General features: G+C 45.9%; 1 pseudogene; it reads left to right on the top strand.

Moving 5' to 3' along the window:
• Positions 1 to 32,298: 32,298 nt before the first annotated feature.
• Positions 32,299 to 122,096, top strand: LOC147710261 (DNA replication licensing factor mcm5 pseudogene; annotated as a pseudogene).
• Positions 122,097 to 144,179: the final 22,083 nt, after the last annotated feature.

Here is a 144,179-nt window from a genome sequence, read left to right as displayed (position 1 = left end):
ATTTTGGGGGACTCTCCAGACTGTAATTTGGACAAACCCCCTGGCTCGATTTCCTTGTTCTTTTCTTCCCGTCTCCTTGTTTGTTCAGGGCTCCTTTGGCGGCTGCCATGGTAAATAAATATGGGCACAAGCACTCCTGGTGCCAGGGGGCGGGGCAGAGGTCTCTTTTGTCTTCTAAAGAACTGACGGAGCGCTGGCTGGGACTGGGGCGGAACGTGGTGTGTGACCTTACAACAGTAAGTCCTCATTGGTACGGTCCTCCCCTACACCCCTCCTTCCCTGCCTTAATGGAATGTTCCTTAGAGTTGACATTAGAATGTTGGAGGACTCTTCACTGTGGAGAGTGGATGGCCAGAATAAAGACTTCTACTTACCTTATCCGCTTCTTATTATTATTCATTTTGTAACTTTACAACACATGCCATGTGATACACTCAGGAAACTGTGTAGGGTCCAGTCAGTCTCGTTTGTAACAACCTCTAGCTCCACTTTGGGTATCTGTGGCTTCAACTAGCAAGGCTTAAAGAAAGGAACGAGTTTAAAGCACAGAAGCACAAACAACAAAATAAGACAGCCACATAACACAAAGAAATCCAACACCAATTTATAAAAACAGATTTTTAAATGAATATTTAGACACCAAGATGTGCAAAATCCACTGGAGGATTCTGGAGCTATAGATTTTCAAGTAAAAAGTAAATATCAGTTCTTTAGTCCAAAGCACAAACAAGCATTGGTAACCATGATATTTGTAAACTTTTGAAAAGTTTGAAAGTGTTTGGCTACTACAGCCTGGAGTGGGTGACCAATTCTGAAAGAGAGAAGGTCAGAGGGGCAGTAAGGAGTATAATGGCAAAGACCTGGTCATCAAAGCGGTCTTGAGTCAAGTTCCACACTTTACATCAAGATCGCAATAGACTTCAATGGAGTGGTCCTGATGCTGGGGATGCAGGATGCTGAGGATGCAGAAAGATGCTCTGGGTGCTGTGCGTTCAACAGGATCCTTCTTGGGGTTGTTGTTTGGTCCAGGGTGAGGTGGGGCGACTTTGGCCACAGGGTTCGGAGTCCTTCGAAGTCCTCTTTGAGCCAGTAGAAGCCCAGCAGCAACTGGACTACCAATCTCCGGCCACAGAGGGTTAGATATCCTTTGGTGAGGGAAGCAGCAGGGGCAGTCCAGAGGTCGATGCAGCCTCTCTTGCCAGGTCGAGGGGTCCGTAGGGCAGTCCTTCTTTGGTTCTCTCTCCAGTCCAGATATGACTTAAGGTTCAGGGTGCCAAGGGTGCTATATTTATGCCCCTAAAGTTACCTGGGGGATGATGCAGTCATTCGCCAATGGATCCCTCCCACACTAGGATGACATCCAGCTATGTGTGGCATTTAGCAATCCCAGAGTGCACACTTCTGCCCATTCTTAGGTGTCTGAAGCCTTCCTTGGATGTTAAATTGTTAGGAGCTTGGTAGCCCATCCTAGGGATGTGGCTACCTGTGGGCTACACGCCCATGGAAAAACTAGTTTTGCAATTGATTTCCCCTCTCTGTTACTGCTGAAAGCCCATCTACCCGAACGAAGGGGCGGTTCTACACAAGTGTGCTTTCTACGTGCCCAGCAAATGCAGCTTCTCCTTTGAAGCTCGCCTTTTGGGTCAACAATCTGTGTGGCTTCTTGCAAGGGGGAGGCAACACCTCCCTATTTGGAAGTCCTCTAGTATTCCTGAGCATGGGAGTTGTTCACACAACTCCCCAGGAGGTGAGAAGGCTGTCTGGTGGCCAGCAACTGCGAAAGGCCACCATATAAACGTGGCAACAGATTGGCAACTCCTAAAAGTTGTCTTACCTTAAAAGTGAAATTAAATTTGACTTGGTCATCAAGTCAGGTATAATGCCACAATTAACTTGAGACCTGGAAGTACCTATTTTAGTAATCTCATTCGAAAGTTATCAGGACTGAGATGTCAGCCTGTAACTCTGTGCGAGTCAATGGGGCAATTATCTTTTCCACGGCAAAAAATGACAATTTGGAAATTCTACTGTTAGGACATATTAATCTATATGTCCCACTTAAGAATATTCAGCTCTCTGCCTTATTGCTATATAGGCGTTCTTTAGGGGAGATATATATATTGTTAAGGGAAGTGGGGGCTTTGCCATTGGTTTAAATGGCAAAGTTGAACTAGCAGTTTTATCACTGTTCTTCTAGACTGCAGTGGCAGCCTGGGAGCCATTTTTTATTTTGTCACACAGAAGGTATCACAATCAGTGCTGCAGCACTGGATGAACACTCTAACTTACATGCTCTGAGTACCCTTGGTACCATATACCAGGGGCTTGTAAGTAAGTCAGCTTATGCCAATTGTGGGTAGCTAATTCAACACACATTTTGTAAGAGTTAGAACTCTGGCATTGAGGTCTGGTTAGCACCCTTAACATGGGCATGAACCGTCATCTTGACAGTTCCTGTTAATGTATTAAAAGTTTGAAGAAATGTACCACCAGAATGATGGTATCCTCCATAAAATGTTTTACAAGTTTTTGTCTTTTCAGAAACAAAATTCCTAAGTGGTGCAACTCTTGATTGCACGGGTGGACAGATGTCCCAAACTCCACCAGTCGTACTCCATAGGGTTTTTGGAGGAGTATGTCCGCGATAGAGCTGGAACAGGCTTTAATGCTGATGTAGTAAAGGTTTACCTTCTGTAAATCAGGCGAGTAGACCATTAGTTTGGCGTTGGTGTTGCTACGTCGCAATTGCCGTTGAGTAAACTCCCCTTCCAAATTCTAAATAAGCCCCTAAGTCAGGAGGTAACTTATTGATAAGGAGGAATCTGGATGGTGTGCCCGACCCTCGCATCATCGCAGTGGCCCTGAAATTGCACTTAGATCACTATCTACCACAACCATTGACTATCACTGGCGCTTTACCTTTTCTTGGCTCTATTTCTGCTTAAAACTTTAAAAATTCATATCTCCGGTCTCCATTATTGGATTTTATTTATTCAATTTTAATCTATTGTTCCAATTCGTTTTGGGGTTTTTATTGTTGGCATATTGACATTATTACTTTTTTGGTACTGCATGAATACTTTACACATTGCTCCAAGGTAAGCTTGTCAGCTCTGTGCTGTAGGGTTGAGCTCAGTTTATTCTAGTGACTTTAAGGGTTCAGCCTATAAGAGTTGTGATTATTCCTTGAGGTGGGCCGTCATCCTAAGAGTTGTGATTATTCCTTGAGGTGGGCCGTCATCCTAAGAGTTGTGATTATTCCTTGAGGTGGGCCGTCATCCACCCCAAATAATAGTCCAACTTCTTACAGTGCTGCACTCCACAGGTGGCATCTACCTTCGAGGGTCTGGGGGTGATCTTCATACCATTTACTAGACAATTAGGTAAGTTAACTATGTGAAGCAGCGGTGCACGATAATTCCATGTTTAAAGGGGGAGCACACGCACCTTACTCCTGTTTAGCAAAGGTAAAAAGCACAGAGTTCTAATGCCAGCAAAACAAAGGTCAAAAAATGGGGGTAAATCACACCAAAGACGGTCAATTTGTCATTTCCTACAAGCATGCAATATGTAACTTACCTCTACAGTGCTACAAATGCAGCAATGGATTTCAGGATAAAGACAGATGGCTCCTTGCATATAATAATTATCCTTACATTATTTTTGGCTTTCCTCATTATATAACTGAATAATTGAATTCATAAGCCTAAGTGGATAAAAGAGATCTTCTCCCCTTGCCTTATTAATAGGAAGCAGCTTGTTGGACTGTTCCCCAGATGTCATATGTGTCAAAATGAGCAGTTGAACCCCATGAATTTGTTTTGTTCTTTTCAAAGATTTATGCTGATTTACATTGCTGTTAATGAAAACGTTATGTTGTTTATTCACAACCATTTTGTATGCCCTTTTATACTACATCCGCACTGTATTTATGCTTCTGATTAGTCTAGCCTCCTTTAGATATTGCCACGTATAATTATGTAGTGTGTATTATTTGTATTTTTTCATGGTCCTCTTGATCCTTCTCATGGGAAAGCCCCTCACCTGCTGAGAGTCTCACTGTCTGACTTTCAGGTCCTGTCTCGGGTGTCCTTTCCATTGCTGGTTATGGCACGAGAATGCACAAAAAGTGCTCAGTTGTGGGAGAAGTCAGAATCCCATGGTTGTTAACCTGGAGAGGCGAAGCAATGTCTCTCTATGTGCTTATTTGTATATTTTTGCTTTAATAAACATGTTTAGGCTTCCAATAGGTGTGAAGATATTAAACTTCATCCACAGAAAATGGTGCCTTTGGCCGGGAATTGCCTACTCACAGCCAGAGAAGGGGAGAGAGCTGGACTCGACTCCACACGATGACCCCAGGCACCAAATATAAGGGAGATATTTCTACAGAGGAACTGGGGTGGAGTGCGGCCAAGCAATTCACCATCTCGTCAGGTCAGCTATTGTTAGCGTAGCTGAATTACAAGGTGAAGTGTGAGCATGTTTACGTTTTTGTTGCTATATGTGCTTGTTTATTTTTCGCAAAAGCATGCATTGGTCTCCTGAGTAATAGCCAATGGAATCCAACTGGTCGGGTAGGTAGGAGCCCATAAACGGAACATCAGTAAGTGTGTGTACACTTACTGATGTACACACACTTACTGAGGTAGTGGAGGCCGGCATGGCTCGCGAGTAGCGGGGTGTGCGGGGGGGGGGGTGTGAGGGTGTGCAGAGAACAAATAAATAAAGAAGAAAAATAAACACTTACCTTGCCGCTAGGTCACGGGCCTCTGCTCCTGCTCTCCTTGTCGGACTCGAGGAACAGGAAGACAGCCAACCACCCCATACCAACCACAACACTGCAATGTAGTGTTGTGATTGGTCAGGGGAGCCTGGATGCTTACCAATCACAATGCTACAATGCAGCGTTGTGATTGGTTTTGAGCGTCCTGGTTCGACGCACAACCAGGGAATGGGGGCCTGTGCATGTTCTCCATACAGGCTGTAATGCCGCCTGCTTGAAGAACATGGAAAGTGCGCATGACTGTTTTGGGCGGCCCTAGAGGGCCTGTCAAACAGTCATGTGCACATAGGAGTGGGCAAACAATTCTTTCGAAGCCCTGCTCCGAGAGCATAGTTGCCCCGCCTATCTGGCCGCCGGAAAACCTGCACCGAAACTAGTAAGGACGGAAGAATAAAATGATAATAACTCAAAGTTATTATAATTTTATGTTTCTTTTACTTTTCCCTGCTTAAAAGCAGTAGGTGACGCTCCTCCACCATAGCGGAGAAGCAGCCACTGGTGAGAGGTGACTCTAATAAGACTGTAAAAAGGGGAAGATAGGCAGGAGTTCCAGAACCCTAGCAAAGGCCCTCTAAGAACGAATCTGTGTGCAAAACCGCTCATTAATCCACCACCTGACTCCTTCGAAAGCATTACGGTGTGAATGGAATGTCAGCTAAATGCAAGATGGTCAGTGTGTGGGAGTAAAGGATACTGCCCTTCCTTCCTCTACAAGGTGAGTTAGAAGAAATAACTGAATGTCTCTGTGAGAAGTTGGCCTGGAATAGGATGTCCACTAATTAAAGTGGACACCTGGCACCAGTCCAAACAATCCTTATGATGTACGAGGTCAAAGATAACCTTTAGAAAGCAGCCTTCAGGCTTAATCTGGAAGGAATATAAAGTAGCTTGTTTTACCAGAATATCACCTCCTGAATTAATCAAATAAAAGGAGAACCACACAGTAGTTATATAAAATATGTATTTATTAATATACCACTCTCTACTATTCTCTATATGAGGATAGAACACAAAGTACACAATACAAGATCAATAGAACAGTTGTAAGTAGCACAATACACAGTGTACTCCAGGGGGAGACCAAAATCTATACTAAAATAGTGGTATAACAACCACGACTAGGGTCAAGACAAGGTCTAGAGCATGTAAAATCACTGGGACCCCAGGGACCCACCCAAGGTGAGTAGATAGGGGCCATCGGAGGACGGGTGCAGTGTGCTAGCAAGACAACAGGCTCCATGCAATTCTATGGGGAAGTCGCGGTTGCAATTTTAGGTCCCGATTCACAGAACTAACTTAAGACAAAATCCTAAACTTACTACCATTTTGATATTCACAGAAGGCACTTCCTCATTTTTGTATTCACAGAAGACACTTACTCATTTTGGTATTCACAGAAGTTAGGAGTCCTAACTTTAGGACTCCTAAATGCCTTCTGTGAATACCGAAAGTCTTAAAGTAAGGATTTTTCTCAGTTTGGGAGTCCTAAAGTTAGGAGTCCTAACTTTACTACTCCTAAACTGAGAAAAATCCTAACTTTAAGGCTTTCGGTATTCACAGAAGGCATTTAGGAGTCCTAAAGCTAGAAGTTCTAACTTTACTACTCCTAAACTGAGAAAAATCCTAACTTTAAGACTGCTAACCTGAAATTGAGTTTCCAATGTCAGCATGGTCATTAAACTTCAAGAGGAGAGCACTACATTTACTCTGTGTTCTCGGCTCAAGTGGCACATTATCTAGTAATGTTAGTTCAACTTCTACTTTAATAAGACTCCCACGGATCGATCGCAGGACACCCGCCTGCTTAGATATGCTAACACCCTGAATTTATGCTTTGAAGGCATCCCACAACGTTGAGTATTTAGCCACCGTACTCGTATTCAGGGAGAAGAACTTAGTAATGGCCTTCTGTACCTCCGACCGGAATATCTCGCCCAGCAACACCGAAGACGAATACGACCATCTACGTTCCCACCCAGGCGAGTGTGGAATGTGTAAATGAAGGAGCACTGGTGCATGATCCAACAAAGTGCGTCCCCCACATCATCTTGAATACCCAAAAAGGGAAATAAAATGTGTAAACTTTAATGTGAAAGGAAAGGGAACAAGCATTGGAAATGCAATAGGTCTCGCACCATTAGAGTTAGTGCTTTTAGAATTGTTTATGGGTTTTTTTTGTAAATGTTTAGCATTTTTGTTTCCTGTAGCCAATGGTAAAGTATTACAAATAAAAAAAGCCATAAACATTTCTAAAAGCTCTAACTGAAATGGTCTGAGAACTATTGCACTGTGTGAGGGAGGGTGAGGGTGAGTGAGGGAGGGTGAGGGTGAGTGAGGGTGAGTGAGGGTGAGTGAGGGTGAGTGAGGGTGAGTGAGGGTGAGTGAGGGTGAGTGAGGGTGAGTGAGGGTGATGGAGTGAGGGTGATGGAGTGAGGGTGATGGAGTGAGGGTGATGGAGTGAGGGTGATGGAGTGAGGGTGATGGAGTGAGGGTGATAGGGTGAGTGGGGGTGAGTGGGGGTGAGTGAGGGTGAGTGAGGGTGAGTGAGGGTGAGTGAGGGTGAGTGAGGGTGAGTGAGGGTGAGGGGTTGAGGGTGAGTGAGGGTGAGTGAGGGTGAGTGAGGGTGAGTGAGGTGTTGAGGGTGAGTGAGGGTGAGTGTGAGTGTGAGTGAGGGTGAGGGTGGGTGAGGGGTTTTGGGTGAGTGAGGGGGAGTAGTTGAGGCTGAGTGAGGGTGAGTGAGGGTGAGTGAGGGGTTGAGGGTGAGGGGTTGAGGGTGAGTGAGTGAGGGTGAGGGGTTGAGGGTGAGTGAGGGTGAGGGGTTGAGGGTGAGTGAGGGGTTGAGGGTGAGGGGTTGAGGGTGAGTGAGGGGTTGAGGGTGAGGGAGGGTGAGTGAGGGTTAGTGTAAGGGGTTGAGGGGGAGGGGTCGAGGGGGAAGGGTTGAGGGTGAGTGAGGGTGAGTGAGTGAGGGTGAGGGGTTGAGGGTGAGTGAGGGTGAGGGGTTGAGGGTGGGTGAGTGAGGGTGAGGGGTTGAGGGTGAGTGAGTGAGGGTGAGGGGTTGAGGGTGAGTGAGGGTGAGGGGTTGAGGGTGAGTGAGGTTGAGGGTGGTTGAGTGAGGATGAGTGAGAGTGAGGGTGAGTGAGGGGTTGAGGGTGAGTGAGGGGTTGAGGGTGAGTGAGTGAGGGTGAGGGGTTGAGGGTGAGTGAGGGTGAGTGAGGGTGAGTGAGGGTGAGTGAGGGTGAGGGGTTGAGGGTGAGTGAGGATGAGTGAGAGTGAGGGGTTGAGGGTGAGTGATGGTCAGGGTGAGGGTGAGTGAGGGGTTGAGGGTGAGTGAGGGGTTGAGGGTGAGTGATGGTCAGGGTGAGTGTGGGTGAGGGGTTGAGGGTGAGTGAGGGTGAGTTTGAGGGGTTGAGGGTGAGGGTGGGTGAGGGTGAGGGGTTGAGGGTGAGTGAGTGAGGGTGAGGGGTTGAGGGTGAGTGAGGGTGAGGGGTTGAGGGTGAGTGAGGTTGAGGGTGGTTGAGTGAGGATGAGTGAGAGTGAGGGTGAGTGAGGGGTTGAGGGTGAGTGAGGGGTTGAGGGTGAGTGAGTGAGGGTGAGGGGTTGAGAGTGGAAAGAAAGAAAGCAAACTCAACCTGGGGGCCGGAGCTGGAAGCCATTTTATTATCATAACACCCCTCTTAGCGCTGTATAGACAGATAAGACAGAAACGGGGCTCCAGTTACGAGACGCATGTCTTCAAAATTGCACCCATGACATTTTGTTCTAGTGTTCCTGGTGTTCGGTTCGTCTTACTCGGTGCTGTGATTGGACCATGGAGGCGGATATCCGGTGGCTGCAGGCGGAAGTGTGTTTCTTGCGGAGCCGGTGCAGAGAGGGATAGTATTTGCCGCACAATAGAGTGATCGACTGCCTGCAGGAACCGCAGCAGCATGTCCTTCCCAGCACCGGTCAGCAAGCCTTCATGTCCAGACAACCCTCGGCTATTTTTCGACGTAGAGGTCGGCGGGGAGCCTGGTGAGGCAATGTTTAGCCACGGAGAGTGGGAGGTGGATGAAAGGAGTTTACAGCGCCCGCCAGTTGCACGCGGTCTATGTCTCGCTGACCCTTTACAAGGAGTCATGCAATCCATTAAAGCATTAACTCCATCTAGACCTTACATGTGAGCTGCATTGAGTTAGTTGTTTTTCCTTTAAGGGAATTTAGTATGGCATTTCTTGTGAATCCCTTCCTGACCGACCCATTAAATATCTTAAGGTTTTGTAAGGGGTTCGCCGCCCCATCCGTTCACCCGCGTGGCTGGCTGCATGGTAACGCCTGTGGCCTAAAGCTTGTAATAGGTAACACGCTTTTACACATTTTACTTAGGAAAGCTGGGGTAATAATCGCAATGTGGCAACTATTTGTTTTTTATTTAGTAGCGTATATCGCGCCATGTACGGCACATTTCCTCCGTACGGGGGCTTTTGTATCGCATACTGCCCTGCTCCGTCTGTTACGGCCCTGCGGCGAATCGGGCTACACCCGACCGTTGAGTAACTATGGCGATGGGTGAAGCGCTGTAAAAGGAGGTAATTCGAGAAAAAAAAGAGAACGCTCATTGTTAGAAAACAAACCCTGATTAAAATAGGATAAACAACAAATAAGGGCCACCAGGCACAGCGATTTATTTAGGGCAGGTGGGCATAAATCCGCGCCATTCTCATTACACTGCCTGCTCACCTTCACCGTCAGGGAATGCAGGCTGGGAAATTGCTGCCAGAAGAGTGATGTGTTTTGGGTTACACGCAACCATGACTTTGTGGACACCGCTGCCCTTCCAATCTGAGTGACGCACGTGGCCGCGTCCATGAATGTCACGTCAGACTTGCACGACTGCCCCTGCTGCACCACGAGCTCTTGGTTTATTGAGTCACGTCGAAGATATAATTTTCTGTGCTGTTGTTTAAACCTGACCCAGGAGGGGGGAGGGGGGAGGAGAAATGCGACATGGCGGGGAGGGGGCGGAGCGGGGGAGAGGGTGTGTGTGTTAGGAGGGCATTACACAAAGGCACCGGAAACAGGATCGATAATTGAACCTCCGAGAGCAGGTCTGTGCAGGGGAAGCTGCCTCGGGCTGGGGGTGCTAGGGGGAGGGGGCGCGGGGCAGATGGCTTTCATCTGTAGTCTGCACACGTGTTCCTTCAGAACCGAAAGCAGCGTCAGGAGGAAGAGCCCGCGTGGTTTCACTTTCAGGCTCCGCCGACCGGAGGGTGCAACGCCCGGGAGATGCCCCGGGTTCGGTGAGGCGCAACCAGGAAGCCGGGAAAAGGGAGCCAGGAAGTAGGAAACCGAGGATCCGGCGAGGGCAGAGACAAGAGGAAATCAGGGGACGATCGGGGGTGCAAGGGAAATCGGAACCCCGGCAGGAGAAGATCAGGAGCTAGGAAAAGATCGGGAGGCGGAGAGTTGAGGCAGGCAGGCAGGCATGGGAGGAGAGGAGGAGGGGGGAGGAGAGTAGGGGAGGCACGGCCTAGCGGCCGTGCAATCAAGTAGTGAGGGGGCGGAGTTGTGGGAAGGCTGAGAGAGAGAGTAGGCGGCTGGGTGCATGTGCACGCGCATTTAAGCTCAATGCGCATGCGCATTGAGCTTAAATTTATCGTGCACTGCAAGGAATCGCCACGATTCCTTGCAGTGTGGATAAAGAGCGGATAAGTGCCAATACTCTCGCCTTGCTCGATGCGCATGCGCATCGACAGGCGAGACCTAAAAACCTGGCCTTGCATTTAATGACAGTCTATAAACTAAAGACCGTTTTGGTGGTATGGTCTTCAATCAGTTAGTAATATGTAAAATCAAGTCGTTCCTATCTGGCTCTTACGCATAGCAGGAATAAACAGCAGTTGTGCATATAACCCAGGCGCCATATTGAAACATGGTTCCAACTCGCTTACTCACATTCTCTTAAATATACAAAGTGGGGAAAAGGGATGCAGATGCTATAATGTAAAAGAAAAGACCAAGCCCATCCTTATTAAAAATCAATAATGGCCTATGCTGAAAAGAACATTTTAGTGTCATGATCGCCTTTCAATCTGTGGTGCAGCACATTCTCATTCATCCTTGCCAGCATTCACAATAATGTTTACCTCACAAATTATTTAACTTCATTGGAAACTCAATTTCAGGTTAGCTTTCTTGTTTAAAGCTTTTTGCTAGTGCTAATGGGGACTGTTATCCTGTGTTGTGAGGTGCTGTTACCACAACTCTCAGTAAGCAATACTACATAAGCATCTGTGCTTTAAATGGTCAGTGAGGGACACGTTTTTCGTAAATGTGGGGTACCGGCCAACAAGCTGAGCAAAGACATCTGGCCTTCCAGGAAAAAACTCAAAACCAGGCTCTGCTGCAACTCCATGACTCCGCCCCCCCAAACCTCCCCACCGGTTACTCATATGCACCAGGTGCTACTCAGCCCCCAGCCTGCCTTCCACAACAGCACAGCAACACACAACTTTGAGATCCTGGAGCCAGGGGGTAAGGTACTGCAACAATCCATTGGGCTTAAAAGTCCACACCAGCGCAAATATATGACGTTACAACGCATACAATTACAACAAATGCTTTTACAACGCAGTCTTTTTACCGCAGCTACCATTACATTGCATGATTTTGCAACGCATGCCATAACAATGCATTTTTTTAAACTACCATTACAACGCGTTCTGGTACAACGCATACCATTACAATGCATAGCATTACTATGCATAACATTTTTAGGACAACAGTAGGGTAAGTGTTGGATAGTGTAGGGGTAAAAATTACTATTCCCATGTACCCCAAAACCCATACCCAGCCTAATCTCTATAACTTACCTTATAATGCGTTGCAATGGCATGCGTTGTAATGGTATGTGATGTAAAGACATGCATTGTAATAGCATGCATTGTAATGGCATGCGATGTAAAGGCAGTTGCGTTGTAAAGGTAGGTTGTTGTAATGACAATGTTGTAATGGATGTTTCCCACCAGCGCAGAAAGGTGCTATAAAAATACCAATAAAATAATGTCATTGTGCTTGTGCAGTTAATCAGGAATAAGTAAGGGCAGGCAGCTCATGCGTCTTCAAAGCATGTTGTTCAAAACTACTGAGTGAGTACCAGACAAGAGCATGTGTGAGACTGTGAGTGACCCTTACTGAGTGGTACTGAGTGGCATTTAGTGCACTTCTGACGCTTTTTTGCCTTATTTAGAAGAATGCACTGATGGGCACAATGGATGCCAGTATGTTGAGGGCAGACCAGGACATTTATTCACTAGATGATAGGGACAGTATCACCGCGCTATATAAAACTTTATAAATAAATAAATGGACATTAAGGTATATTTAATAACTGTGGGACTGAGTTGCATTTCCTGTGCTGATGTGAAGCCATTTATTATCCTACCGGGGCATTTGTAGGGTGATTAAGACCTGTTTGAATCGCACCCTTGGATGGAGGCACCCAAGGGTGCACGTTCTAAACCAAGTTTGCAATATCTTTCATATTATTGAGAAATAGTTACAAGGCTGGAATAGTAAATTTGTCTTCCGATTCCACAAATCCTTTCCCTCGATGTAAGAGCTCTTTAAATTATAACAGCTTTACCGCCAATATCAAGCCATGAGAGCCCTAGCGATTGACATCCCGCTCCTTTCACACTTTTCAATCTCTTCTCCTGAGTTTCAATCTATTTTAGTGCTCAGAAGCCTTTGCGGGTGCAAGCGCTTTACAAAAATTTTATCAATCTATACAGAAACAGCAAGCACCACTTTATATTCTTTGAAGGCGACTCTCTGTCCAATCTGAGGTTCTATCTCTCCTCAATGGCCCTTCCTAATAATAACTCAATTCCCATCGATCACTTTGTCATCACACTTTGTGGAGCCCTTTTCAGTCCTCCACCAACTCTTCAAAATCTGCTTATTTTCTTTCCTTGTGTGATTGCTCATCTTAGAAGTGCATTATTGTTCATCCCAACATTCTATGCTGGTGGTCATCGGCCACTCGAATAAATTACAGAAAGAATCATCTCAGAAGGATGAGGCTGTTGCAATCACTCCCAATTTTACAATCAATGGATCTCAGACACATGAAGATTGCAGGATTTACCCAGTACAGGAGGTCTTTTTCAAGTAAAAAATTTGAGATTTGACTTCAAGTCACCTATCGCCAACGCAGGGATTTACCATTAGACCACCCCAGATTGAAAGAGGAGAAAGATGCTTTTATCCCTAAATTCAGAAGAACGTCTGTTCTTCCCAGCAGAACCAATTCCCTTGAATGTACTGAAAACGTCTTCTCAAATCATTTGACCATGTTTTTGCGTGTAGGGCAGGTGCCGATGGGACGAGCAGTGGGTGTATTGACCCGGGAGGCCTTTCCATAGCCTTGTTAGTGGAATCACTGTGTCCTCTGCTGGCTTCCCTCCAGCCCAAACACTCACCCAGCCAATTGAGAAGATAATGCATGCATTACTTTGGAATTTACTCCCACAACTGTTGTATGTTTGTTTTTAGCCCCTGGTGAAGAGATTTGGCTATTCGCGAACAAGTGTTCAAAGGCCATTTGGGAGCCTGTTTGCAACCTGAGAGCATCTGTGCCTGTTCGGAGGTTTGAAACTGGCCCAAGGACGAACATATGAAAATTGAGGGAATTACCCTGAGCTCATTTCTGGCGCACGCCTGTCTTTCTCATAGAAGCGCTAAGCTCTTCCATATGTCTCGCGTCGCTGCTGTGCAGCTGTATTCAGTTGCATCAGTCATTTCCAAACTTGTATCTGGGCAGGGCTAGGCACGCACACCTGCTCGTTGCAGGATACCCCAGCGAGTGATAGCGCACTTTACAAATACATGTAACATTGCATATTAGATTAGATGGTCATTAGTTAATTGCTCGCGAAAAGAGGCGCTGTAAAGTGTATTGTTTAGGCTTCTATGTAATGGCGTGTATTTTGTTTGCTAGTTGTGAGTTAGTGTGTTGTGTAATTAGATGTGATGGATGAGACCAGGTGTGGTGTTGGATGTACCTTTAAGGTAGGATGCATTGCATGGTATGATATTCCACGGCGTAATGTGAGAAGCATAGGTGTGCACTGTGGTACAGCGTTGGAAAGTGAGGAAGTGCTACTTGTGTGAGCCTACTTCGTTTAGTGAGGTGCTAGCTGTTGTGGCGCTTTGTGTGGATTGTATGGTGTGGCATAGTTTAGACAGTGTTCTCTTTTGTTGTAGTGGGCGACCGTAATGCCATGTAGTTTAGTTTGTGATGTAAACTGTCTGTGGTGAGGAGAAGTGTTTAGATATATTGTGTGGAAAAGTGTTTTGTGGTGAAGAGAAGTGTTTAGATATATTGTGTGGAATAGTGTTTTGTGGTGAAGAGAAGCGTTTAGATATATTGTGTCGAATAGTGTGTTGTGGTGAAGAGAAGTGTTTAGATATATTGTGTGGAATAGTGTTTTGTGGTGAGGAGAAGTGTTTAGATATATTGTGTCGAATAGTGTGTTGTGGTGAAGAGAAGTGTTTAGATATATTGTGTGGAAAAGTGTTTTGTGGTGAGGAGAAGTGTTTAGATATATTGTGTGGAATAGTGTTTTGTGGTGAGGAGAAGTGTTTAGATATATTGTGTCGAATAGTGTGTTGTGGTGAAGAGAAGTGTTTAGATATATTGTGTGGAATAGTGTTTTGTGGTGAGGAGAAGTGTTTAGATATATTGTGTGGAATAGTGTGTTGTGGTGAGGAGAAGTATTTAGATATATTGTGTCGAATAGTGTGTTGTGGTGAAGAGAAGTGTTTAGATATATTGTGTGGAATAGTGTTTTGTGGTGAGGAGAAGTGTTTAGATATATTGTGTGGAATAGTGTGTTGTGGTGAAGAGAAGTGTTTAGATATATTGTGTGGAATAGTGTTTTGTGGTGAGGAGAAGTGTTTAGATATATTGTGTGGAATAGTGTTTTGTGGTGAGGAGAAGTGTTTAGATATATTCTGTGGAATAGTGTTTTGTGGTGAGGAGAAGTATTTAGATATATTGTGTGGAATAGTATTTTGTGGTGCGGTGTAGTGTTGTGTGTAGTGAGTGGAATGGTGCTCTATGGTGCATATGTAGTGCTGTGAGTCTGCTGAAGCTTGCTCTGCTGGAATGTGCTTCTAGGCATCCCTGTAATTTTCTTAGTGTGAATCCCCTTTAAGTTGTGTTCTCCTGTCCCCAGTTAGGGTCAATGTATGTGCTTGTTACTATAGTTGAGCTTCTCCTTCGTGGCTGTAAGGTGAGGTCCTGAATACAAGCAAACACACCTGTTTCAGGCAAGATACTGCTGATTTTTTAAGCGAAAATTTGCTTTATTTCCGATTTTTGCTAGCTAAGATTTATTCCCCTTATGTGGAAGTCACTGATATCAATCCCTTCAATTTTGTTTTTCAAAGTCTCTTTCCTGTTTCCAAATGATCGAATACATCGGTCCTATATTGGGTCCCTTAACCCCCCACCAAACCTCACCGGAAGCCTGACAGCTTTCTAGTGAGTGCAGTGAATAAAAACAATACAAAACATAAACTGAGGTGAAAAGGGGCCCTTCGAGGAGTACTAGTCTTTCCAGATGCGCTGTATGTGCTCCGAAGCCGCCGACCTTTCAGTCTGGACGCTGTGCTCAGTCTCCTTGCCCTGCTCCTGGAAGCCCTAGGGTGGGACTTTAGGGAGCACGGCATGGAGATCACCGGCCCATTGTGTTTGCCCACTTCCACTCACACATTAGTAAGGCACCCCTTGATCTCATGTCCAAGTAAGAGGGGAGCTGGACTGCTGGCTGCAGCCACTGCACAGAGTTGACTATGCCAGAGTTGGGCAAATTAAGAAAAGATCACACTTCTTCGTGGAGTATCAACTCTGCCCGGCTATGCTGTCATATATTTTTCTTACCCTCAATCCCCAGCTTGAGGGGATTTCAGGCCCCCCTCGTCCCTGGCAGCAGAGTAGAAGTCAGTATCGCCAGCGCTAATAAAACCCAAACCCAGCTTTTCCTGGAGTTCAAGGTCTGATTTACCTTAATTAAATGCCTGTTCTTAGATTTGTGTCAGTATGTTTGTTGTGCTTCCATTGTTAACAAGGTTGGCATTGCTCACACAGATCAGTCAACATCAAACAAAGCATACTATAGTGGATATGTAATACACACACCCGACCGACACAGCGCACATTCTCGCTTTAGGGGACCACCGAGATGTTCCCAACAGCACCCGGGGCTTAACCTGGGAGTGAAAAAGTGAGGATCCCTAAAAGGGGAGTGGCTTCTGTCGTTAAGGGCGTGGCGTAAACTAAATTCCTGTAATTCCGACAGTGTGCCACCAGACTGGTGCCTCTTTGAGCCTTCTGTTTTTTCCCATCAGGATAATAACACAAATGTGATATACACATTACACTAGCCAGAAATATTGGCTTTGACAATGGTTATTAGCTGTTTAAGATAAATAAGCAACATCTGGTGGTGACGCATTTCAACTTATGCACTACACATGAGCAATATGCTACACATAAAAGAAACAGGAACACAACATCCTGGAATTAGCAAACACTCTTAGACTCCAGACTGAGTAAACGTGAAATATAAAGAGTAACTAAACCGCTGCCAGGGATTACCTTCACGCTTTGGACATTCATTGCTCAGAAATCGATCAGCCTTTACATTTAAATTTACGGAAATAAATATAGGGACCTGTTCCAATGTCTGCTTTTAATTACTATCAGGGTCGGACTGTCCTAAAGGCCAATGGGCTGGTCTCACATATCAGTGTGTGGGCTGTTTTTTTAGCCGTTTGTGGGCTTGTTTTATGGCCAAGTGGGCCAGTTTTTACTGTTGATTTATCTGGCATTTAAACAAACATTGCCTGCAGCAAACATAAATGCATGCAGCCTCCCATACATTGCAATATACTCATACAGCGTATCTTTACAAGTTCAAAACTGGCCTGATTTGCGAATCTGGGACACCTTTTTTAGCTATCTGGTTCGCTAACGTGGGCCACTTATAGGGCCGTATGTATCAAGATATCGTTTTGCGATTTCTAAAATTGTATGCACAAAATCGCTATTTTTTAGCGATTCCTTATCATTCTTTATTTGCGAATTCGCAATTTGCGAAATCGCAAATAATGATTTCCAATGCATTCCTATGGGCCGGAAGGCCCATAGGAATCATGGTGCAATAATTCTCAAATTGCGAATTCGCAATTTGCTAATCGCAATTTGAGAATTATTACAAGGGTGCAGGGGTGTCTCAAAGACACCCTGCTGCACCCGTCAAATCTACATGTGTGTGCATGTGGCACACATACATGCCCTATGGGCATGTATGTGTGTCACATACCACCCTCACGAATGCCAAATAGGGCATTATTATGAGAAATCGCAAATTACCACCAACTACAAGTTGGTGGTAAATTGCGATTCCTTAACACAAATTCGCACTTCAAAAATGTATCATAATATCATTTAAGGAAACGCAAAATTTGCGATTCCTTAAATGCTATGGCAAACTAAGGAAGTGCAAATTATTGCGATTCCTTAAATTGTGATTGTATGATACATTGGAAATAATGCAAAAAGGCCGTCTGCGAATCGCAAAGGCCGAAATTCTGCGAATTTCGGCCTTTGCAATTCAAAAACGGCTTCATATATATGGCCCTTATTTCGGTACACTGGCCTATTTTTTTCTCTCAGTCCAACTCCGATTACTACTGGGTCTGAGATTCAGAGGAACCCCAGCCCACTTAAAGCCCTGACAACAATCAATTCAAAGACATGCATCACAACAAAGCATAGCATATCTTTTTTGTTTGATACTAACCATATAACATATACTGTACTATCAGTGCAATTCCAATGTCACTTACATCCAAAAATGTCATTGTTCAGTCTGCCAAGATATATTCACAATTTTCTATAACAAAAAACATGTGAGGCCCAAATCATGGCACTCTTATGTGCTGAACACAACACAAAATCCAAACTGTTGACAAAGTGTTGACACCATAACAGAACCTCACACCGGCACACACAACAACATCTAAGTGTATTGGTGCACGTAAAAAGTCAATTAGTATGTACACCAATGCACTTAGGGCCAGATGTATCAACGGATTTGACTCATTCTGGGTCTGTGGTAAATAAGTTAATACATAAAGGCTTTAGTACTGGACAAAGATCCGATTGTATTCCTCCTATTAACCAATAGGAACCATTATTCAGTAAATGTAGAAGGCTGGCTTAGCATATGGTGCTCACCTATGTAAGTGTAGCACCCTGCACGAATCCAGACAAACCTATGGTAATTTAAGAGGTCTTAGACAATCTTAGAAAGCTCTCGAAGTGGTAGCTGTGGAGAGCAGCCTTCAGGCTTAGTCCAGAAGGAGTGTAAAGCAGCTTCTTTTACCAGTACTTGATCTTATGGTATGAGTTGGGTGAAAAAGAACAACACAGTGTAATTATAACAAATAGATATTTATTATTAACACTCACTAACACATTGCGGTATCTCCTACCCAGAGATATTAACACAATACACACACTGCTTTGTCAATAAAACACGTAAGTCGCACAAATACACAGTGGTCTCCAGGGGGAGACCAAACCACTATACTAAAATAGTGTAATGCGAACCACGACCTAAGCCGTGACTTGGACACAGAAGACGTAAAAGAACCAGGGACCCAATGAACTACCCAAGGTGAGTATCTAAGAACTACCAACTAACAAGTAGCAGGGGGTTGAAACAAGATAGATGCTATGTGTCTGTTAGGCAGTGATCTCAACTCTGACGATTAGACAGCAAAATCTATCACTGGGTACTCTCTTAGTGCATAGAGAAATCCCCATCAGAATCCAAACCTGTACCGTCCAACATCATTTGGAAACCTTCATATAGCAAGTGGGAAAACGTACCCAGTGGAAGATTTGGCCAGATTCAGACGAATCTACCATGTAAATCTCAATGTATGTATGCTATTAACTCGGTATTAGGTGGTAACTGAATAGCAGTGCTGAATAGTGTAAATCAAAAAGTGTTGAAAGTGAGATAGTATAAAATTGGGTAAGAAGGAGGAAAAATATTTTAATAGGCACCTCCCTTTTCCCAACGATAAAAAACAGTGCAAATGGTAGTGTTAACAAATAACTACTCAGATGGAAGTAATGGTCGACATGTTTCTGCAGTTTACCTTGGGCCCATAGTTCACCTACTGCTTCATCAGGACCTAGTATGCTACTTCTGAGTGTTGTGAAAAAAATAAATGTGAAGTAAAATAGTAATTGTCACCTGAAATTCTCCTGTTTTCAAAATCCCAGAGTGCAACAAGTTGACAGACACACACACACATAAAGAGAGAAAAGATATGTACATATCATTAGTGATGTCTTTATATCATCATATGCCTGCTAATTTGGTTTAACAAGTCAGGGATGTACACTGCAAGGTATCATGTTACCTGTAATTGGCATACCATGAGAGCGATATCTATAGAGTATACTGAAAATATGAATTTTCACTCACCCAATTTGTAGGAGAATCTAGCCCCACCTCACCTGGCCACAGCACAGGTAAAACGGAGCACCGCTCTATTCAGGCAAAACAGAAGAAAGAAGTCAGAGGAAGCACTCTGAAGCTACGATTTAAAACAACACTAATCGCCTTAGCTAGGCTAATTTTGTTCAAATTGAATTCATTGCCCCATACGGGTTTATCAGGTTATTGCTACTTCACCCGCCTTCTCAATATGCCCATAATGTGGTGAACGGGTTTCTTATGGCGCATTGGTAATGCCCATCATTTCGCAAGGACTTGGCATGTGCCGTTGTGAGTGGATGCATATTGCTGGACATATCGGTAAAATGCAGTCCACACGAGTCTAGCTCTGATTTCAATGCAAGCCGCTGTGAGCCAAACATGTCTGCTGAAAATCAGCTATGTGTTGCGGGTTACAACCCTGGTGTGAGGCAGTCATAAGGGATTACTAACGTCCCTATATGTGGCGCTCTAATGTAAGCACTATTAGTATACTGTAGTCGCCAGAGTAGCCAACTACTCGCACGCATCCATACCACTTCATCCTGCTTACCTGTCCGCGGTACTCCGGACGTCCTTCTGGGCTGTCTGTGGGAGGTACCGAGCGGACAGGTAAAGGTCTATTAACAGATTCATGTTGTTTGCTTCGGCGTGTACGGAATGACATCAAACAGCCGCGCCCCTGAGGATGTAGGGAAATGTAGTTTGGTAGTTTGGTGCCCTTAGTCACACAAGGTACGTAAAACGGTGTATGGCAGGCAGCGCAGTCCGCCTTGCGTGAACACGCCGCGCCTGAGGAAAAAACGGAAAATGTAGTACCTCTGTGGCTGATCGCATATGTAATCTTGCTCTTAGCAAGCGATAGTCCTATGAGAAACCACTAGTAATGGGCTATTGCGGGAGGATATCAATGGGTGTTTGTACTCAAATCAGAGTCGCCATCCACTATAAGCGTACCAGCGATCAACAGAGTCATGTGTCCCAATGTTCATTGTAGGGAATGGCTATTAGGAACAATGTCGTCCTGCTAGTGTTATTGAATGCCGTGCCAGTTTATTGGGGGTTTGTTGAGGGAATTTCCTTTACCCGACAGAAGATGGTCATCAATCGTTATGATCCCAGGGGCCAAGACAAATTCTCGTGATAGCCATAGTGTCATCAAGCTTCTGGGCTAGTAACTTTCGGGATGGTCAAAGACACTCTGTAATGTCAAGGGACATTCTGTAGTTCATGAGGTTCGGATTGTACTGACATTTAAGGGACCTGGTTATAATGACATCCAGGGGATATCCTCGTTCAGTCCGTGCTTGTCCGTCTGGAGCTTATATACCCATTTCTGCTCCCGTTTGAACAGGAAGCCACTGACATCTGTGACGTGTGTAGGTATTAGTGGCTGCTCGAGTACCGTCCAGTGTAGATCTATGGGTGTGTGTTTGGCTTCTATGACATGGTTCGTCATTCTGGTCGACTGTTTCGAGCATCTAATTGAACTCTTATGCTCTGAAATCCGTATTTTGACTCTTCGTGTGGTCATCCCTACATATCTTTTATTGCAGGGACAGGTGATCAGATACACGAGATTGGTACTGTTACAATTTGTGAACCTCCGTTGCTGCCACGGTCGGTCTGTACCGATGTCAATTGTCAATGATTTCGCAGTCTGTGGACAGGCCGCACAGTTGCCACATGGATGATGCCCTGTGGCTGCCGGCATATCACACAGAGTCCCTATTGCTCGAGGGATCTCACATTTCGTTCGTGTGTGGACCAATTTGTCCCTAAGATTCTGACCTCTCTTAAACGCAAATAGTGGGGCAGGTATGGTGTCAGTACCTGTGTTTAAGATGCTCCAGTGTTTTGTCACAATTTTTTTAATCTGATTTGACTGGGTACAGAATGTATTAACACAGATGATTCGATCCTGTTTCAGCTTAGGAGGAAGATTTCTAGTAAGCTCTCCCTGTTGTTGTTAGACGCCATTTTTTTGGATTTACGAATCGGCCGTTTAGGTTAGTTTTTCAGTGATAGATCGGTTTCTAAACTCTTGGCATTGTACTCGAACGCCCGAGTGGTTGAGCAATTCCGTTGAATTCGTAGGAATTGTCCATAGGGCAAATTGTCCCGCAGTGCTTTGGGATGGCAGCTATGGTAGCTAAGTAAGGAATTTTTCGCCATGGGTTTGCGATATAGTTCTGATTCAAGGCCAGTGGGGGTGGATGTAATCAAGAGGTCAAGAAATGCCAGATGTGATCTGCTTTGTTCCATTGTGAATTTAAGGTAGCGGTTTCTTTCGTTCAGCCATACGTGGAAGTTTTGAAGTTCATCCTCATTACCTCGCCACACTACTAGAACATCATCGATGTAGCGCTTCCACAGGCGCAAGCTGCCTGTGAAAGGATTAGTATCTGCAAAGATGTGGTCTTGCTCGAATCTGTGTACGTACAGATTAGCGAGGCAAGGGGCAAAAATATTGCCCATACTAGTCCCGCTAATCTGCAAGTAGAGAGAGTCCTCGTACTGAAAAAAGTTCTCAGTCATGGCCAGATTAGCCAAGGTCATAATCAGCCTGACTGGAGTGATGGTGTTAAGATCTCTCTCTGCTAAAAGAGCCTCTACAACCTCGAGGGTCTCAAGCTGGGGTATCGAAGTGTATAAGCTCTCATCGAACTATACCAAGATGTCTAAGTCTCTATCATAGTCTATCTCAGGAAGAAGCCTGAGAACATCCTTTGTGTCCTTTAAGTAGGTGGGCATTTCCCTCACCATGGGTTTCAGAAAGACATCGACAAAAGTCGATAAAGGTTCCAATAGGGAACCTATCCCCGAGATGATAGGACGACCGGGGGTGGACGTTGTGTCTTATGTACCTTTGGGAGCTGGTAAAAGTTAGGTGTCCTAGGATTCACAGTGCACAAGTATTGTCCTTCCTTGGCTGTAATCCACCCCTCACTGAGGGCTTCCTCCACTATCTGGCTAATCTCTCTGGTGAGTCTCTCTATAGGGTCTATAGTTAATTTACGATAGGCCCTGGTGTCATTCAGTTGGCGCAGGCATTCGTTCCGATAGGTGTCTGAGTCAAGTAACACTATTGCACCACCTTTGTCCACCGGTTTGATAACCACGGATTGGTTATTAGCCTCTGATTGCTTCTTGTTCCTTTCGTGATAAGTTGTTAAAGTTGCTATCTAGGAACCCCACGGAGGTCGTGTGCAGAGTGGGAACACAACTGCGTGCTCAGTGTAAGTCAATAGGTATGTCTCAGTTGCATTTTTAAAGACAAAGGACCCTTCAAAGCGAACCCTGAAGAAACCCTTTGGAAGATGGAAGGTTGGAGAGTCACCCCACCCGTGCATACCCCAAAAACCAGGATACCTACACCAGGGAAGCCAGGTGCATAGATGCGAAGTGACGTTGTAAACCGCTATAGAACACAATGGAGGACTTCCGTAAATATGCCGCTGGTGAAGAAGGCAAAAGAGTCTGGTGGAACCCAAAGGTGGATTCAAGATGAGAGGTACCTTCAAGCAGAGGGGACAGAGTCTATGCCACTCAGGAGTGACCAGGAGGCTTGGAAGACGAATGCCCTACAATGTCAGAGATGCCGGAGAGTTGACGGTGCCCTTGAAGTTGCAGCTGGTAAATCAGATAGGCCCGTGCAAGTAGGGGAGCCCACAGGAGCCAAAGGAGACCCTCAGAGGACCTACAGGCCGGAGGCACAAGAGTCGCAAGAGGACTTCGAGCAGCTCACCAACGGATGAAGCCTCACAGTGCAAAGGATGCAGTGCAAGTGTAGATCTTGTTTGTAGGAGATGTTTGAGGCTGGAGCTTCTTGGAGCCTGAAGACCTCTAGAGGAGAGAGTCAACAAGCATTGGCAACGGCAAGTCAACACGGTGCACAGCAGTTCTGGTCCAGCGGTTCCAACGAGGGATATTGGCTTCAAACTTTGTGAGAAGGCAGTGCAGGCCTCGAGGGAGTAGCAGTACTACCAACAGTGTTGCTGGCCTATCAGAATCCATGGGAGCTCAGGATCAGCAGATAGGTCAGCTTTGTTGCGGTGCCTGCAGATACAGGGGAGTGACTCCTTCACTCCAAGAGAGATTCCTACAGGTGTCTTGAATGTCCACAGGACTTGTGAAGAACCTGTATGGAGCAGAGGGAGAGACGTTGCAGCAGACTCGCAGGACGAGGAGACCAGGAGCAACAGGAGTCTTCCCAGTTGCAGTCTCCATTCTCAAAGCAAAATCCAGCCAAGTTCAGAATGCCCAGATGGGTGAAGTTGAAGTGGTTTCAGATCTGAATTTTGTCCCACGATGAATATAAGTACCCACCTAAAAGTAGGCCCTTAAGTACCCTAGAGAATGGGTTGGGACTATTCAGGGGTCCATCCCAGAGGAGTGGTTGGACAGTAGGGGGATACTCCCATGTCCTTTGCCCAGTTTTGCACCAGAGCGGGAGTCAATGGCTCATTGAACTGGTTTCAACTGGAGTATGCAAGGAGGGCACCAAATGTGCCCTTCAAGCAGTCTAGCTGCCCTAGCAAGCGCTCCGACCCTGTCCCAATACACTAAGTTCTGTCTGGGATGTGGGAACACCTTCCTGTAACAGGAAACCTATTGTCCTGCCTTCCCCTGCTCGAGCTTGGCTCAGGAGCAGGAGGGCAGGACCGAGTCTCTGGTTGGCAGCAGCTATAGTTTGCTGTCCGGGTCTAGAAGCCTGGTACCGGGAGCACTGAGGGCCTCCGGAGGAGCTTTACAGTGCCATTTGCTGTTTACGGTGTGGGGGTATGATTCCAACATGTTTGATACCAAACATGACAGGCTTTTATTTACAGCCAGTTTAGAGAGGGTCATCGTGTAATGATGCATGGCCACTCTATGTATCTTAATGGCTGATGCACTTGCAACTAGGAGAAGGGATGCCGAAGGTTGTAGGGGTGTTCTGCTCATGCAGGGGAAACCCAAGCAATTGTCCTTTGCCTTCAGGATTGAAAGGCCTGCCTTAGGGGTGTTTTATAGGTTTTAAGTGCAGTGACCTCAGATATAAGGAAAGTTATATCTTCTGTAAGGGGTGCTACCACCAGCTTACACAGACTGGAATGGCAGGACTGTAGTCACAATTTGCGTGGTCTCTCATGGGTGGCATAATACATGCTTCAGCTCATGGGAGACCCATGGTGTACCTATGCCCTAGGTGCCTTAGTACTATATACTATGGGCTTACAAGGGTACATCAGTAGCAAATCTGGAGTGTACCTAAGTACTCACCATGATTCAATTTAGGGAAGAAGCATAGAGACTTCATTAGCAAGATCCCAGTCAGAATAGTCAGTAAAACATAGCAAAAAGTGGGGGTGACCATGAAAGCAGATCCTACTTTCCTACAGTAATGCATCAGACACACTGGCCTACTACTTACTTACTTACAAGAGAAGACCGACAATGTGGCAGCCACATCAGCAGAACTTGGCCTTAACATCCACAGGGGCAAAACCAAGATCCTGAAGGCCAGCACCGCCAGCACAGCTGCATTCACTCTTGCAGATGAGGCACTGGAAGAGGCTGAGACCTACCTGGGCAGTGTCATAGACAAGCAGGGTGGCACAGCCGCAGACGACAAGGCACCAGACCAACATGACATGAGAAAACCCAGAACCTGCACAACGGCTGCTCAGCCTCACAAAGTGCTGTTAGGCTGTTCAAATGGATGAACTATTTTTATCAAACGCTCAGAACTTAGCATAAAATAGTATGTTAATTGTTTCCCAAAAAGTTTTCATAGCCCTGCCCACAGCAATCAATGTCTCCTGCGGTCATGTCAGTTTCAATCACCTTCTTCCTCTTTCCCTTTCAGATGATTGAACTGGACATAGTATAGGCCTTAATTGGAAAACACAATGTACTTGCTGGGTCTTAGCACATGTGTTTTCTTCCCGCTTAGTGTTTAATTCGGTTTCATATGGTCCTTGTTAAGTCCTTGGACACTGTTCACAAAGGCAGGTCAGAAGAAATTAGCAGAAACCCGGCACCCGGAGTGGTTTCACAGCAGTAGAGTCTGGATGTGAGGCTAAAGTAAGGACGGAATTACTTCAGCTCCTCCCTATTGAAGCTGGGGCACATGGGCAGCAGTCTCGCCCAGCCGGCAAGGCACTCACAGTGGAAATGAGGCGTAATGTCACTGGATCAGCATGTGGTTGCCTTAGGAGTGTACAAAGTTGGGAATTCGAACAATCGCCACTCCACTTTGTTGTTTTTACAACTTTTACATCTTCATCAAGTGTGAAACTAACAAAGTAAAAAAAAAAAGAAGATGTCATAGATCTCTGCACTACAGTGTGAACTCTTCCCATTGCCTCTCAGGAGCAGGAATGCTTCCCATTGCCTCTCAGGAGCGGGAACACTATCCATTGCCACTCAGGATCTCTAACACTATCCATTGCCTCTCAGGAGCGGGAATGCTTCCCATTGCCTCTCAGGAGCGGGAACACTATCCATTTCCTCTCAGGAGTGGGAACACTTCCTGTTGCATCTCAGGAGCAGGAACAATTCCCATTGCCTCTTGGGAGGAGGAACGCTTCCCAGTGCCTCTCAGGAGTAGGAACACTTCCTGTTGCCTCTTAGGATTGGGAACGCTTTCCATTGCTTCTCAGGAGCGGGAACGCTTTCCACTGCCTCTCAGGAGCAGGAACGCTTCCCATTGCCTCTCAGTAGCAGGAAAGCTTTCCATTGCTTCTCAGGAGTGGGAATGCTTTCCATTGCCTCTCAGGAGCAGGAAAGCTTTCCATTGCTTCTCAGGAGTGGGAATGCTTTCCATTGCCTCTCAGGAGCAGGAAAGCTTTCCATTGCTTCTCAGGAGTGGGAACGCTTTCCATTGCCTCTCAGTAGCAGGAAAGCTTTCCATTGCTTCTCAGGAGCAGGAACGCTTCCCATTGCCTCTCAGTAGCAGGAAAGCTTTCCATTGCTTCTCAGGAGTGGGAATGCTTTCCATTGCCTCTCAGGAGCAGGAAAGCTTTCCATTGCTTCTCAGGAGTGGGAACGCTTTGCATTGCCTCTCAGGAGCAGGAACGCTTCCCATTACCTCTCAGTAGCAGGAAAGCTTTCCATTGCTTCTCAGGAGTGGGAACGCTTTCCATTGCCTCTCAGGAGCAGGAACACTATCCATTGCCGCTCAGGAGCGGGAACACTATCCATTGCCTCTCAGGAGCTGGAATGCTTCCTGTTGCCTCTCAGGACCACGCGTAGGCTGTGCACTGTTCATAGCACTCATATCCCATAGACAATCAACCGACCTAAACTCATTAATAGAAGTGCATGAATGCATGGCATAGCGCAGAACACATGCGAACCAAATAACATTAGCAGAGGAGGGGCCCAATTCCAAAGGAGAAGAATTATGTTGCAGGTTCATTAAACAAGTTAATGAGTTAACTTGTGGGCGATCCAAAAGCAGCCAGTGACGATGTAGCCTTATTTCGCTGCCATCCTGATTAACCAAGAAGCAGTGCGCTACTTACAAGTGAGGCAATACTTCAAACGGCTTCAGGTGGGTTTACTCCATGTCTGGAGGCCACCGTCCTGTAGAACATAGAGCAACCACAGGCCACAGCCCCAACAGCTCAGGCTTTTCCCAGGGAATACAGGAGTGCCTAGCTGAATGATTGCAGATTTATTGTTATGAAGCACAATCTTCTGGGTACCCTTCCTTGATTGGTTTCAATAACCAAAACTCTGCCAAGACCTTGGGGCAGCTTCCACTAGCACCAGTATCCCCCCGCCCTGCATTACCTGTTCCCTGTGATCACTAGTTAATAGCAACCAACCAATGCCAACGTTTTCAGCACATCCCCACAAAATATTGGTCCCAATGCGGAAATAGGTGGACCGCATCATCCACAAAATCTCCTTTGACTTGAATATAGCCATTACTTCTATGTTGATGTGGCCACACCTTACATTTCTACACAGAGACTGTTTGCAAGAAAACATTAGGTGCCACCATAGTGATCTACCTGCGATGGCAGCACAGATCCCCTCACCTAGAGCTTGTGTTTTATTCCCACAAACCATATCCTAAATAATACCTTGCCAACCTAGCCATCCAAAATGTCTATTCCACCCTCGTTGGTAACTTCAATCTCCCAGACAACACAAGCTCAAAATAAAATAAGAGATGTCTTTGTCAACCTCATCAACACATTCAATGTAGTACAGCATGCTACTTAACCAACACATTTTAAAGGTCACATCCTTGACCTTGTCTTCTGAATATCACCAACAATCGAGTGTAAATCGCCCATACCCCTAGACTGGATCAATCCCTTTGCCATCCCTATCTCCCTGCTCAGCGTCCTCCCATCAAACCAAAGTCAACCCAAAAGAGAAAACCAAACCTTCATATCCTGTAAAGACTTCTCCATAGACAACCTAATGCTTGAACTCATCTCTCACTCTATCAGTTTCACATCTCAAGCCAACACCATTCTAAATAAACTTCAAAACTTTTATGAAAAGCTTTGTGAACCTCAAAGCCCTAATTAACATGAACAGATGCAAAGCAACGCCTAATCTAAAGGCCTTGCTGACAATCAACAACCCAGCCACAGGCAGGAAAGAAAATGGAAGAAAAACAGAACTCCAGGTAACCTCTTTATATTGAGGTCCGTCTGTGCAACAGGCAGACAGCTTATCACACCAGCCAGAGCAAAGTACTAAACCAACACCATCCAGAGGCCACAAAAAGAAGAAGAACACTCTTCAAAACAATCAAGCAATGGTTCAACCCCGCTGGACCCACCTATTGCTCATTCCACAGAAATGTGCAATGCCATCAACCTCTTCATCAGCAAAAAAAACAAAATACAGAAAAACCCATAGCACATAAAGAACATCAAGACTTCTTCATCTTATACGTTCACCCCTTTCTGTAGAATCCAACATTGGTCCTCCTTAAATGCCCAATCTCAAGCAGTTCTCACCAACATACTCAACATCCTCAAATCCACTTCCTATGAGGATGATGACTTAACTTCCTTCATCAAAGCTCTCTTTGGGGACCCTCTCTCAAGCTTAATCACCATTGTCAATCTCTCCCTCACTCAAGGCATCTTCCCAGAAGCTCTCAATATGGGCCAGATCCGTCTACTCCTAAAGAAAGATACACTAAACCAGTGGTTCCCAAACTTTTTTGACCTGTGTCTCCCTTGACCTAATTGGCAGTTGGCCGTGGCTCCCCACCATTTTCTTACCAGTGGGCGGGTGGGATGGGATGTAAGCCCACCTCGGGAGTACTTCCTGTTGTCTTCCGTAAATTAATTGGGATGCAACGAAGAATGAAGGTATTATAATCATATTTGTAACAAAACAAAAATATAACAGTTGTTTAATAAAAACTTGTTAAGTGAGAAATTATACATATTCTGTTAATGTGTTGTGTAAGGCTTTGTATGTGTTTGTAAAATGTTTGAATTGACTGTGTTTGTAAATAGGGAGCCAGTGAAGCTTCTTGAGGTGCAGTGTGATATGGGGCGGCATGGGAAATTGACTTAGAGTCTTGCAGCAGTGTTCTGGATGAGCTAGAGGGGAGTCAAGAGTGGGCTCTAACAGCCTGCGCACAAGCTGAGTCTGAAAAATATTTAGTATATAAGTCAAGCAACAAACATCATGTTAGAATAGGATTGGAATACGTGCTGCTCAACCATAACATCCAAAACTTCTTCTACCAGGTCATTTCCAATAAATGCTAGGGGAGCCAAATGTGCATCTGTAAACTGTGAGGATCTGGGGGGGGACATAATGCCCGTGTTCTGAGTCTTTAACGAGCTCCGTGGAGCCTGCCTTTTTACACTAAAACTAATGCACGTGATAACGGGTGTAAAACGGATGTTGGGCAGAAGATCGACATGGCATTTGATTAATAATTAATGATAATCAAATGCAATGCTGATCTTCTATCCAACCTCCGTATTACACCCGTTATCACCTGCATTGTTTTTAGTGCATAGCTGCCAAGGGTACAGATTGCTATGTGTGACATTTCCACAATGTCAGCGTAATTATGAGTGACATTTCAATGACTATGAGTGACTCTTTCAAGCAAGTAAAATCAAGCATTGAAGACGATGGAAACAAATTAATATCAGAAATTACACACATTTCAGCAACAGGAAAGTCTAGGATCTTAAAATTGCATCAAACCACCAGAAACGGAAGGACACTAACCAAAGACACACTGCATGACGGCTCTTAACCACAGACATCCACTCCCCACCCTCTCCGAATAAAACCAAGCTCTTAAGTCCATGGTAAAAGCTAAGTATCATGAAGTATGCCCGTAAAACAATAATACCTCGCTTTGAAAGACTTTCAAGCTGCTGTAAAACCCCTGAAATGTAGTCACACACCTACTGTCCCTTTCCAAAAAGACGGTTACAGGAAGGGGATCCAAAAGGAGCAATTTTATAGTTCGTTCTAGCAACAGGCTTGTCTTTTAAAATTCCATATTGCACACAGATAATCGATCAATCATGCTAATTAAGAAGTATGTGAACTGTAAGTAGTCAAAGTGTGATTTTTAAGGGGCCATTTCTCCCTTTTCCGTTTTCATACTGCTTTTCAAAAAAGGTACTTTTTTTGGCAGGCATTGACCACGTGAGCTGTGTGAATTAACCTTGCTGTCGCTGAAAGTTATTGTAATGGACCGGCCGCACTGGTGGCGTGCTAGCTCAATTAATAACATTTAGAGAACATTTTAAAGAAAAGATAACTCACTGAGGCCCAACACTACTTTCTAAGGCGACTCAAGGATCGGTAATTTTACAGGTTGCACCACACCGCTGCCGCAACAACTCTCACCACAGCAAACACCGGTCCGCGCAGGATTGGGAGTATGGCTCAGCAGCAGCTGCACAAGAGGGGCTGGTCTGCTGCTGAGAAACAATTCCAGAGGCCGCCGCGGTCCGTGCGGGATTCAGCTGACCCGACCAGCTATGTGTCTGACAGACTGATTAAAATAATAAAATAACTATGGCACAACTCAGTCAATGTGAGCACCGCGCCACTGCCAATGCAACTCCATTCACTCAGCGCCGTGTAAGGACTTACATTAAATGGGAAGCAGATTTGCAGGTGCTAAAACTGCTACTTTACCAGCGGGGAACAGTCTATAACCTTTTGTTCTGCGAAATGGCACGCTGTGGTTATGTCGCTAAACCGGAGGCAGAATCACACCAAGCGGCTCCCCGACTCTCTGGCAGCTTTAACAAGCTCCATGGAGCCTGCTTGTTTTACACTAAGCTTGATTTTCCTAACGTGAGCACGGCGCCCCATGGCTACTCATGACGGCGCACCGGGGTGCCGCGGCGCACAGTTTGGGAACCACTGCACTAAACCCGGATATCCTCACCAACTACCAGACCATTACTCACCTACCATTCATCAGCAAGATCACTGAAAAGGCAGCCTATTTTTGACTCCAAGATAAGATTAATGCTAACCATCTCCTGCATAGCTATGGTTCTGGCTTCAGATTATGCTACATCACGGAGACCACTACCTTACTTACCGTAGAGAATGCCCTCCTTACCATCAGATGACCCCTGTCTCATGATACTGTTGGACCCCTCGGCTGCCTTCGAGGCATTTAAACCCCCCCCCCCCCCCCCCATATGAACCGTAGATTCTCAAATGGGATTCTACAACAATGTCCTTCACAGGTTCTCCCCCTGCCTTTCCAAATGGCAACAATTTGTTAACCTGGGCACCTCCAGGTGGCAAAAGACCACTATCACCTGCAGCGTCCCCTGTCATCTTCACCCTCTACCTGGAGACGCTTGGTGCTCTACTCACAGAGAACAGCATCAAGATTCACCAACATGCTGATGATATACATCTCCCATTGAAAACCTTCTCTGCTTCAGATATCCAGTGCCTCAAACTCCGACTACACATCATCCAGACCTGGGCATTCAGTGTCTACCTGAAGCTCAATCCACCACTTCAGAAATCCTAACACTCTACATCTGCCTCAATGACTTGAACCTTGATGGCTTCAACCCCCACTTTCACCAAATGCCAAGTCACTTAGATTCACCCTGGGCCCCAACCTCAGCCGCAAGGAACACGTTGCTAAAAAAACTCACAAAGACAGCCTGGTACCAGCTCTCTCTTCTAAAGACACTGACACCAATTCTTCCAGAAAGTGACTTCAGAATTGCTGCTCAAGCCCTCGTACTCTTGCATGTGGATGCTGGTAATGCCCTGCTACATGGGCTCCCAGACTCCACAATGGCACCTCCTTCAGGCATTGTACATGCCTTAGCCTGCCTCATCTAGGGCCTGAAGAAATATGATCACATCACCCCATTCCTGATGGAATACCATTAGCTCTCCTTGCCACCTGCAACAACTTCAAAACCAGCTGCATCATTAACTATAGCGCCATAGCGGGCTATACCGGCTATTAAAGGCCCAAGCAGAAGGCGAGGGACTTTAACAAGGGATCAGGACTTTAAAAGCCAGTGTAGCCCTGCTACGAAGGGCTAAAAGGCTATTAGAACATTCTGCCACTAGAGGGCAGAATGTTCTAACAAATACAACAAGGCCTCTCGAAGCTCGAGAGGATTTAACCCGTTTACTGCTGCGGACATTCCGCCGCTGTGAGGGCGTTCGATGCAGTGTGCAGGGCTGCATTGGCTGTTGGCCGTGCGAGGCACCTGGAAAGTAGTGCTCGCGTCGAGCACCTGGAAAGTAGTGCTTGCGTCGAGCACCTGGAAGGTAGTGCTCGCGTCGGACAACGGCCGACACGAGTATGCAACGGGTTAAATCCCCTCGAGCTCAGAGAGGCCTTTGTAAAACATTGGAATGTTGCTCTGCGCGCCTTTACCGGCCCATAGAAGCATTGAGCCCTCCATTGTCTACAATGGAGCTCTCAACATTCCAATGTTCTAATAAGCCATCATGACCAACACTCCTGCTTATCCTGCAGTCAAGCTCACCGTCTCAGGTGGTTCTCGGCACACTGGCTACCAGGAGACCATCAGATCGCAGACTAAGAAGGTTAAAAAAAGAAAAAACAAGGTGGCCTTCTCCAGCTATGCACCCAAGATCTGCAACTACGTCTCCGTATCCATCCGGACTACTCCAATGCTGGTGCAATTTAGGAAAGAGTTGAAGACTCACCTCTTTAAAGAACTCTACATCACAATGCAGTAATAGTCCACAAACCAGCTGGAGAAGTGTGGCTCAACGGTTAGAGGCGGCAGACACGGAGGCAGAGGTTGGCCCGGGACCAGGGTTCGATTCCCGACGTGGCCGGGTGCAGGACCAATGTCAGCGGACCCGATAAATCTCGCCTTGGTGCCACTCTAACCACGCTGCAACTCTGGGGAATAGCTTGCTTAATCTTCACTCCGGCCCCATCACCGCCAGGGATGCCTGGCTGCACCTTGGGGATGCCCAGTAAAGGGACCATCTCACAGGGAAAGCCAGGACGGGTTCCCCAGTGGTACAGTGCTGGGACGCCCCAGGGTAACCACGCGCTCTATAAATCCAACATTCATTCATTCATTCATTACCTCCCCTCAATGACTGACTTTATGCTTGTCTTTGACACTGTGCAGCACTCAGCTGCAATTTGGCTAGGTTTGCACTATGTAAATATCACAAATAGTCTTACATACAAAGTTAAAGTGTGTGATATAAGCCTAAAGAGGCTATTACATCATAGGAAAGTTATGCCTTATACATTTGAAACTATGAAACTGCTGCATCTATTTGTCCTACATTTAGTACAAGCTTGGAGAGGCTGCTAAAATCGCTGTCCTTTTCAATGTTACACCTCTTCATGAGACAAGGGTCCAGTATTGACATCCCTTCCTCATTTCCTACCAACTAAATTCTAAGAAAGGGTGTTTTTTCTCTGAAACACATTTTGTTTAAAAAAAAGTGTCTATCTCAGTAAATCCGTCTTCGATAGTTTTTTTAAAAACACATTAAGGGAAACTAAGCAAAAATATGTTAGCAGAAGAACTCCAGGCAAACACTACCTGTGCCCGACCTAAACACGAGAAGTGAATGGGCGATCCTGTTTGTCACAGAGGGGATCTGGGATTGCCCATTGCTCTGACTTCAGAGCAAAGAGCTCATGTCACACCAATATGACTGATGCCCGAGAAAGGTAGGCGAGCCCTCTGGTGACTTGACTCTTATTACATAACAGGGTAAACGTAACATAGATGGATCATGTGAGGTGTTCAGGTCAGAGACCTTTTAAGGCAAGAGCAAACTGGACACCTACCCCAGCCCTCATCTTCCAAGGGGCCAGAGGAAAGGGAACTTTGCCTCTTTCATACTTCTGCTTATGTCTCTATCTCATCAGTGAACATATAACTCAATATTATTTGGCGCCACTGACCTTGAACTAGCAGAAAATCAGTAATAAAAAGTAAAGCTGTTCTGATCAGAGGCTCCAAAATATTTCTTTAACCAGGGCCATTAACATGTTTTTTTTGCATATTTATATAGCGCGAACTCGACTGTATTGGAGCGCTTTACATGAGCACCATATTTACATTAGCGCGGGGACACGCCGGTAGGCGTCACCAGGCGTTTTACAAGCTCTTTTAAACTTAAACTTAAAAAACTTAAACATTATACATTCAGGCACGGGGAGATTAAGTGATTTGCCCAGAATCACAGAATGTGGACGCGATCCCGAGGCTCGAACCCTGGTTTTCACCACCAAAGTCGGCAGTATAGCCGAAGGACCACATCTTCTCCCTAACATGACAGTGGTTCAAGATCACACATAATGACAATAGAGAGTCGTGACCTTGTCACTTTAAAAAAGAAACAGCTTCTGAGGCTGTCAAACTTAGAAGGTGCTATGTTCTTTACGTGTCTTGCTTCAGTTGCACAAGTGCATTCACGCTACTGAGGTGCCTTAAACCTCTGTGTTCTTAAGAGGTGCAAAAACACTGTGGTGCAGAGTGCATTTGTGCCAGGTAGTATGTGTATTTTGTGCCACCATTGAATAAATGTGTGGAAAATAATTGAGCATATTGGGTGCCAACTAAGCATGGGCGAATTTTGCGAATTTGCAATCCGCGAATTTGCGGATTTGCGAATTAGCGATCCGCAAAATTCGCGAATTTGTGCAAATTTGCGGATTCTTGTTTTTTTGCGTGATCGCAGGGTTTTTTGCGTGTTCGCGGGGTTTTTTGCGTGTTCGCTGGGATTTTTGCATCTTCGCGAGCCGCTTGCATAGCGAAGTTACCCATGCAGTCGTTTTTGGGAGAGGGAGAGATAGATAGATAGATAGATAGATAGATAGATAGATAGATAGATAGATAGATAGATAGATAGATAGATAGATAGATAGATAGATAGATAGAAAGAGAGAGAAAGAGAGGGAAAGAGAGAGGGAGAGAGAGAACGAGAGAAAGAAAGAGAGGCCAGATCTCTGAAGGGCCAGATTCCTGAGTTGCCCCTACAGAACATACAGCTTTTTACTTTTAGCAAAATGCATATGAAAATTGTGCTGTAAAGGTCTCTTTTAGTTTAACCCCTCCTGACAACTCAAAATGGGTGTATTTGCCATCCTCTCCCTTCTTCCTGTTTTTTATATCTGTAAGTGCTTCCTGATGAGGTTTAATTCCTGGGACAGGTGCCTCGTTGCCTACTTGTAACTATTCTCTGACCCTGCTTCAAGGGTCAGAGCAGGGTCATAGAATAGTTGCAAATAGGCAACAAGGAGCCAGGAAGCAATTAGCAGCAGGTGTCCAAGTTGAAGTTAATTTGTTTGTAACCCTTTTGTAAAAGGTTACAAAGAAATTAGGTTCAACTTTTGCACCTGCTGCTGTAACCCTTGCTTGGCTGAAAATTCGTCCCCGCTGATTCGCGGATTTTACCGCGATTTCGCGAGATTCGCGGATCGCGAAATCGCGGAAAATCCGCAAATTCGCCCGCGAAACGGATTTTACGCCCACCCTTAGTGCCAACAGTGTGTGCGCCTTTCTAAGTCTCGCCTGAGCCAGCGCATACGCTGCTCAGCGAGACATTTAGTAAGTGGGCTTTTAAAAGTGCTGCCACACGCTTTTGCTGGCCTCAATCTTGCAGTAACTCGTGTGTGCATTCGTGCAGCCACCATATGGCTTTTATTTTGTCATAGCTTATTAAGACTTACGGCGAGTGAATCACTTTCGTTTTAATGCTCCTCCACCCCTTGCTCTCTGCTGTCACTACCCCCTCCCTTCTCCCCCTAACTGTGGTTCCGTGGTTCGAGGGTCTGTGGTTCGGAGATTCTGACCCCGTGCAATGAAGGTCGTCGGATATAGACGATTTTGGTATCAGCGGACCGCAAATCACGAGTGCGGTATGTACGAGTGTTTTCGTCATAATCGATCAATGAGAACATTATGTATTCAGGGATTTCGTTTGAACCCTCGGGTTCCATTTTGTGTGCGGCAGCCATTTTGTGTGGTTGCCCTCACATAGGCCGATGACTATGGCCAAACGAGTCCTTGGGACACGTACACTTTACCTGACCTACCTTACCTTTACCTGTGACCTGGCCGAACTGACTCCCTTGCCCGAGGCTGACCTCGCTGAGCCAGTTCCTTGTTAAGCAGCTGGTCAGATAAAGATCAAAGGACAGGACATTGCAGAGCTTATAGTACATGCACACACCCTTCTATCTTGCTTCTCATCTGCTTCTGTTCCTTCCTTTATGGCTTAATCATTGATTTGGGTTGAGGTCTTTTATGATGGGTTTGTCCGGCCTGATCGAACAGGAATATTGGAATTTGCTTGGTCATTTCTGGTGGGCTGGACAACGGAAAGTGGGATTGTCGTCATGCGATATGTTTGAAATTAAACCCTATGATTGGTCAGTTTGTATGTAATTGATGCTAGCCAGGAATGTGATTTTTAGCATAAAAGCCGATGCTCCGCTCCATGAATTTGTGCAGTCTCTAGCAAACCACCCGTGTTGTGCTTCGTAGACCTCTGTTCCTGGTTGCAGCCAATAAAATTGATCTTTGACACCACCAAGTAGTATCCCGTGTCTCTGTACTCTAAGACAGGTGAACTCGAAGACATCGGGCGTTGTCCCCTGGCGCCGCTGGGTTCAAAAACCCGGTTATTCATAACTCCCTCTCACTACCCCCTCCCTTCTCCCCCTCCCTCCTTGTTAGTCACCGGGCTGAATTTGTGCGTTCAATGCTTCTGCTACTTTTGCCTCAGGCCTGCTCCTTCACTTGGCAGGCGGGTAATTTCAATGACCTCACCCGGGTCCGGTCTTACACTCTCCCCGAGCCCACGGACCTCCGTAGTGGCACCCAGGAGATCACACCAACGTTTAGCTCTCCGAGGTTGCACTGCAGGACATTCAAGAAGTACTGCTTCAGGACGGCTTCAATGTTCCTGGGTTGTTCGTTGTGCCGGTAGGCCCCGGCCACTGGTGCAGCCGCTTCAGGCACTTCCTGGTTGCTGGGCAACTGGGGGTCAGCGGCGTTATCGCATCGGTTCCTCGCAGCCTGGGCACTCCGACTTGGTGCACTCAGCACCAGCCTATGGACGCATGCTGGCTCAACAGCAGTTCTCCCAAAAACGGAGTACTTCCCCCGCACTTGGCAATTGCATAAACTAGTGCTCCAAGCTCCACCACTCACCACTCACTTTCACTGTGGAGGGCACCGCACGTCACCGGGGTGCACACACTCACCAGCTGCCAGGGGGGAGGGGAGAGAGCACTTCCTTAACAAGCTCTCCCCGCCTGCTGCTACACACACCAAGGGCCCTTTCACCAGCGCTTGTCACGCGCTTCCCAGCACAGTACAACCAGGAAGAAAGTGTTCATCATGCGCTTCTGCCCATCAGCCCTGGGAAGCCAACAATCCTCACAAGATCACTGTGGGTGACCAAAGGGATGCACACAGGTAGGCCAGCACAGATGTTTCCCAGGCAAAGCGGTAGTTCTTCCAATAGCCCAACCAGGGGCGGATTGGCACTGCGGGCATTCGGGAATCGGCCGAAGGGCCGTTGTCTCAGTGCCCTCTGTGGGCCGTTTTTTTTCTCCCCTTTCCCAGTTCACAGAGAGTGCTCTCTGCTATCTGCTCTCTGTGGACTGGGAAAGGGGAGAAAAAAAATCGTCCCACAGAGGGAGACACAGAGACAGAAATGAAAGCGCCATACAGTGATTATTAGCTGTGGCCTCTACTTCACCCCCTCCCACTGCAAAGCAATCACGCCAAGGGCGGGCTGGGGAGGGGTGATTGTTTGCGAAAATCGGCCTCCCTGGGGGCCAGGTGTTGCTCCGGCCTTGAGCCATTTTCACCTCGGCCCCCCTGGAGCCCACGCAGCCAAGAAACAGTGTTTATCTTAACACCTCGCCCACAGCCCCTCAGATTCAGGGCATAGTGGGCGAGGAAGAATGGGTCTGGCTGTGGGGGCTAGGTGATGTTTTGAGCTCGCACCATCTTCACCTTAGCCCCCCCCCCCCCCCCCTACCCCCTCTGGCTACCTTGGATGACCCAGCAGCTGTGTTTTGTGCTCCCCTGCCAAGATATTGCCCTTGGGCCTGGGGGGCTGGGGAGGGCTGATTAATTTACTAATTGCAGGGGTCATACTGCTGTTCATGTGCTCCCGAGCTAAAGGTCTGAGGAAGGCTGAGTAGGTTAGAAATAGCAGGGGCTTCCCTTCTTTTCAGGTGCTCCTGCACTGGAGGGCTCGAATAATTTTGTGACAGAAAGGGGCCTTGCTGGTTTTTTAGTTGCTCAGCATGTAGGCCATTGTCAACTTGGCCCTGTGTCCTTCACAAAAACAGTATCCTCCCACTTTCATTCCTTGTCTGTGCATAGGCATATGTGGCCTGATGCCAGAGTTGCAGTGATGGGCATTCAAGTTTGAATCCCAGCATCTGCTCAACAGCCTGTGATTCTGGGCAGATCACTTCATCGCCCAGGCCCTTAAATAAAAAATCGGATCATGTGTACTGTAATTGGTACTCATGAATAGAACTCAAATAGCCTTTGTCTTGGGCTGAATTTACACTATATAAAACTGTCAAATGGTAAAACAACAATACAAAATAACCATGTGTTCATGCTTTATGATTCTGCAAAGGGACCATGATAATTAAAGAGGACACTTTATAAAAACATGTCCATATTTTCAACACAGCTTTTCCGATACAAAATTTCCATTTAATTCCCCTTAGTGCCTCCCTGTCTGGTTTTCTTATGTTGTGAAGGCTGCGCTCTGACCCTTGAGTCATTCTGTACCTCTTACCGGGTGCACCATTCTACTTCTATGTTCTTTTTGTTATTCTGGGAGAGTCTAAGCTTGCACTAAGATAACATTTCATAGTATTCATAATTTCCAGTGACTCCCTCCTAAAATGGGGGATCTTGTTGGCTGATGTTTGTGGCCTTCCTTTCCCTCCTCAGCTCCTGCCTCACCTCCATATGGACACACCCCTTACTCACTGCCTGCATGAGTTGGAAAACAGCAGGCCAATAGGTTTCTGTCTCACTGCTCTGACCACACCCCCTTTCTCGGTCAGCGAGTAAGACACAGTTTCTGGATTGAAGTGGGGGTAAGAATTCATAGATTTCCTTCCCGCCTCCTGATTACCACACCCACGTTAGCCAGGCGAGGGACATAAAAGCAGCTTGCCAGCAGCTTTCATCAGACAACTTCAGGTTGGACTCCACAGCACCCACCACCAGGAGGATCGTATCCAGAAGTCGCAGCAGGAGATCAAAGCAAAGACCTGCCCAGCCCTCAGGTGCCCAGAACACCTGCTTCAACAGGCTGCTGCTTCAGCCTACATCTTCATCTCCTTAGGTGCCAACCTTTTCCTATCCTTCCCAGGTGGAAGGAATACATGTGCAGGTCTTCAGTGACCCAGTCCAACTCCTAAGGCTCAGGAAGAAGACAGTTGTGACCCTCCCATACAGAACTACAGAGTGTTCACCCTGCCTTTTCTATTTGGTAACTCTTCTATCCAGATGCACCACACTGCCAAGCTCTAACTCAAGAGGGGCCATCTAATCCCCTTGGAATCCCACTCTCCACAGGGCTGACCAAAGTAGGCTGAGTAAAGCAGTACTCAAAGCTACATCTAGTGCGCCTCAATCATCCCACCGAATCCAGAAAATACTGCACTAGGCTCAGTGCAGTAGGTCTTCCTCAAAGCTATACTTGACTTGCCACATCCAGCACCCAAAAATGCAATGTGTTGCTAGCCAATCCCTTCCTCTGAAGCAAGAAGGAACAGGTAGGAACCATTTTGTTTATCATTTTTTTGCACAATTAACTGATTCATTTGTGTGCCAGTTAACAATTTAACTCTATTTTAAAGGCCTCATCCAAAACGCAGACAAGGGGCATATTTCTCTATATGCCAAAAATATCATTTAGTAAGTTTTGGTTTGTTTTTGTTTGTAGTTTGTAAGTCATTCTGACAGAGAAGACCAGACTAATGAAGACAAACCAATTCAAGTAGAAGAATTTGACCAAAAACCTGAGGCTGGGCCAACAAAGTGCAATACTTGCCGTGACTGTGCTGTCTGTTGTTACTCTATCTAGAAAAAATACCTTCTTTTCAGCAGTGCCTATCGGCATTTATATTTGGCATACAAATATATCTTGACCTTATCCTGTACACAAGTAGCCTGTGAGAGAAGTTTTTCCAAACTGAAGTACATCAAAACCCGCCTAAGAAACCAAATTGGTCAGGAAAACCTTGAAGCCTTTATGTTCATGTCAGTTGAATGGAATGTGCTGTCTCAGTTGAAAACTGATGACATTATTGACTTAGTTGCAAAAAAAGTGCATTGCTACAGGATCTTTTGATTGAGTAATCCTCAGTCTCCCCATGGCCCAGACTTAAAGGCATCAACAGATATGAATAAAACTGTGTTTTTGTATATAGACAGCACCTGCTGGCTGTGAAATACATTTATGGCTAGATTGTACAGATACATTTTTTCAGCATTCTTTACACCCCAGACTGCCTTTTCCTCGTTTGTGAATTCTTACTTTTGTTATTATATGTTCTATTCCCAGAGATTCCAATCTTACCCTTTCTCCTTGACTTTGTACTAGATTTCTGGTTTATGTGATGATTAGAGTCTAGGACATAGGTGGTTGGGAAAGAGTATCCAACAACATTGTGCAGGGCGTTAAGACTGCAAGTAAGTATTCAGTTATCAGACCTGCAGTGCTCCTAGTCTTTACCAATGTTACTTGCTCTGTAAGCTTTAAAAGGCTTAATTTACTAAACATTTCTCTACAAATTAGACCTCAAAGAGTAACCAAATGGTGATACATGAAAGGGCACGCCCCTTGAATGTAGGCCACGCCCCTTAAATGTAGACCCCGCCCCCTTAATGTGGGCCACTTTTTTCGTCAGTGCCCGGGCCAAATTGTGATCCCAATCCGACCCTGAGCCCAACAGGCAGCAGTCCAGTCCCCTAAATGCCGTTCATTGACTGATTACCATGAAAAAATCAGGAGCACTTTGGGTTTGTAGACAATACAGTATACTAGTTGTGTCTGTTTGCCTTTCTTCTTCAGTATCAGAAAGCCTGATGTCAAAAAAGACAATGAATGCTTATTTTCAGCAATTCATAATTACAGTGGCTTCTCAATTAACGCCACATAAAGAGTTCAGGGTTCTGTTTGTTTGTAACCAAGCCTTCTATTAAGTTACCCCATCTGATTTGAAAAATGTCTTGCTGCAGTCCATTTAGTTCCGTTTTCATCATGGTATTTCGTCCTTTTTTCTGTCCCTAATTTTTAGAAAGCATGATAAGAAAGAGAAGCATTATCAGTGCACTCAGTGTTACTCTGGAACAGACTGGACCACCACTTTTGAAGATCACTGTGCCTTTGGAAAGGCTTTGAGAACCCTTCTCCTCGCAGCCTAAGTTTATGTTATATCAAGAGGCCTATTTGAAATCTGGTTATTTAATAGCACCTAGGTGCCTTCTTCATGACACTTGTACATTCCTAAAACACATCAAATATTCCCGTTATGTAAGGCTTTCTTGCACAGAGAGGCGGTATCAAAGGCGCTCATAGAGAACACAAGCCAGCAGTACTGCCACATGTATGCAGAGGAATTTATCGGCAGACTACTTATACACACCGACAACATCACCAACAAGCATTGGCATAGCCAATAGGTCTCGCCTTTTGGACCTTCTAAGTGTTTAGCCATGCAACAGTTGGTGTAGCTGCACTAAGGATATTGTGCTGCATACCTAAATACTTATAAGTTCCCAAAAGTGAGACCTATTGGCTATGCCAATGCTTGTTTTACATGTATTGTTACCATCTGTACCCTGGAGTCTACTCCCAGTTACTACCTGGTGTAGCTTCACCATGAAACCCCATCTAAAAAGGGAGCAAGTGCAATTTACACACAATTTCAGTTGGGCTCAAGTGTTAGAAAAATGTGCCCTTGCCTACATGCCACCAGGACCTTTTATTCATAATGTCTCGCTGACTTTGTTCTTACCCTCTGCGTGTCCACAGTGTGCACTGCTCCACTCTTTCTCTGTCTTTTCTTGTCACTCTAAGCCGAACATTGTGCATCATAAGATGGTTTTGTTGCAACTAGAAGACACCCTGAGTGCAACTTTGTACATTCTATAAACCCCTAGTGTCTCTCTTAGAGATTTAGGGCCAGCAATAGAATCTCCCTGAGAGATGTTCGGGACACATCATATTGTGCAAATGTCACCCAGAGGTTCGACTTTCCCATTAAACACAAGAAATAAGATTAGTCCCCGGCCTGGTATGTACGTGTATCTATATGTGCAGTATATATACAATGGGTGATAGGCCTGAACATTGAAAACAAAAATATCGACCTACCAAAATGTGAAGGTCAAAATATTGACTTACTAAATACCGTAACCCCAAAATGTGTATTAAAATTACAAAAATAATGTTTCCAAAATATCTCCCCACAGAAATATGTAACATTAAACAATATCTAAAAAAAACACAAATTTCAATAAAATTGAGTTTTAAAATTAAATATATTGTGACAATATCAATAAAATAATTTGAATGTATATAATATATATTTCATTAACATTTATTTTACATTTCAAAGAAATGAAATAGTTTTTAAAAGTATATCTTATATAATTAAATTTAACTTATGTTATTTAAACATTTGTATTTTAACATACAAATAGAAAATATCACCTTTTACTTTTAAATAATTAAACTTACACAGATCAATTACACATTTAAATAATTTTTGCAAATAGCTATGTATCCAGAAATCTAAATTAAATATTAGTACAAAAAAAGTTTTGCTTCAATATTAAAAATGGAAAGTAATTTAATATGAATTTACCAAACATGTAAATACTTTTTCAATAAGGTTCAATCTTGAATGAAGTAACATAGATGCACGGGTATGGCAGCATAGGACATATATAGGCTTTGGTCATTGTAGCTCTATCAACAACCTTCAATTCAGTCGCTGAGACCCTCTTAGCCAACGGTTTGGAGGTCACAGGCCTACGGGGTTCCGTTGTTAGCTGGTTACATTAATGTTTGGTTAGCTGAACTCCGGTGGTCCATCTTGCCCCCTGTATGGCTTCAGCCGTACAAGTAACTTGTTGAGTTCCGCATGTCTCGTCTTTATCTGTTCAATATGGACATCAAGCTCATCCTGGAATTCCTTTGTGATGTAGCAACAGTGACTAACAATTTCTGTTACCCACAGTTGCCACGTCAAAGCAATGACACACTGGATTTATAATTCTATTATTCATGCTAATGTCTCTATGTGAGAGCCAAGCATAACACCCACAATCATAGATCGATAACCGTGAATATTGGGGATGCTTTTCACCGAGTGGTTCTGAGTGACACAAATAGACAGCACGCTTTAAGCTTGAGTTTTCTATGATGTCACTCAGAACCCGAGGTGAAAAACTTCCTCGTTATTCCGTTTTTTTATCTATAATTTTATATTGCCCCTGCTTCAACATATAAGCAGGGGCAGGGCAGTAATGAAGAAGCCAATTAAGAAAAAACCTGGCCCCCTGCCATCCACCCCTCTCTCAATATATACCCTCCACACCCACAATACCCGACCTGCTGCCACATGGAACCCAATGGCTGCCGAAGGTGTGCCAGCGCACTGGGAGAGAAAAAGTGCACCATCTAATATGACATGGTAAACGTTTTCTCTCTCCCTATGACATAAGACAGCACAGCAACTTTGGGGCAGCGTTGTCTTCCGTCAAGTAATCGTAAAGCTGGGCCTCAATCTCACCCACTCTCACTCACTCCCTGTCTCTGGACTCTCATTCTTTTTCCCTCACACTCACACATGCTAACACTTACAGAAACATTTCCTTACACATTCGCATGCGCTCTCTCACCTAAACATGCTCTCACCCACAAGCATGCATATAACAAACATTTTGAACCATTTTTACATACCACAGCTGCCAAAATAGGTTCCAAGTATGCTCCAATTTTTATTACACTAATAGTGAATAATAGAATATTATTCACTAATAGTATAATTTCAAAAAGGCAGACATTAAGGAATTCAAAGCCCTCCCCCATGTGTTCTTAGCACTAATTTTGCCACCCCTGTGGCAAGGGATCACATAGGAAGTGCCAGGGTCGCAAGGGGGGAGTCAGGGGTCACAGATGCAACTCTTGGTAACCTCTAAATAATGTTCATGAGAAGCAGGCAGTTGAGGACTCAAACCTACAGACCCCGTCTGCGCTCTGGTCTCTCGGAGTAGAGGGCCAATGAGGGCATTTCCCTCTATTGACGTCACTAGATAGCCATTTTGGGCAACCACTATTGTGACATCACTGCAGTGAATAACCAAATTTCAATACAGATTTTCACAAGGGCTTCTGTAAGAAGCCATGCACAACAAAGCTACAAAAACAAACATGGGGGGGTGTGGCCAAGCGAGCCAACATGGCGGACGCAGCCTAAAGATGCTCCGTCCCGCCTTGCATAAATCTGCCGAGTTATCCTGCTTCCCCCGCGCTGGAGTGCCCCAGCAGGGAGGTTTGCGTGTTGGACATTGGTGGCGGGCCCGTGCGCAGTTCTGGCTGAATTCGCACACGGGGGCAGAAGATCAAGGCCTTGTGCAGTGAGGCCTGGACGGAGTGGTGGAGCCGGGACCTCGAGTTTCGCGGACCCCAGCGGTGAGCGAGGAGGCTGAGCGGGCAGTGTGGGTGCTGGTCCCCAGTTTTGGTGGGACTGCGGCAGACTCCCAGCGGCATTGATCGGTCCCTAGCAACATCCGGTGACCGTGAGTGCAACCTCGGACCACGGCAGACACGACACCCCGGTGCAGAGGAGGAGCAGCGAGGCCTGGTACAGCCCGGAATGCCAGGGACTAAATTTTGGAGCACCCCCGGCGGCGGACCCGAACGTCGGCCTGATTTGTGGCCCCCCCCACCCTCTCGTGGCAGCGGACCCCGGAGGGGTGCCCGGTAGGGAGGCGGTGGTGGTGCGGTGGGGAGGATGTACCGGGGGGCCGAATGGTGTGGAACACCTGAGGAGGGCCAGCAGCAGCACCGGCGGTGGTCAGATCGGGCCGCATCTGTGGCGAGGTCGCAACTGGGCCCACTTGGGGGATGCATTGAGCCTAGCAGCCAACTGGTGGACATTGGGCCCTTGCACTGGATGCGTGCTGGTCGGGAAAGCACCTTGCTCGATCGGGCGGCCCCGGGCAGGGCAGCATACGGGAAGTAGTGACCAGTACCCCGTAGATCGCGCATTGGGCAGATCTCTGCGTGCAGGGCGACACAGGCACGTCCCTGTACCCCTTCGGCGGTCGGATTGGGGCGCGGCGGTGAACTTAGCCGTGCTATCGATGGCCCAGGCGGAGGGCCTGACGGAGGAGGCAGGGAGTGCCACGCCGCGGTGAGGGTCCAGACTGGACAAGAGCCAGACACGCGCACGGGACATCCGCGTTAGCAGAGCAAGCCCTGCGGCGTTGTCGACGACTGGTCTCTGGGGGGGCCATCCCTAGTGGCTGGTAGACATGACTCGAGGTGGCGGAGGGGGGGGCCCCCCAAACAAGGCCCCATTGACAAATTCACAGGCCCCAGTGGCGGCGAGGGGCGTCTGGTGGCCGCCAGTATGCAGGGCCGGACAACGCCACACTCATGGCTGCCATAACGCAGTCCTGAGATATCCTAGATGCAAAGATAGGGGCTGTGGGGTCAGATGTGACGCTGCTGCGCCAAGATCTGAGGAACGCGGTGTCCCGCATCACCGAAGCTGAAACGCACCTCTCCCTAGTAGAGGATGACGTCGAGGCACTGAAGCGCAAGATGGCAAATATGGAGTCAGTTCAGAAGGGCCTAGCTCTCCGAGTGGAAGATGGGAGTGACGTGCTAGGCGGAACAAGCTGCGCTTTGTGGGACTGCCCGAAGGATGTGAGAAAGGTAACATGGAGGGGTTCCTGACACGGTGGCTAGGCTGGCTCCCCCCGGACCCACTCTCCCGTTGTTTTGTTATTGAACGGGCACACCGGGCCCTCATGCAGAAACCGCTGGAGGGGGCACGGCGGCGACCAGTGATCGCTAAACTCCTAAACTACCACGACCGGGACGCTATCCTCAAACTCGCCAGGGAGAAGGAGTCGTTGCTCTACGAGAACCACTGAGTCATTATATTCCCGGACTAAACTCGCATGGTACAGCAGCAGCGGCAATCATTCACAGTGGCCAAGGCCCGCCTGCGCGAATTGAAGCTCCCTTATGCCTTGCTGTATCCAGCACTCTTGCGGATGGTGTACCAGTCCCGCACTCACTTCTTTGACACCCCGAAGGAGGTGTTCCAATGGACAGACGAGACTGTGCCAATTAGAGTGCATACACCCCCGGGGTTGGAGACGGACTCTTCTCGGGGTGGGCCGCAGCCACAGGCCTCCAGATCGGCTCGAAGTAAAGGTAACTGGAGGTCCAGGTCCCGGTAGCGTTCAACATCAGGGAGCGCATCTGAGAGGGGGAAAGGGGCCCCTGACAGCCACATCGACGGAACCTGAAATTGATGTCAGTTACACTTGGGGAGTGCAATCTACGGCGAGTTTGAACGTTCAGCTATGTACTAACGCATGCATGTTTTTCCTTTTATTTTTTATTTTTTTCCTATCCCCACGTATTGATTCAGTTGTGTGAGGGGGTAGCTCGATGGGAGCCAATGTCCACTCCGCACATTGAATGAGGGGGCGCTGAGCAGCGGGGTGGGAGGGGGGAATCTTGGGCGGGTGGCTCACCGAGGAACGGGTTAGTTGCGGGTGACTGAGGGGTTGAGGAGAGTTAATGGGGATCCATTGGGGTAGGGGGCCTCCGGCCTCCCGTTGGGGGTCGGGTGCTCGCTATGCCGCGACAGGTACTTCACTGTTTCTGAGGTATGGGTGGGGTGGGGGCAGGAGGGGGGGTTGTTAGAGTTCGGGGTCGGGGACTGTTGGTGGGGAGGGGTCACATGGTCACATAGGAGTCTGGAATGTTACTTTGTGTGCGCAGGCTTGGCCCAATGGATGGGCATTCACATTAGATGTCCCCTGATGGCGGATTCCGAGGGTAGAGTATATGGGTCCAGGGGCTCCCTTAGGGTCCTAAGTTGGAATGTACGGGGAATTCTGGATAAGATTAAGAGGGGGGCAGTACTCCAGCAGGCAAAGAGGGCAGGCGCAGATATGCTGCCGCTCCAAGAAACTCATTTATTAGGCACAAAAGCACCATGCCTACAGCGCTATGGTTACCACCAGGTGTTTCACGCTGGCTTTATGAGAGGCTCTAGGGGAGTGGCTATCCTCATACATCGCAGGATCCCTTATATCCACTCAACTCAGTGGACCGATACACAGGGTCGTCATGTCATCATCAACGGTACATTGGGTGAGGAACCACTGGTGTTAGGGAGTGTCTATGCCCTGCAGTGGTCTCAAGTTGAAAAACTGTTTGGTGTATGAGCCGATATTCCTGATGCCCTACAAGTAATAGGAGGAGATTGGAATTACGTCATGGACAGCCAGATTGACAGGTATCGCCCCGGGAGCGGTGGTGTAGTAGGCCCATCCACTAAACTTCATGACATGGCATGGGGTCTTAATTGGGTGGACACTTGTAGGCACCTACATGGCAACACGAGGGGCTACACTTACATTTCCGTGGTTCACAAATCCTTTTCCAGGCTGGATTACCTGTTTGTCCCAGGTGTAGCAATACATAGAGTCGAAGCAGCGGACATCCTCCCACGCGGGCTTTCGGACCACTCTCCCACTACAGTTGATATTGGCTTAGACAGGGAGCGGTGGCCATTCAAGTGGCGCCTCTCCATGTGGCATCTGCAGCAGCCAGACTACCAGAAACACTTCCTGACCGAAAATGTAGGGTCGGTAGCAGATGTTAGTACGGTGTGGGAGTCGATGAAGCCAGCGCTCAGAGGGGTGGACATTGCATGGTGTGCTGCAGCGAGGAAGAAACGTAGGGAGAACCTGGTTCGGGCTGAGGCCAACATGGCAGCATTAGAGCTCCTGGGCAGTACAGAAGGGCGGGGCAGCTTCTTCTAGTGCAGCAATCTTATGCGTCCATGCTGATGGACAAAGCCAAGCAGATTTGGCTTGCTATACGCAGCCGGATTTACCAATGTGGGGATAAATCCGGGACGGTGCTACACTGGCTCTGTCAGGGTACATTCCTGGCCCAGACGCTGCCCCGGATATTAGACCTTGAGGGGTCACCGGTCTCAGATCCCACGGCATTGGCGGAGGGGTTTGCCACCTATTACGCCAGCTTGTATGCTCCAAATGAATGTCTCCCCGCTGATGTGGTGGACAAATTCCTGGCGGATATGCTGCCACGGGCGGTCTCGGATGAGGTAAGGGATCATCTGGAACTCCCCTTAACGGAGGAGGAACTAGGCACAGCACTGGGCGAACTTAATACTGGTAAAGCGCCCAGGCCCAACGGGTTTCCCAGTGAATTCTTCAGGAAATATCACCTACAGTTGGGGGCCTTTTATAGAAGGATGGTGGAGGAAGCTAGAGAACGAGGCTGCCTTCCACCCGACTGGAGACACGCAGAGGTGGTTGTCTTCCACAAGCCTGACTGTCCCCCCGAGCAGCACGCCTCATACCGTCCGATCTCCTTGTTGAACGTGGAAGCAAAGATTCTAGCTAAGGACAATTCCAACTTCACCTTGGGGCGCAGCAGTGCATCCTCAAGGAGATCGTATCACAGCTGCATATATCATTATGAGAATAAAATACATATATATATTTTTTAAACATGCTTTCTTTTTGTAAAGATAAAGAAAATCATTTTTTATTTAGATGATGGAATACACATTAGCAAATGCACACATTATATGTATATATTTATTTAAGGAACATAAACTATTTTACATACATTCATTAGTTAACAGAATACTTTAAGAAAAATAACATTTTGTAACATTATCAAATTTTATAACACCGGTATTTATATTTTGAGATACAAAACATATTTTTTAATTATTTTACAACAGTTTTTGGAACGTATTAATATATTCATAAAATTAATATAAACTTTTTTTGACAATTTTCATATAACATAAAGGATTCGATATGGTATATGTATTTAATAATGTAATATAGTGATGATAATATTATTAATATATAACATTTTAATAATAATAATTATTACATTGTTGCATTGCATCACATAATTGTATTAATTCAGGTAAGTTTTTATTTCACATTTGTACATATTTAGTATGTATTTTTGATAATTATTACTAATAATAATGATACAGGCAAATGTCTGCATTCAAGTGGCTGGGGTGGATGGCCGGGGTCCATCGACTGACCCAGGCCTCCAGCTCTCTGAAGAGGTGCCTCTGAACCCATCACTGCCATCTTCTGGCTTTTCATTGGTGATTCTTTTGCCATTGAGCAGCAGCAGGTGAGTTTCTCATCAGTTTCCCATCGATTAAGATGCAGGAAACTGCATGCCATGCAGGTCACGGCTGTAAACACCACAAAACACATCATGAAAACCCAGGGTGAAGAAGATTCAGATTAGTGTAACAGCTTTAATGTTGTTTTGTAAAAGTTGCACTGAAGCCATTTGTCCGTATTTATCTTCTTAATCTATACTTTTTATGCCAGTCTTCTGAGAATCTAATCCTATTGAAATAGGATACAAAATAATCCAATCAATCAATAAAAATGTTAAAGATATGACAAAAAATTCAACAAATGAAATTCCAAACGAGATTTTGCTCTCACTGTAGTCTATTTGCAGAAATGGTGTCTCTCAATGCGGCCAACCATACAATTCCCTCCACAATTCCTTCGTGTTGCTGTTTTTAATGCACCCGGATGTCCTTTCACTCCGTTAGCGTCTAGTTGTCCGTTTCAAAGACTTTGTAAATAGTCTACACATCCAAAAATAGCTCCAGTGTTGGAACTTCCAGCCACCCAACTTCTGCTTCTGACCAATGGCCACTCACATTTGATGAAGCTGTGTTATCTTTTAGGCTGTCACAGAAGGGGTTTTAAGTTGGTCTTTATCCTTCCCTATCCCACGGCCTACACAAGCTCCCTTGGAAAGCTCCTAATTCCAAGCCACTGCCATATCTCCTTTCTACAGTTTTAGAAGGCCTTAAAGATATTGCTTTTCAAAGAGAATATGTCTTCTGACCTGGCAAGTGGCACGCGGCTGTCGCGCCGTCAATGTTGTGCCAGCACAAAGGCCACCTATTTCTGAATTTGAACTCAGCACGTGGAGATTAGCTCTGTGAACACATGTCCTCAAAAGAGGGCTTTGTGATCTCGGGTGTGATCAAAAGGATCGGATCTCGGTAATGTCACAGGACAATCCATGGAGCAACAGGGCTCGGTGGGGTGGAAAGACTGCAGAGCTGCAGAAGCTTGCTTTAGAATCACAGGCTGGGCGCGGAAGCTTCAGCACACAGGCAATTGGGTTTGCAAGACTTGGCTTGCGTTTAAAGGGCCCATCAAGGGAGTGATGTCACAGTTGGCCTCGAATACCCTCTAGGGTTCATTAAACAAAGGCGCGTTCTGTCTGGAATCCAAAATCCAAGCAGACATCAAACAAAGGAACCTGCAGGAATCTGCAATCTAAGCAGATATTATCAAACAAAGGGAAACTCAGAAATACTAAAGCCAAGCGGACATCAAGCAAATGTACAACATGGAATGCACAGTGCAAGCAGACACTAAACAAAGAGAACTGCAAAATACGACAGCCTAAGCAGATATGAACACATACAGCAAAATTCAGAAATACTAAACCCAAGCATTCAACAATCAAGTGCACACCCTAGATGCCAATACAAGTAGACACCAAACAAAGGGAACTGCAGGAATCTACACCCTAAGCAGATATTATCACACAAAGGGAACTCTGAAATATTAACCCCAAGCAGACATCAAACACATGCACAACCTGGAATGCAAAGTCCAAGCAGGCGCCAAACAAAGGGAACTGCACAAAACTACAGCCAGCCTAAGGGAAATTCCGAAATGCTAAACCCAAGCAGGCATCGAACAAATGCTGAGCTTGGAATTCAACAACCAAACAGACACCAAACAAAGGGAAATTGTCCAATTTAGAACCCAACCCTAGATAAACAAACAAAGGGACGTTTTAAAATCCACAACCCAAATGCCATCATAATAGAAAACGAGGATTCTAAAATCCAAGAAGCGTTTCTCAATTAAGCTATGTATTTCATTATTTACTTTCTTATTAGTCCATACTAATATAATAAAGAGAGAGCCCAAACCTTTGAGGCGGGTAATCTCAGGAACCACAGCACCAATCACAACACCCAATTTATTTATTTTATTTTATGTATTTATTTATTTAAACTTATATCGCGCAACAGCTACCCGCAGTGGGTTTCCCGGCGCAAGGGATAGACTCAAGAAGGAGAAACAGACCTATCAGACAGCACCGTGGATCGGACTAGGGCAGCAAAAGGATCATTAAAAAAGTAGAGTTTTCAGTTTTTTTCTAAAAATAAAAAAATTGGTTTCGGTTTTCAGAGAGGTGGGTAACGCGTTCCAGTATTTAGGACCTAGATGAGAAAAGGTCCGTCCCCCCATCCTTGCAAGCTTGAATCGAGTAACAACAAAGTCGCAGTTGGTAGAAGATCTGAGTGTGCGACTATGTTTGTAAGGTTGAACCAGACTTTGTAAATACTTTGGGGCCGAGCCCTGCTTGATTTTGAAAAGATAGCATATGGCTTTGAATTTGATGCAGCTGGGGATCCTGAGCCAATGTAAATCACTCAGAGCCTGTGTGGCCGATGATCTCCTCGGGATATTACAAAGAAGTCGGGCTGCTGAGTTCTGGACGACCTGGAGTTTGTTGACGGTAGCCACATCGGCGCCAAGATAGAGGACATTTCCGTAATCCAGGCGAGATGTTACTAACGCCAGGACAACGGTTCTCCTGGTAGCAAAAGGCAGCATCCAGAGAATTTTCTGGAGCCATCGCAAGGTGGCAAAGCAGGTGGCGGCCACCTTTGTGGCCTGCTGTCTCATGGAGAGTTTATCGTCTATTAAAAAGCCGAGGTTGCGGACCACAGAAGATGGCTGAGGGAGGGGTCCCATCTCACTAGGCCAATGTTCAGGGCCCCATAAGTCTTTATGCTTCCCTAAGATAAGAATCTCGGTTTTGTCACCGTTTAGTTTGAGGAGATGCCTCTGCATCCACTCAGCTACACGTGACAGTCCGATTTTCAGAGCCGATATATTGCTGCTCTCACTGTTGGAAAGGGAAAAAACAATTTGGGTGTCATCGGCGTATGAAAAAATAGTCAGCCCAGCGTCCTCCGCAATGGAGGCCAGGGGTCTCACATAGATGTTGAACAATAAAGGGCAGAGTATGGACCCATGAGGAACGCCATATGCCGATGGACAGGTGGTAGATGTGGCTTTTGCAGAAAAGACTTGGAAAGTGCGCTCACTTAAAAAAGAGGCAATCCAGGCCAGAGCTGGACCGTCCACTCCCAGGGATTGAAGAGAGTTTAGAAGTATGGAATGGGACACGGTATCGAATGCCGCGCTCAAATCCAAAAGGATGAGCGTAGATGTTTCCCCGCGGTCGATACCAATACAGCGTTGGAAAGGGCAGTTGCAGCAGAAGGACATAGGCTATGCAGACGCCCACCATTTACATTTAAAAGGTAATACAACCGTGCCAGTAAAGAAGTCCCTTGTGGCCGTGTCTGCGTTGTGCTGGGGGCGTGTGCTGGGGGGGTGACAAACGCTGGGGGCGTGTGGTACGTTCCGCCCTTCATGCCATGTCTAATATCGTGTGCTAATCCCACCCTGCTCCCTTTAAATACCCCTGCACCCCATAATCATATTCCCACCCGTACTCCTTAAAATACCCCAACACCCTTAAACACTAACCCATCTTAACCCTATAAATATACCCTGTACCCCAAAACCCAAACCTATCCCTAAACCCTAAAAATACCCCTGTACCCCAAAACGAAAACCTAAACCCTATAAATACCTCTGTACCTCAAAACCCAAACCTACCCCTGAACCCTAAAAATACCCCTGAACTCTAAAAATACCCTTGTACCCCAAATCCCAAACCTAGCCCTGAACCCTAAAAATACCACTGTGCCCTAAAACCCAAACCTAGCTCTGAACCCTAAAAATACCACTGTACCCTAAAACCCAAACCTACCCCTGAACTCTAAAATACCCCTGTACCCCAAAACCCAAATCTAGCCCTGAACCCTAAAAATACCCCTGTACCCCAAAACCCAAACCCACCCCATAACCCTAAAAATACCCCTGTACCCCAAAACTCAAACCTATCCCTGAACCCTAAAAATAACCTTGTACCCCACAACCCAAACCTACCCCTGAACCCTAAAATACCCCTGTACCCCAAAACCCAAACCTAGCCCTGAACCCTAAAAATACCCCTGTGCCCCAAAACCCATACCTATCCCTGAACCCTAAAACTACCCCTGTACCCCATAACTCAAAACTATATCTGAACCCTTAAAATACCCAAACACCCCAAAACATACCTCAGTTCCCCAACACATATACCCCTATACTCATATTTACATTAACCAAACATTAAAAAAACATGCTTTTACCATTCATGCATTTACAACGAATTTCGTTGTAAATATATGCGTGGTTGAAGCATATAAAATGTAATGCCATGCGTTATAATGGCATTGTGGAGTCATGGTACTTTCGTAATGAAAGTATACGGAGTGATCATATGCGGAAAGAAAGTTGCAGAATAATGGGTGTTTACCCTCCCCCGGTAAGTACATTGGTGGCACGGCGGCCCAGATCTCCAGCAACATACTCATATTTTTTTCACCACCCATTTGAAAATAGCACAGGTCTCTCTCATTAATGGCCAGCACCAACATACACTTTTAGACACACTTCCCACCACAAGTTCTCGAATTGCGAACTTTAGAGCTGGGCAGCTACGTTCGAATCTCGGCATCAGCTCAACATCCTGTGATTCCAGGCAAATCGCGTTGTCTCCCCGTGCCTACCACAAATGAATGTGTTCTTCTGTAATGTAAATTGTACTCATGCCATGTTGTTGAGTTTGCGCTATATAATATTGCAAGGAAACATGAAGTAGGGAAACTCGAGTTCACACACTACTGAACGCGCACTCTTAAGTGCATCAGCAGTGCACTGTGAATCGGAGCGTTTCACAGGCCTGTCCCAGATAAGAAATGCTATCAAAACGAAATCCTACAAAACAATATACTACTGGCCGGCAGCAATTCATACCCAGACAACGTCGGCACGGGCTGCTAGTTCCATATAAAGTGATTTGTATCACTTTGCAGTCCCTTTGGAGCATTTTGGAGTTATTGATAAGGTGCATGTGAAGACAGGGGTATTATGGAGGATTTTTATGTTATTGATAAGGTGCATGTGAAGGCTGGGGTATCATGTAATGTTGCGCGGTTTTTGAGTGCTGCCGTGATCACCAGGAACTGTACCTCTTGGCAGTGAATGTAGGGTTCAGTCACATTGAGGTGAGTTACCAGGTATTCTTCTTTTGGGGTCCTTCTCTTGCAAGGGGATAATTTAAAGGTCGGGTTGAACAGGTCAATTTGCTGTTGTTTTCTGATGGTTGGATGGTTCAATTCTACACCAAAGTTTAATATTACGTAATTCTGCATCCTAAGGGCTAGACATCCAGGTATCTGTCGTCATGTTTCAGGCACTTGACGGAGTATAGATTCACAGTTGTCTCCATGTAATGGGTAAACTATTCTTGGAGGCAGCCTGGTTTTTACTTCAGACAGGTTGTGCGTGTTCCCAAGAAATTTAAATTTGATCCATGTGTCCACCATGAGAAAGTAGATCACCTTATGTGTAGTTTTAATCAAAGCAGGCCCCAAAGATGTGTAACCCTTGTAACATGCTGAGTTTCATTCAGAGCCTGTGTAGATAATGTTGCCACGGTCTAGGTGTCCCATCACCCAGGCTCTCTTCAGCCCCAACCAATGGTCAGTTTAATATGTGGTTTGATTTATCGGCGTAAGGGGAGTTCTAGGATGAGGCCATGGTTAACTTGGGAGGCAATACTGGGAACATATCATGATAGCACTCTGCACACTCACAGGCAGAGAAAATGTTCTAGACATTAAGATCTGCCTGGTAGGCCTTTTATCTCACCAATCAGAACATAAACACACGTCCAAATTCATTAATCTGGGGTGGGTCTTGGCTAAGTGAGCTATAGCCAGGGTGTGGAAGGAGGGAGCGCCCCCCGACACTACACAGTGGCTACAGGAAGTGGAAAAATTGGCTAGGGCTGAAATAGCAATACTTCGGAGCACTATAGGAGGACAGCACAATGGGCCGATTCACAGAACTGACAATACAAAATCCTAAACTTACTACCATTTAGGTATTCACAGAAGGCACTTACTCATTTTGGTATTCACAGAAGTTAGGAGTCCTAACTTTAGGACTCCTAAATGCCTTCTGTGAATTCCAAATGTCTTAAAGTTAGGATATTTTTCTCAGTTTAGGAGTCCTAAAGTTACCGTGCTACATTGACTCTCGTCTTTGCCATTCTTCTGATTTCTAGATGAGTCTGAATGGCTCGTACTTTTGCCTGGAATGCATTTCCCAAAAATTTGAAGGCCTGTACGGAGAAAGAATTGCCACCACATTTTATTGTATGCTGGAATTTGTATACCCTGTGCTAGCCTGCAACATAAGTGTCTAGGTTGGAAGTATTTGAGAAGTTTTCTCTGCAATGATTTTTTAGGAGCTTTACTGTTTATCTCACTACGTGAGTGATGCATAATAGCTTGGATGAAATCTTCTTGTGACTGGTAACCAGTGAGGAGCCTTCAGCAGAGGAGAGTTGTGGGTTTTTATCTTTGTACTATGCTGCTACCGCCAGGGCCGGCTTTAGGGGGGCACAACCGGTGCTACCGGGTGCTGACTTCGAGTGGGGGTGCCAATATTATGAAAAAGCACCTTCTGCTGCATTCCTGGCATCCGGCAAATTTCAGCCAACAATAAAAATAGCAAATTAAATGTACTTCCTGGAAAAAGAGAGAGAGAGATCGTAGGTTTGTGTAATAATCTGTAAGTGTAAAGGAAGTTTTTACTCATCGTAAGGTAGCACGAAGGGTTAATATGCCTGCTGCGAAGAAGTTGTAGATCACAAAGTGCATATATACCGTCCTGTATATTGGTCAATGGGTTACTACTTTTTGTCAGAGAGACCATATTGTGGCTAGCTCTTTATGAGTTAAAATCCTAATGTAGAACTGTGAGCAAGTAACTGTTATCAAAGAGCTGTCTGAAAACTGCAAGGCATAGGGCTGTCTGGACCGTTATGATTTCCCCCAGTTTTTCATTACCCTAATGTTGCAAAATAGGTTCATTTGGGTAGAAATCAATTCGTATTATTGAAGAGAATCCCCCAACCATGGTGTTCGGTTTTAAATTCTATGTATCTGCCTCTCCTGACCACTTTTAAACTATCTTGCCTATCAGTATGGATGACCTATGACTCCTATATTTTCTTGTCCTCTGCCTTATGTAGCATGTCACTGATTGATTGTCTCTGTTTGATGTAAAGTGTTCTGACACCTTACATTGGTAGGAATGGTGCTATCAAACTAATTAAATGCATCTGAGAGAGAGTGGTTAAGTATTTTGTTCAAACCACAGTATGGGCTCTGAAGAAATAAGGCTTAAAGTCCATGAAACTGGGCGTGGAGGGGTCGCTCGGAAAAATACGCGAGTTGCTTGGGGTTTAGTAGCTCACAACAATTTTCACTGACCAGAAGTAGCTCTCACTACACAAAAGGTTGGAGACCCCTGCAATAAGCAGACCTATCAAGATTCAAAACTGTGACTTAGAGTTGGTGGCCTTGTATTTTATATTTGTGTATGTATGGTTTTCGAGCTCTCAGATGTGTGTGGTATTTGCATTACTCAAACCTAGTAAAAAAAAGCTGAGCACTGTCCAAGGTCTACGATAAATATAAAGTCAATGAGTGACAGGGGAGATAGCTGATTTGGGGATGGTTAATGCATTGTGATGTAATGTTTTTAAAGAGATGTATCTTCAGCTTTTTCCTAAATTGGATCGGCGTTGGGGAGGTTCTGAAGGATAACCTTTAGCGGTCTGTCAACAAAGGCCTATTATGGATAATACCAACACTTGCAGTGGATTTAGGGTCTGCCCATTGTTTACCATTTGCTTGTTTCTTATTCAATAGCATTTCCTTCCTCTTCTTCTGTTTGCCCTTCTCCGGGAGTATAGCGTATTTATAATTTTTTTGATTGGACTTGTATCCTTCCACTGCTCACATTCAGAGAACTACTGTTTTATTTTTATTTAAACACTGTCGGGGGCATATTAGCAAGGAACGGCTTTAAAATTATTGCTGCTTTAGCGGCAGGAAACTGCCGCTAAAACGGCGATAATGGGCTTGATAATATTTTTTTTTTTTTTAAGAGTTTTATATAGCGCGAATTGGACCCGAATCGGGTATCAGAGCGCTTTACATAGCACCAGTTACGTTACATGAGGACACACATACATTTTTGTTAGGCACGGGGAGATTAAGTGATGTTCCCAGAATCACAAGATGTTTAGCGCCATTACTGAGACTCGAACCCAGTTCCTCAGGTCTGAGGTCGAGTGCTCTAGCCGTTAGTACTGGTGTTAACATGGGCTTCTATTGGAATTCTCTACGGCATATTATCAGGCCCATTATCGCTGTTTTAGTTGCAGTTTCCTGCCGATAAAAGTGGCGATAATGTTAAAGCTGTTCCTTGATAATATGCTTCCTATGTGTTTTCTTGCTGACTCCCTTGTGTGCTGAGTCCCCACTCAAATCCCCACTCCTATACTTTCTGTATTGTCCATGCACTCCCCAATCTTGTCCATTGCTTCCCCACACCTTGCCATCTAGCTTTTTAATATTAAATTTCACATGCTCCTCCGATGCTTCAGTGTTGCTCCAAGCTTCCTGTTGCTTCCTCCCCCACGCTAGCATTGACTTTTCCCCGCAAAGGCCCCACCTCCACCTCCTCCTTTGTTACACCCCCGAATCTCACTGTTACACTAATAAAAAAAAACTTTTTTTTTTGCATGCCAAGCACCTCCAATTTGCTACCAGGTTACTCAATGTTTTCTTTAATGCGGTTTTTCCATATTTACTGCTCCAAGATTGGTGTTTGCCATTTTTGTGCCATACTACGATACTGCTCTATTGAGTGCCGCTGAGAGCCATACTCTCTGCTCCTTTTGGCTCCCTGTACTGGATTAAAGCAGTGAGGCAGAGTCTGGGTCCAAGGTGGCCTTCAGCTGGATTAAGTCATCAGCCATGCTTGTACTGTCATACTCGGTTTAGCCTTACTGGTGAATCCCAGCTGATTCGGCATTATGAATATTACCACCCATCGGGTAGGCACTCATTGGTAACTGGGAGAATAACTTGCGTGCAGCGGGGGCGCTCACAGGAAAGACTAGGTAACGAAAGACAGTTTGGTAGCACCCTGGCCACGTGCTTGCACTGTTTCTCAAAGAAGATGGACCTAAGGATATTGGGCTTTGGATTTTAACTAAAGTCATATTTTCACTAAAATTATATCGTTTAAAGAGGCTTAAAGCTGGGCTTAATGTCAATGAGGGAGCAGGAAAGAATTAGGCTGGGGAAGCTTGCGGTTATGTATTGGGAAATGTTTCAGAACACAGTCACGCCCTATGTAGAATGGCTTCACCACAATATGTATTTTTAGAACATAGGACAATTGTATTTTATATGGATGTGCATTATCCTCCATCACCAATACAGTATGCAAATTGTCCCAAAAAACCTATAGTGCCAGGAATTGAAGACCTGAATCATATGGGACTTAAACCTAAGAAACCAAATAAATCAACACTTCACTTTTTTGGGAGAAAGTCCGATCATAGTATTTTCTTAGCTCCTAACTTGGCTGGAGTACTGGTGACTATGAGGAACACTAATTTAACATCTCCATTGGAGATTATGACCTCGACTGCATGAAAGGGAAGATGACAGTGATCCCTCCCAGTAAAATATTAATGAATTCTTTAACATTTCCCTGGAAAAATCTCATCTACTTTATCAGCCAGACTCGGAAAATGAGTTGATAATACCTTCTGACCTAGCTAATTCTAAACATCTTCACAGACGTAAACCAGACTCACATCTGACTACCTGCAGCATTCCTTCATTGCGCAATTCCTGACATTCTTTCATCACAGGTTTCTTGGCTCAAGTTTGCTATATAACCATCGCCACCTGAGAGTCAAATATCTCATTTTTTTCTAGGGTCTACGCTATGTCTCAGACTGACTACTGGGAGAAATTGAAGCACCTTTTGCTATCTTGAAGTTTTGCACCATACCCTCGTTCATACATTAATAGTTATATTGTAGGGTCTTTGGGACATGGATGACCACAAAAAAAAACAAGTGAAGCTTCTTCTCAAATGAGCAAAGTTCAGACGCTCCTGATAAAAGTCAAGCACATCTGGTATTAAGAACTATGGCCATTCATGTTGGTAGGCCCGGTAATTTCAAACTTTCTGCCAGAACATCAAGATACCCCTGATATCTTCGTAATGGATGCTCTTCTGAACAACTCTATCATCTTTATTCCATGAACCGCCTCATGTACTTCCCGCCTCCAAAGAAAATGAGAAAATGGAAGAGATAAGATGGGTGAAAAATGCAACAAAAAACATGATAGCATTTCCAATAAATATGAATAAATCCCATATCCTGAATAATGAAGAGGTAAAACAATTGAAAAGAAGGAAATCTGGGAAAAAGAAATGAAGGGTTAGACATAAAGTCCATGGAAGTTCAAGTTAGAAACGCCTACGTCTAATGTCAAGTAACTTTTATCCCCAGCATCGGAAGCCAATTTGAATTCCACCAGCCCATGTAGCAAGGCTGGGTCCCGCTGCTCTGCAACTTCTTCCACACGGAGCAAAGATTCCAACACCTGAATCACTCTAGTCATTGCGCGCTAAGCGATCCACCATGGATTCATATACAAATCTGGATGGATTTTGTGTTCACCTTCTTTTACACTTAGTTTTGGTATCCTAAAAGTCCACTTTTAAACATCTAGAATCATAAAAGAGGTATACCTTGTCCCTCGACTAAGATCTTTGACCTCTGATGACATTAGGCTGGTAAGACGGATACCTGATGGTCCTTACACTTTTCTCTCAAGAGTAGAATGTGCCTCCAAACTTGTTTCTTCTCTGAATATGAAGAATTGGGGATTTTCTTTACATTAGAGGAATCAATGTAACTCCTTATATTTCCAATAAACGTTCTATTACTCTTCTCTCTAGTGAGCAAACTCTGTCTAGTTTATTTTATTTATTTATTTATTTTGAAAGTTTTATATAGCGCGGACAAGATCTTGGCAGATATCAGAGCACTTTACATAGAAGGGGTACATGAGGGAGCATAGTCAGACAGATAAATCAATAGATCTAACAGTACAAATAGGTGGCTGCAAAGCCAAACATGTGAGTAATAAGACAACTAATACAAATAAACAAACATGTCAAACATGTAGTACAGATCTGTGCAGAGTATTAACAGAGATCGAGATAATAGTTCAAGTGTATTTAGCCATGAGGATAGCTTTTACTTCATTTTTAAAGAGTGTGGTGGAAGAGATAAGCCTGGTTTCGGGAGGGAGTCAGTTCCAGATCCTAGGCGCTATTCCTGAGAAGGAGCGCTTATATGTTTTTTCCTTCCGGAATCTTCGAGGTTTTAGCAGAAGATTGTTTGAGCCTCTAGTGTTTCTAGCTCCGCCAGAGATTGTCAGCTTCTGAGCGAGGTAGCCGAGTGAGTTTAGGTGAACCGCCTTGTGTGTCATGCAGGCGATTTTCAGATGTATTCTGGCTTCAAAAGGCAGCCAGTTCAAGGCTTTCAGGTCAGGGGTAATATGGGAGTGCTTTTTTGACCCAGTGATGAGTCTCGCTGCAGCGTTTAGAGAAGCTGTCCTGCAGGGTGAAGCACCAGCACAATATCTACCCACGCCCCATATGTTCAATGAAGTCTGATTTATAAAAATGTGCACTGGTTCCAGGGGGCGTGAGTGATGACTGGGATACTTCTGAGGGCAAATTGCCAACCAAATATGAGGAAGATGACCATTATTGGGAATAGGGTATGCTTATGACAGTTTTGGAATGACCGGTAAACTTCTCTGTTATTTTTTAATGTATATATTCCTCTGGTTAAGAGATTTAGCAACTAGTTGTTTCACATTGTGGATTTCATCACAGTAAAAGTGTACAATGGGAAGTTTGATTTTCCTATATTAATAGGGGACTTAAATGAAAAAGCATCAAACAAAACACATGATACAGTTAAGTCGATGACATACAAATATTGTGGACTATTCCGGCTGTGTTATTTCCATCCAAATATAAAACGGATCAAAGTGGTATACTTCTTTTAGAAAAGAGACAAACCTGGAAATTACCAAAGAAAGGGAACCCCTGGTCCTCAGTAATTGAGTAGGACATTACTATAGGCAAATCATTCTATTTCAATACTGACTTTCAAGTAATTGCTAAGGATTTTAGTGACTTCTGTCCTCTCCAACTTGGTTGTGATCCATCCAAACATTAAAATCCATCATGGGGGACATTGGAAGTGGAAACCTCACGCAGACAGATACAAAAGCACCCAAGGTCTATTGCCTCGCTGCACTATAGATCTGTGGAAAATTATATGCTACGGTAAAAGTGGTGTAGACTATGGAGTATAGAAGATCGAGTGGCCACAATATAGTGAACAAAATATCAGGTACCAAAATAACAGCAGGAAAGTGTGTGTGTAGACTTTAAAAAAGGCTCCCTGTTTTCGTTTTCTACGGATTTTTACAGATACATACAGACAGGAATCAATGTGTTTTCTATTTTCTGTCTGCATTTATTTTTAAAAAGGGATAAATACAGAACATTGTGCTTCTTTTAAGTGACTCTCCGTGCTGTCTTTCATGCATTATAGGCCACCGGCTGCACAGATGGACAGCATGGGAAATTAAAAGACAGGATGAAATTTCATTAAATAATGGCAAATATCAACATACATTTAACATATAGTGCTAGTATTTATTAGTGGATATACTGCTATGTAATATTTGCCAATTTAAATAGCTAAAACACAACAGACATCAAAGTATGAGTAAGCATCTATCAGTTAAATAGATATGGAAAATTACAGTTTTACAACTTCATTTATACGCAAAACACAAAATAATTATGGATAAATACAGATAAAATGACCAAAGAATAAATATGGATAAATACAGACGGAAATGGCCAAAAAAGAAATACCATAAAACCGGGAGCCCTAATTTTAAATACCTAATTCCACATATCTGAACAATGATAATATATATCTTCAAGGTACATAGACGTGGAGGTAACATTAGTGAAGCAAGACTTCTTCAATATGCACTGACCTTTCAATAGTTGGATTTTCAATGTTTTGGTAACAATATTGTGGCCATTTCATATTCTACTCTCAAATTTCCAAGCTACAACCAGTAAATGACATACAATCACTGAGGAGAAAAGTTTCCAGATATAGGAGTAAGCACAAGCAGACACTACCAGGTCAGCTATGGTACGACGTACAGAGAGCAGCAGCCAAAAAACAATTCTATAAATCACTGGCAGCTAATTTCTCTGTACACAGAGGTCAAGAAACCATCAAGTCCAGTGTTCATGCCAGAAAGTACATGAATGAATGAATCTTATGCATCACGTCAATGATGTAATAGCGCGGCCACTCTACTTTCCTTCCCCATTCTGTCCATTTCCATCGTTGGGGCTTGATCAACGAGTAATAGACTGGAATAACTCAACTGAGTACATTGAATAAAATCCCTTGTAGGCATGTTTACCTCTTATTAAAGATGTGGGGGCATGGCGAGGCTCCTCACCTAGTAACATTCTTCCTGCACATCTGAGGCTAGAAGAGTTCCTCAAGTTCTGCAAGCGACCAAAGACACACTTTTTGTGATTAACCCGAGACGATGTAGCTCACCGCCACTCTATGCCAGCCATTTTCCTAGCACCAATGTTCACTACGATGCGCTCACCATGATTAACTGGTACCTGGACTACCCTACTTATTTGGCCAAACCTTTATACTAAAACATAAGTACTCTGCCAAGGTTTTGCTATCTTGTTTCCTTCTGTCTGGTGGTTTGTTGGTAGGCTCGTTTAGGGTAGCATCACTCTACCTGGACTTACCCGACCTTCTGGCTTACCGTTGCACCTGGCACTTCCCGGGCTTGTCACAGATTTACACCACACACCTTCAGTGGTAGACGCGGAACAACATGTCCCACCACTACTGCTGCATCAACTGCATCTCCATGTAATCCACTTCACCGCTACAAAGTGCACTGAGATAGCTAATACCTGTGCATAGCGCTTTGCAAAAGGGCAAAAATAAACAAATACAATATGTTCAAACAAGTACATTGATGCAACAGAATGCCAGGGGTAAAGGAGTGACCTCTTACATCCCGGTATCAAAGGGTTGACCCCATGTATTACTCTTTTAGTACCCTACTTATTGCTGAGTTATTTAGGAATGTCCAAGAAGTGGAACCTGAAGAAAGATCTTACCACTGCTTTTATGCCCTCAGAGACCAGGTATAGCAAGGGCAGTGCCAGGGTCCCTCTGGGGAAGCTAGGATAGGAGCTTCAACCCCTTATAGATAGCCATGTATCTGGAGCGTACTTATACCAAATCTTTACATGTGGGCATTGGTGGCAGATATGGGCGTGTGGTGAGAAAGCCAATGGGCACACAGGTGACAGGCGTAGCTGAGCCCCTCTTTGTTGATGCAGGAAGGGCCCTTCGAACACCAGGAATGTACAGATGCTCTTTATTGGAACAGGAAAGGCATTTCAGAGGAGTGACCCCAGCAGCTCACAGGCGTCTGTCTGCCCCTTCTGTAATGCCAAAGTGCACCGGGAACCAAAAAGGGTGCAAAAGCCAAGATTCAGAGTTGTGCTTGATCAACAGTCTTCCTTCTTGGTGTCCATGTAGAGATGCAGGAGTGTGTTGGGGAGGACGAGCAATGCACAGGAGCTCGGCATCATCCTCTTATGGAGCGAGAGGAGCTCTATAACGACCCAAGAGTGAGCTCCAGTCCGTCTCCTGATCACAGGCGTGTTCATGATTTACCCTGTGGAATCCAACGCGGGCTGCGTTTTACTAAGAGTGACTCATTGGAATCTCAACCCAGATCTCAGCAGCAGGCAGCCAACCCGCTGAGCTCTGGCATCTGAGTGGCAGCCATATTTCAATGGGATTGATAATATTCTGAAACTAGAGGTGAGCAAGCCATGCCAGATTCAGGACAGATGTGTGGCTCTTGTTCTCCGTGACCCTCGAGCCTAAAACGAGCCGAGCTTTCATGAGGCCTCTGCTTGCCAACCTCGCTCTAACCTGATGAACCACAAATTAAAGACAAAGCAGTGACCTATAATGTAAAAAAGGAGAGACTGCACTGCATTATGTGAAACCAGAAAATATGGAATCAGTCCCGGCTTCCCTCCTTGACCAAATCGTGATTCCAAGCAAAATGTATATGTCACTGCGCTTCCTTTTTCTTGGTCATCACCTATGAGATCAATTTTGTGAGTTTGGGAAGTACGTTCCACAGACAACTGGGGCCATATTGCGGAAAAGGTGTACTGTCCCTGTTTGCACCACACAGCTCCTCTAAACAAGGCACCCTATGACAGTGAATGTGCAGCTCCCAAGTCAGCCCCAAACTGCTCTGCCCTGAGGGTCGGCGGTGCATTCAGTAGAATGCGGAGTGCCTGTTTCAAAGCTGCCCTGTGTATCACAGTGCAGGGGCACAGTGTTTAATATGGCCCCAGTTGTGTTTGAATTAATAGATTTTAATGTTGCTTCATATATAATAAACATTTAGGCCACATATAGCATGCGCCTGACAACAACCCCTTTGTTCTTTGGTGGCACTGTTGTAACAGCAGGAATCTTTCTAGTTTCATGTTTTAAAACTATCATTTTTTTTAAATGCCTTTCAATGCTGTGATATAGTCTGAGGTACTAAAGTGAAATGCTTTGTGTTAAAGAAATACACTTGTCTGAATTTTTAGGGGACTTTATCATATTTTCATATGATGTTTGCGTGCACGGTCTCTTAGAGCCAAACTAGCCCCTTTGCTCGCCTCTGGTTTTCCTTGTTAATTTGCTGTTTTGCCCATTCCGCTTTCCAACCTCAGTATTTATATACATTTTTCCCAAATTAATGACATTTTCCTTTGGGTGAAACTAACGCAGGCAGACCAGCCGCTCCCTTTTCTCTCTGAGTATAAATTAATTCCCACAAGTTAAATAATTCCATCTTCCTCCCTCCCTTAAAATAAAATTCATGTGGTGGTATGGCCAGAAATCAGTTTCTCAGAACCTTTCCTTTTCGATATCGTGAGAACAGAGATGGGCTTTTCCATGCGCTGTTTTAAATCGAGCACAACAGACTGGGGCGGGAGGCATGGGGGGGCGTCTTAAATCCCCAGGCGCTGTCAAAGATGACTCGCTGTGTGACCTTGGACCCACCACGATCGTTACTTTGTTTACGAGCAAGATACTTGGATGCTAAGGAAATGCATTATTGTATTTGATACAAGGTCGCCACAAAAACGTACATTGGCCCTTTTCAACGAAAAGCAAATACGATTCTGTGTGCTTTCTTCATTTTGGCATTACATTAACCTGTTAACAAAATTATGTTATTGGGGGCAACTTAATAAATAAGATTTCATAAAAAATGGTTGAGGCAAAATTGTCTTTGCAGTACTGTTGCCTCAATCTTTCGAATCTTTTGACAGTATTAGTTTTTTAAACATAAATCCCCTTTCTATGTTAGTTAACGTACATCTAAATCAGGCATCTCCAACCAGTAGCAACTGGTAGCTCTCCAGCTACCTGGAAGTAGCTCGCCAGGGTGCAGCCCAGCTACTAAACTAGAAGCTAATGCTTGTATTAATTAATATGTGCATCCCTAAATTGAAAAATGTGCATTCGAGAGAAAAATGTGTATATTAAGAACTCATGAGCCTAGCTGATGTTTGAAGACAAATGGCTGGATTTCCAAAACTATATTTAAAACAGATATTGGAGGGATACATCTTAAGGCATTGGGGAGATGTAACACATTATTATCTTGGTGTGAGAGGCATTGAATCTACGTCTGTCAGATATTAACTCTGTTTTTGCATTCCAAATTCATAACACCATTTTCACATTACTGATGACAACTTTGCCCGATGGGGTGACCACTAATGTAATCTTGTCAGGTGTGCTCACTGTTAGTACATTAGTAGCTTGGTATGATTTTCAATGGACACAAGTAGCTCTTAATACAGAAAAGCGTGGAGACCCCCGATCTAAGTACTCCTTACCCACCATTTGTATGGTCCGAATCCCGTCCGGAATCTGGGAGCGCCTTACGGTTCCGGTGCTCTCGACGACAGAACTCATCTTGCTCTGTAGAGATTGTATTTGCTTCTGCTTCAGATTGCACTATAACATTTAAATAGCGCTTAATTACCCTACGAGGAGTGCTGTAGCACTTGCCTACTTGGGTAGCCCGCTCCGCTCTGTATGGTGTATCGTTGGGTCTTTTGTCTTTGTTTTGAACCTATGTGGGAGGTGTTTCCATGTCGTGCATGATGACCACCGAGGTGCGGTTATAGCGTTATGGGACACAGCGCACAGCAGTGTGATGGATGAAGAGGTGTGAGAGGAAGACGCACAGATTCATGGTTTTCAGTAAGCCTGTGGCTTTGACCAACTCGGCAGGTCCCTTTGCTGTGTTTCTTGTGATCTTTGTCACTTCGCCGGTTACTGCACGGGTTGTTCATTCCGTGACACTTTGTTTAAAGTTCATGGTCCAGAGCAGGCATAGGTTGGAGGTAGAAATGATGAAGAGAGCTGCTCGGATGGACTTTGTTATTATCATCCCATATCTGAGTCTCGTTGTTCAGAGGTGAGCCTCATTGGCTAGTGACCAGCAATGCTAGAATAGACTGGTGTTTCACGCGGTGACAGATTAGATTGGATACTGGTTCAGGCCTGTGTTTGTCTGGAGTGTCACGTGCCTGTATGACTCTGCCAGAGGACATTGCTGTCTCATTTGCTCTTCCGGATTGTATGGTTGGCCATGGCTTGGCTTCAAGGTGGTGGTTGTTTGTCGAGGGATCTTTACGGCTTGGATGTCGTTGTAGATGTGTGGATGTTGTGTGATGAAATTATCTTATTCAGCATTGTTGATTGGGAAGAGCAAACAGGTTTGTTAGAATGACCTGATTGTATATACCACTGAGGCGACAAATCCTTATGCAGATAAATGCCTTGGGGCAGTGCGGTGCGTGATGCTACCTGCCACTGTGTCTACTGTGCACTGTTGTGGGATGTTGGATGTGTGAGTAGAGTTTGTTGAGGATGTGACATTGGGGTAGCAAAACACTTGGGCAACTATACGGCTTGTAACTTTGGATTATGCATAATAGTGTTGCAACATGTGTTTAAAGTGTACTCTTGTTGTAGGTCTTGGTGGAAGTGGGCAGGAATGGCAGGGCCAAGCGTGCCCCTACTTTTTTAATTTAATAGAATCCGTTCCCCTACTTCTTTATTTGAAAAATTTGTCCCAGGACGGCAGACCTATAGATAAGGCTCGTCCGTTCGGGGATGGGCAGAGAAGGAAAATGACTCTGGGGCATATTTACAAGGGCTTCATCTCCGCTTTTTTGGCTTAAAAAGCCAAAAAAGCGGAGATGAAACTATCGCCTTATTTACAAGAGGGTGCTAACATGCATAATCGCATGTTAGCACCCTTTTTCCCAACGCCTCCCTTTGCATCTCTAATGAGATGCAAAGTGGGTGTCACTGGGCGTACCCCAGATGGACTTCCTTGCAAATATCGCTGATGTTTACAATGCCATATTTACAAGGCTGCCCCAGCATTTTAGCACACGTTAGTTTTTGGAGAAAACTGCGGTTTTCTCCAAAAGCTAACGTCTGCTAAAATGCAGACTTACCTATCCCTAACATTGGGGTGGATTATGCTGATACGACCCTGTGGGTCGTATCAGCAAGGTTATCGCCGTTTTGCAGGGAACATCTCTGGAAAACCAGCGATGTTCCCTGCAAAACAGCGATAACCTCGCTATCTCTCGAATTTTTATCACCTTGGAGAAATGCGTTGTTAATAACGCGCTACCAGGGCGATAAATTTCAGAGATAGCCTGCAATAATAAAACTATCGCTAAGCAAGGACAGCGATAATTATAGCTGGCCGTTGATAATGTGCCCCTCTGTCTTTTCCTTCTTACCCGGAGAAGAGACGGCAGTGTCCACTTCTCCTGCTCTGCTGCTGGCAGCTGCCCTCTCTCTCTCTTCTTCTTCCCTCTCTATCTGTCTCTGTCTCACTCCTCCTCGCTTGCTGAATGAAATCCGCTCTTACCCTCTCTTTTCTCTCCTTTCCTTCATTCGTTCCCCTGTGAAATGGATCCAAAAAAGAAAGAAACACTTTTTCTGGAAATGTTGTCTTTTTCTGACATTTTTCTATTCCAAAGTGCAGCCTCTGGAGAGGAAACAAAGTTTAAAAAATATGAAAAATAACTAAATAAAGCAAGACAGAGTGGTCAAAAAGTGGCCAGATTGGTTTTATTCACACCTTAACACATTAGTGCAACTTTAAAGAGTTTGCCAGTGAAGCAATACTTTTGTGCTATCCTATTGCTTTGCAGAGCATCGTTTCCCCAAGTGGGGAGGTGCACCATTCCTTGAGGTACTGCAATATCTAATTGATGGTGGATTTGAAAGCATTTAATGTTATCCTTATCTGCTGTTTTCCTTATTTTAGTTTACAAAATGTGTGCCGCAGGTCTGTGTTCACGGATTTGTCTTTTTAAGTCATACTGCTTATGTTTTGTAAGGATATATGCAATGTACATTGAAACGGGTCCCTTCCAGGCCCTGTAGTCATGTCCTTCACTTTCCAGGAAAAACCACTCATTGATTTCTGATTAATGAGTGTAAAAACGGTACGGTAACCATGTTGATCCCGCTTACATTTCACATGCTTTACTTAATCTTGCATTCCCTATGAGTATTTGCTTTTACTGGTCTAGTGCATAATTTAAATTGAGTCGCATCCAAGTGTTTATAGTGGGGCACAATTGGGCTGTAGTGGAAGGCAGTGCAAGTTTTTCTCAGTGGGGCAGCATGATGTTCAGTGAGGGAGAGGATGTTGCACTATGGTCATAGCTGCTCAATTTGGAACTGGGGAACCAGGTTCAGCCTTCATGACCAGTCCCCCTGTAGTGTAGTTCCTATTTTCCCGATAGGCCCTCCGCATTGGAATAACATAAACAGTAGTATAGACGTAGAAGTGCGGTCTTCCAGGTCCCCACTGACCATGCTAAACTTAATTGGGTTTGTTACCAACTAGCTCAGAAGTCACTGGAAACTTTCTTGACTGAATAGGAAGTGATCAGCTTCCCTGGTACAGACAAGAAGGGATTCAGTTTTCCAACAACCACATAAACATGACAACTTTGCTCCTTAGAATAAGAGTCAATCTCGAGAGTCGTGTGAAACAATAGACAGTTATTTTACTCAGTCAGTTGTGCAGATTACTTTCACCAAGATGCAGAGAATAGAGAGACGGGCGTTTTCAATAAAAAGGTATTATTTATTGAACAGTCTTTCTTCTCATGCAAGAGAAATGAATTGCCACAATTGCAAGACTAGTTATAATAAAAAGTGCGTACAGTAAAATGAGGATTGCGAAATATTACTGTAAAAACATTGATATGGTTTCTTAGCCATACAATGGTTAAAATGAATAAAATATATACATTCATATATACATTTAGCTAACGTACTCAACTGGTGCTTCCAACTACGCCTACCCCAGTGTACCTGACCTAAGCCTAATACTTGGGAGGGAGTAAGTAAGTAGCAGTTTTAGTTAAGTTGGTTTTGCCAAGGTTTGCTTCAAGAATTCTCTCTAAGGGTTTAGTCAACACCATACCTCTGAAATAGAATGTTGGAGGTCTTGTATCTCCTTTCAGAACTCGTTATCCCAGTCACTCGCAAGAGTAGGCTGGAAACGCCGGAGCTGGATTTTCTCGGCAGGAGAAAAGACAGCGTCTTTCTCAGCGCGTCAAGGAGGAGGAGGGGCAGCGTCCGTGGGCAGCTTGCATCTGCTGGGCTCTGCAAGGGACAGCTGTTCTGCTCCTGTATTCACCACACCATCGCTATCATCAATGTCGTTGAGTCAGCGTTTGCTTAAGGCAAAGTTGGTAATATTTATACCTGAAAGGTGCCTTGTTTGACGTAAGTTTTTGGACATAAGACGTCAATAAAGATGTCACTAGGAAGTGATCGTCTCTCAGTGCTCATTAGAGTTCTATTACTAATCAAAACATAGCAAGCGGGGCTTTTCCAGGTTGCTGAGTTTTATCTTGTTGAAGAACTCGGAGTGTAATCTAGGAATCTTAGATAGTGGCTTCTGCTGTGTCATCTGCTCTAATGAGCTGCAGAGGAAGAGATTCTGAAATGTGGCTCTGATCGTGTTAGGCCAGAGACGATATCGCTCTTGATCGTTTATGCCATTATAGGGGTATGAATGGATTATAGCCGTATAGGGGCATAAGGTCACAGTATTGATCGGGGTCCTAGATTAGAACGCGACACCCCAGACCACTCTCCTGAGGGAGCACATTCCCATGCTAGACCTTAGCAGGCCCCGCTAGACCTTGGAAGCCCTGGTGTATTCGCACCAGCAGGTGGACCCTAGCAGTGGCCAGTGTGTGTTAGCCTTGAAGGCCTGTCCACCTCAATTCATACTGAAGTATACCTTCATTCTTGTGGGCAGGCCTATGAAGCAACACCCTAGAGCGACAGTGACTCTGTCACTGACGCCACCGGACAATTGAGGTCAGTCCGCCTCACCCATTGGTACCTCCATTGGCCTTGTTTAAGAAGTAGTAGCTGCAACTCACCAGGGATCGGCACGCACACCAAACTACGTTCACAAACTTCATGGCCTCTCTGCTTCATACACAAGCATTTTTTAACATCTGCTGCCTGCTTTGGGGCCACTGGAATTATGAAGCAAGGAAGGACAAAATAATGTTGCAGTGTTGACTAAATTATGCAGCAAAATATGGCTGCAGCGTAATGCAGTACATTTTCTGATACTTTATTATTTTGACATTTTTACACATACTAACAGTCACTGCAAAGATTTTGCCTCATTAGTACATGCAAATGCAGCAGTGAGATGGGTGACCGTTCAACCTTTTCAAAGGGCCCTCCACTTCGCAGCAACACAAGTCACATTTTTAGTAACATTTGATCTGTTTGGGCTACAAACTATTTTTTAGTTAAAATTGTCAGATTATGCAGCAGATGGTGTATTATGTGGTAAATAAGGCAGAGCCATAATTATGTGGAAACCATTTGCAAACTAGGATATTTTACCATTCTTTTGTGAACAGCTCTTGTGGAAAACGGGAGGAAAAGTGCTGATGACAGAATCTGCATGACTCGAAGACAAATGGCTTGTGCTTCCACTTTTAAGCGTATTTAGGACATTCTGTGATTGGAAACGCAACCCACTTTGTGAATGTATTTTAATGTCAATAACTCACCTTAAACAAACATGTGTATCCATTGGTTGAATTAAATAACGCAATAAACTGTAACCAGTCAGTGAAATGCCGAACAAATATTAAAAATAGGGCTGTTTTGCTCTTTCTGGCCACACCGCTGACTCCGTCCACTGACCCAATCCTCAGGTTATACCCAACTCCGATTTTCTGCCCACAGTTCCCGTATCTTTTTTTCCCCATCCGACCACTGGTTGTAGGTCAATGAGTGGACATAGCTCCACATGGCTGCCAGCTGTGGGGATGCTAACTTTTCTTCTGATGTTCATGCACTCACGCCATGCCCGACTAGAAGAACACATGCTACCCAAGGCGTGGCTCAGTCAGCCATAATGATAAAGGCCGGCCTCAAACAGCACACTGTGCTGCACAAACAGATTGTGGTATTTTGAGTTTGCACATCCGTGTCTTCCTTACACCTGCCTCTTTAGCTTGAGCCTAGGCAGAGCATGTGCTGCTCTGCGAGCCATGCTGTATTCAAGTATGTACTTGAAGCCCCGCCCACTCTCCGTCCATATTTGTCATTGGCTTGTGTCATTGTCCTTTGTAAATGTTGGCTTCTGATTTGTTAATAGGCTTGTTAGTCCCTCCTTAGTGCCGCCTTGTCTTCAATTGTAATCTTCCATAAGGACTGGCCCTTTTACTTCTGTTGTACACCGTGTGTTTTATTTAGTCTGTAAGCACTATTTTATTTAATGAGTTTCTCCTACTGAAGGCACAACATGCTTTCCTTCAATATTCTACGGAGCTGGGAGGGTCTGGCGAAAGGCACAGTAAGGCTACGCCACTTGGAAAATAACCGAAACAGATTGCCAGTACTGTGCAATAATTATTCAAGATAATAGAAGAAAAAGCTCCTAGTCGCTAATTCAAAAATGACCACTCTTTCAGTCGAACTTTACGTTAGAAATCTCGAATGCTTTTATTGTTATTTTGATTTTTACGAATTTAGTTAGTTTTTTTGTTTTTTTTGAAAGATTTTTTATTTTTTTATTTACATCATCAAGCAATAAACGTTATTTAAAAACAGTTATTGAAAAATGGAGGAGTGAAATTTTTTTGGGGCAAAGGAAGTAATTATGGGGGTGATTTAGACAAACATTTAACACAAAAGTAGACACAAAACACGTGTACACAAGACAAGGATATACATCAGACAATTACTGGGGGACGGTGATAGTTAGTGGTATGGTTTTATCAATTGATATAAGAACAACTGCGTTGCTGTATGCAAATTAAGAAATGAACCCAAGTCCTATTTACAATCATAGGGATGGTGTGATACAATAAATGAGCTCAACACATCAAAACAGTAACCAAGACCAAATCATTTTCAAATAATTTTCAAAATAAACACACGACGGCGATTTAGCCTGGAGGAGATGGACGCATAACCTCAGAATTGATCTTGAGGCAAACAAACTAACGGATTGGGCTCCGGAACCTGTTGGACCCTCCAACTGATTTCCACAAGGAAACTTTCGTCTATAGTTGGACACGACAACGCCAAATTGCTATACATTACACCTTAAAGCCCCATCTAATTCTCTGACAGATTGATTGTGTTTGGTCCTGAAGAGAATCCTTTGAATTCACTAAGGATTCGAAACGCGTCGACCAAGGTGTTAGTTGGTTGTGGTGCCATTCTTATGGCTAGACCAATCCCTGCTTAAACAAATTGTGAAGTGAAAAGTATTTTGAAAATTATTCGAAAATTATTTGGTCTTGGTTACTGTTTTTGATGTGTTGAGCTCATTTATTGTATCACACCATCCCTATGATTGTAAATAGGACTTGGGTTAATTTCTTAATTTGAATACAGCAACACAGTTGTTCTTATATCAATTGATAAAACCATACCACTAACTATCACCGTCCCCCAGTAATTGTCTGATGTACATCCTTGTCTTGTGTACACGTGTTTTGTGTCTACTTTTGTGTTCAATGTTTGTCTAAATCACCCCCATAATTACTTCCTTTGCCCCTAAAAAATTTCACTCCTCCATTTTTCAATAACTGTTTTTAAATAACATTTATTGCTTGATGATGTACATAAAAAAAGAAAAAATCTTTCAAAAAAATCAAAAAAACTAACTAAATTCGTAAAAATCAAAATAACAATAAAAGCATTCGAGTTTTCTAACGTAAAGTTCGACTGAAAGAGTGGTCATTTTTGAATTAGCGACTAGGAGCTTTTTCTTCTATTATCTTGAATAATTATTGCACAGTACTGGCAATCTGTTTCGGTTATTTTCCTTCAATATTCAGCACACCAATTCACTCTTTCACTTTCTAAGAAGCCCAGGATAAAGGCGGCCGCTTCTTTCAAATGCAATAGGCCTTGCATTTACAAGAATTTGAGCTAGTGCATTTGTAATTGACAACGCCTTTTATTTATGTGTTAATTATCAAAACAAATAAATAAAAGGCTTTGACATTCACAATGTCAATAGTTTAAACTCGCTCAAATGCGAGACCTATTGCATTGAAAATGCTTGTTTTTCAAGGAAAATGAGTCTCTTCTACTTTCAGGGCTAACAACGGCTTTACTTTGGAGGACTTGGATCACAGGACCTTGAGAACCTGAGAGCAGCGGATGTTGTCCAGTTAGGTTAGTTGCTTGCAGGAGTCCCTGTTCTGAGTAGTTTATGGTCACAGTCCTATAGAGGTCAGGAGTTATGTTTGTGGTTTGTAAGAGTCACAGGACTGAGGTGTCTTTGGTCATAGAATCAAGAGAGATAGGAAGTTTATCCCCGTCAACAAACAGCTAACCTCCTTCCTCTAGACCAACGGATCCCTCGACCCTTCGCAGTCCGGATTCCGATCAAACCACAGCACGACATCAGGTCCCTGCTCGACAACGGGGAAACTGCTGCCCTCATCCTCCTCGACCTATCGGCCGCATTCGACACAGTCTGCCACCGCACCCTAACAAGCCGCCTCCACCACGCCGGGATCCAAGGAATGGATCACCTCCTTACTCTCCTACTGAACTCAGCGAGTCCGTCTCCCTCCCTTCCGCTCAGTGGCCACCAAGATCATCTGCGGCGTACCTCAAGGCTCCTCGCTCAGCCCCATCCTCTTCAACATCTACATGACCCCCTTGCAGCCATCGCACGCCAACACAACCTAAGCATCATCTCCTACGCTGACGACACCCAGCTGATCCTCTCCCTCACCAACGACCCTGCCACCGCCAGAGCCAGCCTCCAGGAAGGAATGAAAGACGTCGCGGAATGGATGAAGCTCAGCCGTCTGAAACTGAACTCAGACAAGACGGAAGTCCTCATCCTGGGACCATACCCCTCTGCTTGGGACAACTCCTGGTGGCCCCCTGCACTGGGCACCGCCCCCAAGCCCACGAACCACGCACGCAACCGAGGCTTCATCCTGGAACCCTCCCTCACGTTGGCCAAGCAAGTCAACGGCGTCTCATCATCATGTTTCAACACCCTGCGCATGCTCCGAAAGATCTTCCGGTGGATCCCCACCAACACCAGAAAGGCGGTCACCCAGGCCCTTGTCACCAGCCGCCTGGACTACGGGAATGCCCTCTATGCCAGAACCACAGCCAAACTACAGAAAAGACTCCAACGCATACAGAACGCTTCTGCATGACTCATCCTCGACATCCCCCGACACAGCCACATCTCTGCACATCTGAAAGACCTGCACTGGCTCCCCATCAGCAAAAGGATCACATTCAGGCTCCTCACCCACGCTCACAAAGCTCTCCACGACATGGGCCCGAATACCTCAACAACCGCCTCACGTTCTACACACCCACCCGTCAGCTCCGCTCCGCCAGCCTTGCCCTCGCCACCATCCCACGGATTCGCAGAACCACCACCTGAGGAAGTTCCTTCTCCTACCTGGCTGGCAAGACGTGGAACTCCCTCTCCACCCACCTCCGCCTGACCGAAGACCATCTCTCCTTCAGGAAGCAACTCAAGACCTGGCTCTTCGAGCAGTAGCAGCACCCCCCCCCCCCCTCCCTCCCAGCACCTTGAGACCCTTGCGGGTGAGTAGCGCACTCTGTAAATGTCCTGATTGATTGATTTATTGATTGATCACAGTACTCAGGGAGATCAGGAGTTACTTTTGCAGTTTGTAAGTTTCACCTTACAGAGGAGTTTGTGATAATTAATAGCACCTCGGGGGTTCAGGAGGTAGACTGGTTGTATGTAAGAGTCACCATGGTGGGTGGTAAGTAAGAGTCACTGTACTGAGGGGTTTGTGATCACCGAATCTAGGGAGTCCAGGAGGTAGGTTGGTGGTTTGTAAGAGTCAGCATAGTTGGTGGTAAGAGTCACTGTCATGTGGAGTTTGTGATCACAGCACCTAGGTTGTCAGGGGGTAGGTTGGTGGTATGTAAGAGGCAGTAAAACACAAACAATTGAAGAAGGGTCTGAGGGAAATTTAAAGACCTGCCCAGTTCGTATCCCCCTAACTGTAATCCTAACAACAAAAGAACCGGGGGTCTATAACGGAGCTTCAAGTACTCCGAGCTGCTGCATAACTCCTACATAAGTGAGTGTGCTAATAGAGCTACATAAGTCTCTATATCAGAATGTGTGCCAGGACAAACCTGTCGAAGGACCTACTGAGATTGTTGGTAAGACCCGTACAGAGATGTGTTGGATTCCCATCAAATAGGTATGTAGATCAAGTGTTCTCATTTGGTCATCCAAAAATGGGGTGGTATGTCTCTTGATCAATGAGACCCATCCATCGCCCTTACTCAATTGGGTCGCACCATCAATTGCTAAGGTACCCATGAACAAATGATAAAGATGGGATCGAGTGCAGTGCAAAAATCAAAAGATGTGTGAGTTAAAAATAAGGGGTAAAAGGATCAATAGGCGAAAAACTCTAATGTAATGTGTCCTTTCCCTCAAACAAACAAGAACAATGCAGAGGAAGCAGTTCAAACATATAACTGCATTTACAAGGCCTTGTAAATGCAGTTCATGGGTACCTTAGCGATTGATGGTGCGACCCAATTGAGTAAGGGCGATGGATGGGTCTCATTGATCAAGAGACATACCACCCCATTTTTGGATGACCAACAATCTCAGTAGGTCCTTCGACAGGATTGTCCTGGCACACATTCTGATATAGAGACTTATATAGCTCTATTAGCGCCTAAACTCACTTATGTAGGAGTTTTGCAGCAGCTCGGAGTACTTGAAGCTCCGTTATAGACCCCCGGTTCTTTTGTTGTTAGGTATGTAAGAGGCACCTTGGTTGGTGGTAAGTGTCACCGTACTGAGGGGTTTGGGATCACAGCGCCTAGGGAGTCAGGAGGTAGGTTGGTGGTATGTAAGAGTGACGGGATTGAGGGATTTGTGATCACAGCACCTAGGGAGATGGGTAGGTTGGTTGGTGGTCTGTGAGTTACCGCACTGAGGGGTTCGTGATCCACCACCGACGGGGATGAAGAGTGCGGTGACGTGATACCTTCAGGTTGATGGAAAGATTAGTTCATTTTTGTTGTTTAGAACAACTCATAGGGTTCTTTTCCATCGCGTAGTGCGTGTTTGGGGTGTCCAGGACTCCACGTGTTAGTTGTGCATACTAGACCTCAGTGGGTGGGTAGTTTCCGCCCTGTTACTTGCGCCTCGAGCCAGTCTTGTGGTTTGAGTTGCCACCACCCTGCTTACCCAGCGGTTACTATCCTTCTGAGCATCAGTGGTCTGGTAGAAAGGCGCTGTTCCCACACAAAAACCGACAATCCCACATCGACCCAATCTTCAAGAAAATTTGTAAATTGCAGATTTGAGGAAAATGCTCATTATTGTCAACATCACAAAAATCACTGTTCACACCGTTGCGTAAAAAATATATATCTCGTTCCCTGATTTACTTTTCTCAAGATTTCAACAAGTTGAATTTGCCTGAAACAATCATGGCGGCTTTGGATTTGTTTCTGTCGCTTTCAGGGCACAGAGGCACAACAACCATCGAAGCTAATAACAAGAATGCATTTAAAAAACATAACGTGCATGGAAGTTGTTTAGTAATGGGGCCATGCTGAAAACGGATGCTTCCCAGCAGGGTGCAGCCCGCACCCCAGGGCATCGCGGGCTCACAGAGGAGGATTCTGCTCCTGTGATTACGTTTCAGGGGGCGCGGGATTAGCCCCTCGCATCGCCAGCTGATTAACTGTCCTGAAAGGCCGTGATTTTATGAGACTGCCCCGAGCCCGGGGAATCTCACAGACATTGTGTTAATTCCGATAATGCGTGACTCACGGGTGCCTGTCTCAGGGACACACACGTAATGCCCCGAGGGGCGAGACTGTGCCAGGCACTCAAATAAAACCTTTATCACTCAGTCATAAAAGAGTCCCCGAGGGACCCGCGGCCACAGCCCTGCATAAGGAGCAATTCTCGTAAAAGGCCCGGACTGGCTGTCTCAGATTCAGCAACTTGCACCGTGCGCCGTGCGGCGAGCACAGGCACCGAAAGAGAACAATGAAACCCAAGTAAACGAGCAGGGGAGGGAGGGTGTGCCAGGGACCCTAGTGCCACGAAACGGCGAGGCGCTTTGTGTGTGCCAGGGACCCTAGTGCCACGAAACGGAGAGGCGCGTTGTGTGTGACTCGGAAAACATCAGCATGCATTCATTTTACATTTCTACAGTTTTATATGACGAGCGAGGACCCTGTAGTCTAGAGTCTAGCCAAAGGTTTAGAGCGCTTTATAATATGGCTAAAACATTACTTAAGGGTCAAAGGCTGCACGTGTCACAAATATACAGTGCGAGATATGTGAGGTACCAGGCCAGGAGTGTCACACAAGGCAGGGCGCAGTGAAGGTCAAGTCTGAGAGGGGTGTGGGGAGCTGAGCCGCTATCTCAAATGGCTTCCCAATAGGAGGGTCTTGAGGTGAGATTCAAATCCTGCCAAAGACCCCGGAGAGTGGCGCGTGAGCCCGGGGTGAGGCGTTCCAGGCCCTGGACGCACTCCCTGGAGAGGACGGTCACATTAACTGTCCCTTTTTAAAGGCGGGGACTCTACACCGGCGCTTTCGCACTTCACACTCTCGTCCCAAGTCTGAAGCTTGGTGGCCAAGTACGGATGGGTGGAGGTGTGAGGGGCCTGTGAGGGTCGCAGGCTGTCTTGTATACAGCGCTTGTTTCAATGGGAAGCCAGGTGGACGTGTGAGGAGCGGGCACAGCTGAGCAACAACGAGGTGGCACTGATGAGAGATAGCACTGGTGAGCGATGTGGGAGGCAGGCACTGGTGAGAGATAGCACTAGTGAGCAGTGTGGGAGGAAGGCACTGGTGAGAGATAGCACTGGTGAGCAGTGTGAGGAGCAGGCACTGGTGAGATCTACCACTGTTGAGTAGTTTGGGGAGCAGGCGCTGGTAGGAAGAGAAAGAAACCAGTACTGCCGGACAGCATGAAGAGATAGTACCAGTGAGCGGTGTGGGGGCAGGCACTGATGAGTGATAACACTGGTTATCAGCAAGGGGAGCAGGCGCTGGTGAGAGATAGCCCTGGTGAGCGGCGTGGGAGGCAGACACTGGTGAGATATAGCACTAGTGAGCAGTGTAGGGAGCAGGCACTGGTGAGATATAGCACTAGTGAGCAGTGTGGGGTGCAGGGACTGATGAGAGATAGCACTGGTGAGCGGTGTGGGGAGCAGGCACTGGTGAGAGATAGCCCTGGTAAGCGGTGTGGGAGGCAGACACTGGTGAGATATAGCACTAGTGAGCAGTATGGGAGGCAGGCACTGGTGAGATATAGCACTAGTGAGCAGTGTGGGGTGCAGGGACTGATGAGAGATAGCACTGGTGAGCAGTGTGGGGAGCAGGCACTAATGTGAGATAGCACTGGTAAGCAGCATGGGGAGCAGGCAGTGGTGAGAGATAGCACTGTTGAGTAGTGTGGGGAGCAGGCACTGGTAGGAAGAGAAAGAAGCCAGCACTGCCGGACAGCATGAAGAGATAGCACTGGTGAGCGGTGTGGGAGGCAGGCACTGGTGAGAGATAACACTGGTAAGCAGTATTGGCAGCAGGGACTGGTGAGAGATAGCACTGGCAAACATTGTGGGGAGAAGACACTGGTGAGAGATAGCACTGGTGAGCGATGTGGGAGGCAGGCACTGGTGAGAGATAGCACTAGTGAGCAGTGTGGGGAGCAGGCACTAATGTGAGATAGCACTGGTAAGCAGCATGGGGAGCAGGCAGTGGTGAGAGATAGCACTGGTGAGTAGTGTGAGGAGCAGGCACTGGTGAGATCTACCACTGTTGAGTAGTTTGGGGAGCAGGCGCTGGTAGGAAGAGAAAGAAACCAGTACTGCCGGACAGCATGAAGAGATAGTACCGGTGAGCGGTGTGGGGGCAGGCACTGATGAGTGATAACACTGGTTATCAGCAAGGGGAGCAGGCGCTGGTGAGAGATAGCCCTGGTGAGCGGCGTGGGAGGCAGACACTGGTGAGATATAGCACTAGTGAGCAGTGTAGGGAGCAGGCACTGGTGAGATATAGCACTAGTGAGCAGTGTGGGGTGCAGGGACTGATGAGAGATAGCACTGGTGAGCGGTGTGGGGAGCAGGCACTGGTGAGAGATAGCCCTGGTAAGCGGTGTGGGAGGCAGACACTGGTGAGATATAGCACTAGTGAGCAGTATGGGAGGCAGGCACTGGTGAGATATAGCACTAGTGAGCAGTGTGGGGTGCAGGGACTGATGAGAGATAGCACTGGTGAGCAGTGTGGGGAGCAGGCACTAATGTGAGATAGCACTGGTAAGCAGCATGGGGAGCAGGCAGTGGTGAGAGATAGCACTGTTGAGTAGTGTGGGGAGCAGGCACTGGTAGGAAGAGAAAGAAGCCAGCACTGCCGGACAGCATGAAGAGATAGCACTGGTGAGCGGTGTGGGAGGCAGGCACTGGTGAGAGATAACACTGGTAAGCAGTATTGGCAGCAGGGACTGGTGAGAGATAGCACTGGCAAACATTGTGGGGAGAAGACACTGGTGAGAGATAGCACTGGTGAGCAGTGTGGAGAGCAGGCACTGTTGGGAGATAGCACTGGTGAACAGTGTGGGGAGCAGGCACTGGTGAGAGAGAGCACTGGTGAGCAGTGTGGGGAGCAGGCACGGGTGAGAGATAGCCCTGGTGAGTGGGGTGGGAGGCAGGCACTGGTGAGAGATAGCACTGGTAAACAATGTGGGAGGAGGCACTGGTGAGAGATAGCACTGGTGAGTTGTGTGGGGAGCAGGCACTGGTAGGAAGTGAGAGGAGCCAGCACTGTTGGGCACCATGAAGAGATAGCACGTATGTGTGGTGTGGGGACAGGCACTGGTGAGAGACAGCACTGGTAAGCAGTGTGGGGAGCAGGCACTGGTGAGAGATAGAAATGGTGAGCAGTGGGGGAGCAGGCACTGGTTGGAAGTAAGAGAAGCTGGCACTGCTAAGCAGCATGAGAAGAAAACACTGGTTGGCAGTGTGGGGAGCAGGCACGGGTGAAAGATAGCACCGGTGAGCAGTGTGGGGAGCACACACTGGTTGGAAATGAGAGGAACTAGCACTGCCCGGCAGCATGAGGAGATGGCACTGGTAAGCAGTATTTCCACCAGGCACTGGTGAGAGATAGATAGCACTGGTGAGCAGTGTGGGGAGCAGGCACTTGTTGGAAGTGTGAGGAGCTAGCACTGCTTGGCAGCATGCAGAGATAGCACTGGTTGGCAGTGTGGGGGGCAGGCACTGGTGAGAGAGAGCACTGGTGAGCACTTGTGAGAGATAGAGCTGGTGAGCAGTGTGGGGAGTAGGCACTGGTGAGAGCACTGGTGAGCAGTGTGGGGAGTGAGCACTGGTGAGATATAGCACTGGTGAACAGGCCCGGACTGGCCGTAGTGGGCACCGGGCAATCCCCCGGTGCGCCGCACGGGTGGGGGCCGGTTTTGGGCCCCTGGGAGCCATTTTTGTTACAGGGACGTTTTTGCAGCTTAGCTGCAAAATCGACCCTGTAACAAAATCGGCAGAGAGCCGGCCCTGGCAAAGAGCTCAACGGGACCCCCAATCCCCCATGCGCGGGGGGGCGAGCACTTTGCCAGGGCCGGTTTTGGTGCCCAGTCCGGCCCTGCTGGTGAGCAGTGTGGGGAGCATGCACTCGGAAGAGTGAAGAGCTGGTGTTGCAGGGATTCTGCACATACACAGAACTATGCGCAGTTTACGGGACCACGGTGTATAAGGACTAAGCCTTCCTATCACCTTAGTGTCCACGAGCCCATGACCGATTAGCTATAGTGTCTCATTCGCTCTCCTACACTCTCACGAAGAAGAAAATTATTAGACACTCCAGAACACAACACTCCCAGATCTCTGAGTGCGGTAACAAGACACACTTTTTTGCTCACACTCTCATACTTGTCCACAATAGGAACTGACAGAGACACAAATATAGATTTAAATGTTTATTTTAACTTTTGTGCTCTAACATGCAGTATACGTGGCACAACAAGCAGAAAAATGCATACCACTAATATAGTTAACATTGCAGTTAGGCCATATATCATAAAGTGAGATGTCATCTTATAAAGACAATGGAAAACGGACTATAGTACCCAACCTCCCTCCCCTTGGCAAGAAGAAGTATTATTATACAATGGAAGATCTCCAGGCTTTTCCAGCAGACCCCATACCTTAGACCATAGATGATATTTCTACATCGTTGGTGCGAGTTGCTCTTATCACTGAAAAGGTCCCTCTCCCAGAATTTCTATTCTAAACATGCATCACCATGATATCAAAGTACGAGTCTCCAGCAGCAGCTGCACTAGTATGTTGTGTGTAGGTGCTAGGGCCTGACCAGAACAGAATAACAAGGGGCCATTGTTTATCAACCTTACTCACAATGTTCAGACTAAACTCCAGGAACAGACAGAGAATGAACACAGCAGACGGTTCTCATGTGCAGGAGACGGTTCTCATGTGAAAGGCATAAACAGGGCATTGCAAAAATAAAGCCATGTAGCAATGTGTGCAAAATCAGCATCATGGCTGCTGGGCTCATGCTAAGTTAGTGATGTCGAGAATGTCCCTATCGGCCATGAGACATTGGCACTGCTAGGCAACATGAACAGATGGCACTGGTGAGCAGTGCGGGGATCAGGCACTGGCTGAAAGTGAGGAGCCTGCACTGCCAGGTAGCATGAGGAGATAGCACTGGTGGGCAGTGTCGGGAGCAGGCACTGGTGAGAGAGCACTGGTGAGCACTGGTAAGAGATAGCACTGGAGAGCTGGGTGGGGAGCAGGCACTGGTGAGAGATAGCACTGGTGAGCAGTGTCGGGAGCAGGCACTGGTGAGAGAGCACTGGTGAGCACTTGTGAGAGATAGCACTGGTGAGCAGTGCGGGGATTAGGAACTACTGGGATATAGCACTGGTGAGCAGTGTGGGGAGCAGGCACTCGGAAGTGTGAAGAGCTGGCAATGCTAGGCAGCATGAAAAGATGGCACTGGTGAGCACTGTGGGAAGCAGGCACTGGCTGGAAGTGAAAGAAACCGGCACCGCTGGGCATCATGAGGCTTTAGCACTGGTAAGCAGGATAGGAAGCAGGCACCGGTTGGAAGTGAGAGGAGCCAGCACTGCTGGGCAGCTTGAGATAGCCCTGGTGAGCAGTGTGGGGAGCAGGCACTGGTGAGAGATAGCACTGGAGAGCTGAGTGGGGAGCAGGTACTGGTGAGAGATAACACTGTTGAGCAGTGGGGGAGCAGGCACTGGTGAGAGATAGCACTGGTGAGCAGTGTGAAGAGCAGGCACTGTTGGGAGATAGCACTGGTGAACAGTGTGGGGAGCAGGCACTGGTGAGAGAGAGCACTGGTGAGCAGTGTGGGGAGCAGGCACGGGTGAGAGATAGCACTGGTGAGCAGTGTGGGGAGCAGGCACTGTTGGGAGATAGCACTGGTGAGTAGTGTGGGGAGCAGGCACTGGTGAGAGATAACACTGTTGAGCAGTGGGGGAGCAGGCACTGGTGAGAGATAGCACTGGTGAGCAGTGTGGGGAGCAGGCACTGGTGAGAAGTGCAGAGAGCCGGCACTGGTGAGAGACAGCACTGGTGAGCAGTGTGGGGAGCAGGCACTGGTGAGAGATAGCACTGGTGAGTAGTGTGGGAGGCAGGCACTGGTGAGAAATAGCCCTGTGAGCAGGCAGTGGGGAGAGACAGCACTGGTGAGCAGTACAGAGAGCAGACACTGGTGAGAGATAGCACTGGTGAGCAGTGTGGGAGGCAGGCACTGGTGAGAAATAGCCCTGGTGAGCAGGCAGTGGGGAGAGATAGCACTGGTGAGCAGTGTGGGGAGCAGGTACTGATTAGAGATAGCACTGGTGAGCAGTGCAGAGAGCCGGCACTGGTGAGAGATAGCACTGGTGAGTAGTGTGGGAGGCAGGCACTGGTGAGAAATAGCCCTGTGAGCAGGCAGTGGGGAGAGACAGCACTGGTGAGCAGTACAGAGAGCAGACACTGGTGAGAGATAGCACTGGTGAGCAGTGTGGGAGGCAGGCACTGGTGAGAAATAGCCCTGGTGAGCAGGCAGTGGGGAGAGATAGCACTGGTGAGCAGTGTGGGGAGCAGGTACTGATTAGAGATAGCACTGGTGAGCAGTGCAGAGAGCCGGCACTGGTGAGAGATAGCACTGGTGAGTAGTGTGGGAGGCAGGCACTGGTGAGAAATAGCCCTGTGAGCAGGCAGTGGGGAGAGATAGCACTGGTGAGCAGTACAGAGAGCAGACACTGGTGATAGTTAGCACTGGTGAGCAGTGTGGGAGGCAGGCACTGGTGAGAAATAGCCCTGGTGAGCAGGCAGTGGGGAGAGATAGCACTGGTGAGCAGTGTGGGGAGCAGGTACTGATTAGAGATAGCACTGGTGAGCAGTACGGAGAGCAGGCACAGGTGAGAGATAGCACTGGTGAGCAGTGTGGGAAGCAGGCACTGGTGAGAAATAGTCCTGGTGAGCAGTGTGGGGAACAGGCAGTGGTGAGAGATAGCACTGGTGAGTAGTGTGGGAAGCAGGCACTGATAGGAAGTGAGAGGACCCAGCACTGCCAGGCCGCATGAGGAGATAGCACTGATGAGCAGTATGGAGAGCAGGCACTGGTGAGAGAGAGCACTGGTGAGTAGTGTGGGAGGCAGGCACTGGTGAGAGATAGCACTGGTGAGCAGTGCTTGAAATGGAAAAATAGAAGTGCAGGTACTCTGTAACAGAGTACCTGCTTGTTGCTGAGAAGTGCGGGACTCCCCAATTAAAAGTATAGCATTTCTCTGGAGATGTGCTGGTACTCTCCCTCTCAAAATAAAAAAGTCCCAGTACTCCGTACCGGGCAGTACCAGCCCATTTAAAGGACTGCTGGTGAGCAGTACAGTGAGCAGGCACTCGTGAGAGATAGCCCTGGTGAGTTGTGTGAGAGGCAGGCACTGGTGAGAGATAGCACTGGTGACCAGTGTGGGGAGCAGGCACTGGAGAGAGATAGCACTGGTGACCAGAGTGGGGAGCAGTACAAAAGGGGGTGGTGATGGAAGGAGCATCTGAACCAATCAAACACTCACATCCAGTCAAAAGATCTGGGTTTAATCCATCACCGTTCTTTAGCCCACTCTGCCACCCCAGTTCAGACATGGCTATATGCAAATCAGTCTGACCCTGTGCCTCATGGGAACAGTCCAGCCCGAACTGCCAAGCCATGCCTTCCCTGGACCGGAAACAAGCATCCTGGGACCGATTTCTGGCATTCCAGCCGTCTTCACCCAGGCTTGCTTGAATCCAGTGGCAAAGTGAGCAAGGAACTCACGTCTGAGCATACCCCGCCACACGGGTGAGAGATTGCACTGGTGAGCGGTGTGGGGAGCAGGCACTGGTGAGAGATAGCACTGGTGAGCAGTGTGGGAGCAGGCACTGGTGAGAGATAGCACTGGTGGCCAGTGTGGGGAGCAGGCACTCGTGGCGAGGGAGAGGACCCGGCACTGCCAGGCAGCATGAGGAGATGGCACTTTCAGGCAGTGAGAGCATCTTTAGTTGGTAAGAGTGTGGGTGTGGCACCGGATGGCAGTGTGAGGGCAGCTGGCACTGGTAGCCAGTGTGAGAAGTTGTCACTGTGAGGAGTTCTCTCTGGTGGGCAGAATAAGTACATTCTAGTTGGCATTGTGATGCCCTGGCACAAAGGGATCGTGTGGATATGTGCTCCTAGCTTGGAACCACTCATTGCGTCTACCGGGCTCTGCGCCTCTCCCTCCGCTGCAGGCGCACCGCCCACTGTTCTCTTCTGAACGCACTCAAGTCGCTTTCTTTCACTGAGGGCTCTCTGGGGTGAATATATTTCCCCTCCTTCCCTGCCAGCCGCACTCCTTCTCAAACGGCCCTCCGTCCGCGGTGGTGGCAAGGATGCCTGAGAGCTGACGCGCCCCTCACACCGCCCACCCTGGTGACAGCCGTGAACTCACCACAGATGCGCCGCCGCGCTCTGTCAGTCTGCGCAGGGGGCGATGAGGTGAAAATCTGCGCCGGAGATAATTGTGTCAGAAGCATGTCATGCCCTTCACCCGTCCCTCACGACATTTGTCTGTATTAGACACCGCCCAGCGGTGGGAAACTCCCGGCAGGACCACCTGCGCCCACCCCATCCCATGCTACTAGAAAGGGGAGCCCCGTCCGACTGGGTGAGATTCGAGTTCAGAGTTCGAATAGTTGTCACGCTTTTTATCGCATCTTTCTGGCTGCTCTATAGCTCAACATTTCAACCGACTTTTGAGAAGTGGCAGGCTCGCTTTCAGCTACAACTGATCCGCGCCCCACCCCCACCGCTACAAACACCCCCCTCCTCCTCACTCATCCTCTTCTGCTGTGACGGGCCCTCCATCCACTGACATCCCTGCACCGTGGATAATCAGACATTCAATTAGACCAGTTGCAGATGGTTTCTACTAGATCCAAAAACACTTACTGACATTTGACGATAGGGTCATACCTTCGGGTTTACACGCAGATCTATTGCCGTAACAAGGGGTTAGCGTGGGGAGGGGGAGAAGAACGTGCAGCGTGGGACAAGGTGTGGGAAGCACTCAAGAAGCGAGGGACACACGAAAATGACGTAACAAGTAAGGGGAGTAGCAGAGAAGCACACAAGAGCAAAGACACCCGGGAGCACGAGCGAGACGTGTAAATGAGACATAATATATATACATACTAGCAGCCCGTCCCGACCTTGTCCGGGAGCAATCAGGCTTCAGGGCCCCCGCCCGCCCCGACCCCCGCTCGCCCCGACATTGTCCGTGGGTCCCCAGGAGTAGCAGCCCGTCCCGACCTTGGCTTCAGGGACTCCGCCCGCCCCAACATTGTCCGTGGGTCCCCCGGAGCCTTACCTGATCCGCCGCACCTCCCCGCGCTCCTGAGTTCACCGGTCCGCCGCTCCTCGCCGCTCCTTCCCTCTCCTCCCCGCCTGTCCGCCACTCCTCTCCGCTCCTCCCAGCCTGTCCGCCGCTCCTCACCGCTCCTCCCGCCTGTCCGCCCCTCCTCCCCGCGCTCATGTCCGCCGCTCCTCCTCGCGCTCCTGGACGTCGATCCTCCCAGCGCTCCTGATGTCAGCATGCACGTCGCGGCCGGCGCTACTTCCATGGGACTACATTTTTTTTTCTCATACATTTTTTAAATAACGTATATTTTTTTAATTAATTTAGCCTATGTCCATCTGCACACCCTGACAATTTCAACAATGTATCGGGTGTGTGGATTGGCGCTGTGGTTCCTGAGTTTACCCGCCTCAAAGGTTGAAAGTTCTTCCTTTATAATAGTAGTGTAGATTTCCACACCAGTATTCTTTGAAATCTTGCTTCCCCCTTCCTCTGTTTTCTACCTCATTTAGTAGGAAATTTGTCTCTATTAGTTAAATAATCACTGCTAATGCCTGTTCCAGACTACAGGCCATAAGTTTGAATCCTACCAAGGCCAACACAACCTTCCATCCTTCCGAGGACAGTCAACTGAGAACCATCAAATCTGTGAAAAGAAGAACTCATTGATAACAGCACTTTAAAATGACAAAATGGTGGTATGGATAGGTAAATAAAAGTAAGCTGGCATTATTTTCTCTCCCACAATCTCCTGTAAGGGTTTAAGCAGATTCTCCAAGGGCCCTCAACTCAGTGCCATATATAATAATGCTTTGGGAATGAGCGACTGTCACTACCAGTGTGCCCAAAATTCTTCAATGGGTGGCCCCATGCAGCCCAAAGACTAATGACGATCTCGATATCGATATGGGAGACTCGGGTATAGCATATCACATTCTGTAGGGGGGCAATCATTTTGCACTACGCCACTGGCTTTCCTCTCAGTGTAATTGTGTTGTGGGCTAATCTCCCATCACTGCTCAGTGATCTGAGAAGATTAGTCCTTCCTGCTCAGTTGCAGCAGGGGGGCGAGCAACAGCTGTGACTGCATGTTAGAGTCTGTGGTTTGCAGTATAACCCCCACACACAGAAAAGTGACAGGAAAGAGCGGTAACACCTCTGCTGCTACAGACGGGCATTATGAAGATCACACAGTGCTATAGTGTACACCTGGACAGTGAATTTCGACCATGAAAATGTTTTCTTCGCCCCGATTACTGCTGGAAATCAAAATGTCCGGGGAGCAAGTGAGACAAAAATGTTCATACATTTAAACATGCGCACAGCTGCCTGAGGGGTACTAATTCATTAGGCCCTGGGCAGAACCAGTTAATTATAATCTGGGTTAATTGAACTATGTGGCGGGGACGATCATGCCTCAGAGTTGACTTCATTTGATGGCAAGCAAAGGCAAACTATGCAGCATAATGCATCACATTTTGTGATAGTATTACTTCGTTATTACAATTTTTAACACTGTATGCGCGTAGGTTTTACTTCATTAATAATATTCAAGAGAAAGGTGACCAGTCAAACTTTGTGAGGGGCCTTCCATTGCACTGCAACTTGTAACCACACTTTCAGTCACTGTTGATCGGTGTGAGCTACAAACAAAACATTCTTTTTGTTAAAATCTTCAGGTTATGCAGCAGTTGATGGATAATGTGGCAAATGTGGCAAACAACACGAAAATAGCATGAGTGCAGTGACCATGATTATTAGCACTTGCACAGGAAGAGTCTCCTCAGACCCCCCAAAACGCGAAAAGAGGTGTGCAGAGGGAGGCCTAGCTACGAACCTTACCCAAGTTTTGGAAAAAGAACAGCGAAGCACGTCTTTTCCTAGAAGCAAAACTCATGTGCTCTACTCCCATTCTTGTAGTGTTGGGTCCGGTAAGAGCAATGAGTGGTTAGATGACTGGATCTACAAATCATTAACGTTTCCTACACATTTCTTCTTGCCCCATGAGTACTGCATACATTCAAACGGAGCTCCCAGTCTCTGCAGGAACCAACAACACGTCATTAATAATTATGGCGCAGAGGCACAGCAGAGGCACAGCACTGATGTCAGCACGCACGTCGCGGCCGGGGCTACTTCCATGGGAAAAAATTTTTTTCTCGTAAATTTTTTAAATAACGTATATTTTTTTAATTTAAATAGCCTATGTCCATCTGCACACCCTGACAATTTCAACGATGTATCGGGTGTGTGGATTGGCGCTGTGGTTTCCGAGTTTACCCGCCTCAAAGGTTTAAAGTTCTTCCTTTGTAATAGTAGTATAGATATATATATATATATATATATATATATATATATATATATATATATATATATATATTAACAGCCCGCCCCGGCGTTGCCCAGGGCAGAAGAGGGCTGGGCGCAGCATTTTAAGCCTCTGTGCACTCCCGCCCTCCCCGATATTGCCCAGATCGCATCCCACCCGCCTCCCGCCTCGCCCCCGCCGCCCGCTCCGACATTGCTCATCCCGCCACCCACCTCCCACCCACCTCCCGCCTCGCGCCTTGAGCCTCCCGCCCGCCTCCCACCTCCCGCATGCCTTTGCCTTACCTGAGCCGCCCGCTCCGGACTTCACCGACACTCCTCGCCGCTCTTTGCCTTACCTGAGCCGCCCGCTCCGGACTTCACCGCCACTCCTCGCCGCACGTCACCGCTCCTCCCCGCATGTCGTCATCACGTCTAGGTCACGGTCAGCGCTTCATCGCGGCCGGCGCTAGTTTTAGGGGACTACTATGTTTTGAAATTTAAATTTTTTAATTTACGTTTTTTTAAAATTTTATGTCGCTTATGTCCATCTACACACCCTGAGGATTCCAACAATGTATTGGGTGTGTGGATTGGCGCTGTGGTTCCCGTGATTACCTTGCCAAAAGGTTTCTGTTCTCTCTTTATACTAGTAGTATAGATATATATATATATTTTTTTTTGTTTTCAAAGCACTATGATGCAGGAACCGGAAAGTATAGCAATGACTGGTTGAGGGTAACACAGACAGGAAGATGTTATCACTTTGTTTGATTTTTTGATTTAATCCATATCCATATCCATACTAATATAATAAAGAGAGAGCCCAAACCTTTGAGGCGGGTAATCTCAGGAACCACAGCACCAATCACAACACCCAAAACAGCGTTGGAAAGGGCAGTTGCAGCAGAAGGACATAGGCTATGCAGACGCCCACCATATACATTTAAAAGGTAAATGAACCGTGCCAGCAAAGTAGTCCCTTGTGGGTGTGCCTGCGTTGTGCTGTGGGCGTGTGCTGGGGGCGTGACAAACGCTGGGGGCATGTGGTACATTCCGCCCTTCATGCCATGTCTCATATCGTGTGCTAATCCCACCCTGCTCCCTTTAAATACCCCTGCACCCCATAATCATAACCCACCCTTACTCCTTAAAATACCCCAACACCCTTAAACACTAACCCATCTTAACCCTATCAATATACCCTGTACCCCAAAACCCAAACCTTTCCCCAAACCCAAAAAATACCCATGTACCCCAAAACCCAAACCTAGCCCTGAACCCTAAAAATACCCCTGTACCCCAAAACCGAAACCTAGCCCTCAACCCTATAAATACCCCTGTACCTCAAAACCCAAACCTGCCCCTGAACCCTAAAAATACCCCTGTACCCTAAAACCTAAACCTAGCCCTGAACCCTAAAAATACCACTGTACCTCAAAACCAAACCTACCCCTGAACCCTAAAATACCCCTGTACCCAAAAACCCAAACCTAGCCCTGAACCCGTAAAATACCCCTGTACCCCAAAACCTAAACCTTACCCTGAACCCTAAAAATACACCTATATTCCAAAACCCAAACCTAGCCCTGAACCCTAAAAAATACCCCTGTGCCCCAAAACCCATACCTATCCCTAAACCCTAAAACTACCCCCGTACCCCATAACCCAAAACTATATCTGAATCCTTAAAATACTCAAACACCCCAAAACATATACCCCAGTGCCCCCAAACATATACCCCTATACCCATACTTACCTTTTCCAAACATTTTAAAAAACATGCTTTTACCATTCATGCATTTACAACAAATTTCGTTGTAAATGTATGCATGGTAAAAGCATATAAAATGTAATGCCAAGCGTTATAATGGCATTGCGGAGTCATGGCACTTTTGTAATGAAAGTATGCGGAGTGATGGTATGCAGACGGAAAGTTGCGGAATAATGGGTGTTTACCATCCCCCGGTAAGTAAATTGGTGGCACGGCGGCCCACATCTCCAGCAACATACTCATATTTTTTCACCACCCATTTGAAAAATGCACAGGTCTCTCTCATTGATGGCCAGCACCGACATACACTTTTAGACACACCTACCGCCACAAGTTCTAGAATTGCAAACTTTAGAGCTGGGGAGCTACGTTCGAATCTCGGCATCAGCTCAACATCCTGTGATTCCAGGCAAATTGCTTTGTCTCCCCGTGCCTACCACAAATGAATGTGTTCTTCTGTAATGTAAATTGTGCTCATGCCATGTTGTCGAGTTCGAGCTATATAATATTGCAAGGACAATAAAGAAGGGAAACTTGAGTTCACACACTACTGAACGCGCACTCAGCAGTGCACTGTGAAACGGAGCGTTTCACAGGCCTGTCACAGATAAGAAATGCTATCAAAACGAAATCCTACAAAACCATATACTACGGGTCGGCAGCAATTCATACCCGGACAACGCCGGGACAGGCTGCTAGTGTGTTATAAAGAGGAACAGTTTCTGCAACAATATTACCCGGAACAGTATCCAACTTGCCAGGACTCCCCCCGCAAAAACGGGACAGTTGGCAACTATGTGACTATAAAGAGGATACTGTGACCCCCCAGGATGAAACCTGTGAAGACCAAAAGTAGGTGGGGACAAGGCAAGGAAGTGAGCATGACCAGAAGTAGGTGAGGACAAGGAAGTGAGCACATGGGAAAGGAGCAGAAGAGATGTGGAAGCCACACATATGTGCTGTGCCACTTAGTCAAGTCAAGTCAAGTCAAGAGATTTATATAGCGCGCTACATACCCAGAGGGTCTCAAGGCGCTTGAAGAAGGGTGGAGAATTACTTGTCGAATATCCGAGTTTTAAGTTGCTTTCTGAATGCTAGGTGGTTCTGAGTAAGGCGAAGGTGAGTGGGAAGTGAGTTCCAGGTTTTAGCTGCCAGGTAGGAGAAGGATCTACCTCCATGGTGGTTTTGTTGATGCGAGGTACAGTGGCAAGGGCTTGGTTGGAGGATCGTAGCTGGCGAGAGGGGGTGTAGAAGGACAGTCGTGTGTTGAGGCATTCGGGTCCAAGTTCGTATAGTGCTTTGTGTGCGTGGGTTAGGAGGCGGAAAGTAATCCTCTTATTGACGGGGAGCCAGTGGAGGTTTTTCAGGTGACCAGAGATGTGTTCTTTACGCGGGATGTCTAGTATGAGCCTGGCTGAAGCGTTCTGGATGCGTTGGAGTTTTTGCTGGAGTTTTGCGGTGGTACCGGCGTATAGGGTGTTTCCGTAGTCCAGGCGGCTCGTGACCAGTGCGTGGGTGACCGTTTTTCTAGTTTCGGTGGGGATCCAGCGAAATGTTTTTTTGAGCATGCGAAGAATGTTGAAGCAAGATGAAGAAACGGCGTTGACTTGTCTGTTCATCGAGAGTGAGGAATCCAGGATGACGCCCAGGTTCCGTGCGTGGTCCGTCGGGATGGGTGCTTTTCCAAGGGCCTCTGGCCACCAAGAGTCATCCCAGGCGGAGGGGGAGGTGCCTAGGATGACAATAACAGAAAGCTACCTTCATCTTTCTGGTCTCCAGATCCTCTGTCTTGCTCTGCTTTGGAGTGCCTGGTGCCAGCTCGGAACACAGCGACAGCCTTGTTACAGGGTTGTATAATGTCACTTAAATCAAATTGACTTTCATCATAAATTGTTACTGTTATGTTGTACTTCATTCACTGACATCATTTTCTTCAAATGTTTAAACATCAATGAGAGAGACCTGTGCATTTTTCAAATGGGTGGTGAAAAAATATGAGTATGTTGCTGGAGATGTGGGCCGCCGTGCCACCAATGTACTTACCGGGGGATGGTAAACACCCATTATTCCGCAACTTTCTTTCCGCATACCATCACTCCGCATACTTTCATTACGAAAGTACCAAGACTCTGCAGTGCCATTATAACGCATGGCATTACATTTTATATGCTTTTACCACGCATACATTTATAATGAAATTCGTTGTAAATGCATGAATGGTAAAAGCATGTTTTTTTAAAATGTTAGGATAAGGTAAGTATGGGTATAGGGGTATATGTTTGGGGGTACAGAGGTATATGTTTTGGGGTGTTTGGGTATTTTAAGGGTTCAGATATAGTTTTGGTATATGGGGTACAGGGGTGGTTTTAGGGTTTAGGGATAGGTATGGGTTTTGGGGTACAGGGGTATTTTTAGGGTTCAGGGCTAGGTTTGGGTTTTGGGGTATAGGGGTATTTTTAGGGTTCAGGGGTAGGTTTAGGTTTTGGGGTACAGGGGTATTTTAAGGGTTCAGGGCTAGGTTTGGGTTTTGGGGTACAGGGGTATTTTAGGGTTCAGGGGTGGGTTTGGGTTTTGGGGTACAGTGGTATTTTTAGGGTTCAGGGCTAGGTTTAGGTTTTGGGGTACAGGGGTATTTTTAGGGCTATGGCGTAGGTTTGGGTTTTGAGTACAGGGGTATTTATAGGGTTCAGGGCTAGGTTTGGGGGTACAGGGGTATTTTTAGGGTTCAGGGCTAGGTTTGGGTTTTGGGGTACAGGGGTATTTTAAGGGTTCAGGGCTAGGTTTGGGTTTTGGGGTACAGGGGTATTTTAGGGTTCAGGGGTGGGTTTGGGTTTTGGGGTACAGTGGTATTTTTAGGGTTCAGGGCTAGGTTTAGGTTTTGGGGTACAGGGGTATTTTTAGGGCTATGGGGTAGGTTTGGGTTTTGAGTACAGGGGTATTTATAGGGTTCAGGGCTAGGTTTGGGGGTACAGAGGTATTATTAGGGTTCAGGGCTAGGTTTGGGTTTTGGGGTACAGGGGTATTTTTTGGGTTTAGGGATAGGTTTGGGCTTTGGGGTACAGGGTTTATTTATAGCGTTAAGATGGGTTAGTGTTTACGGGTGTTGGGGTATTTTAATGAGTAAGGCTGGGTTATGATTATGGGGTGCAGGGGTATTGAGCAGGGTGTGCTTAGCACACAATATGAGACATGGCATGAAGGTCGGAACGTACCACACGCCCCCAGCGTTTGTCACGCCCCCAGCACACGCCTCCAGCACAACGCAGACACGCCCACAAGGGACTACTTTGCTGGCACGGTTCTTTTACCTTTTAAATGTATATGGTGGGCGTCTGCATACCCTATGTCCTTCTGCTGCAACTGACCTTTCCAACGCTGTATTGGGTGTTGTGATTGGAGCTCTGGTTCCTGAGATTACCCGCCTCAAAGGTTTGGGCTCTCTCTTTATTATATTAGTATGGATATGGACTGGAAGCGAGTCCATGTAGCATGAGACTGTCTGTCCCCTTTTTTGCTTCTTCTCGAGTTGGTTCCATGAGCCAGGAGGGTTTCTTTTTGGACCTTGTTGATCGCCTGATGTTAGGGATCAGTTCATCTGCTGTTGTGGCATTGGGGTGCCCCTTGTTCACGCTGACGTCATCAACATCTTAAGCATGTGGGGGCCCAGGCCCAAACATATTTTGGGGGCCCGTGTTTGGAACTGTTGTGAATGTATGATCCAATTTCAGCTCTTTCATGCCCCCTTTGGCCAGGTCACTGACAAGGCACAGGCACCCTCGTCCAAATTCTAAAAGGGTTGACATCAAATATTCAGGGATAGTGACATGTGTTTTCAATATTGCAACACAGCAGCTGTTCACTAACATTACTGAAAATAATCTCCATGACAGCCTCCCATTTCTAATATGTGTGGTCCTGTTTTGATCTAATACCAACTTTTTTTATGGATGTTGCATGTCAGAAAAACGCAAACATTTCTCTGCAAAATGCCTGCAATAGGCACTCAGACATCACCCACATTAAAAATAGATTAAAGCAAAATAGTATCTAAAACAATCAGTTTAAGTATTATTCAAGGCAAGACTCACTACAGAACAGAGCAGGCTCTATCAGGGGGCCCCCTGAAAGGCTGGGGTCCTAGGCCAGAGCCCACTTTGCCCATGCCTTAAAAAGTCTCTGTCTACTGTGGGTGTGCAGCTTTGTAATTCTTGTATTTCTGCAGCGGATCTGACTGATGGTATCTTTTGAAATGGGAGATGTTTCTGGTCACTTGCCTCTCTGTCCCCAGCTGTTATCAATGTCTCAGTTCAATCGATCACCTGCAGTGGTTTGCTTAGCTACCTGGCGTCTGACTTTCTCCGGTGCTCCTGTTTGACCAGCCCCAGTCCCTTACATTCAGGGTCACTGCAATTATCTGGTAAAAGTGGACCAAATTATGAGGCCAGGTTGACTAAATTATGCGGCAATAAAAGGCTAATTATGCTGCACATATTGTTATGGTATTACTTCATTATTTTGTCATTTTTATACCTGATAACAGTGTTTGAGAAAAGTGCTCAACTTAATTAGTACCTATTTAACAGCCAAATACAGCAAAAAGCAACTGAAAGAAGACCAGCCAACCTTTGTGAAAAGTCTTCCGGGGCGTACAAATACGAGTCGCCATAATTTGTAGATTGTGGTCCGTTTGAGCTAGAAACAATTTATTTTTTGTTAAAAACAGCAGATTATGCGGCAGATGATGAATTAGGTGGCAAATACGGCAAATCCATAATTATGCGAAAATCGCCATGGCCGCTATTATAAATCCAGCAGTACTGCCTACACCAAAACGGCCAGTTCCTTGACTCTCCTCCTTTGGTCAGTGTGCATCTTAGTGCTCTCTTTCTGTCTGCAATCTCGGGCGCCTACTTCTGTGTCATTCCGAGCTGCTCCAGGTTTATCCTCTGCTACTTTGTTGGGGATCCATCACTGTATTTTGGTTTGCACTTCATACCCTGGCATGAGTGTGGACAGACATGTTCCATGATCCTAAGTGGAGTGTGTTGGTATGTCCTGATGACTGTGTCAAGTAGCTTCCTGTCTACTTCCACTTGCTGTATAGTTTTGTATAGTGTTCCCATGAATCTCTCCACCAGGCCATCTGCTTTAACCCCTTCGATGCTGATGATGAGCTCAGCTCGTCATCAGCCACGGGTGGCGTGTGCGGATGACGAGCTGAGCTCGTCATGTAATGCGGTTTTGCGAAAACAGCCGCACAGCGCAAAAATGACCGCAGCAGCGATGCGGTTAATGACATTCTGTGCTAAAACAGCAGCCATGTTGGTTTCCACAGATTTACGATCTGAAGCTGTAGCAGGGTTTCCGTTCTCCCACAGAACTGTGCACAGAGATCTAGAACCTGGGTGAGTTAGGATGATCCAAAACTCACCTTTGTTTCAGAAATCCCCTTACCAAGCTAGCTACAGTGTCTCATCGGTAGTAGTAACTTACCAATGACTTAGACAATCCAGAACATGAACTTAGGGTACCTCAGGTATCGTGGAACACATGAACACTCTTTCGTTATATAATCATTACAAACCGAAACTGGGAGGCAAAGATCACACGTGCAAGTTTGAAATGTTTATTTTTCAATGCAACATTCTCAAACGCAGTATCTTGTCTAATATCAACATACATATTATAAAAATCAGAGTTAGCAGCATAGTAACTAATCCATAATAAGCAAAAGGTGATAGCATGTTATGATGCAAAAATCTATAGAATTCTGTATCACCTATATTTTGCGCACCCTAATTAGCATATTATATTATATCTAATAAGGTCTCATCTGGGTGATAGCAGGGCGGACCCATACCTCTAATTCTCAGTAGGAGGAGATCACATCAACAGCTACCAGCTCTCTGCATGCGAAGCATCAAGTGTGTTGATTCATTCCCTGTAACTGTATCTTAAACCCGCGTAGAGCCCAATGTTGGCAGCAACATTATTTGTGTTATGTCTAACATGGTGCGAGGATCAGGCCTTCAGCAACCTTGTGTTAGGTTATTCTTAGAGTGTGCAGTTCTCGGTGTACAGACAGTTGTACCAAGTGTACCAAGCACGACTGATACTAGAGCAATAACATATTATTCTCAAATAAATCACATCTTTCGTCTAGGTTGAAAGCTACAATAACAATTAGGTGTCGTGTGCAAACTCAAGCTGAAAGAAAATACTGCGTTTAAACATTTAATAAGCTCATGCTAACTTAACACAATATATAGAAACGTAGTAACCATATGACACCCCCCCAATGATCCGAGGACGGTTTAAAAAGGAGAAAACACAAGCTAATACCATATGAAAGGTAAAACATGAAAGCAGAGTTCAATGATATTGAGCTAAGCTAAATGTATGCAAATGTATGTAAAATTTAAAAACAAAAATATGTATGAATGCCTATAGTGGCCACACAAAATATAAAAGTCAAACTTAAGGCCTACTCTTGGTTCATAGGCCCAGAACATATGAAAGTCGAATGCTCATATTGAAAAAGGCACCATTCAGAATTACTAAGTCACGTGCCATAATAATGAAAGTCTTCAAAGTCACTCATGGGTTGAATGAATATGCAAAATAGGTAGCTACAGCTTCCAACATGAAATCACTGTCATCATCCGAAAACAGTTCAGCCATCCAATTAAGCAATGGGAAAGAACATACGTGCTCCTCCAACACCGATTCCTCTAGCAACATCAGAGGACAACTCAGTGGGTTCTCGAGAACACTATGTGCCAGAAAGTCATGCGCCGCTGCGAATATGTCCCACTGACCCATTAGTCCATGCATCGCTGCCACAGCCATAACCCTTTCGCCAGAACAGACCAACTCGTGAGCCACTACGGGGTTCATCAGCTGATCAAAATCGACGTCAGGAGAAGTCGGTAAACAGAGACACAAATCAATGGCCCAGTCGAAATCACAGCTCAGGCAATGAAACACGGGCTGGACACATGTGAAATAGGAAAATCTGAACGATAATCCAAAAGCCGTGCTTAAAGTCGCAAGCGGCAAGGAGCCATAGTAATCAAGCATCCGGTTGCGAAACTGCATCAGTAGGGGCTGAGCGTTTCCTTGCGCAGGATGGGCATCCATGTTTTATAAAGTAAAATATCACCAGAACGCCTGCAGCCAAAGCCAGCAAAACAGGAAATCCGCCAAACAGGCTTGCGAATATAGAATGAAAGAACGCAGAGATAATACCAAATACTTTTTCAAATGTAGTCACGAGACCACTGCTAACCAATTTAAAAAAATGAGCCAGGCCTACTGTGGAGGAGGCATTGAAGATTTGATGAACCAGCTCGGAGAAATGAAACGGCAAATCAGTATTTAAAAGTGCCTGCACCTCTGTGCGTGTGTTAGCTATGTGAAGGACATAAGTTTCGCGGGCAGAGCTCAGGGCCACTTGCTTCTGAGACAATAGGGCTCTTATACGGCTTAAACCATTGAACTCGGCTTTCAAGGTTGGTATTCGTGGCCAAATTGAAACATCTGAATTCCCATGCGTGGGTGGATATAACACATTCTTGCAACAAACCACCCTCTCTGAAACGGTTACCACATAAGCGATACCGGCCTGTAACCCACAACACAGTTCGTTATTCAAAAGTAAATAACTACCGTTGGACAATAAAGTGAACGTGGGAACTATTGCAGGAACTGGTGTCCCTTTCAAAACACAGGCCAAATTAGGTTTGTCCTGATTACAAGAACCATGCAACTGGATGTGTCTGCATATTAGTGAGCGGTCAGGCGACTGTGTACATTCTTCACCATTCAGATTCACTTCATTTCCCTCTTTTAGGCATCTGTAAGTGTATGGTAAAGACCATGTCTCATGGAGGAAAGCACTGCCTAATGGTTCATATCGCCCTATAGCCATATATTTCATACAATTTGTAAATTTATACAGAGCAAAAGGTAAGGTAATAACACCATGGATAAGCCATGTAGCAGTAGTCACCTCAGCCACAGAAAAGGGCAAAGATTCTAATTTTTCAATGTGTAACATAGAAAATGATGCATCTCTCATTGATAGCATACGCTGTTTTTCAGTCAAATTAAATGGGGAAAATAGTGATGAGACGTTCATAAAATTCCAAGGCACTCGACCAGACTTCAAAGTCTGTAGTGTCCAAGCAAACTGCATCACAGAACGCAATTGATTTTGACCATGATATAACACGGACACTTCATCATGTACAATGTCAACAACAGAAGACACAATATTGTTCAACGTGTAAATTCGGGAAGAAAGCGTGTTAATACTGTTATCGACAACTGCAAGCACCTTTTCTAAATTTGCTTGATCAATAGCTCTCAGGCGTTTAGCAGCCTCAATTTGGGAAACTTTCCAAATTTCATTGTAAATCGCATACAGCCATCGTTTAGATCTACCTTTAGCTGGGCCTTTTATAAAATCATTCAAATCCACATTATCATTTAATTGAGACAGATGTAGTTTAACTGCAGCTAATGTGGAATGTTGTAACCAATTTTGACACAGCTTCCCCACAGAATAAGTTGTGACAGTATAGTCTTCTTCAAAACGGGGATCGGGTATGACTTCTGTGAACCCTTCAGCCAAACCCAGAAAACGGCGTTGGCAAGAATCAGCACTCCTATGCCATATCAGCCAACCCTTAGAATCCAAACTGGAAATGTTAAAGGATGAATTGTGCAAAAGAGCTTGCAACTCATGAATAGACAAATCAGTAAAATTACCCCACCTGAATATTCCTCTAAATCTGGGATGGTCGGTGTATTTAATTTTTTAGAAGTAGCCAATCCAAAGCATGTTGTTTGGAAAATGGATGAATTTAAAAACAACATGTGATTCGGGACGAGACATGCACGGTGCAAAGCCTCAGTGCCTTGTACCTGCCAATCTTTGGTACCCCAAACCGATTTAAGGTCAATTGTTCCTTTCCAAAACTCGTAGCCATCTACAGCCAACCTTTCTAGAAAGGACTTCGAATACAGCAATTTTGTATCGGTAAGTCTAACTTTGGACATGGACTTTTGTGTCATTTTAAAATAAAATGACTCGGGATTAGATTGATTAAAGTCTGTAAAATAAGTGTATTTTTTCAGAAACGTATTGGAGCTGCCACCTAATGGAGCAGGGCAATGTTCCCATTGTGTATAATTTACAGCAACCCTCCTGGAATTTGTCTTATGTAAAAAATGATTTCCATAGTGTTGAAAACAAAACAAATCACCATAATTAGTAGAATCTGAATACAGATCCTCAGCATCGAAGGCAGCATAATACTTCAAATCAGAGAATAATGCTTCTATGGCCTGAATATCCCAATCATCAGAACGTATATTTTGTTTAATCACATCTCCCATGTTTACTCTAAGCACATTTGGAACATTAATCACTTCAGTGGGCCCATGTATCTGAAACCTAACCGCATCCCACACAATCCCATCAAGGACAGGCCAAGCAGTAATGTTGACTGTATTTAAGTTTCGTTTCAGTCTGTGCGCTGAATGTGAAGAGGAAAGAGGGGCCAATGTTCCATTTAGGTACCAAATTCCTGTTCTTTCTTTAACGTAGTGACCATCGATCAGGCGGAAAAAATAAAACACAAAACCAATTGACATAAAAAGGTAAAATGAAAATAGGATCAACCAAATGTATGTCCATGGGGGAATCAAAAAATGTTTTTTAAATAACTTGGCATATTTTGAAATATTTGAGGGTTTCTTTGAAAGTTCCGAAACAGAGTCAAAAGAGAATCTGGATTGGTCTGCCAAACGGGTCTGTAAATCAGGCATCGATAAATCAGCAGGATAAGTTTAGTTCAGCTCATCAATGTTAGTAACAGGAATAGTATTTAATAAAGGACTGGATATGGCAGGCATCTCGAGGGACACCTCCTGTTCTGCACCAGATCTTATTGCTAGCACAGAGTGCCTCACCATGGAAGGACAGGATACAGCCGGTGTCATGCTATGAAGAATCGGCCACCCTGTGTGTCTTGACATTGTCAATAGAAATAAATCTGTTTTCCTTACGACCTGAAAGTGGTGGTAAAATGACTGTTCTTGTGCCCTTCACTCCAAGAACTCGAACCGGTGCTCGATATGAGGGACCAAACTCTTTCTTGTTATCGATCTTCTCTCGAACCAGTTCTCCGACTTGGGGTAGCCAGCCAACTACCGGGATCTGCAGCGCATCATCCGATGTGGAGGGCATATGTTCCTTTGCAAGACTGTCTCTAGTCTTTTGTAGATTCTGTAAAACATTGCAATGTTCATCTACGTCAAAGGCCGTGGCCTGGGCCTTGTAGTCCAGCCCATCGAGGTCAGGGACATACATCTTGATACCAAAGAGCATTTCGTATGGGGTCCGCCCACCCAGAGACCTTCTAGGGAGATTATTAAGCGCACGCTGCACGCCCATGAGGTGGGCTAACCAGTTTCTGCCAGTGCCTATAACTCGAGCTGTCAAAGATTGCTTTAAGTCGCGGTTCATTCGTTCAACTATACTGTTACCCTCAGGTCTGTAGGGACTCGAAAACTTGACTTGGACCCCCATCGAAACCATAGCATCCTTATACGCCTTAGAGGCGAAAGCCGGACCCTGATCCGAATGGAAGGTACCACAGGCAAAAATTCCCACAAAGACTCGCAAATCCTTAATGACAGTACGTGAATCAGCGCTCCGATGTGGCCATACCCACACAAAGCGTGTGCATGAATCAACTGCTACTAAGATGTACTTGTATGCAGTATCAGAAGAAAAGGGACCGCAGTGAATCAAATAAACGCATCCAAGCGGTTTATTTGAGATGTACAACCGTGTCTGAGGCGGACGCGCAGCAGTCGAAGGCTTAATCTGCTGGCAAATGTCACATTGAAGAACATAATCGCGCGTCTGTTTGTACAGTCCCCGCCACCAGAATCTTTGTTGTAGCTGAGTTACAGTGGCTGAGACGCCCGCATGCGCAGACGCCACACCTTCATGAGCCGCTGCAATCAAAGCAGCCCTGCGATCCGAGTTGGGAACTAGACGTTCGCCAACATCAGGGATTTTCACATAAGGAACCTTATCGGGACTTAAGTGGTATGTGTATTTAGAAGGGAATCGCGCAGGATATTTACTTCCCTTCTCCGTTGCAGCAACTGCTGCCAAGATGTCATCATCTATTTTGCTTTTGGACCTCGTGACTGCTGCAACTAAGTATTTTGATACCGCTGACTTCGCTGCTTCATCAGCAAGCGAATTGCCAACAGCGTGGACCCCCACGCGCTGATGACCGAGAGTATGAATCACAAACACGAGTGGCAGCTTCTCTTTAAGTTCCGCCACTCGGACCCAGATCATTTTATGTTTTATTGTGCTACCTTTGGAGTCACGAAATTCATTCTGAATCCAAAAGAACAAGTTCTCATTGTAAGACTGGACACAGTAGTAAGAATCACTTACGATTAAAGTCGTCACACCAGGATCTGCGTACTCCAATGCAAGCATCAGAGCACGAAGCTCTGCTAATTGTGCGGTGCAGTCCCCAAGCGTCTGCGTGTGCACGACACTGGACTTGAACTCATCGTTCACCATGGCACCGACCACAATGGCGCAAGCGGAAACGTAGGCATGTTTAGAGCCATGCGCAACCTGCGCCGAACCATCAGTGTAAATGATACAATGGAAATCCTCCAACGGCCGCATTGCCAATGGAGCAGGATGAACAAATTCATACTGTAAATACTCCTGCGACCGTAAAGTGGCGTCAAAAATAAACGTGACATCCTGGGACGTCAAGGACGCAGCCCATTGAATCCACCGAGGGTGCAAAGCTTTGGAATTAGGTACACTGGCTTTCGTAACCGCCTCTAAGGCAGGACACGGGGTAACAACCAACATGCGTTTTCCTTGTGACAGGGCACGTTCCTTAAGAATCGCCATCTGCACAGCCGTTAAAACTTTTTCCACCGTGGAAAAGCGCAGTTCAGCCGAAGTGTACAAGTGTGACTTGTAAGCAATTGGTACTGTATCTCCTTCATTAAAAGTCAGGTATGTGAAACCCACCGCCCCAGGGATAATTCTTATCACCAGGTTGGTCTGGTTATCACGAGTCTGTAAGTATTCAGAAGCGAGCAAATCAGCCTGCAAAGAGTGTAAAATGGCTGAATGCTCAGGCAGCCAGCATGATTTGGAAAAAGATGGTTGTATCAAAGCATACAAAGGCTTGATACGCTGGGCATATTCCGGAATGTAAGTTCTCCCGAAATTTAAAAAGCCCAGCAGAGATTGTAATTTTTTCAGTGTTGTCGGAGAACGCAACTGTGTGCATTTCTCCAGGAAGTGGGGTGCTAAACCCTTCCCTTCGTTGTTGAGCTCGTAACCTAGAAACAACACTGTGTACTCTGCAATGTGCGACTTTGCAAAGTTAAATTTGTAACCTATGTCAGCAAAGTTACAAATTATGCTATTTACTCGACACAGATGCTCCCAAAGATCGTCGTCTGTGAGATAAATGTCATCCACATACAAACAAGCAACTGGGTCGAAGCCCTCCAGAAGAGAGACTATGCGGGCGGAGAATACTCCAGGACTGTTCTTATAGCCCATTGGGAGACGCCGAAACATTTTTTGCACACCGCCGCATGTAAAACTGGTCCACTGGGAACTTAGACCGTCTAATCTATGGGCATAAAAACCATTGGAAATGTCAAGCGTGGTTTTGAACCGTTTACGCTCAAGACTATTCACTAACGCAGAGCCATGAGTATTCTGTACTGCGCAGTTACGGCAATGCGAGTTCAAATGCCTATAATCCAAAACCAAACGATATGAGCCGTCCGGTTTGTTTACAGTAAAAAGGGGGTTATTCATCGGTGACACACACGTTTCAATTACACCTTGATATTCCAATTGATCAAGGATAGCCGCGACTGAAGCTTTGGCTTCACGTCGTATGGGATATTGAGGTTGAGGCTGCGGCTGAGACCGTAAAGGAATCTCGTGGCTTGGTGACAATTTATCCCAGCCACATTGATTGCGGTACACAGCCGGCGCAAGCGCCAGAGCCCACTCTTCTGCAAAATGCAGCGCTTCCACTCTCGGCACAGTGTGCGCGAAACTGGGTAGGATTACCTCCTCCCCTCGCGGAGCTGCGAGAACAAAAGGTGGGGGCCAGTCAGCCTCCGAAAGCAAAATGTCATACGTAGACGAGAGATTTTCCCAAAATACCCCTTTTACAGTTCGCTGCATGTCACCTTCAATTAACAGGAGAATTTCAAAAAGACGTTCAGGGGGAGCAACATGCGTATCAGCAGTTTCAATCACAACATAAGTATCAGTCGCTGTCACCTTCAACAGTGGACGGAGGGCCTCTCTCACTATGGTAATCTCTGCTGCGCTGTCCAGCAAGGTCAGAGCCCACGTCAGATTCCGAAGCCGCGTTCTCACTATCTGGGGCATAACGATGCGCTGTCAGGGCGGCGACTTTCTTCGTGGCAAACTGTGGTCTCTTGGGCGTAGAGCCTTCCTGCTGCTCTCCACTGTTTCGCGGGCGGGGCTGACCACGTCCTTGCTGGCCACCCAGACCCCTGCCGCCCCCTCCACCACCGGTTGACGGAGCCGATGAGTCCTGAAAGGAACGAGGAGAGCGTTGGCCAGATGCCTGGAACCTCTCAGGCGATTTAATCATCGCGCGGTCGCGCAAATCATAAAGACGATCCGACTGCGCAGGCAACGGAGACGCAGGAGCAGAAACCTGTGTTTGTTGTTGTTGTTGCTTACCCTGATTCTGCTTTTTAGGCCAATTTTGTTTCTTGGACTTTTGTTGACCACTAGTTTCCGATGTCTGACCCTGGGCTGCTTTTTCTCTTTATCAGGAAAAGCTTTACCCCCCATGGCATTGCGGCCAACCGTTTTATAAGCAGCCACAATTATCCTTGCTAACCGTCGGGGTCGTTCGGCCTCTGGAACCAACGCCAATGCGTTAGCAACCTGAAAGTTCACTGCATCCCCCTTGACATTCGCAAGGATCAGATCGCAAACTACATCAAAGGAGCCACACAGGCGCATACCCAATTCAACAGCCGACTCCGGTCCGTGTTCGTCTTGAACACGTTTAAGGACCCCATCTAGATTGGTCACAGACGGGGTGCCATAGCACCTCGAATAGACCGCTGCAAAAGTCTTACCCCAGGTCTCACAGTCAACAAGTTCAGGTGCCAAATCTTTCGGTAAACTTAGTGTAAGAATCCGGTGTTTATCACCCGGACTCGTGTTGGGAAACACAGCTTCCAGCTGGCCGAATTTCTCAGCAAGCCAGAACGGAAAATCATCCTTGTCCTGGGGCTTTTTACCCATCACGGAATTCACCATGCCCGGATTGATTTTCAGACCAGCATGTTCTGCACGAAGCTGTGCACCTCTAGGGGCCGCGTCCTGAACATTACGGCTAGTGTAATGAACAAGCGCTCTAATCACCTCCACCGCGACTTCATGAAGCCGGCGCAGATCTCCCACGTTACAAGTGGCGCGATTAGGGTGAGGAGTGAATCCAGCCAAAGCGGGCCAAGGTGTGCCCGGAATGGACAAAGGACCTAACCTCGAAGCGGACAATGAGTGTGGTAGGGCGCCACCAAACCAAACTCCATGCTGCCAAGCATCAATAGGAACCTCCAGTGCTCTGTACGGAGCATACGCAGCCGGTACAGCTGAAGCAGTGTATGAATGGAACACTCCAGAATAAGCGTCCACTGGCGGAAACGTCACCCACGAATAAAACAGTTCGTACGGGTAAGCAGGTTCCGCACTCACTACCAGAACGACAGCCAAGCCTTCCACAGGAACATCATAAGTCCGCAAATGGTCACGCACCGCAATGCGACTATGCTGCGGGATGTCCACGGCTTGTGCCATGTCAGCACAGGAAAGTGAAAACACAAAGATTACTTTGTAGCACAACTGGGTAGTAATTCAAAGAAACCGTTTACAGATAGATTCAAGCTTGAAAAAGACCTATTTCAAAAATAGGTAGGTTTTCCCGACACTGCAGTTTTCCGGAAACGGGAATGAAGGCGTTAAGGTTTGTATGATATACTACTCGAGTGTCATGATATAAGGCCAATCAACGTATGGGCGCCATGTAGCAGGGTTTCCGTTCTCCCACAGAACTGTGCACAGAGATCTAGAACCTGGGTGAGTTAGGATGATCCAAAACTCACCTTTGTTTCAGAAATCCCCTTACCAAGCTAGCTACAGTGTCTCATCGGTAGTAGTAACTTATCAATGACTTACACAATCCAGAACATGAACTTAGGGTACCTCAGGTATCGTGGAACACATGAACACTCTTTCGTTATATAATCATTACAAACCGAAACTGGGAGGCAAAGAACACACGTGCAAGTTTGAAATGTTTATTTTTCAATGCAACATTCTCAAACGCAGTATCTTGTATAATATCAACATACATATTATAAAAATCAGAGTTAGCAGCATAGTCACTAATCCATAATAAGCAAAAGGTGATAGCATGTTATGATGCAAAAATCTATAGAATTCTGTATCACCTATATTTCGCGCACCCTAATTAGCATATTATATTATATCTAAGAAGGTCTCATCTGGGTGCTAGCAGGGCGGACCCATACCTCTAATTCTCAGTAGGAGGAGATCACATCAACAGCTACCAGCTCTCTGCATGCGAAGCATCAAGTGTGTTGATTCATTCCCTGTAACTGTATCTTAAACCCGCGTAGAGCCCAATGTTGGCAGCAACATTATTTGTGTTATGTCTAACGTGGTGCGAGGATCAGGCCTTCAGCAACCTTGTGTTAGGTTATTCTTAGAGTGTGCAGTTCTCGGTGAACAGACAGTTGTACCAAGTGTACCAAGCACGACTGATACTAGAGCAATAACATATTATTCTCAAATAAATCACATCTTTCGTCTAGGTTGAAAGCTACAATAACAATTAGGTGTCGTGTGCAAACTCAAGCTGAAAGAAAATATTGCGTTTAAACATTTAATAAGCTCATGCTAACTTAACACAATATATAGAAACGTAGTAACCATATGACAAAGCCTCTTCTTTGAACAAACGTTTAAATACCTTGAGACTCTGCGTTTGAAAAAAAGCATTGGCAATGCCAGTAACTCTTGCCTACGAGAGCTATTGGCTTTTTCAATGCTTTTAGCCACGTTGCACAGAAGCTGGGCTGCTGTGCAACGTAGGTAAAAGTTGTAGAAAAAAGTGCTACGACAAGGCCAGCGCTGGCTCCGTCACAGTGTTTTTTAAAATTCTGGCTGATAATGGAGGGAGGAAAAAGCAACATGAACAACATGAGGTGGGAGGGGAAAAGGCAAGAAAAACAAGTGGGGGGAGATGACAAAGCAACAGAAACAGAGGTCCGGTAGGGATAAAGCAACACAACCAACGGGCTGGAGCCAGAGGATAAAGCAAGACAAACCATATAAAGCAACACAAACAATGAGTCGGTGGGGGCTATCAAGAAACATGAACAACAGGCGGGCGCATGGGGGATAAAGCAATAATGGAAACTACATCAATCTGCACTTGATGCATGTTCCAAGCAAAACAATCATATGCATAGCCAAAAGATCTTGCTTTTTGGAGCTTATAAGTGTTTAGCCATGCAACACTAGATGTTGTTTAATGAAGGATAGTGTGCTGGATAACTAAACACTTATAATGTCCCAAAGACGAGACCTATTGGCTATGCATTCCCATTCCTCTGTAGCCTCCTTTTTATGGGCCTGTATGAGAAAGAGAAAGTTGCGAGCCTGCCAATTGGCCCTGATGCTGTAAGCAAGATCGAATTTTACGTACATTAACTGGCCCCAGCATAAGTGACACTCGAAGCTCACCATGATTTTAAATGTTCCTAAATGTTTTTATACTCTGTATTTGTCCATTTTTATGGGGTATTTGATGAAAATGTGCTGTTATGATCTATTTTAAAAGAGACCGAATAAAGATTGACTGGACTTGAATGGACAAATCTGTCAATTTGGGTGATTACTTTTCCGCGACCTGTGTGCTGACATCACAAAGCGTGCTTGACAGCAGAACAAGCAAAGGGGTCACTGACAGGATTGCCTTGTGAGGGATGCTTTTAATTGCGGTCCTCTCCCACATTTACAATTCGACAGACATGCTACACATGCTTCGTGCAGCGCAGCATGTCTAAAGATAGCGATCAGCTTGGGCAATGATGCATTTCAAGCAAGGAAGCCTGCAGTCCTCTGAGCAGGTTGGATAGAGCGGGTGAATTAGGATCAACTCCTGCCCCAATAGTGAATCCTGATAGGCTACCAGCAAGGTTCCTCCAGTCTTTGCATAGATGACGGCTCACGTAGAAGATTCAGCCATGGCACAAAGTCTTTGATTAGAAGAGCTGGATGAAATGCATCATAAAAGTCAGGTGTATGTTAATGAGCGAGGATGTGCAAGACGTTTTACAGTGGGTGTGCGCTTCTTGGTATCCAAAGACAGATGAAGAGTGCAATTTTTTTTTTTTTTATAACATAGGACTGCACGTTTGTCCTCAGAAGGATGAAAGGCAACGTCATGCTAAAACGGGCAAATCGAACAAATATCAGCAGTAGTCCCCTTGACCTGTATCTCATTGTGGGGTTTGCTGCTGCTCAGCCTAAAGTGATCGCGGGGATAGAATTGAACGTGATCGCGGGGAGGGGGAAAAAGTGACGTGGCCATGCTGGAAGAAAATGAAAGTGAGCGGCTGGCCGCGCGGCTGCGAAAGTGATCGCGGGGAAGGAATTTTAAGTGATCGTGGGAGGTGGAAAAAGTGACACGGCCTGCGGCCATTAAATTGAAAGTGGTCAGATGGCGCCCGGAGAAGCTGCCAGTGGGAAGAGCTGGACATGCTCTATGGTGGGGGAGGAGGAGGAGCATTTGAAAGGAAAGCCTGGATCCAGCCATGCTTGGAATGCAGAAAGCCATATGGCGGCTGCGCGCGTTGCCGCAAGCTGGTGGCAGCACTTTGAAATGCCAGTTACTAAATGTCTCGCAGAGCAGCGCATAGACTGGCTCAGTGAGACCTAAAAACAGGAAGCGACATCGGCAAGTGCTGGGCAATTAGAGGGCAGAAAATATGATTGACAATTAAATCAAGGAATGGTAAGCAATGGATAGGCTAAAAGCCCCTAATAGTAAGCAATACCCCTCACAGCGGCAACACATTCAGTGTCGGTAGGCAAGACCTAAAAAGAGTTCTCCAAAAGTGAGCAATGAATGGATATGTCAGCCAATCAAAGGATGGTGAGAAGGCTATGCTCCAAGGACAGGAAAAACGAAAGACGAAAAAGGTAAGCCACTGAAAAAGAAGCAAGCAAATGAGTGTCAATAAAGCCACGCAATAGTAAACAATGGGAGGGCTGTAAGCCCCTGTTAGTGTCTTGACAAGTCCATACAAGGTCTTTTGCTCCCAATAACCTTGCGCTGTCTAGTAGGCTCGGCCTAAAACTGGCACATTCTATAACTTTAGCACTTTTTGCCAATCTTCCCCTACTTTGAAACGATGAACCTAATGTTGATGTGTCTGGTGTCTGCTAAATGTTTATGCATATTTGTCAAATGGTTCAAAAAGATTTTTATTAAAAAATGGAGACATTATATTTTCAATAAAAGTCAAATATAAATTTACATCAATAATAGATTGTTATTAATTAAGGGAAAGAAGGGAAGTAGCAACAAAAATCAGCGTGCGGTCCATCATCAAACGTCTTGTTCGTATCATCTGGCAACAGGCTCTCGTTCCACATTTCATCAACTAATGGAAGCTTTCTCCTGATGACACACCTATCAGAGAAATTACCCAGTAATATCCAATTTTGGGGATACACAGCTTTAGAAACAATTATGTAGTATAGGCTCTGGCTTCCACTCCAAATTGGAGGACCGTCCACCCTATCTGGAGATGCTGTCATGATCACAGGGATCTCTCTGCCGCAAGTGCACCCCCACTAACGTAGAGACACTTTTAACAAAGCTGAGTAGCAAGCATGAAGCCATGCTGTTTGACCTGATGCTTTTTTCAGAAACAATTTCCAAATCCCAGAGACTGTTCATGAAAAAAGAAACAATTACGCAGTGACTTTACTCTCTGCTCAAGGGGGACATTGTTTATTTTCCCTTGTTAGGTCTAGTATGGCATGATTGGCAGATTTGCAAAAGGAATATATGTACTGTAACGATCACCCTAAATTAGCACGGTCTGCACAATGCATCAAAACCCTTTGCTGGATAGGTCTCTGCCATTGACTAGAAGCTCCATTGGTGGTCAAAAACAAATTAGCCCCCCTCTAAATGATATGGAGGGAATGCAGGATTAGCCGGTGAAAGCTCCTGTTTGGGATGGGTTCGTTATATCTAGGGGTGGGCGGACATCTCCGTTCCGCCCACGGAATGTGCGGAGATTTGCCCTTGCGCTAAGAAGGCGGAGATTTGAGGCAAATCTCTGCACATTTGGGGGCGGAACGGAAGTTGGCCGCCCACCCGCCACCCGCCCGCCCCCGCATCCTGCCCACTGTATTAAATTATATTTAAAAGCCTAAAATTACATTTAAATAAAACTTACCCTATTGCGGGCGCATCCTTGCCCATTTCAGCTTCATCTGGAAACTGCGCATGTGTGGGAGCCTGCGCATGCGCAGTCCTGGCGAGGAATGCACAAGATATATAGTATGTAATATTTATATGTGATCTATCTTTACACTGATCTTCCTTTAAAATTCAAGGAATGTAATGATTCATGCTATATGATCTTATGTGACCTGATCTTGTTTTAATACCTAAGGGATGACATTTTAATGTGATGTAATGTGATCTTTCCTTGTGATTGAGGATTGGTTGCTTATGTGTACTACAAGTGTGAATATGTATTTTCTTTCACTTTGCTTCCTGTTCTTATTATTGTTGTCTGAAGGAAGGAGATTTGTTATATCCTGTGTCTCCTAGTTCCTTGCTGCTCATCCCGTGTGAGTGTGAGGTAATAGAATGTTCATGAGTGCATGGTTCGGATGAGTGGTCAGTTGTTTTGAGTGGGGCCGAGCAGCAGGTTGCTGTTCCCGGTGGGTCCTTTACCCTCTTACCTGCAACTAAATAAACCTACATAATCTACACTACTGGCTACTGGACTGATTACCTACAAGAACCCTACTTCATTTCCAAAAAGGCTCCCGCTCCATCAAACCCTAAATGAGGCCCTAAGATACCCTATGATCTATGGTGACAAACACAAATTGCCAAGAGAGTGAAAGTTTGTGGAACTGATCTGAGTTAGGACAGTCAGATGACTCCCATGATGCAGGATGATTTAATCTAGAGGCGTTCAAAATGTTCGTGTGCTGGGGGATTTGGGCAAAGTTCCCAAAGTTCTGAACTTGGCAAAGTTGGAAAGTTTTTTAACTTCTTTTCCGGCAAAGTTATTTTTTTATTATTTTCTATTTTTTTCTCCAAATTTTTGCATGTTCCATTTTCAGCATGATATGAGAAACTATTATATTTCTGTTTTACTTATAGTTAGGAAAAAACGAAGTCAGAAAAATAGAGGAGTTCTTGTAGGATCATTGTCTGAAACCTGTTCCTCGCATTCACCCATCAGAAAAAGTCCAGGAAGTTTCAAGAAGTCCCGTGACTTTCGAAGCCCTACCTCACTCAGGGCCTTATTTATGAGGCCTTGCAACAGTTTTGTGCTTACAATGCGTTTTTTTAGTGATGCATTGGTGGCGTAAAACATGACTCCTGGTGCGACCTATTTACAAAGTGACGCATCTAAGCTTAGATGCAACACTTTGTAAACCCCTGCGCTACTTTATACCTGCGTCAGGTATAATGTATGCAGGGGGGCCGTTCCCACGTAGGTAAGCCTTTTAGGGTGCAAATGCCACACAAACGTACGCCTGCTTCACATGTGAAAGAACACATTGCTGGAGTTGCGTCATTTTTGTGACACCCTCCAGCAATGCGTCACTTTTGCGCCTGAAGATACGTCAGAAATACTGACGTATCTGTAACTCCTTGCGACATGGTGCGTCATATAGTAAATATGACGCATCCATCATGTCGCAAAAAGGGCGCACTGAGAAGAGACGCATCACTGCTTTCACGCAGCCTTGCGTCACTTCTCATAAATGAGGCCATCAGTGTTTGACAGCTACGAGATTGCTTCCAGTCCTCTCAGGGTAACATAACAAAATAATACTTGGACACACTTCAAAGCTCCCGCTGGAATGTGCCACTGACATGTATGGGGGTGGTCTTTCGTCACACCAACTCCAGGTCTTGCTGTGGGAAACCGAGAGGACGCTGCTCCCATGCAGACATTGCTGCCGACAAATGCAAACGATTGTATGTGAGCTTTCAAAAAAAATGTTACATTCCATATTGGTGAATCCATTTTTTTGAAGAGCTTTTCTCGAAATGTAAAAGATGAAGACATTGGCCAAGTGTTTGAAATCCCCTTGCCAACTTGTTAAATGCCTTTTAGAATGAAAGTGTTTCCAACAAGTCGTTTTTTTCTGTAAAACTCACGTGGACCCATATTTGTCTTGCATTCTTCTCTCCCCCCACCCTGTGCTCCTCCTTGACATGTTCTGCAGTGCTTGATTTGCAACAACAAAAAAACATAAGTGCCAGGGCCCAAGGGGTTTCTTGTGAGGGCTCCAGTTCTCTGCGCGAGGTATTATCACCAGTTTCCACCACCAGTGCCAACCCCCGGCTGGCAGACAACCCCCCCCCCCCCCCCCAAGTACATTTTGAAACAATTGTGCCAAATAGTGAGTTTCAAAATGCATTCTTCACATATATTTGCTAAGAAGCTGTCAGGTCACATTACCCCGGGACGAAACATGTTGGTGATATGTCTGGATGCAATATCAACAAACCCAGAGAGGCTCCTGAATGCTGGTCAGGTGACACTGTGTGCAGCACAGGGTTTTAGTTGACATGTTTTAAGTCATGCCCTTTATTACATACACCACACCTCTTGGAAAGTATACCTAGTTAGGCTTCTTTGGCCACACCCCTTTTAGAATCTGTTTCATTCCAGTTAAAGCACTGCTGCCCGCTGGTTGCAGGAATTTTCACATATACTTAAACTGACCATATATTATCAATATCTCTTCAATCAGCCCATCTGCTTTTTCTGCGAGATTTTAATCTGTGGACTGATAATCCCAATGCTATTGAACATTACTCAATATTCCTGCCAAGTGCCAACATTTAAATCTTACTCAGCTTGTTTCTTGGCTCACCTCATCTGAAGGAACACCCTCTCGACTTGATGCTCGCTCAGGGATAGCCTTTGGTATGGGCCAACTGGGCCCATGCCTGGCAGTGGTTACAATTTGTAAAAAAAATAAGTACTGCGGCTCTCATCAGCAGGCAGCTTGCACCAGCCCTCCTATATCTCCTGTTAGCGCGCGTAAAACAGTACCAACTACTAATCATGAAAGCGGGTAGATGATGTGGTGTAATGGTCAGAGCTGCACCAGGATTGGATAGAGCGGGCTCTCCCAGCGCTCCTAAGAGCACAGGGGGCCTGAGCTTTCTCTAATCCAGCTGTCTAAGACAGTTAGCTAAGAGAACTCCAAAATGTGCATGGCTGGCTGGCTGGCTCAAGATGGCCGGCCAAAGAGACATGCACATTTTAAACTGCACAGCTCTTTGCTGCTGCCACTCGGCAGCACTGGCCCCACCCTGTCCTGACAGTTCAAGACGGGTGGCTGAAAAATAAAATGGTAATAAATTAACTTTATTAATGTTTTATTTTTCAGCTCTGGGGCTGGTGGGGTGATGGTCCTCCGCCCAAATGGAGGAGCCGCCCCTGCCTGGGTCTTAATGTCTTCACTGTGAAGTCTTGTTGTTAGTCTTCCTGGATGGATTACAAGGCAGCGCTCGCTAACCTACGCTGTACAAGCCCAGTCAGGCCACAGCGCACCCACATAAAAGCAGTCTGGAAAGGGCCTGGTCCCAACTCTCTCAAGCTAGCTGTGCACTCTCTTCAGTCGTCTACACCCACAACTGGAACTGATCCCAACTCCAACACAAACTATTTGAACTCAAGCTCTCTGATGCCTTAGACCTACCTACCTGTTTAGCTCCAACCAGGTACTGGGTGCAGCCAAGCTCCTTCGGCTCCTTGGTAGACAGCCCAGCCGGCCGCTGCCAAACCGGCTGGTAAAAAACAGGAACACTTCTGGCACAAGAGTTATAATCCTTCTTCCAGGCATGGCCACCCACTACAATAAAAAACGTACAAAGAAATGATTTTAAAAACACTCCCCACTTACTGTCAACATCACATCCAAATGGTTCTAATAAAACAAAGGAACTTTTCTTGTCTTTCTAATCCTTTGGCTTGCAAGAAGATGAGAATCCCTAAACAACGTCTCCGCTCTGATTCCAAAATGAATCCAAAATTGTAGGAGTTCTATAGACATTTAAGAAAAAGCATTGGCAAAGCCAAATAGGTCTCGCCTATACAAGAGCTATTTGCTTTGGCAATGATTTTTTGCCATATTGTACACCAGTGTGGCTCCTGCTCAGCATGGGTAAATGTTAGTGGCGTGGAGTGGGGGAGTGCAATGTTGTAGAATGAATTTGTTGGAGTAGAGTGTTGCAGTGTGGAGTAAGGTGATCAGAGTGTTGTAGTGTTGAGTCAAGAGGAGTAGAGTTCAGTGGTTCAGTGGCAGAGAGTATTGTAGAGTGCAGTGTCATGTAGTGAAGTGTCAAAGAGTGGAGTGGAGTGGAGTGGAGTGGTGCAGCGTAGCATAGAGTGGGGTGGAATAGGATGGAGTGAGTTGGAGTGATTGCAGTAGGGGATTGTTTTGGATTGGATTGGGCAGAGTGCAGCGGGACAGACTGTTTTGGATTGGAGTGGGGTAGACTGGAGTAGGACAGACTGGCGTGGGGCAGATTGTTTTTGATTAGAGTGGGGCAGATTGGAGTAGGATGGATTGAAATGGGGCAGATTGTTTTGGATTGGATTGGGGTGGATTAGAATGGGGCAGATTGTAGTGGGCCGATTGTTCTGGATTGGAGTCGAACTGTTTGGAGTGAAGCAGATTGTTTTGAATTGGAGTTGGGCAGCGTTTTTTGGATTTAGTGGGGAAGATTGTTTTGGAATGGAGTGGGGAAGATTGTTTTGGAATGGAGTGGGGCAGATTGTTTTCGATTGCAGTGGGGCAGATTATTTTGGAACGTAGTGGAGTAGATTGTTTTGGATTAGATTGGGGCAGATTGAAGTGGGGCCGATTGTTTTGGGTTGGAGTGAGCTAGATTGTTTTGGATTGGAATGGGACAGATTGTTTTGGATTGGAGTGGACCAGGTTATTGGAGTGGGGAAGATTGCAGTGGGGTGGATTTCAGTGGGCAGATTGCTTTGGATTGGAGTGGGCATATTTAAGTGGTGCCAATTGTTTTGGATTGGAGTGGGGCAGATTGTTTTGGATTGGAGTGGGGCATATTGTTGGAGTGGGGAAGATTGGAGTGGGGCAGATAGTTTTGGATTGAGTGGGGCAGATTGCATGTGAATTGGAATGGGGAAGATTGGAGGGGGGCACATTGTTTTGGATTGGAGTGGTGAAGATTGCATGTGGATTGGAATTAAGCAGTTTGGATTGGGGCAAATTGTTTGGGATTGGAGTGGGGCAGATTGCTTGTGGGTTGGAATGGTGCAGATTGGATTGGAGCAGATTGTTTTGGATTGAGTGTGGCGTATTGCATGTGGATTGGAATGGGGCAGATTGAATTGGGGCAGATTGTTTTGGATTGGAGTGGAGCAGATTGCATGTGGATTGGAATGAGGCAGATTGGATTGGGGCAGATTGTTTTGAATTGATTGGGGCAGATCACATGTAGATTGGATTGGGGCAGATTATTTTGGATTAGGGTGGGGCAGTGTTATTCAGATTAGAGTGGGGCAGATTGTTAGAGTGGAGGAGATTGTTGGAGTGGGGCAGATTGTTTTGGACTGGAGTGGGGCAGATCACATGTAGATTGGATTCGGGCAGATTATTTTGGATTGAGTGGGGCAGATTGTTTTGGATTAGGGTGGGGCAGTGTTATTCAGATTAGAGTGGGGCAGATTCTTAGAGTGGAGGAGATTGTTGGAGTGGGGCAGATTGTTTTGGACTGGAGTGGGTTGGGTTGGGAGGATTGGAGTGTGGTGGATTGGAGTGGACTGGATTGGAGTGGGAGGTTTGATTGGAGTGGGCTGGTTTTGATTTGTCTAGGGTGGACTGGATGGAGTGGGGTGGATTGGTGTGGGGTGGATTGGGGTGTATACTGCATGATTATGGGTTAAAGCATCACTTCAGAAATTACACGTAATAAAGAAACAATGTTGCTTTGCAATAAAATAATCCTCACCTTTTGAGAACAGTGCCCACGAGCAAAAAAAAAAAATACATGAGTGCAAATTAATAAAAGAAGTCTTGGCAAAATAAATGAAAGTTAACTATAGCAAATAAAGCTTTGCAATTTTGTTTGTCCTGCTGGGCATGTTTTACCAGTCACACACGTACTGTTTGCAGGGCCACTAAAAGTTAAACAGAACAAAATAATACCTCAATCACTTTGGGAGCAGAGGACCCTGATTAAGTTGGATCAATCAGTGCTTGGTCCCTCGTCCACAGAGAGGAGCAGAAATGATGTTAGACCTGCCTTGACGAATTGAGAGGCTGTAAAGAAAAGTGCCATGCAAGCCAACAAATGGTAAGCAACAGGCGTGCTCCAGCATATATATATATTATTTTAACAACACTGTCTCGCAAGCAATACGAATGTGCTAGCACGTGATCTTGCAGGTCTGATGCTAAAAAGATGTCCAAACATTTCAGAAAAAGATGTATTTTCACCAAATGGATAGTTAAGCCTTTCCCACACTACAGTAAACAAGCATTAAAAATGCAATAGTTTAAGTTAAAGCCATTTGCTTTGCTATACAATACCATTAGCAAAGCAAATGGCTTTAACTTAATCAAAGGTGAGACATATTGCATTTTCAACGCAATAGGTCTCGCATTTACGCGAGTTTGAGCTATTGGCATTGTAAATGGCAATGTCTTTTATTTATGTTTTGGTTTTTAAAATATAAATAAAAGGCATTGTCATTTACAATGCTAATAGCTTAAACTCTGGCAAAAGTGAGACCTATTGCATTATAAATGTTTGTTTAAAGGACGTCCCAGAAACTACTTCCCTAACCTACCAACCTTCAGCAATAGGACAAAACTGCAAGCTTATCTTAAAAAGACATTTTGCAGCTGGTCCCACATTGTTACCTCAGGAGAGCTAAAACGAAAGGTCTACCCCAACACTACCAGCCTGTGAACATACAGAAGTATGTACCCACTGGGTTAGGCATAGTCTCTTGTCCTGCAGAACTAGTTTGCGCTATATAAAACTCTAAACAACAAAGAAAATTGACTGACCCTCTGACTATTCATAGAGAAGTCTGAAGTGATAGCTTTAACTGACTGAGCTTTCCCAGCTGAACAAAGCATTTTTATCATTTAAGTTATGTGCATTACACATTATATACAGTTAGTTGCATGTGACAGGCTAACAATTGTTCTTTCTAGCTACATGTGTGCTTCTGCTTCTACACTCACTGACCCCTCTCTCATTGTTCTCAGGATCAGATGCCATAACTTTTATATACTTTCACCACTGCTCCCCAATCGGTGAACTGCTCATGAATGATAAATAAACGTATTTATTTTATCTGTGCAGCACATCCCAGTAACTCACCAAGGAATGCTGCACAGATAAGAGGAGGGTCCGAGTCCTCCCGACAAAATTTAGCAAGGGCGGCTGGGGGAGGATGGATTCGGTGGGGGAGGGGGTTCACTTCTCGCTGTCAGGCTTGCAGTCATACCTGCAGGAAGAACCGATCCCTTGCTACAAAGCAGAAGCGTGGACATCGCTTGTCACAAAACGAAAATGCTCTTCGACCCGCTCCATGGAGGCATGCACAGGCTTGTTTGGGCATGAATTGTGCAACAGAGAGCCATTATTCAATTAAAAAAGTCAATTAGCTAAAAAAAAAATAGGGAAGGCTGTTTAGAGTTCTTTTTTTAGCGGCCAGTGTGACAATAAACGCTGACAGTCGCTAAGGATGGTTCAATACTCACACATACTGTTGTGCTTCCACGTGATACTTTCTGCCTGCAAAGCTGTGTTTAGTAAATAAACCCTGTCAGTGTTTATCAGGTCTATAAAAGTATCCCCATGTACAAAGCATTGCGTGGCTAAATTTCGTATCACTGTTTTGTTGTTATCCTATAGCCTTCTCACCCCATCCCGCCCCTTCTTCCCTGCTGTGCCCATCTCTCAGGCGCTGTCCTACTGGACTCCCCACCAGACCCTCAACTGGTTGCCCTTGCCACGTGCCTCCCCGGTCTCGGTCAGGCGGCTCTTCATCATCATGACGTCACACACAGCGCAGTGTACTTCAGTAGTAAAGGCTTAAGTCCTTCCTATGTTGTTCAAGCAGTTCACGTGGTTAGCATGACTAATTTACTACAATATTTTCTCAGCTCCTTAAGCATTTTAAATGAGTCTGTGAGGTCCCAGAGTTCTGTCAAAGTTATCATTCACCGCAGAGGGTTTTTTAGGCTTCAAACACCAGGCTTCCAAGCGTATGAATGCTGACATCTGGGGTAATGTCTTCACCCGGGATATCCATTAGTGTTTGTCATCAGGGTGGTGGGGTTTTACACTAAGTGTCTGCCTTTGTTAAAATAAAGTAAACAAAAGCAAAGCGATAAACCGAGACGATTTAAACAACCGGGTGAGAGCACCTCAAAGCAAGGAAGCAGACTTTCAGGCGCAGTCTAGCGTTCGAGATCTCTGTTCGGATGGAAAAATAATTTTTAAAAACATGGCTGCTGGGTGTTTTGCCTAGTATAGACATGATGACATTGGCCTGTTTCAGTCTACCATAACCACTTCTTGTTAAAATGCTAGAACACAATGTTGCAATTAACAAAATGCAGCCCCTGTGAAATCCCGGCAGAAGAGAGGTCAGGGAGGGGTCGGAATAAACAGAACGGCGTGAAAGCACAGCGGGAGAGAAGCCAGGGAGGGGGTGGAACAAACTCAGTTCGAAGTGTATAGGCGAGCGCAGACAGTGCAACACGAAAAGTCTGCACATGCACTCTGCAACATAGTAAACAAAAAAGTTCCACGAGTAAAGCTTAAAACCACCTTCTCACGCCGCCAGTAAAACATCCAATCTCAGTGGGCGTGGCCTAAGGCGGACAGGGTGGCAACCAGGAGGGACTAGAAACCCTCCTGTGCAATCAACGAAGCATGTTCAGCATAATTAGTGATGAAAACCAACGCACGCCAATTACAATTGCAGGCGCAGCAGATACACGACTTCTGGAACCGTATCGATTACAAGAAGCCTTCGCATGGCGAGAGTAGCGCATGCGCGCTGCTAACGCCAGGCGAGACCTAAAAACATGGAATAGCCTGCTTTTTAGGTTTCGCCTGTCGAAAGCTGCGCAAGCAGTCTTTCACGCAGGCGAAATCTAATGACTTACACTGTGTGGCTTTGTTCCGCCCTCTCTTTCCATTGGCTAGCTCCATAAATGGAGGCTAGCCATTGGAAGAGAGATCTGCTCGTCATTCTGCAAGCAGATCCGTGGGCATTCCGGCGATTTTTAGGCTATTCGCTACGTCATGCGACTGTGGGCGTGTTTTTTTTTTGGGGAGGGAGGTTTTTTTTTTTGTCATTCCGCCGACCTCCGCCGGAAGAAGTCGTCTTTGGTAAGTGCTTGCTGTCCTGTCTTCCCCCGCCCCCTCCCGCTGTCCATGTGTGCCCGTTCCCGCCCCCCCTCCCGCTGTCCGTGTGCCCTTTCCCACCCCCCCTCCCGCTGTCCGTGTCTCCGGCATTGTAAATGCTTGTTTTATGAGGTTGTGGAGAGATCCGTAAACGAAACAATTAGCCGAAGAGGAGGGGAGTGAGGTGCAGTACCTCTGAAGACAATACAAAATATTTTTCGGAAAAACGAAGATACAGCTGGCGGCTTCTAGCTTAGTCGCTGTGGGGGAACTAACATTGTGTGCGAGTCTTTCCGTTTCAAGCCGCTGTTTCTGTGCCTGCAGTCTATAGTCATGTCGGGCTTCGACAGCTCCAGAACGTCATCAATAACATCGTGGTGCGGCCGGGGCTTGAGGGATATGCCATGCCGCGCAAGTGCAACACGGAGCAAACCGGGCGTCCCAAGTGCCCCCTCGATCCATACTTCATAGTCCCGGGCAAGTGCAAGTGCGTGGACTTTCAGACACTGAAGCTGCAGGAGTCGCCAGATGCTGTGCCTCACGGAGAGATGCCCCGCCACATGCAGCTCTACTGTGATAGGTATCTCTGTGACAAAGTGGTTCCAGGCAATCGGGTGACCATCATGGGCATATACTCCATCAAGAAGTCTGGCATGACTTTGAGCAAAGGGCGTGACCGAGTTGGCGTGGGCATTCGCAGCTCCTATATCTGTGTGGTTGGCATCCAGGTGGACACAGATGGCGCAATCCGCAGCGCTGTAGGTGCCGTGACCCCACAGGAGGAGGAAGAGTTCCGCCGACTGTCCTCCCGGCCAGATATCTACGAGACCGTTGCCAAGAGCATAGCTCCTTCCATTTACGGCAGCGCAGACATCAAGAAGCTCCCGGAAGAGACTCCCTGATGGGCTTACTCGCCGTGGTGACATCAACCTGCTGATGCTGGGGGACACTGGTACGGCCAAGTCACAGTTGCTGAAGTTTGTGGAGCGCTGTTCGCCTATTGGGGTGTACACCTCTGGGAAAGGTAGCAGTGCTGCTGGTTTAACAGCTTCTGTGATGCGTGACCCGGTGACACGGAAATTTATTATGGAGTGTGGTGCCATGGTTCAGCAGACAGAGGAGTTGTGTGTATCGATGAGTTTGACAAGTTGAGGGAGGATGACCGCGTGGCCATTCACGAAGCCATAGAGCAGCAGACCATCTCTATTGCAAAGGCTGGCATCACTACCACCCTGAATTCACGTTACTCGGTTGTGGCTGCTGTCAACTCTGTGTATGGGCGCTGGGATGACACAAAGGGTGAGGAGAATATAGACTTCATGCCCACCATCTTGTCTCGATTCGACATGATCTTCATAGTAAAGGACGAGCACAACGAACAACGGGATATGGCCCTGGCCAAGCACGTCATGAATGTGCATCTGAGCGCCTTGACCCAGGCCCATGCTGTGGAGGGAGAGATAGAGCTCAACGTGCTCAAGAAGTACATTGCGTACTGCTGAGAGCGATGTGGACCCCGACTTTCTGCTGCAGCAGCGGAGAAGCTGAAGGACCGGCACATCCTGATGCGAAGTGGGGCCCGGGAACATGAGCGGGAGAGTGACCGGCGATCCAGCATCCCCATAACTGTCAGGCAACTGGAGGCTATTGTACGGATCTCCGAGTCCCTCAGCAAAATGCGTCTGCAGCCCTTTGCTACAGAGACTGATGTCGACGAGGCACTGAGACTGTTCCAGGTTTCCACGCTGGATGCTGCCATGTATGGCAGCCTCTCTGGTGCTGAAGGCTTCACCACAGTGGAAGACCAGGAGATGCTGTCTCGGATCGAGAAGCAGGTGAAGCGGCGGTTTTCTATTGGCTCGCAGGTGTCTGAGCACAGCATTGTTCAGGACTTCATCAAACAGAAATACCCGGAGCATGCAATTTACAAAGTGCTGCAGCTGATGATGCGACGAGGAGATATTCAGCATCGCATGCAGCGCAAGGTCATGTACCGTATCAAGTGACCTTACAAACATTCAGCCTTTGAAAGAACGGACTTGGCATATAGACTTCTGGCTGCAGTGTCTACTGACATTTCTGAGCTTCAAGTAGACTCACTTGTGAAAGGCTGCCCTGACGAACGCTTTCTCACTATTGCTTGTTAAATCAACTCATAAACTGCACCTATCCAGGGTTACTATTCAGGCTTGGTTAGATTCGCCCAGTAAGTGATGGTGACACATTTTCAAAATACTGGGGGTATTGGTCAGTGGAATGCATACAACGCCAAAACAGGCGAATTCTGATCATATGATTCAGCTATATGATGGAACATCAAGACTCTGGTGCTCATGCCATCGCTGGGTGCAGCTCGACCTTGTATCCCTTTGGTTGAAGGATGGGCAGGCAACCAATGTTCAAAGGAGTACTGCTTAGAAGATAGTTGTCAGATACAAATTCTCCTATCCTATTTGAGCATAAATGTTTTGTACATAAGCTGAGAAATAAAAAAATAAAGTAAACATTTTTTTTAAAAAAAAGTCTTACAGTTATGTTCATATGCTTTAAAGGCGCTTTCCATAGTTGCACAGCGCAGAATGTTCCCCTCTAATGGTTTGGTCGGGCCGTGGAGTGGTTCTATTGCAGCTGCATTGCGCATGAGCAGTAGTCGCCATCTTTGTTCTGGCTCGATCTAGGGACAGATCGCCACACTCCATATGCTGTGTTGCATTAATGTCTGTGTACGTTCTTGCCAGTGAACTAGACCTGCCTTTGTCTGCTATGTCTCTCTTGTGACTAAATTAACTATTAGCGCTGGCCTTCGTTATTCTGCATCTGGTGCATGTAGCATCTATTCCAGGAACTTTTTTTTTCTCTGACTCTGCATTGACTCAGGGTTGTCATACTTAATTCTTCATCTAGTACATGTATTATAGTAACTTGTTCTTTTTTTGTTGACTCTTCGCACTGACTCATGATTGAGGATTCAAACAGATTAGTGGAGAGTGGGTGAAGAGCTTCATAGGAAAGGGTGTAATAATGTTTCTACTTCTGAGGTTTCATTTAGCTATTTAAGGTATTCTGGGAGTTGTTTTCGTTTGAGTGGCAGGCCGGATACCAATGGTTTGTTCAGAATAGCCAAGCACTGGAAACATGGCTGTGCTTGCTTCCCTGCCCCCTCGCTGTGCTTGCTTCCCTGCCCCCTCGCTGTGCTTGCTCTCCTGAGTGTGTGTGTGTGGCTCTGGGTGGGTGTGTGTGGCTCTGGGTGGGTGTGGCTCTCTCTGTGTGTCTGTGTGGGTCTGTGTGGCTCTGTTGGTGTGTGTGGGTCTGTGCATTTTTGTAAATGTAAATGTAAATGTATTTGAGCTTATATAGCGCACAGCTACCCGCAGTGGGTTTCCCGGCACTTGCTTAGGGAACCCGTCCTGGTATTGCCCTGTGAGATAGCCCCGGCAGGGTATCCACAAGGTGAAAGCCAGGCATCCCCCGCGAGGGGCCGTTGTGGAGATTAAGCAAGCTATTGCCCAGAGTCGCAGAGTGTGAACCCGTGAGTCAAGAAGGCACCGGAGCGAGAATTATCGAGTCCATGGAATTTTTAGCCCAAGACCCGCCGAGGCGGGGAATTGAACCCTGGTCCAGGGCCGATCTCAGCTTCCGGGTCTGCCGCCTCTAACCCCTGAGCCACACTTCTCCTTGTGTGGCATTTGCCAGAGATTAAACTATTGGCATTGTAAATGACAATGCCATTTATTTATCTGTTTTCAAAACCAACACATAAATACAAATTTTGTCATTTGCAATGTCAACAGCTCAAACCTTTCAAAAGGCGCAACCATTGCATTGTAAATGCTTGTTAGCTCTGAGGTCCGCCGCTTTACTGATGAGTTTCTGCAGACTTCTTAAACCTCAACTTTTTCTCAGGCTTCTGTTCTCTGTTTAATGCTAGTGCCTTGACACCCTGCTTCTAGAGTATTTGTTGCGCTATGCAAATGCAAACATCAATCTCTCAATAAACCATGCTTTCCTCATCTAAAGTCTCTTAAACTGAGTGACACCATATATCAGGCAGATAGCTCAGTATTCTGAGTGAGTCTGGGCATTAATAGAAGAACAGGTGAGTCTAAGTATTAGTACCGAAAGAGTGATGAGTGATTTAATTCTCATCAACAGAGATTGAGTGAATATGAATATCATCATGATCTAAGCCTGAGTGAACATGAGGATTATCAACAAACCTCAGCAGAGCTCTGAGTCTACATGTTATTAAGAGAAAAGCACTGAACCTGTATGTTATCAACAGAAGAGCACTGACTGAGTTTGCATGTTTTCAACAGCAGAGCACCAAGTGGCTCTGTATGTTATGAAGAGCAGAGCACTGAGTGTCTGCATGTTATCATCAGCAGAGCTCTGAGTGAGTGCATGTTATCATCAGCAGAGCTCTAAGTGAGTCTGCATGTTATCATCAGCAGAGCTCTGAGTGAGTGCATGTTATCATCAGCAGAGCTCTAAGTGAGTCTGCATGTTATCATCAGCAGAGCTCTAAGTCAGTCTGCATGTTATCATCAGCAGAGCAATGAGTGAGTCTACATGTTATCATCAGCAGAGCACTGAGTGAGACTGCATGTTATCATCAGCAGAGCTCTGAGTGAGACTGCATGTTATCATCAGCAGAGCTCTGAGTGAGTGCATGTTATCATCAGCAGAGCTCTAAGTGAGTCTGCATGTTATCATCAGCAGAGCTCTGAGTGAGTGCATGTTATCATCAGCAGAGCTGTAAGTGAGTCTGCATGTTATCATCAGCAGAGCTCTAAGTCAGTCTGCATGTTATCATCAGCAGAGCAATGAGTGAGTCTACATGTTATCATCAGCAGAGCACTGAGTGAGTCTGTATGTTATCATCAGCAGAGCTCTAAGTGAGTCTGCATGTTATCATCAGCAGAGCTCTGAGTGAGACTGCATGTTATCATCAGCAGAGCTCTGAGTGAGTGCATGTTATCATCAGCAGAGCTCTAAGCGAGTCTGCATGTTATCATCAGCAGAGCTCTAAGTCAGTCTGCATGTTATCACCAGCAGAGCACTGAGTGAGTCTGCATGTTATCATCAGCAGAGCTCTAAGTGAGTCTGCATGTTATCATCAGCAGAGCAATGAGTGAGTCTGCATGTTATAATCAGCAGAGCTCTGACTGAGACTGCATGTTATCATCAGCAGAGCTCTAAGTGAGTCTGCATGTTATCATCAACAGAGCTCTACGTCAGTCTGCATGTTATCATCAGCAGAGCACTGAGTGAGTCTGCATATTATCATCAGCAGAGCTCTAAGTGAGCCTGCATGTTATCATCGGCAGAGCTCTAAGTGAGTCTGCATGTTATTATCAGCGGAGCTCTGAGTGAGACTGCATGTTATCATCAGCAGAGCTCTGAGTAAGTCTGCATGTTATCATCAGCAGAGCTCTGAGTCTGTATGTTATCATCAGCAGAGCTCTGAGGGAGTCTGCATGTTATCATCAGCAGAGCAATGAGTGAGTCTGCATGTTATCATCAGCAGAGCTCTGAGTGAGTCTGCATGTTATCATCAGCAGAGCAGTGAGTGAGTCTGCATGTTATCATCAGCAGAGCTCTAAGTGAGTCTGCATGTTATCATCAGAAGAGCTCTGAGTGAGACTGCATGTTATCATCAGAGCTCTAAGTGAGTCTGCATGTTATCAGCAGAGCTCTAAGTGAGTCGGCATGTTATCATCAGCAGAGCAATGAGTGAGTCTGCATGTTATCATCAGCAGAGCTCTAAGTGAGCCTGCATGTTATCATCAGCAGAGCACTGAGTGAGTCTGCATGTTATCATCAACAGAGCTCAAAGTGAGTCTGCATGTTATCATCAGCAGAGCTCTACGTGAGTCTGCATGTTATCATCAGCAAAGCTCTAAGTGAGCCTGCATGGTATCATCAGCAGAGCACTGAGTGAGTCTGCATGTTATCATCAGCAGAGCTCTGAGTGAGACTGCATGTTATCATCAGCAGAGCTCTGAGTGAGTGCATGTTATCATCAGCAGAGCTCTAAGTGAGTCTGCATGTTATCATCAGCAGAGCTCTGAGTGAGTGCATGTTATCATCAGCAGAGCTCTAAGTGAGTCTGCATGTTATCATCAGCAGAGCTCTAAGTCAGTCTGCATGTTATCATCAGCAGAGCAATGAGTGAGTCTACATGTTATCATCAGCAGAGCACTGAGTGAGTCTGTATGTTATCATCAGCAGAGCTCTAAGTGAGTCTGCATGTTATCATCAGCAGAGCTCTGAGTGAGACTGCATGTTATCATCAGCAGAGCTCTGAGTGAGTGCATGTTATCATCAGCAGAGCTCTAAGCGAGTCTGCATGTTATCATCAGCAGAGCTCTAAGTCAGTCTGCATGTTATCACCAGCAGAGCACTGAGTGAGTCTGCATGTTATCATCAGCAGAGCTCTAAGTGAGTCTGCATGTTATCATCAGCAGAGCAATGAGTGAGTCTGCATGTTATAATCAGCAGAGCTCTGACTGAGACTGCATGTTATCATCAGCAGAGCTCTAAGTGAGTCTGCATGTTATCATCAACAGAGCTCTACGTCAGTCTGCATGTTATCATCAGCAGAGCACTGAGTGAGTCTGCATATTATCATCAGCAGAGCTCTAAGTGAGCCTGCATGTTATCATCGGCAGAGCTCTAAGTGAGTCTGCATGTTATTATCAGCGGAGCTCTGAGTGAGACTGCATGTTATCATCAGCAGAGCTCTGAGTAAGTCTGCATGTTATCATCAGCAGAGCTCTGAGTCTGTATGTTATCATCAGCAGAGCTCTGAGGGAGTCTGCATGTTATCATCAGCAGAGCAATGAGTGAGTCTGCATGTTATCATCAGCAGAGCTCTGAGTGAGTCTGCATGTTATCATCAGCAGAGCAGTGAGTGAGTCTGCATGTTATCATCAGCAGAGCTCTAAGTGAGTCTGCATGTTATCATCAGAAGAGCTCTGAGTGAGACTGCATGTTATCATCAGAGCTCTAAGTGAGTCTGCGTGTTATCAGCAGAGCTCTAAGTGAGTCGGCATGTTATCATCAGCAGAGCAATGAGTGAGTCTGCATGTTATCATCAGCAGAGCTCTAAGTGAGTCTGCATGTTATCATCAGCAGAGCTCTAAGTGAGCCTGCATGTTATCATCAGCAGAGCACTGAGTGAGTCTGCATGTTATCATCAACAGAGCTCAAAGTGAGTCTGCATGTTATCATCAGCAGAGCTCTACGTGAGTCTGCATGTTATCATCAGCAGAGCTCTAAGTGAGTCTGCATGTTATCATCAGCAGAGCTCTAAGTGAGCCTGCATGTTATCATCAGCAGAGCTCTAAGTGAGTCTGCATGTTTATCATCAGCAGAGCACTGAGTGAGTCTGCATGTTATCATCAGCAGAGCTCTAAGTGAGTCTGCATGTTATCATCAGCAGAGCAATGAGTGAGTCTGCATGTTATCATCAGCAGAGCTCTAAGTGAGTCTGCATGTTATCATCAGCAGAGCTCTAAGTGAGCCTGCATGTTATCATCAGCAGAGCTCTGAGTGAGTGCATGTTATCATCAGCAGAGCTCTGTGTGAGTCTGCATGTTATCATCAGCAGAGCTCTAATTGAGTCTGCATGTTATCATCAGCAGAGCAATGAGTGAGTCTGCATGTTATCATCAGCAGAGCTCTGAGTGAGTCTGCATGTTATCATCAGCAGAGCTCTAAGTCAGTCTGCATGTTATCATCAACAGAGCTCTAAGTCAGTCTGCATGTTATCATCAGCAGAGCACTGAGTGAGTCTGCATGTTATCATCAGCAGAGCTCTGAGTGAGCCTGCATGTTATCATCAGCAGAGCTCTGAGTGAGCCTGCATGTTATCATCAGCAGAGCTCTAAGTGAGTCTGCATGTTATGAAGAGCAGAGCTCTGAGTGATCAGGCGCAGCCTTCTGGGGGAATTTGTTCTGAGGAGCAGAGTTGAGTGTCTCTGTGTATTATCAATACCAGAGATCTGAGTGAGTCTGTGTACTGCTAAGAATTTGAACCCTTAGAGAGTCTACAGAGTAACAAACCAAGTGAGTCCGAGCATCATTAGGAGCAATACGTGGTATTACTAAGGTCAGTTGTGTCTGCCTCTTATCAGAGCTCTGATGTAGTCTGTGCATTATCAATAGCGAGATTGGACCTCTGGGTAAGTCTGTGTGTTATCCGGAGCAGAGCTTTGAGTCAGTCTATGTATTATCATATTATCTGAGTGAGTGGAAAGAGTTCAAATATTTTAAGGATGCGCTTCCATGAATATATTTTGATTATGTCTCTATTCTCATTCCTGGCACTCAAGATTTAATGTTGGCATGATGGTGTCAGCAGGGATTTCTGGAACTAATGGCAACCCAATGTGACTCAAGACATTAAGTTCTTGTTCGAGAAATGGTGGCCATACCCCGATTCATTTTGGAAGTGTGTATTTTGTATTTTACCTTATGGGTGTTTTACAATTCATGTCAGGTTTCCTTGATATCAGACTACATTTGTGGCTATCATTTACATTAGGACGGGAACCCTCGGACCACACTGGAGGAAGTTTGAGGTTTTCAAACTGCGAGGTTCAAATCTTGTCACTGACATCCATAAAGCAGTAACCGTTTGTAGTGGACTGGCCCCACGTGTTCAGGAGACATAGTAGAGGTGAGTTTCTTGTAGTTTATTAAGTTCATAGGTAGAAGTTAGAGTAAGCCCCACCAGGAGCAACCTACTAGCAGCTCAGCCCATATTCCAACTGACAACACTCACACCAGGCACCCACGCATTCCACTCATGTCAATCACACTAACATTCTACACGGAACACTCACACTGGCTGAGCAGCTAGTTGCAAGGTGAAAGGGAACATAAAAGCATGACATGAGAATAATACATGTCCTCTCACTTTCATATTGAAAAATAAATAGAACCACATTAAAATGAAAACAACTATACAGAGCAATGTACAAATGATGAAAACAGTCCATAAACCCTGGGATGAATGGTAAAACCACATCAAAAGAGGGAAAACAGACACACAAAGGAGGAAAGAAGTGTTGTACTGTACAACATTAATATGAAGCCGCGACTACTCCCTTAGAGCATGCATGTATCTATGTAATAACACTGCGAGAGCAAGCTCCCGCCTAACCTCTCCCTGAGTGACAGTGAAAAACTGGTATCAGATTTCGTGACATTTTACCTGGCTGAGGTTTTAATCAGTCACTATTAGTCTTCTGTTACTGTAGACACAATCTAGAATACCACCAATACAATTCATCTTCACTCCATTCCATCGCATACACCTCCACTGGCTTAACATCTTTGTTCTGGAAACGTCAGAGAAGCAGAAGGTTCTACACTGCCCAGATATTCTCATAAATGTACTTGTGAGATACAAAAACATCCATCTATGGAGGATCGTAGATCTGAGAAACGTAACTATTATTATTATTACTTATTATTACATTTCTTATATAGCGCCAGAATCGACCCCCGAAGGGGTATCTCCGCGCTTGCCTTGGGAACCCGTCCTGGTTTTTCCCTGTGAGATAGCCCCTACAGGGCATCCCCAGGGTGAAAGCCAGGCATCCCGCCGCGGGGGGCCGTTGTGGAGATTAAGCAAGCTTAATGCCCAGAGTTGCAGAGTGTGAACCCATGATTAGGTCAGGCACCAAAGCGAGAATTATCGAGTCCGTGGACATTTGAGCTCAAGACCCTGCCGCGTCGGGAATCGAACCCTGGTCCCGGGTCTGACCTCTGCTTCAGGGTCTGCCTGCTCTAACCAGTGAGCCACACTTCTCCACCTCGAACTATAACTCGAGTAAAACATCTAGACAAGGGAACTCCTCAAAGCGTCTGGGAGGGGTATTCCATCATATTCATCAATTGAAAAGCCAAGGAACTAATTAAAGGGTAACAAGGGGATTTCAAATAATACATTTGTAAAAGAGAGCGCCAAGATACTCCATGGAGTGAACGTTGCGCTATACAAAAGCTATCATTCATTCATTCATTCTCAAAAGGTTGGCATTTTTTAATGTCCTTAACCTACCTGCTGATGCCATAAGAATACTGGGGTGTGTATATTTGTCATCTGTCAGGGCCACGGGTCCTCAGGATCTCACGATGCTCTATGGGGTCCACCTCTCGACAGCCCCTGGGTCTGAATGTGAACAGACACACAGGAATGATCGAGCGAGGGATAATCAGGAAGGGTAGGATGGGAGCTGCAGGGAAGGGAAGCTGAAACGAGAACAAGGCACCATGAGACAAGCACAGACTTATATACAATTCACTTGGTAGCAACCTGTATCCCCACCCTAGTGTAAAGTGACTGCGGTATACCTGGAAATGAATAATTGGTTGGCTTTGCCTGGCAATCAGAAAACTTGTACTTGAAGTATTTCTAGAAGACAAGAACCCTATGGTCAGTTTCTACCATCAGCAAGGTTCTATTCAATTAAACACAACAGTATAAAGTACATACCAACATAATTGTCACAAAGGGCTTCAACAGGGGTCAGTATGGAAGTTAGCCTGCCAGGCGAAGCTCATAAGACCCTGTTGTCAAAAGTAAAGAAAAGAAGACAAAGAATTTGTCTTATGACCTTATTTGTCTTGCCCAGTTACTTCACTAGGCAATACTCGATACTGCACACAAATTGCTCCCAATAGTCCTGGATAGCGAAGTGAAATATATATATAAGCCAAGAAAGGCTAATCACTGATACTGTTTGCCTATATTCCCCAAAGTCAAATAGGCACCTTGTGGAATCCAGAGTCTACATACAGATGATTCCGATATTCCCTTCCTTGAGAGGATGTAGACCAGGTGGATATCATTGACCAGAACACTCTCCCTTTGGTTAGGACGCACAGAAAACCCCAGAGCAAACGATGGCAGTTCAATGGAAATCAAGATCTCACTCGTATTCCTCACGGACTGTACACAATGCAGATGCCGCTTGTCACCACTGCATCCCACACGGAAGCAAAACACAAGAGCCTCAGCCGAGGACTCTACAAGGAATGGGAAGCGCCAGCCGACGCCACCCCCAGACAGAAGCGGAACGCTTTTACAGTACTCACCAGCCGGCAAGGAATATACAACAAAAAAGGATACGCTGGAAACGCTCGATACCTGCAGCACACAACCAGAATCAACGGCGGGCGCTTCTGTTCTTTCGCCGGTAATGTTCTCAGCGCGTGTGACGTCATCAACCCGGGCGTCGCGCGCGCTGACCCTGGAAACATGGGAAATGTAGTTTTAGTTATCGTAATGCGCCTCAAGGCAGTGTTCTCGTCTAGACCCCGCCGTGAGACTTGACAGTACATCCCTCTCCCGAAGAACACTGACAGAGGCAGGGTTTGGTCGGGAATCGTTGATGGAACATCCTCACAAACTTGGGTGCATGGACATTGGATGCAGGTTCCCAGGAGTTTTCTTCATTGCCATAACCCTTCCAAGCCACTAAATACCACAATCTAGTGCGGTATATTTTAGAGTCCACAATTCCTCTCACCTCATAGTCTTCTTCGTTATTCACGACAACCTCAGCAGGAACCAGTTTTCTGTGCATTCGCGTGGGTTTCACCAAAGACACGTGAAAGGCCGGATGGATACGTAAAGAAGATGGCAGAGCCAGCTTAACCACCACAGGATTGATTAACTTGACAACCTTGTACGGGCCTATATATTTGGGATTGAAAACACTATAACGCTTAAAGCGTATGTTTTTGGTGGACAACCAGACGTAATCACCCACCTTGTATATAGGCCCTTCTTGTCTGTGCTTGTCCTCATAGGCCTTGTACCTCGCCTTGGTCTGCCGTAACTGGCTCTTGACATGCTGCCATGCCTTACGAATGTTTTGTAATCTTTCATGTACTTCAGGGACAGGGGTGGCTGATGCAGGATGGTGAAACGGCAGAAAATTAGGATGGAAACCATAGGTGCTAAAAAACGGAGCGGTTTTGGTGGTACTATGTACTGCACTGTTATAGGCTATTTCAGCTAGCCATAATCTGTCTACCCAATCTTCCTTTGTGACCTCAACATAGCATCTCAGGTACTGCTTCAATGTCTGATTGACCCTTTCGGTTTGCCCATCGGTCTGAGGATGGAAACTCGTAGAGGTACTAGATGTTATTCCTAAGGCTTTGCACCATGTCTTCCAAAACCTTGCGGTGAACTGGCTACCTCTATCTGAAATTATCACTCGGGGTAACCCATGTAGCCTTACTATGTTGGTGAGAATAAGTCTGGCCAACACGCTAGCTGAAGGAACCTGTATGCAGGCTATGAAATGAGCCATTTTGGTTAAATAGTCAACCACCACCAAAATGGCAGTGCACCCCTGATCTTTCGGCATGCCCACCACAAAGTCCATAGAAATGTTTTCCCAAGGCACTTCAGGAGTGGGAAGAGGCTGTAGCAATCCTGCCTGTCTAGAGTGTTGTACCTTCATTTGGCTACATATAGGACATTCAGCCACCCACTCAGCCACGTCTTTCCTAATGTTTGGCCACCAGAACTGTCTTAGTATTCGTTCCAGAGTCTTACTGATTCCGTTATGGCCCGCACACGGCGCACTATGGCACCACTGGAACACTTGCTTTCTTAAGGCTTGAATGGGCAACAACAGCTGTCTCTGTCTCATCGGAAGGCCCTGAACCATCTTCCACTCGTTGTGTTCACTCAACCATTTCTTCCATTCGTCATTCTGGATGTTTCTAATGACACTTCTGAGGAACATCTGGGTACAGGTGACGCCGATCACCTTCTTAGGGTCGATTATGGATTCCTCCCTTACTTCGATCTGTTCCGTCTTGGTGGATTGCCTTGACAATGCGTCCGCCTTTCTGTTATCCTTTCCTGGTCGGTATGTGACAATAAAGTCGAAGTCCGCAAAATGCATCATCCAACGCATTTGTCTAGGTGTTAGATGTCGAGCCGCAGCCATGTATTGTAGATTACGGTGGTCGGTAAACACAGTTACTACATGTCTTGCTCCCATTAAATGGTGTCTCCATTCCAGGAAAGCGGTTCTTATTGCCAACAACTGTTTTTCAGCAATTACGTAATTCTGCTCCGCCGAATTCAGGGTGCGAGAAAGGTAAGCTACCGGATGTAACTGGCCGGTATCAGGATGACATTGGGACAATACAGCTCCTACTGCAGAGTCAGAAGCATCCGCTTCTACTATAAAAGGTCTACTGGGATCTGCGTGCACCAGCACAGGAGCAGAAACAAAAGCCTTCTTAAGGTCATCGAAACTTTTTTGAGCATCATCCGTCCATGCGAAGGGCACCTTCTTCCTTAATAACCTTGTCATTGGGGAGGCCCTGGCTGAGAAGTTTTCAATGAACCGACGATAAAAGTTCGCAAACCCGATGAAACACTGAATGTCCCGTACAGACTTGGGTATGGGCCAATTTTTTACGGCTAGGATCTTTCTTTCGGACATTTCCTGACCATAGGGTGTGAGCACCACTCCTAGGAACTCCACAGATGTAGAGTTAAACTCACACTTACTGAGTTTGCAGTAGAGATGGTGTTCCAGTAATGTTCTCAATACCGCCTTCACATGTTCTACATGTTGTTCTGTGCTGTTGGAATAGATCAGGATGTCGTCAATGTACACCACAACGAAACGGTCTAGATAGTTCTTGAGTACATCATCTAGGAAAAACTGGAAGGCGGCTGGCGCATTACAGAGCCCGAAGGGCATCACCAAGTACTCGTAAAGCCCAAAACGGGTCTTGATGGCCGTCTTCCATTCATCGCCTGAACGCATTCGAACCAGGTGATACGCCCCCTTGAGATCCAGTCTCGTGAAAACAACTGCTTCTTTAACTTGTTCCAACAACACGTTGATGAGGGGTAGGGGATATTTATTCTTGACTGTAATGGCGTTTAGGGCCCTATAGTCTGCACAAGCTCGGAGTTCTCCATTGGCTTTCGGGATGAAGAACAACGGAGAGGCTGCTGGGGATTTGGATTCTCTGATAAAGCCGATTTTCAAGAGCTTATCTAGGTATTCACGGAGATGTATGGTTTCCGGCTCAGTAAGTGCATACACTCGCCCCGCTGGGATCTTAGCCCCTGGAATCAGATCAATTTGACAGTCGTAAGACCGGTGTGGTGGTAATGTTTCTGCCTTCATTTCGCTGAATACCTCCGCCAACTCACGATACTCAAATGGAAGTTCTACATCCTGTTCAGCTGCGGTAGCTATGTGATGTATACTAGCTAAACCAGACGCAGGTCCTGAGTGCACAGGGTAACAGTATTGTTGACAGTAATCCGACGTAAAGTGTAAAGTTTGATTTTCCCAATCTATAGTGGGGTTGTGTCTACGCAACCATGGAAGCCCCAGAATCATTCCATACTGAGGTGCATGAATGATATTAAAACACAATCTCTCCTGGTGTTCAGCCACCATTGTCATACCAAGCTCCCTGGTTTGCAGCCGGATAGGACCTGAATCCAATTTTCTGCCATCCACGGCATACACTGCTTCGGGAATCTCTTTTTCTACTAGAGCTAGTCCTAACTCGACGGCCTTGGCATGATCCATAAAGCACCCGGTTGCTCCCGAATCCAACATAGCTCTTATCGTTAACGACTTCTCTTGTACTTCCAGCCTAACGTCCACAAAAAAATGTAGACCGTCTCGTCTTTCCACACCGTCCAATGAAGGGATGATGAATGTACTTGAAGGAGCCCCTTCCTCCGCCTTCAAGCTTTCTCGTTTCCCGACTCCGGTTCCGCTGCCACCACAGACACCTTCTTGTACTCTGTTCTTGTTTTGTTCCTGTTAGGGCATTCCCGAATGAAGTGTCCCTTCCGACCACAATACAGACACAAGCCCTTCTTTCTTCTATACTCTCTTTCTTCCGTAGTTAGCGGAGACCTCACGGCTCCTATTTCGATGGGTTCAGGTTTGGATTGGCTTGCCCCTTCTGGCCCTCTGAGATTCTCAAATCTTGGGGTTACCCGATCCTTTCTTCGATTGTCCCCCTTACGATCACTCAGGCGATGATCTAGCCGCAAGACTAGGCTGATCATGTCCTCACATGTACTGGGCTGAGGATCAATCTGAGCAAGTACATCCTTCATTTCCTCTGTGAGCCCATTATAGAAAATGGCATGTCTCTTTTCTTCAGGCCAATCCGTTTCCGCGATAAGCCTTCTAAAATCGTTGAGGTAGGTTATCAGATCTCTATTACCCTGTTTCAAACACAGCAACTCCCTGTCTGCTGTTAGTGTAGCTGACCTGCGATTAAAAGTCTTCTCAAAATCAGCCCGGAAAGCCTCCCAGTCCCTTAATAATGGATCATCTCTTTTCACTAATGGTACTGCCCATTGTGCAGCATCTCCCGCTAAGTACGAGAGGAGAAAAGCTACCCTGGCGTGATTGGTATTAAATACTTTGGGCTTGCATGAAAAGTGCAATAACACTTGCGTAAGAAATACCTGCACTTTACCGCTATCCCCATGAAAACGTTCGGGAGGGGCCAGGGGAATCGGGGCGGGAACTTCCACTACAACAGAGGAGGCCTGCTGGGTACCAGCACTGAAAGGGTTACGACTCAACCTATCCACTTGAGCCTGCAATGCAGCAGTCTCAGTCCTAGATGCTTGCAACTCTGTTTGGACCAGTGCCAGGGCTGCCAAAATATCATCCATAGTGGACATTGTATCGTGAAATCGGGAGGACTAAATTTCTTGGGCCGTTGATTCTGTCAGGGCCACGGGTCCTCAGGATCTCACGATGCTCTATGGGGTCCACCTCTCGACAGCCCCTGGGTCTGAATGTGAACAGACACACAGGAATGATCGAGCGAGGGATAATCAGGAAGGGTAGGATGGGAGCTGCAGGGAAGGGAAGCTGAAACGAGAACAAGGCACCATGAGACAAGCACAGACTTATATACAATTCACTTGGTAGCAACCTGTATCCCCACCCTAGTGTAAAGTGACTGCGGTATACCTGGAAATGAATAATTGGTTGGCTTTGCCTGGCAATCAGAAAACTTGTACTTGAAGTATTTCTAGAAGACAAGAACCCTATGGTCAGTTTCTACCATCAGCAAGGTTCTATTCAATTAAACACAACAGTATAAAGTACATACCAACATAATTGTCACAAAGGGCTTCAACAGGGGTCAGTATGGAAGTTAGCCTGCCAGGCGAAGCTCATAAGACCCTGTTGTCAAAAGTAAAGAAAAGAAGACAAAGAATTTGTCTTATGACCTTATTTGTCTTGCCCAGTTACTTCACTAGGCAATACTCGATACTGCACACAAATTGCTCCCAATAGTCCTGGATAGCGAAGTGAAATATATATATAAGCCAAGAAAGGCTAATCACTGATACTGTTTGCCTATATTCCCCAAAGTCAAATAGGCACCTTGTGGAATCCAGAGTCTACATACAGATGATTCCGATATTCCCTTCCTTGAGAGGATGTAGACAAGGTGGATATCATTGACCAGAACACTCTCCCTTTGGTTAGGACGCACAGAAAACCCCAGAGCAAACGATGGCAGTTCAATGGAAATCAAGATCTCACTCTTATTCCTCACGGACTGTACACAATGCAGATGCCGCTTGTCACCACTGCATCCCACACGGAAGCAAAACACAAGAGCCTCAGCCGAGGACTCTACAAGGAATGGGAAGCGCCAGCCGACGCCACCCCCAGACAGAAGCGGAACGCTTCTACAGTACTCACCAGCCGGCAAGGAATATACAACAAAAAAGGATACGCTGGAAACGCTCGATACCTGCAGCACACAACCAGAATCAACGGCGGGCGCTTCTGTTCTTTCGCCGGTAATGTTCTCAGCGCGTGTGACGTCATCAACCCGGGCGTCGCACGCGCTGACCCTGGAAACATGGGAAATGTAGTTTTAGTTATCGTAATGCGCCTCAAGGCAGTGTTCTCGTCTAGACCCCGCCGTGAGACTTGACATCATCACTGTAACACTTCCTAATATTGTTTCTACGGTTAGTGACCACTAATATCTCAAACTTATACGAATAACCTTAGCTCAAGCAACTTGGTTGGAGTACTTTTGGGTGTTCTAAACATAGAGGTGCACAGAGAGAAAGGAAAGCGCTTAGGGGATACATTAGAATATGTCAAAATGTAAAGGGTGCTATTATAAAGTGACCACTGTCATCTGCTGTGCAATTAAAACTTGCTCTACAAGTATACTATACCTGACAGGGTCAACATGTTTCGTCACTGCTTCTGGTCAACAATGAATCCTGTGCCTTCTTCAGGACCTGGGTGCTATGTGTTAATATATTGTTGATTATGATGATGATGCAAATATAGTCAAATATATTTGAAATATAATGTGGTAAATACCACCGTGCAACACATTACATGAGTTTGTCGAGGAATGGGAATGATACATTACCACTTGGCTTACAACATGTAGCACAGCAGCGATAGTATTGTTCAATTCTTACGACTGGAATCATTGAACATTCACGAAAGGTATCTGGACTCTTTGCCTGCAAACATTAGGATGGAAAAGAAGGTTTCTTCATCATTTATTAAATGTTTAGCTTTCAGATATGATCTTGAGAGAAAATGTGTTGAATTACTATAAATAGATTGGGTTGTGTATTATAGAGCTTTGTGTTTTGCAATTTCTTCCAGGTGACAGGATAGCTGGGGAAAATGTAACCCACCTATAAGGAGAGCTGTACATTAGAGTATCTTTTCAATGAAGACATTAACCCTCCAATGTTATCCTTTGGAGCTATTGACGTAACTGAGACCTGGTCTACACTGAGGCTGCAAAGACCCGAGGTACAAATTATATGCGAAGCAGTAATACTTTTTTTATTCTTCCACTTTGTAGATCTGGGAACATTTTTGGCCATATTTTGGGCATGATATTTGCCCATTATACATGATTCCCACTGATTGTTACCACCAGAGAATTACAGGTGAAAACAGCACGAATGCGAGCATGCAGAAGGTGTGCTCTTCTCAAAATGCGCTTTAGTCCTAAAATGGCACCAATACCAATGCTCTGGTTTTCCCAGCGATACATAGGGCTAAATGATCCCATATGTAATACCAACGTGTCACATATCATTTTCACCTATGATAATGCACTCCCATAGAAGACGTGTTTTACAAACTATCACATACTCCAAGAAGTAGGTAGTTTCTTAGATCTTCAGACCAAAGTCATTTTAATACCCTGCTAAGACCTGTCACCAGAGGGATATAGTAACTGCTACAATCTCAGTTTCTATCTTGATCACAGTCCCCATTCTACACACATAATACCTGGATCTTATTTTACTAATTCCTTCTAGATAATGAAACAGTTAATGTCATAAACAAAGCTGTGGATGCCAGTAAACCGGGCTATCACGCTGCAAACTTCTCCGCTCTCTGGTTGCCTCTGCAGCAGCTACAGGATAAATCTTGAGGTCCCCAAGGCAAACAAAGAAGACAGGCTGATGTGAAGAAGTACACAAAACAAAGGATTCAGCACCCATCAGTTATAAATCTTATTTGGAGTTCATTGAAACATCAGGTGTCCATGATGATTTGAAGAAAGCAGGTCCAGATTTTTCTTATGATCACCAAATATCTCTTTATTGATAATTATGTTCAGTTGTTAAAATCCAAAGAATTCATTTAGCCAACGCGTTTAGTTTCATGAGAGACTTCTTCAGGGCTCAAAATTGTTTACACGCGGTTTATTCTTAGAAAAGAGAGACTCTTCGACACGAATGAATATAGTGCCAAGATAATCAACTTAATGAAATGCAGTTAATGCAGACGGTGGCTTCAGTAGGCAGGGTGGCCTGCAGCAACAATTGCGACATCCGTGCATACGGTATGTAAAATGTGAGAAGTAAGGCAGGATACAAGCAAGAAACACTTCTCTTTATTTATATACCAGCAGCACACATGGAGATCCCTTGTCTGACCGGGGGCACCGTGACCTCACAAACCATGGACACTGTGGAAAGCTACTGAACATAAACATTCTACTAACACCCTGTGGCGGGCCATGCTGTACTTTAATAAACCTCCAACACTCACATTAAAACACATACCTTCTCCTTCTACACCCCCTCAACCTTTGGAGTAGCTCCCCTTCCATCTGAGACCGTCAGGATGGAGCTAAAACTTCTCTTTACCACCAAATACCTTCATGTGCCACTAACTCTCCTCTTGTTGATCATTTGTTCTGTTGTTAAAATGTTTACATTTCTGATAACCATTCTATTTTATTTCCTGCTTTGAGGGCGCCGGTTGCCAGAAGATTGTCCTTCGAGCTGCTTTGTATCACACACAAAGCAATACATGGCAGAGAGCCACTCTCCATCAGGAAGAACATCAACAAAAACATACAACAAGGAACCCTACTCAAGAAGGGCTCCCCGCCTCATAATTCCAACATACAAGAAAACAGAATGGTTGAAACATCTTTCTCTGTTGAAAGTACCACACTATGGAATTCCCTACCCACAAACATAAGATTCACAGACAACCATCTCCACTCAGAAGATTAGTCAAAAGCTGACTCCTCCCCACATGACAACCATACTCACAACTCAAGGATGTACCACAATAGTATACTCCGATATGGCAAACTTTACTTACCACAATATGGAAAAGAGCTGTCGGCATACAATCACACATCATTGTGATCTGAAAGATGCCTCCTGTTTTAAGCAAATACTTTTATTTTAGGGAAAAATTATATATTACACCACAGGATACAAGTGTACATCAGACCATGTGAAAATTGCTGCTTCGATGTATGTATATATAGGTGCATATAAACAGAGTTACACCCGCTACTAATAACTACACTAAGTGCCATGTGTATACATAAGTTAATAACAGCTATTTGAAACCATACAAATGTACCACATGTTAAATATGGACAGCAGACCATGTAATTATTGGCGCACCTATGTACGTACGGGCATGAATATAGAGGAGTTTAATCAAGCAGACAGAAGTTTACCCAGCATTGTGTGCATATATAGATGTATATATAAATCATTTAGATCATGCTACTTTAAAAAAAATCTGTCCTTCCCATCCCTTCGCCTTCTGACTCATCCCATTCCTCTGACTTCTTTGAACTCCTAAACATCCTTCTTAATCGTTCACCCCTCCTTTGAAACAATGCTACCCAACCAGCAAGCACACCCAACTAGCAAGCACACCCAACTAGCAATGCCACCCAACTAGCAATGCCACCCGACTAGCAAGCACACCCAACTAGCAAGCACACCCAACTAGCAAGCACACCCAACTAGCAAGCACACCCAACCAGCAAGCACACCCAACTAGCAAGCACACCCAACTAGCAAACACACCCAACTAGCAAGCACACCCAACCAACAAGCACACCCAACTAGCAAGCACACCCAACTAGCAAGCACACCCAACCAACAAGCACACCCAACCAACAAGCACACCCAACTAGCAAGCACGCCCAACCAGCAAGCACGCCCAACCAGCAAGTACACCCAACTAGCAAGCACACCCAACTAGCAAGCACACCCAACCAGAAAGCACACCCAACTAGCAAGCACACCCAACTAGAAGCACACCCAACTAGCAAGCACACACGATCATTACTTACAACTCACTTCTTCCCCTTTTCAAATGCACTCCTTTCATTCAGTCCCTACCCAAACTCTACTAAACATCCTTCTTAATCGTTCACCCCTCCTTTGAAACAATGCTACCCAACCAGCAAGCACACCCAACTAGCAAGCACGCCCAACTAGCAATGCCACCCAACTAGCAATGCCACCCGACTAGCAAGCACACCCAACTAGCAAGCACACCCAACTAGCAAGCACACCCAACTAGCAAGCACACCCAACCAGCAAGCACACCCAACTAGCAAGCACACCCAACTAGCAAACACACCCAACTAGCAAGCACACCCAACCAACAAGCACACCCAACTAGCAAGCACACCCAACTAGCAAGCACACCCAACCAACAAGCACACCCAACCAACAAGCACACCCAACTAGCAAGCACGCCCAACCAGCAAGCACGCCCAACCAGCAAGTACACCCAACTAGCAAGCACACCCAACTAGCAAGCACACCCAACCAGAAAGCACACCCAACTAGCAAGCACACCCAACTAGAAGCACACCCAACTAGCAAGCACACACGATCATTACTTACAACTCACTTCTTCCCCTTTTCAAATGCACTCCTTTCATTCAGTCCCTACCCAAACTCTACTAAACATCCTTCTTAATCGTTCACCCCTCCTTTGAAACAATGCTACCCAACCAGCAAGCACACCCAACTAGCAAGCACGCCCAACTAGCAATGCCACCCAACTAGCAATGCCACCCGACTAGCAAGCACACCCAACTAGCAAGCACACCCAACTAGCAAGCACACCCAACTAGCAAGCACACCCAACCAGCAAGCACACCCAACTAGCAAGCACACCCAACTAGCAAACACACCCAACTAGCAAGCACACCCAACCAACAAGCACACCCAACTAGCAAGCACACCCAACTAGCAAGCACACCCAACCAACAAGCACACCCAACCAACAAGCACACCCAACTAGCAAGCACGCCCAACCAGCAAGCACGCCCAACCAGCAAGTACACCCAACTAGCAAGCACACCCAACTAGCAAGCACACCCAACCAGAAAGCACACCCAACTAGCAAGCACACCCAACTAGAAGCACACCCAACTAGCAAGCACACACGATCATTACTTACAACTCACTTCTTCCCCTTTTCAAATGCACTCCTTTCATTCAGTCCCTACCCAAACTCTACTAAACACACAGGAAATTTAGAGCACAATCCTCACACAACTAATGCACAAGAAAAAACGAAGTAATAAATTATACTAACCTACTAATTACTAATCTTGGTTTCCAGAGTCGTGTGCTACTCACAGCAAAAAGCACTTCAATGCCTCGTCAGGGGTCGTAAGCGCTGTATACAAATAAAAGTACGATTGTTGCTTCTGCAATCTGCAGGTGTTAGAATGTAATCTTTTGTATGTAAAACGCTCTGTTATCCTTCCGAACCTAGACCAGGCAAAATTAATACCTACAATAAAATAAAGAAAAACATATAATAAAATATGGTATAGTAATAAACCGTGCCCTATAGTGATTGAAGATTGGCAAATGTATCTAAACCGTTTTTCAAATGGTAAAGCAAGCTCTGGGAAGCCAGAGCGCGACACACATTTGGGATACACGTATCATGAACAGGTTTCGGCTTCCGGCTCAGACATTAATCTGTGGCTTCTGCACGCCCTGCAGACTGGAAAGTGACTCAGAGGATTTCCTGCTCGCCTACGTTCATTTGGCCTCCAATTAATGAATGATCTTAGCAGGACCATTGGCTGGCAGCCACTAGGATGTGAATTGAGAATGCTTTGTCTTGGAGAAATGAGAGTGACAGAACTGGAGGAGGGTAATACCAAGCGACGGACGCTCCCCGATGACCTGCCCATCCTTGTTGTCGTGAAAAGAAATACCAACCCTACATGGGCAAGGAGGGGTTTCATTCAAGTGTGTGATAATGTGACCTCTAGTATGGAATACCTGTAAAAACAGTGAGATATTGCAGAAGAGGTAGGCTTTAAAAAAAATCAGGATTTCAATATTCTAGGTTCTCAGTCTGAAAAGGCTTTTCTTCCCTCAGCTCCCACTCAGTGCTGGCCTGCCAAGCAGAGCTCCATCCACTCAGCCTCCAAGACTCCCATCTCAGATGTCAGCTGAGCCCACCTTCCTCCGAGACTGTGGGTGTGGGTTCCAGGTCTAGAGGCCCTCCAGAGGCAGAGCAGCATCAGGGGATCTCTTCTGATCACTGCCCAGTCTTCCAGTGGCCAGTCATTCACCCCCACATCAGATGTGCTGGCAGTGGAGAGATCAAGATGTCCCAGGCCAGGTGTGAAGAGCTCTTGTCAGCTTATATTTGTCCTTCCAGTTCTGTTATTTCAGTCCTGGCTTTAAAATGGAAAAGCAAAACTACTGGAATTACAAGGCAAAGAATAAAAAAACAAGCACTGGCAATCCCAATCATTTTGGCTTGTCTATAGTGAAAATAGTTTTTCCAAGCTGTACAGACACACAACATAGGTACAGGTTTGACTGCAGCAGTACAACCACCCCTAACAAAAGCAACAGGACAGGTGGTAGCAGTGCCAGTCCAGATCCTATAACACATGACAAAGCACGCAATAGGAAGAAACAGTAACCTTGATCCCTCAAACGTGCAAACATGTATTGTGCAAGTAGTAGCAGCACAGCCTTGTTTGTACACGCACACACACAAAATCACACACACACATGAAGTAAAGCAGTGCAAACACCCTCAGCAGTAATAGCATAGGTGGAGGTATCACGGATGCTTCTTTACACACACAGAACAAGTATACCATCTTCAGCAACAATGCAGACTTCTGCCCACTCTCTCCCCATCAGGCATAGAATAGGGTCACCATGCTACTGCTACTGTGTGTCTGTGTATGTGTGTGCACTCTTGTATGTGCATGTGTGTATGTGCACACGTGCATGTGTGCAAGCGCGTGTGTGTATGTTCACGAGGGTGTTAGGATGTGATGTGTCTGCTTGTGTGTGCTGTTGTGATAATACCGTTAGTGAGTTAGTTTTGGTGATCACGTGTCAAGATGGCGGGTGTGATGCTGATGGTTGGTGTGTGTACGTGGGAGAGAAGAGTCACTCATGATGTGTTGTATGTGGTTGATTATGTTCACGCCACAACTGACCGTCTTCCTAGTGGTGGTACTGTATGACTCAACAAGCTAGACACTGTCTGTGTGAGGTGTAAATGCACCTCTTAACACCTTTTTTACACTGTGAGGTAACTTACGTGTCCGTTTTTTCAAATATGTGTGTGTGAGCAGGTGTAGTGCTGCTGCAAGAGTGTAATGATGTGACACAGCAATCTACTTAAAGTGATCTGAAGTTATCAACACCGAGAATGATCATGACATGGTTGTGATGTCGGAAACTCACAAGTACATTAAAGGATTTCAAGGAAAAAACCTCACTTGTTTAATTATCTTACCTCTGAGCTTCGTTTCGCCATGTTGGCCCTGCATGCAGTGCACACAACGAAATTCGTTTTATTTATTTATATGTTTACTTACCTGTTAAAGTCCATA

Source organism: Lissotriton vulgaris, chromosome 5 (assembly GCF_964263255.1).
Source record: "Lissotriton vulgaris chromosome 5, aLisVul1.2, whole genome shotgun sequence".
In the NCBI taxonomy this organism is placed as follows: domain Eukaryota; kingdom Metazoa; phylum Chordata; class Amphibia; order Caudata; family Salamandridae; genus Lissotriton; species Lissotriton vulgaris.
The sequence above is the reverse complement of the archived record's forward strand: the minus strand, read 5'-3'. Positions and strand labels throughout refer to the sequence as shown.